The sequence below is a fragment of the Callorhinus ursinus genome, unplaced genomic scaffold (assembly GCF_003265705.2).
Source record: "Callorhinus ursinus isolate GAN/ISIS: 27379988/994484 unplaced genomic scaffold, GSC_fseal_2.0 scaffold10, whole genome shotgun sequence".
NCBI classification, from domain to species: domain Eukaryota; kingdom Metazoa; phylum Chordata; class Mammalia; order Carnivora; family Otariidae; genus Callorhinus; species Callorhinus ursinus.
Window position 1 is genome coordinate 14,550,649 of NW_027397072.1, and position 144,179 is coordinate 14,694,827.

The window sequence follows — 144,179 nt, forward strand, 5'->3', positions numbered from 1 at the left end:
AGAAAGAACATCAAAGAAATAAACCCTGTTAACTTATCATAATGCCTTAACCCTAATCAATAACTTAAAAACAAAAAAGGAAAGAGAATTCAACTGTGCTCCAAAATGATTTATACCATAGTATCCAGGTACCTTCAGCCCCACTTTCTAGTTTGGCTACTAGCGATGGTTCTGTGTGCTAGACTTTGAGAACTACGTAACTCAGCATGAATAATTACCTTATTTTACTTGGTGAGGAGAAGTGATAAGCGCCCCCCCCTCCGAATTTGCCACAGAGCTATTTCCTCATTTTCTTTCTAAATGCTGCATGGTAAAGTGAATTATTTTCTTCTCACACCTGTAACATTCCACTATCACCTTAGCTGTACTGTGGTATTAAAAAATTTAAATCCATCTGGTGAAAAGCCAATTGTGACCTTTCTTTTTATGGAAGATGTATGCTAATTCCAATTTTGCTTGGGCTGCAGCAGCTTCTAATGCAAATGAGTACATGTCTTATAAAATGTCACTAATAAACTCCCTGTCATTCAGTGTTGGAATAAGATATCACATAAGAAATCACCTTTATCTTTTAATAAAAATCATCAAGTGAAACTAAATTAAAATAACTAATTTCTTTTATTATCTTACTATATATTAAGGTAGGATGTGTGTGTGTGTGTGTGCGCGTGCATGTGTGTGGGTCACGATTTATTGATGTTAATTAAACTGTTGAGTCTAAGGCCTTTTTTATCCATGTTGGGGAATATGGTTATTACTCATAATCTTTGTTTTTTTACATATGGGCAAGAACAAGAAATGTGGACACGAGGCCAGAAAATTAGGCATCATAGTCCAAATAAATAAGCTCTATGTTGGAGTCTAGAGATCTAGGTTTTAGCCCCACCCTGGCCTTCTGTTACCTGTTTGACCATGAACAAATCACCCTCTCTGAGCCTTCATTTATTTGTCTGTAACCTAGAGATATCAGTACTTGCGCTATTTTCTTGTTTTTTCACGTGAGGGAATGTTCTTGGAATCTGTGAACTGCTACACAAATAGAAGTGGGATTATTTAAAGTTGAGCTAGATCATTTTTGGTCAGAGTGTAAGGCAATAATCAAATCCCTGTTTATGTAAAAAAATACTCCCTTATCACTAGAAACTTTACCAATGGAATCTATCATCAGTGGATATTTGTTTTTACCATGTCACTTGAAGAATAACAACAGCAAAATATAAGAATTGTTTGAGGCATACATTTCCTGACTCTGAGGCTGGTTGCTGGTAGCAAATAAAAATAATAGCTCCCCATCATTGCCTCCTTAGGGCCAAGACTGTGCCTGGGATTCGACATATTATTTCTGTTTCTCACCAAATGTCTGCAAGAAACTGCTGCTAGGCAGTTAACAAATATACAGGTAAGTTGAGGAAGGCTCAGTACAATGCCTTTCCAACAAGCCACTGAGTTGGGTCACAGCAGAGTTAGAATCCATACCTGGCCAGACAACACTCCTGTCCATGTGTCAAGCATTTGACGAAATCCTAACAAAACACTGCTGCTAAAATACCTCAGAATCGTAGATCCTGGGAGACACTCACCAACAGGTTAGCATTGTGAAGGTGAAGAAAGGTGTCTTTTTCCGGGAGAATGGTTATTGGCAACTCTGAGAAATGCTAATTTTCCTACCTTTTACGGGAATATTATTTCTCAGAGGTTTTGAGCCAATATTGTCCAGCAATACTTCCCTTCGGCGCCCCTGCCTCCACTTATGTTTTAGTTTTAAGGAAATTGATCTTGTTACATTTTCAAAGGAGAAACTCACGTCTCTCTGATAAGTAATCAGTATGCATAAAGCTGTTTGTTTCGACTCAGTTCTTAGCAATTCATTGCCACAAGCGGTGCTGTGAGGTGGACTGCATGTAGAGACACACTTCCCATGATCACAGTGTCTGTTGTGCACGATTCCTAAATCACATATTGTTAGAATTGTAGAGCGACTTTCACACCATCTAGGCAAATTGTGGGGTTTTCTTTAATTTTCTTTTTTTTTTAGGATTTATTTATTTGAGAAAGAGAAAACACATGAGCGGGTGGGAGGTGTAGGGGCAGAGGGAGAGGAAGAAGGAGAGAAGCAGACTCCTTGCTGAGCGCAGACCCCAACATTGGGCTCAATCCCAGGACCCTGAGATCATGACCTGAGCTGAAATCAAGAGTTGGGGGCTTAACTGACTGAGCCATCCAGGTGGTTTTAAGGGTTGGGAGAAAGAGTCCCACAGAGAGGAAGTGACTTGCATGTGGTCACACAGCCTATTGAGAAGGTTCCAGAGGTACCCAGACCTTTGAGAAGTTATCATTCCCATTTTCTCGGGCTCTTATCTGTTGCTTTAACTGAATCCTCCAGCATAGCAACAACTGTTCTACTTACTTCGGGGTGAGCAATAAGTTGACTCCAATCCCCATCTACCATTGTTTATGAACTGGGGGGCCCTGCACTAACACCTCTCCCAGCACACAAACATTGTCAACTCCTAGAAGACTACTCCATGGGTTTCTTGTGCTCATGATAAAGACTTGTATTTACCAGTTTTAAGCTGATCTTGCCCCCTCACATCCACTCGTTGTAGTGGAAGGCTAATTGGAGCTGTCTTTGAAAAGTGTGCTTCTGTGAGACTCAAGAAGCCCTGGAGTGACAATGTAAGTCTATAGAAAATAAAATTTGATTTACGCAAGATATTTTGGATCCTCATATGTACTAAATACTATATTTGCTCCAAAATGTTTTGTCTTCCACATAAATTTTAAGTCTAACTTTTCCTCAGCATTCTATTTCTTCAAACCATTGTGTTGAGAATAGGAATGATATATAGGGATGGAATTTCTTTCTTTTCTTTTTTCTAAAGATTTTATTTATTTATTTGAGAGAGAGAAATCACAAGTGGGAGAGGGAGGAGCAGAGGGAGAGGGAGAAGCAGACTCCCTGCAGAGCAGGGAGCATTTAACCGACTGAGCCACCCAGGTGCCCAGGGACAGAATTTCTGTATGTAAGTGAAGAAGTTAGCTATTTGTATATTAAATAAAAAATTAGGAATGCATGTAATTTCGTTTTGATTTCTCATCTGCCTCATCAGAACTGCTGTCCCCTGGAGTACACACAGTTCTTTAAAATTATTTTATTGGAAATTTCTTCTTGGAATGTGATTGTAAGGATAGGTGTCTATATGACACACAGCATGGACATATTGCAATTAGAAGTAATCAGCTCATAAATGTAAGCAGAGTGTCATGCTGGGAAGAGAAAGAACAAAACAATGTTAATATGAGGGTCCTGGTATTTCTGAAATAGAATTTATTGATTAAATGTAGCCTTTTCTTTTGAAAAAAATGGAATTATTATAATTTGCCCTTTGTTTCTGCTATTGCTACTCTTTCCTGGAGTGACTCATTGTAATCTTTTATCAGTTCTATTTATCTTTTCATGAATAAAATGTTAAGATATTTGAAATACATTGATATATTAAGGTATTTTTCTTTTTATTGTATTTAGTCTTTGAGGTTTCTGTATACACACACATATATTTGTTAAAAGTAAATGTGTTAAAATGTGTTAAAAATAAAAAACAAGCAGATACTTCTTGCAACACAGAGATTTTGTGACAAATATACAAGAAGAAAAAATTTATTCAGTTCAGATATCAGTTGACAACTAGAAATCCATTCAACACTGATGCTGCAAATCTAGAGGGCATAAGAGAGACTCATGGGAAAACTTAAGAACACTTTGAACTATCTCAAAGAAACAGAGCCATGTTGTATGGGCAACTGTAGCTAAATTCCATGGAGAAAAAATATTGCGTAGGTCCAGGTCTTTCTGTAATAGAATTTTTTGCTTAAATCTTTCATAAAGTGAAATTTTTATAATATTTCTTTTGTTGTAGCAGTTTCTATTCGTGGCATGGCCTAGATTCAAGAAATTTATTAAGGAATTTGGGTAGAAACATGTGATGATTATATTAGTCTGAGTCTTGAGAGTATCAGAATAAAAAAGTCAGGGGGCTCAAGCATTTTGGCTCCCTCTTTAGATGTGAATCTCTCTCCAGCATTTCCAGCATGTGGAATATATATAATAATGAAGAAGCTTTTCACTGCCTATACTGACGGTTCCTTCTCTTGATAATGAATTCATCTATTCAACCAATATTTAGTGCCCACCATATGCCATACATGTTTATTTATTGAAACATATACAAAGGAAAAATAAGATACTGCCTCTGTGGTGGAGGCCATCACAGTTCTACTGAAGGAGAGAAAAATATAAGTAGTTTATTAGAATGACAGCTAATAAGCATATAGTAAGAAAACCTTAAAAATTCTGAATGAAATCAGAGGAGAGAATGATTAATGTTGGACTGAAGAGTTGACGTCCAAAATTGGTTTTGATTCATTACAAGTTCCTATTAGTTCTCTATTCTCTCTGTCTCTTTTTTTTCTTTCTCTCTCATACATACATGATAAAATTAGGTAGCCATTTTTTGTTCTTCATGGTAATAACTTCATGTCTCATTTTTTTTTGTATTTGTCTTGCTCATGTTCTTATCAATAACCCTAATAAGGAACTTTACCAAAAATATATCCAGATGACCCAATGAAGCATGAATTGAGCTAATATGCCTCAAAAAGACATAACAAAGACTTCCGGGTAAGATTATAGGGCTCAGTGAAAACAACTATTTTCTAATAATCAACAATGTTTAATGATGTAATGAGCTGCTGTGGTGAGTAGTAAATTCTTCAACATCAGAGCCATCTGAGTAATGTTATACTTCTTTTGATGTGAAATCAAATTGTGTTGACTTTTGAGTTAAAGTCACAGAGTTGTGGGTTGGATCTATAAGGAAACCTTCACCTATAAATATTTAGTCATCTTAAACTTTTGTTCTCTTTCTGGATACAATTTTATGATCCCTGTCTTTGATAATAATGTTGGGCATTCAGAACCAAGGACAGCGACTTCCATCATGATGTCATAGATGTTGATTTGATACTAAATGGCAACGTAGCAACAAAAGATTACTCCCAAATATATCATATAATGGGTCCAATTCATCAATCAGTGTTACAGAGTTGAGAAAGAGGAAGACTTAACACTTATTAAACAACACACCATACTATCTCATTTAACAATAAATGTGTGTGGTAAATATTGTTATTTATAGTATCTATGATGTATCTGTATATGTATACATGTATACGTATGTGTACACATATACACATATACATCTCTGTATATAAGTATAAAATATTTTTATAATCTCTCAGTATATGCTTATGAATGAAGAAGTGAAAGCCAAACTTTTGTCCTGGATTTTTTGTCCACCAGCCTCCATCGACCCTTCTGGAAGGCCATGATGACTGACAATAATAAACTGACCTGAAACAAGCCCTTTATCAAGATCACATTATTAGTAAGAGATTCAGTTCCAGTTATGATTTTAAATCTCATTGCTTTTCTACATATAGAAGAGGAAATATGCCAAAAATGGAAAGGTTGCATCTGCATAGCCAAAAATAATCATGCAATTCAACCAAATTCAAAAAGAAGAAAAATGCATTTCTTATAGAGAATGGAGAGAGACATTACTGGAAAAGTAGCTTATTACTAGCTATATTTAGTTGTTTAAAAACACTTTGCTTTATAACATGTATATTTGTATATATACTGAAGCTTTATTTTCCCAAAATGACCCTGACCCAGCTTAGGACACCTCCTGAGACCAGGAAGTTATGGGTCAGGACCAGTGGAAGTCTGTCTACTTCTGTCAACCTATAGTCAGATTGGAGGGTAATTTCTGGAATGGTGGGGTTGTGATGTCTTTGGTACTACACAAGGAGTTTCTTGTCCTCAAGACTGAACTTTTCCATAGGAAAAGGAAAATGATCCAAACTAAACTCTCTGAATTCACATGGGAAAAATAAGGACAGTGTTTTGGAGTGAATGAAAAATGAATACAATAGTAAGATAATGTAAACAGAATTGACTCTAGGGTAAGTCCATCAAAATAATTACACATAAGTTCTCATGAAACAAATAAAGACTTTGTAAGAATGCTGCTAGAATGCCTGATCAATATCTTTGAAACAGTTACATAATAGCTGTAGGAAATTTGGCAGTAGCTTATACATATTTCATGAAGCCTGTATATCACCATATGTAGGCATGTGAACATATTTAGGAATGAGGAACAGGCAAAGCTTTCACTTCCTCATTTAATAGCAGTGCAAATCTGACCCCCAGATGCACTCTGCACTTCTTCAATGTGCTGTTCCTGAAAATTGATTTTCCTATGGAGAATCCTACTCATCCTTTAAGGTCTTAGACATGACCTTGTTTGTGATTGGCAGTCAATGGTTATTACTGATGTAAACTGAAAAATAAGATGTTTGAATTTTGCACATTCTAGTACTATTGATGAATACTTAGCTTTTGGGTTATCCAGTTTTATGAACTGTGACAGATCTCTTCAATGTAAAAAGAAAAAGAAAAAAAAAAAAGAAAAGAAAAGCTCCAAAGCCCTCTGTTAAAGATACACTAAACATTAGCTCTATGTGGAGTAGTTCAGAGAGCACTAGCTTGGCAGTTGGGAGATACAGGTCCTCGTCCTGACTCATCAAGAACCCTGTGTAACTTCCAGTTAGGCATGTTACCTTTCTGATTCACACAATAGAGACTTAGTAAGCTGGTTACTACATAGCACATTTAGCTACTTGTCTTTCCAACTAGACCGTGACCATAGGCATTATTGTGTTCCTTTCCATCCCAGAAGGTACTAAGATATTTAATTTTAATAGACTTAAATGAATTGAATTTGACTTTTCCTCATGTATGGAATATGAATAATAATCCTCTCTTTGCATATTGCATACTCTGTCCTGTGGTAAATCAGTGCATGTGAAGGCATTTTAGGAAAGACATCCCATAAACCATTATGCAAATAGATTTATACCAGAATTTCATCCCAAGAGAAGCAGATCTGACTTACATGGCCTAAATGTGACTCCAAGAAACTGAAGGAAAATAAATCCCTTGTAAGTTGAATAATAGCAACCTGAATACCAATTCCAGAGTCTGAATGCTGAAACTTCACATGCTTCAACAATTTCCCTGCAGCGATATTGGGGAATGAGATTCTCATCTATTTCTCTGCCTTCATTTATAGGTGTCTGCAATTGATTTATAAATATGGAAAATTGATGCCCTTATTTAGAATCAGGACCATATCATCATTGTATGTTATCCAATGATGTATCACAGGGGCTCAATACTTTCATTCACATTGTTGCTTGAGCGTCATGAAAAGTAAATGATTCGAGTAAGAATGTGTTCCACTACTTTGGAAGACTGAGACCCAGAAAAGAAATGGACTTGCCAGCATCAAAGAGCATCTTGGTATCAAAACCAAGATAAAAATTCAGGTAGCTCAATCCCTAGCCCCTATCATGATTTCTTCCCACCATGGTGCCTGGGATGTGAGAGGTACTGGAAAACCTGGCTCATGTCATCTTGATCCTCAAGATCAGAGCTCATCTCCAGTGTTCATGTTTGACTTCATATCATTGACCTGTGACTAAACCTCTTTAATCATTTTCTCAGTTTCCTGAATTTCTGTTTGATGTCTTCGTTACTTCCAGAAAAGCCACAAGATAGATGACTAGCCATTAAAGGAATATACTCTTCCAACCCGAAAACAGCTGTTCAACATGAGACTAAATCATCTGTCAGCAGGGTCCTAGCCATGTGGTTACCACTCTAAAGACTTCCAAAGATCATATTCTCTAGGCCATCCTTATTTGGAATGTGTGGTATTCTGGATCTTCAAGAAATGTAGGCCTATTTTATATGGGGTGGGTTGGGGTATTAAGGGAACTGTGTTGAAAATATCTTCCTAGGAAAGACTCCAGTCATGTAGTTTCCATTTGACAGCTCGTTTTTTTTTTTTTGTCTTTCCATAAAGTCTTAAAATTATTATGCTAGTATCAGCAATAAAATCCCTTCCTTGTTCCTTTCTACAAAACAACAGATGGTGAGTACATCAATATTTTGGATATTTTACATTCTGTGACTCATTTTCAGGCCAAGTATAGCTTTTTCCAGATGTTCGCAACCCTGATGTAGACTGGATTTAGCATTTATCTAGAATTTATCAAGACTTTCACTGTCTGCTAACCACCAGTTCTTGCATATGACCATGGCATGAATAAACACTTTAAAATGAAATTGATGTTGCCTATCTTGAAATATACAAAATAGTTTATTTGCATGTATTCATTGCAGGCATTTGTTGATCTGTGATCTAGATATAGCACATGCTATCTTGCATGTCGCTGGTTTACCAGCATTTTAAGACTAGGTATTTGTAATAGATCTCTTCAGAAATATAAAACTCATAGAGTGTATGAAATGAAACCGCCTGCTTTGTAGTAGTTGAGATTGCATTACTTTTGTGATATTAGTGTGATAAATTTATGGAAGCATGGCTATGATTTTTCTTATTCCTTCTTATTTCTTAGCTGGAACATATGCACAAAAATGCATTTTGATGTTTCATGATATTTTTAATAAATAAATATGTAATGCCATACATATGTAAATAAGCATTCTAGGTTCCTCATAAGCAGGTATCAATAGTACAGAATCTATTTAAGTTTATAAATAATTCAATATGCAGTTGTAATTATGCCTCATGTTTTTATTGTGTTGTGTGTTTCAGTTTCTGCCATCTTATTAACTATAAGCTCTTAAAGAAGCCATGTGTTAGAGGCTGGGCTGATTGGCATTCTATGCTCTAGAAATGGCTCAAGAAGAGAGTAAGATGTAGTGCCCAGTTTTGAGGTACTTACCATTTATATGTGGTGATTAGGCAAACAGATCAATGCCCTTTGGAGTTTCAAGCCTTACACCAGGAGGAGCTTTATGCAAGGGGTTTTCATCTTTTAGGCCTCCAAGCTTTGGTTCCTGGCGCAGAAAAGCCTGTTTATCACCAACTAACATAGAGGAAAGGTTGAGGGAGAGAGAGAGAAGCCTCATTCCTGAGATGGGTCAGCTAAGAGCAAGGCCAACAGTTGGTCCTGGATTTTTTTGGTCACCAGCCTCCATGGACCCTCTGGAAGGCCATGATGATTGATCTGAAACAAGGCCTAGGATCCCACTTCCAGGGCCATGAAAGATGTTACTGATAATGTGATGTACTATGTAGCTTCTATGCCATATGATTCCTTGTCCGGAACAGCCATCCCAGTGTTTCTTTTGCTAAGCACCAGAATACCTTCCATGGCTGAGTCAGGCTCTATGATCTTCTTTTCTTCATTCATCTTAGGCCTGGGGCAGCCCCTTTCCGTCATATTCATTGGCAGCTCACCCTCCCCTATTTAGGAGGAAAGGATTTTCACCTGTCTGGAATTGAGCTGCTTCTTTGGCTTTTTCTTGCTGCCCAAGCCTATAAAGCTTTAGGAATTTTGTTCCAAGGGTTTACTCTTATGGGAACACATGAGTTAAGAATTATAAATACGAAGAAGTGTAAGTTCTTACCGAGGGCTTACCAAGTTCTGTTGGTCCCTTTCTCCGGCCTCGCTCCTTGGGAAAGATCAACGTTTGCTTCTATTATCTCAGGAGTGAGATTCACTACTCCCTTCCCCAGATCCTATGCTTCTTTTATCCTACCTGTGGGAAGCTTATGTTTAGATCCTTTATGCCTTAGTGACCCTTTATCCAAGTCTGAAGATGGAGCATCGACAGGACAATGTCAATGAACCTTGTTTTATGAAAGGTGAGATCCAACGAGAAGGACCCAGTTACTGAGAGGATATACGGCAATTCAGCCGAGTAGCGTTTACTGAGAGTTATTATATGCCACACACCAGTTTAGTTTGAACAGCGATAACTGGATGGATAAGAAAGGGCTTAGTTCTCTAGGAATTTTAGCACTGTGGGGAATATGAAAAATATCCATTGAAGTAAACAGTTGGAGTTATTTAAGCTGGAGAACAGAAGCCTGGAAATGGGGAAGGAAAGGGGAACATGGTGGCTGGCTGTCTTCAAACAACAGCGGGGCAGTCTTGTACAAGACGGCAGTTGTCAGGGATACCAAGGGCTCAAACTAGGACCTGTGACTAAGAAGAGCAGGGGAATTTTGTTTCTGTTTAATATAAGGAAGAACTTTCTGATAAACAGAGCTGGCTGACTTGGGATTTGGCTCCAGTGTAATGTGGTGAGTTTCATCTCTGGAAGAGAGATGATCATTCACTCATTGGGACAATCTAGGGGTTATGTGGGTGTCAGGGGAGCCCCAAAGACACCCTGAATCTACTTGGGCTGTGTGTTCTACAATGTTTTGGCTTGGATTTTCAGAAGTACAGGGGCATGAGCTGGAAACTATTGAACCTCAGTGCCAATTTCTCACCTATGATTTCTACCCTGGTTTGTTCAACTTAATGCCTGCCTTTTGAAAGCAGCACTTTCATTAAGCAAAGTAAAAGCATTTCTGGGAATGAGTTTTCTTCTTAAATCTATTTGTCCAGACTCCCTTTGGTAAACAACCTTGTTTCTTCTGGTTTTTCGATATTCAGCCTTTGTTTTGACTCAGTGTATTTTGCAATGTTCTAATCATTATTTCGTTGTTACTGTTTACTCCCAAGACTTTGCTGGAGAGAAGACTGATAAATATTTTTATCAAAAAGCTATATTCTCTAAACTTCAATGACTTTGTAATGCAAGTTTCATCAGAAGTGAGTTTTTTGAATTTTTTGTAAATATGAATGCTCACTCACTGCTGCTTAGAATTTTACTGATTACACTGTGGAACTGCATAATTGTGTAATTAATCTTGAGGTTGTCAAAATGCATATTTTTAAAAGCAATTTTCTTAGGGAAATAACACATATCTCATTATTTTTTATTGTAATTGGTATTCATACTCTCTTAGTTTGTAGGTATAAGCTTTGCCAGAGATGGCCAATATCAGTGCCATATATTATTAAAATGGATTAATTTTTCAAATACATCTTCCATTCAATTTCTCATTAAACGAGGCATTGTAAATTCTGCTGTCGAGGAATACAAATAACATGATTATACAATACTTGCATTATACAAAGTCCTCTCAGCTAGGACGGTTATCTGCCATAAACACTGATTCGTTTTTTATGGAAAAGGGCTTTAAGACACAGTTATCAAAACTGACCAAGAGCCACCTTCGGTCCAAAACTTTGATACTCTCATTCCTTTCACAGGTAAGGAGTTTGTGATCATTCATCTGGGAACAACATCCAAGGAGGAACCTAAAGATAGAGTCAAATTTGCTCTAACTATAGTTTTTGAAAAAAATGCATTCCTTATTCAAAGGCCACCATCCTTTCTCTAACACAAATGTGAACAAATGAATGAAAGGAATCAGAATAAGTGAAGGAAGACTGATATATACCAGCACTGACTTGGGTAGATTACAACAAAGAGATGAACGTCAATATGGATTATCTTATGCTGCCCATGCACTCATATCATGCAGACACATAAGGACACTGATTTGTCTGAAGGCATTCAGCTTTTCAGTGATGGAGGAGTTTGGTGGAAATCTTGAGGCATTAGCCCTAAATAAGTGACAGATATTAGGCTATGCAAAGAAGAATGACAGAATCTTGCTATTAAGGAGCTCATGACCTCATGGAAGAGGCACATAACTGGACATAATAATATCAATACAAGGTTCTCGCAAGTGCCAGCAAAATGCTTTGTGCAGCTAAGGAAGCCATCACCTCACTATATGGGAGATTAATAGGGAAAGATTCCAAGACGAAGGGAGATCTGAACCTTGGCTTGAAGGATAGAGAGGGCTGTGTCAGCAGGAGTGGGGAAAGACACTCATTCAGGACTGAGAGACCAGAAGGTACAGAGGCATGAGGTCAGAATGGGCCTGATGTTTGCAGGAATCAGTATTAAGCTCTATGGGCTGGAACAAGCATCTGTCCTACCCTGGGACCTATTCTGGGAGTAGTAGAATGTGCCTGGAGGCTACAATGCAGGGAGGCGCATAATGAGACTGTTTTTTGGAAGGCTGCTCTGAAGGCAAGGTGGAGGGCAGAATGGAGGATAAAAGGGCTAAAAAATATTTTCAGTATAGTGCTGGGGAAATGGAAAGAGGAGGGTGGATTTGAAAGAGATATACACGATTGAATTCAACAGAATATTGTGACTGATAGATTTGAGGCACAAAGGAGGAGGAGTGGAAAATTAATATCGGTCCTTAGATAGATTATTAGACCATTAATGAAAATCAAAAACGCAGAAGGAACAAGACTGGTGAGCTGTGATGTTTCAGATGATAACTTCAGTTTGGGGCATGTTGCAGTTGAATTGCTTACGGCATTTAGACAGGGATATTGACCTAAAGTACTGTGAGTTCCCATATCCCGCCCCCACCCCGGCCTCCCCGTTATCAACATCCCCCACCAGAATGATACATTTGTTGACATCACTTAACATACACAGACACATTATCATCCAAAGTCCATTGTTTACATTGGGGTTCATATTTGGTGTTTCACATTCTATGGATTTTGAAAAGTGTATAATGACATCTATCTACCAACCATTACAGCATCTCACAGAATATTCACCACCCTAAAAATCCTCTGTGCTCTGGCCATTCATCCCTGCCTCCTGAAGCCCTTGGTGACCACTGATCTCTGCTCTATTCACTGGACACAAGTTACTAAGTCCTGCCCCCATCAAGAGAGAAAAATTAAGGCCCACTCACCTAATTTATTTATTTTTTTGTTCATTTATTTATGTTTTTTTAGAGAGAGCGAGAGAGCACATGAGTGGGAGGGGAGGCACTGAAGGAGAGGGAGAGAATCTTAAGCAGGCTCCAGGCTCAGTGTGGAGTCCAACATGGAGCCCAAGGCAGCGCTCAATCTCACAACCCTGAGATCATGACCTGAGCTGAAATCAAGAGTCGGATGCTTAGCTGACTGAGCCACCCAGGCACCCCTCCACTCACCATAATTTTTTGAAGCTGTGACTGACTAGTAAAGGTCAGTATAGTTGTTAATAATAATGATGATGATGATGATGATGATTCTATTATTGTTTTGTTGTTATTACTGCTTTTTTTCAATGAAAATCTAATAGAAGTTATTAGTCGCTAAGAAAGCACTATAAAGAAAAAGTATCTTAACAAATTCAGGAATTCAGACCGACATATACTTTTTTGCCAAACTTGAAACTCTCCAGAAAGAACCTTTTCCTGGACATTTGATGGTATTTTGTACACTGCACATCAGTTAGGGGACATGATATGAAATGATTTTATATTGTCATGTGAGCTCAGTCCAAAACTAGACATTTTGACTGTGTCCGCTTCTTTCCCAAATCACCAGTTAGACATCAAAATGTCTGCTAAAGGGCTCACTTAGATTATATACTTGGAGTAGCACCTTCGCTTGGAGATGCTAAACCCTGGTAATAAATGAAGGCAAACAAACAAAACTCTCTGGTGAGGGTTGCTTAGATTAACTGGATTCCAATCTGAATGTTGAGAGGACTATATGTGCAAAGAGTAAATATTTTATGATCCATGGCATATGTTCAGACCAAGAATTAGAGTAATAAAAACCTAATTTCAAGCTGGATGTAAATACAACTATGTGCAAGTTTCTAGAAAGAATAATAAGCATCCATATGGCTGATAGGCACTGTGTATGATTTATAATGTTTAAGTATCCGAAATGGCCTCTCTCGGTGTCTAAGTGCAAGCTTTCTTCTCCCTTGTCCCCCCTTCCCTTTTCTCCTTAACAACATTTAACATATTGCAATATGCCAAGACTCCACAGAAGGAATGGCCAAACTTCCCAAGTAAACCTGCACACGCCGTGATTCACTGCTCACAGGGATTACTGGGAGAAGTGGTGGGGAAAGGTGGGGTAGGAGCACCTACGGAGCGGGGGCCGCGTTTCGCTACTCTCCGAACGTCCTGTTGGGCTTGCAGAGCAACATTTCCTGGGTCCCAGGGGAAGCGGTGAGCTTGTCAGTCACATGCCTAATGATGAAACTGTCTGAGCCATCAAGCCTCCCCTTCCAGAGCATCTATGGCTGGCAGCTTCCCGCATGAAAGCAGACAGTCCAACTTGAGTTGAAGAGCCGTCATCTGAAGGCAAGTCCTCCTCCCTGGTGTTCTCTGATTACTGGCCAGTCCAGTAGAGCAGCCAATCCTTCTACCTTAGTTTGCTAATTACACCTTTTAAGCTATGTAGTAATAAATGCTTCCCTCTGCACACAAGAATTCAATCCTAAGTATGATACTCGCTAATCTGATCAAGACTTTAGAAAGTACATCTTTAGAAGAAAATGAATTTTTACTGAGATCCACCTTTTACAACCAAAGTCACTGCTCGGAAATCATTGTAGAATAATACAAAGAATACAAGATTGGAAATTAAGTAGCCCGGTTTGAGTCATGACTTCTCAACTTGCAAGCTGCATGGAGATTAAAAATGAAGCGAAACAGGAAGTGGTGTTTGTCCTGGACCTGGCAGGGTGAGGGGGGCCGTCAGCTGGGGCAGCAGCAGAACACGCGCAATGTTGTGAAGCAGGAAAATGCTGGAAAATGCCTGTAGAGGGAAGTGGTAGGAGATAAACAAAAATTGGGTTACTGCCTGGTTTAAAAGAATGCTAGATGCCATGTTAAGAAGTTTGGGCTTTAGCTGTAGGGGGTGGGAGGTCATTAGAGGTTTCTGAGGAGGACAGTGCCTGGCCATGTTTACACTCTGGGAGGGTGGCCCTGGAGAACGATGCTCTTCCTCATTCTCTGTGGGAGGAAGAGAGGCCTGTCCAGCTCATCATCTCTCTGGAACTTTCTGGCTTTAGCGTTGAGATCCCATGTTTCCCAGAGAGGTTCCACAAGCTCATATTGTTCTCGGAGGCACTCGAGGGCTACGAGAATTTTCTGCTGCTATTGGATGATTTTGAACTCAGTTACAAGCTCCCACAAGTGTTTTTTGAGGCCAAAGATTTTCACTCACTGAAAAAAAAAATGCTCCACGAGGGGAAACCACCTCCCCCTTTGGGGAATGTAATGAGGAAAGTTGAACATTTCCAGCTAACAGCTTCTTATGGGCTATGAATAAGTAAATACAGAATGAAATAGGAAAGAACAAATAAGTGCTTCACTGAAGAAATATTTGTTTAGTGAACCAGTCAGTACTGGCCCACTGTATCCTTCAGAAGGGCAAAGGTGGGCATGCTCACCTCTTTAAAGAATTCCCAATCTAGTGGGTGAGGCAGACTTATATGTAACTAATTATAATGATATTTGGTAGGTCAGATTTTGAGACACTGGCATATACTTTATTTTCTCAGCTCTTGTCTTATTGGCATTTATTATATAAGAGTGACTGAGCATTTGTCTTCCATGGGGATATTGCTAGGCTGGAGAATAATATAAAACATCTGAAACGTTTTGTGTACCTACAGTCTGTTCGCTTTGCAACAATGCTGTAAATAAACATTTTACAATTGAGTGGCTAAGACAGAAGAGGTTAGGTGACTTTCGTCAGATCATAATAAGTGGAAAACCTTGATCTGACTTGATGTCTGACTCCAAAGCCCACGGTGTGGAGGTGTCGTCTGAGGCTCCTGCTGTTCCCAGCCCACGTGGAGGGGTGGGTGCAGGACCCCAACATGGCCGAGGAGCTGCTCAGACATCTCCTGTTTACCCCTTGGTTTCTCCCATAGCCTTTCATGTCCACCTGGTAGATCAGTCATCCCTAAAGGAGTGCTACTCGGCGCAACATGGTTCTAACTGGGCAGTGTGTGTCTGTCAGGACTGTTTCACTGGGTAACCTGGGCTCCTTGAAGATGTTTCCAGGACCAGGAATGCAGGAAAATTCAGCCCAGAGGGGTCACGATGCCAGAGAAGACACTCAGGAGCAGTTTCCTTGCTTTTGCTGAGCATTCCTGGCGATCAGGGCACTTTGCGATGGAGCAGGACATTTTCCCTGTGCCCTGGCTTGAGGTGCTTCGCTGGCACAGGCTCATAAAGGAAGCACTGGGAATGGGGAAGGCCTGGATGCAGAGTCCTTCCCTAGTAAAGCTGTGAACTCATTGTAATTTTGATTCAAACCCCAACCTCTGTGTCTGAGTCTTCTCCCCCAACTGCTTCCTGTGGGTCTTTGTGTTCTCTTTACTTCCCTGTCTCAATGCATCTAGAGAAGGCTCTGCAGAGCATCTTGCAGCGTGGCTCAGTGGAAAGAGCATGGGCTTTGGAGGTGGGCAAGCCTGGACTTGCTGTGTAACTTTGGTGGGGGGCTGAATCTCCCTGAGCCTCATTTCCTCACCTGTTAAAATGAGGTCATGACACTTATCTTGAGGAATATGGTGTGATTTTAGAAGATGAGATTGGTAAATTGCCTGGCATAGTCTTGTGATATTATAGTTTGGTTTATGGACAGCAATTCTTCCAGCAAACATTGCTATTACTATGAATTAAAAAGCAGTTGAACTGGTTCTCACATTATATATTAAGCTTTGCTTTTCATCTTCATAAGGGATGTTTTGTTCTCCGTTAGGGCTACTTTCATCATCATGGAAAGGTCTAGGAGTGATAATTTAGCATCAGGTGTCCCTTCCTCTTGTTCCTGAAGTAGAGAGATACTCAAGGAAGGGCTTGTTTATTCCCAGACCAAGTATCCACCCAGCAAAACACTTAGAGCTCATTTCCTGAGTAGCCTCAGAGCAGTGTTGGTCTCTAAGCTATTCTTCTTTCTACTTTTCCCCTCTGCCTCCCTCAGTGGCAAGAACTTGCTGCTCTTCTGATGGGCACCCCTCTAGTGGGCATAGGACAGACAGTGGGGAGGCCTAGAAAAGTCCCCTTTAAGGACTTAATCACAACCATGTGATGATTACAGATGGGTGGCTTCTCAAGTATTCAGTGATTTGAAGACAAATAAACAAACAACATTTACTCCATTTATATAATAAACATTACTTGGGAGCCGTTGAGTGCCAGGCACGAAGCTAAGAACTGGGTTAGAGAAATAAGTTAGATACCGTCCTTCCCCTGAGAAGCTCGTAGTCTTTTTTTTTTTTTTTTTTAAGATTTACTTATTTATTTGAGAGAAAGAGAGAGAGAGAGAAAGAGAGAGAGAGACACTGTTAACTCCTTTCAAAAATGAAAAAGACTAACTCCCATAGCTTCTCATGATGCCCCGTCAAGGACTGAGCCAAAGGTAGACTTTCTTTATCCTCATTACTATCCCCTGGTTCTCAAATCCCTGAAAGAGATTTTATGCCCACACATCTTATTGTAGAATCACACACACTTACACAATGGTGTGGGCATTGATAACTAAGCACAGGGAGACCCAGATGCTTGAATAACTCTCCTTCACATTCTCTGTGCATGTGATCATGTTTTACTGTTTCACAGAACATCTCAGATGAACATATATAATATGTGTAGAGTTCCAAAATCTCACATCCCAGAGCAGCAGAATAAAACTCATTGTTGGCCAAAGACTGATAGCATTTTAGGAATGGAGACTTAATGACTGTCCTTAAGCTGCTTTGGAGGTTTCTCTTCTTGCTAGCCAAGTTTTATGCTTGGGCTTCCATAAAGCCATTTTTGGCATTATGGCCTTGATAGTTGAGTGAGGGCTGAGGCTGACATGACAAAAGGTATTCTGTAAAAGCCAAGAAGGTCAGTGAGCTACTTTGCAAGCATGTTTCTAGAGCTAGCAAGTTAATGTCAATCCAATCCACGATGTCTGCATGTTCATGAAAGTCTCTACAGAGATAGTCTAGTCACTAGTCTTAGAATTCCTAATAGTGTCCTAATATAACATAATATACCCTAATACTAATACACCAAAGTATGCCAAATACCAATCTACAAACTATCACACGGGGGGTCACCTGCCCCGTCAGCCCAATGGAGGGCATGGCATTTTTATGTCTTTCCTTATTGTCAAGCACAGTTGATATTCAGAACTTTCTTGGTTAATTTGTTTAAAACACAGAAACTGCCTTTTGGCAACAAAGATGAAGAAAACATATTTGCTTTGACTCATCAAAGATGTTAATTTTTCTCACATTTATAATATTTCCCTGAAAGGTCCGAGCTACTCAGGAGTAAAGTGATTACATTTGAATTTGCATTCCAATGTCTTGAAATAGTTCATGGAGTCTCCTACAAACATTCAAGTAATTTGATTTTTCTTCAATTATGGCTAGTTTGGTTAGGATTTATAAGTTAGTAATGCTTCTAAGAAGCCAGTAACCTCCCCAAGGAAATAGAAGTTAGACCTTAAAATGTTTTCGTTTAAAAAAAAAAATCACTTTCTTAGCGACATCTGGACTATTATTGGGTGAAGGAAGCAAGCTACCTGCCGTGTTCTGTAGTGTGGATACGAGCTGAGGAGGAACAAGATGAATAAAGAGAATAAAGGATGGCTCAAGCTGTCATGGGAGGTATGGCGTGGCTCTCACACAAGCCACTTTGCCAACAGACAGGTCAACGCAAAGCGGCGGGTAACAGCTGCTGACATGCTCAGCTTACTTTGGTTTTTAGAGTTACCAGAAATAAGTGGGAGGTTGAAGAGGGTGTTGGCTAAGAGCACAGACTCTCCAGTTCATCAGCTTGGGATCAAAGCCCAGCCCAGCCACCTAGTAGCCAGGAAGACATAGATAAGTCATGTGTATTCTCTTTACCTCAGTTTACTCATTGTGGAATGATGATGATAAGGGCTGTTACATGGATTAATTAAGATCATACATTTAAACAGTTTAAAAAAGTCTCTGGAACATAGGATGCACTCAGTAAATATTAGCTATTACACTGAAGCTCATTTTATTTATTTTTTAAGTTTTTATTTAAATTCCAGTTAGCACACAGTGTAATATTAATCTACAATTAATCACAATTTAGTGATTCAACACTTCCATACAACACCCAGTGCTCATCACAACAAGTGCTCTCCCTGATACCCCTCACCCATTTATCCCATCCCCCTACTCACTTCCCCTCTGGTAGATATCAGTTTGTTCTCTATAGTTAAGAGTCTGCTTCTTGGTTTGCCTCTCTCTTTTATTTTTTCCCTATGCTTGTTTGTTTTGTTTCTTAAATTCCACATATGAATGAAATCCCATGCTATTTGCCTTTCTCTGACTGACTTATTTCGCTCAGCATAATACACTCTAGCTCTATCCCTGTCATTGCAAATGGCAAGATTTCATTCTTTCTGATGGCCGAATAATATTCCATTGTATATATACACCACATCTTCTTTATCCATTATCAGTCAATGCACACTTGGGCTGTTTCCATAACCTGGCTATTGTAGATAAAGCTGCTATAAACATCGGGGTATGCGTATCCTTTGAATTACCATTTTTGTATTCTTTGGCTAAATACCTAGTAGTGCAATTGCTGGATTGTAGGGCATAAAGATCATTTTAAATATATAAATACAATCTTAAATTGTGTGGGTGTGAGAGTTAATGGAATTCAGATCTCCCATTTCATAGATGAGGAAATGGAGGCCCAGAACAGACGAGACTTATTTTATGTAACATAACGAATCGACGTCCACTGGGAAGTCTGCTGACTGACTCCCATTATACAACTGCTTTTATTTTGCAAGATTTTCCTTCTACTTATTCAGAACAGGAACACAGAGTAAAGAAAAAAAACAAGTTAATACAAGTGTCTTTGATTTTTAGGTTTCATGAGAGTTTTTTAAGAGTGAATTGCTCTTTTAAATTACCATCTGTTCTTCCATATAGGTGAGTTAAAAATTAAGTGAACTGCCTTAAACTTATTGTTTCAGAACTCATTAAAAGTGTGTTTTAATTAATTTTGTTATATTTAGGGCCCCGGAGCAAGCTTTTTGTGGTGCTTCTGCTGAACCACCTGCCAACTTGATAAATGATCTCATTGTGCACAGGGACCTGCATTCCTGCAGATGGAGACCCCCTCCATGGGTTGAAGTATCACCAGTGTGTCCTACCTGGGAAGCTCGCAACAGTGCTGCCCGGTGCTTGACTCCAGCTAACGGTTCCTTTGTCAGCAATCCATCAGTGCCAACAGCTTGCACACTCTTTTGGGTATGAGCAGCATCTGCGCTGAGGACTGGCCTCCACGCCAGTGGAGTAGAAATCAGCATGTGGTAGTTCTGGCTTGAGGTAAGTGAATTTGGGCTCTTGCACATTTCTACTTATATGGTATATTCCTCTCTACACACAAACGTCTTCGTATTTATATCATTTAAGCTTTCGGAAACTCCTCTGGTTTCTGGCTTGTAACTGTCAAGTTGTTAATCTTTCAAGGAGATGTAAGTATTTGTCTTCAAAATCTTCCCATCCTGGTGGAGGTGGGAGAGCTAGGCACACCACAGGGTGGAGAAAAAAAGCACTGGAATTCAAGACAAGCCTTGATTTCTATCTTTGGTCAATGAAACTCTTCAATAAACATTTATCGAACACCTATGTGCCAGGCAATTGTGCATCTCTGTAAGTGGGCAGCTTCTTCTCTAACAAGAGCAGCTCAGACTGAAGTCCCTTTTCTGAGCTCCCAAAACCATGTGTACATAGCACAGGGCTCAGAGCGTAATGTATGTCTTCTCTAGTCATCCAAGGCACAGGCTTCTGCAGGAAATGGAGCATCTCATCCATCTTCTTCTGCTGTTCTTACAACATCTGGCATGGACTCAAAGTCAGGTTAACTGTTAAGAATTACTTACTGGCTGATTCTTAAAACTTATTGTACCAGAAAATAATATATTGAAACAGGTTACTTTCTCTTCTAAAATTGATGGAACTTAGTATTACTCATTGATCTCGCAAACTTAAGGATGTTTGCTTGCATTTTCAGTGGGAGGTTGGGTCCAACAAAATAAATTGGAAACCACATATAAAAATGAATCATCTATTTTTTATTGAATACACATTTTCACGTTAAACATCTTTAATACTTAACATGCATTCCTGCTAGGTTTGGAAATCAAACATTGTTTATGGATTCAATTTAAAACCTTTCATTGATAGAAAATCTATTTTTAATTTTCATTTTAATCATTTAAATATTTAAAGATGTTGCCTTTGTTCTCCAAACTTCTTTAATCATATTGGCTGTGTTTACGTAGGGACTTCTGAGACAACACATGTTTTTATTAATAGGCTATTCTAAAGTAAATGCATTTTTCAACCTGAAAATGCATTTTCCAGCCTCTAGATTGGCTTTTGAGTTCCATCAAAGGTGTGCGTCCTCTGTTACTATGCATTGGTGGAGTAGATGGTGAGTCAAAGTGCCCTGATACTCAGCATTCAGTGGTATGAGTGAGGCTTCTGCTTCAGCGCCAAGCTTTTGCTCAACCCATCTCCATTACCTGCATTCACTACTCTCACGGGCGATGAAATTAAAAGGCAGGAATTCAGTTGGAATACATTGCACTCTGGAGGTCTATCTGTGGAATCTATCAAGTATCTTCACTTCTATAGGCTTCATGCAGACTAGGATTCCAAATTTTGGCTCTCCCACCTATTAGTTTTGTGACATGAGCAGTTCACTTCTTTAAGATTCAACGTCCTCCTATAAAGTAGTGTCCACTCCGTAGAGTTGATGCGCAGATCAGGGATGATACGTCTGGCTCATAGCAGGTCCTTGGTAAGCAGTCCCTCTTAAAATGTTTCCAGTTTCCCATGAGAATGAGAACCCCGAAGTTAGAGATGCCTGTGGACACCGAAGGGAACCTCAATTTATCCTTTCCATGTCTTCTGACCTTGTTTTTAAGTCTGAGTGCCCATTCTGTACCTAAGTTCTGTAACCACTTGACAGCTCTGTAACCATTTGAGTGCTTACAGCACAGATACATTGAGATTCTGAAAGCAGAGGATGCTGATTTGCCTGCGAACAGTGAGTGAGATGACACTCTCCATTCTACTAATGTGGACTCACCTTTGCTTCCCCGAGAGAGAAGATCCTATGCAATGTGTGATCCTGGGCCATGGATGTCACTGTGGCCTCTTTCCAGCCCCTGGCTAGACCAGACACAGCCTGCGCTCTTTCCACATCCTGATCAGGCCGGCCTTGTATTTGGGGATGAGGTGCAGATGAGACATATATGCAGATCGTGATTTCAAGGGTGCTGAGAGGGATGCCTGGTGGTTCAGTCAGTTAAGCGTCTGACTCTTGGTTTTGGCTCAGATCGTGATCTCAGGGTCATAGGATTGAACCCCATGTCGGGCTCTGCACTTAGCGTGGAGTCTGCTTGTCCCTCTCCCTCTGCTTTCTCTCCCTCTTTCTCATGAATAAATAAATCTTAAAAAAAAAAATAAAGGGTGCTGAAAAGGTCCTCAGTCGCATTTAAAGTCCTTTTATGTTACTTTTTTTTTTTAAAGATTTTATTTATTTATTAGAAAGAGACACAGCGAGAGAGGGACCACAAGCAGGGGGAGTGGGAGAAGGAGAAGCAGGCTTCCCGCGGAGCAGGGAGCCCGATGCGGGGCTCGATCCCAGGACCCTGGGATCATGACCTGAGCCGAAGGCAGACACTTAACGACTGAGCCACCCAGGCGCCCCTAAACTCCTTTTATGTTACTTTTAAAAGGACTTTCTATTCCTTTTCTAGTCGGAAGGATGCAAACAGCTCACCCAATATGGAATTTAGCCCTACCAGGCCTCGTTTCTTTGACGCCTGTTGTTTTTCTAAGGAGCGAGGTTGTTACTCAGAAGATATTTCTCCCTCCACCCCCGGCAGCGTCCCTTCTGGCGCAAACCATTTTCATGTTCCCTTATTTTGTAAAATGACCTCATTCAGGGAATGGACATTTATTCAATGCCCACTACACCTGCCATTGCATTAGGCAGGTTTACGTACCAGATCTCACTCAATCCCCACCACAATCCTCTTGGATGAGGGGAATAGGCTACACTTCTATACATGATAAAATGTTCACTAAAGGTTCACTCTAAGGTTTTGAGAAGCACAGCCAACACTATTCAGTGAGAGAAGAAGAAAGTTGAGATTTCAGACCAATTTTATGTAACTTCAAAGTCCGTCTTCTTTACATTATATCATGATATTATTTGCTTTAAGGAAAAAATGAGATTCTCGGCATGTCACTCCTCCAGCACAATTTTATGATGACTTGTACTTTTGAAAATTGACTAAGAGAGCAGAACATCTCAAAATACAATCTTTATTGCTTGTTATGCTTTTTAAATTGAAGCACTGGAGTCATTGATTTTGACCATGTATCTAGTTTACATAATTTTTATTTATCAATATCCAAGGAATGTTTGGAAATATATACAGCATTACAAAAGAGATCTCAGAAACACAGTGTAGTGGAAACAATTAAGACTTTAGAATTAGATATGCATCCATTCTAATCATTAGATGTTTGATCATGAGCAAGTTGCTTGAGCCAAGTCTTAATTTCTTCATATATCAAAGGGGGCCAGTGGTCAATATCTCACATGGTTATTATGAGAACTAAGTAAGATAAGAAACATAATGTCACAGAATCTGACACATTGAGGCATTCTTTAAAACACAGACCTTATTTTTAGGACTATTATCATCTCATTAATAATACAGTAGCATCAACATGTCTAATGTGTATAGATACATAATATTCAAATCTATCCAAAATGTCCCTAGTTCCCATTAGACTGTGCCTTGTCTCCACTGTATTCTCAGCCTTGAGCACAGTACCTAGCATACAATAGGTTCTGAGTAAATATTGGTTTAACTGAGGATATTGGGGATAAAGCAGTAATTTAAGAGACCTAGGTTCATGACCTAGGATTTTACTAGGCTGTCATCAATTTCAAATGTATAAAATAAAAATTGAGGGCTAGAGAATCTATAAGGCAGTTAACATTTCAAGATGGTACATTTGAAAGTCCCTGAAATGAAATTTATAGGCTAGTTTTGGTTAAGCATCAATTAAGTAGCATTAAAGTCAAGTAAGAGACATTGAGAATATCAGGTAAAACCAATTTTCCTTCCTCTGATTAATCTATTTCATGGCAAGGGAAAACATGATAGCTTTTCAGGAGTGACTTTGAGGTCACCAACTATATTAAAATCACAAAACCAACTATTTGATGGATGTATAACAAAATAATGGGTAACGTTTGCTGCCAGAAGAAATGATCCAAAATGCTGAAGAGGGGTATTCCGATTCATTAACCATCTCTGATGAGATGTGGGGAGGAGAAGTTAGTTGGTCAGCAGTACTGAACAGGGTGCAGACCCATGCTTGCCTGACAGGTCTGAGCTGAGGTTTTGGTAACTCAGGAATGAAAGACAATCTATTGTACCTTTGTATTTATTGTCCTCCACTTATGTTTTATGCTTCAGAATTTTACTGTGGATTGTACTTTTTAAATATCCTATATGTACATATCATCTTTTCCCTATTATATCACATGTTCTTTGAGATCAGGGATAATGCGAGCCATTTCATATATTCACCACACTTTTAGTGCAGTCATAATGAGGCTGAAAGCTGTAATGTGGGTATAATCTTTCCCATCTTGTAGAATTTTTCTGAGGGCTGAAGAAGGCTGAAGTGCAAAACAGTTAGCTTAGTGTCTAGAAGGGGGTGAATAAAATTCCTGTCATCATATCACTATTACTTCAATTATTAGTGTGCCAACTAGATATTGAGGGTTTGTGTCCTTCACTAAGTCATCCTTAAGGAGATTAATAGAACAGCAGAAATTAGGGAGGCATAAAATAAGGGTAATCACAAAGAATTATCTCCAGATATGGTGTTCTCTTCTTTTTTTCTACTCCCGAGTATTTTAAGCCCTGGTGCTTTCTCAGCTTTAAACCAATTTAAAAATTAAAAGCCCTTGGTTTGTTTCCTCCTGGAGGAAATTTTTTACTCTTTAATTTGAACCACTGAAATATTTCCTACATTATTTCTTGATGAGAAAAATGTTTTCTAGTGAATGAAGCTTCTGTTGAAGCAGAGGGATATAATTACCCTTCCCCCATCTTAGTCGCGCCCCTCATGTGGTTGAAATGAGATGGCAGTAAGCTCTTTCTGACCCAGAGATGTTCCCCGAAATCTAACTTTACTGGATTGTTTCACCTCTGAGTGTTTGAAACCTAGGTATGCAGCAAAAGAACTTTGCCACGAACAGTGATGTATTTAGTACGCACATGGTGGTAACTCACTTTAATTAAACTCTAACTTAACTCCAGTAGAGAATGTGGTGATGCAATTTTTTGAACTTTATTTTTCCTTTATATGTTAGAATCCGTGTAGTTAGGCACTTAGAACTACTTAAAGGAGATGTGCGTTAAAAAGAGAGGAAAAAAGCAGACCGTGCAAACAGACTGTTTTGTTTAAAAAAAATGCAAATGGGGAAATAAAGAAGAATTATGAGAAGAGAATGTTTTTCTTTCCATCACTTTCCCTCATTTTATTGTAAATTGATGCTCACGTTGCACAAAGATTTGGGGACATTTGTTTGCTACATAGGTGTTGTATCTCTCAGAAAGCATTTATTCCTTTTTTTCTCTAGTGTTCTTGATTCCATGGCAAAAGAGTGTCATTCTCTAGTCTAGAAAGGCTCTAGATTCTCCTGGGAGAATGCACTGCTCTTCCACTCTAGCGGAATTTTGTTTAGGGACTAAAGGAAACCAATCCACACTTCAGTCAGACAGCCCATGTGAGAGAAGAACACCATCTGTCAAATCCTCTCCCACCTATTTCCCTTACACATGCCTGGGGAGCAAGGGCATTTCCAGCTGACTTGTCCCTCGGGTGAGTATCGGTAAATGGAAAGGAGGAAGAAGTAAGCCATGGTGAGCTCTAATGGAGAAGTTTCCCCTTACAGAATGTAGAATTGGGGCTGTGGCATATAAATGACTCAGCTGAGGTTCATAACCTGAGGCATTGATGCTTTTTAGACTTGCAGTCCTTTTGGAATTAGTCTGCTCTCACCCTTCCACAATGTCACACTCAGTGATTTCAGTTTGTTCTTTGGGCATAGCTTCAAGCTTCATGTGCCTCCTGTGAAACTCCATTAAAAAGCAGAATTGGGGGGGTGGCTGTCTATGGACATTCATGGTGTTTGGTGTTTCTGAATTACTGATGGGATGCCAACCTTGTTTATTAAAACCTTTCCTTTTTTAAAATGCTCATTTGTTGCTTTATAGAGAATTTGGTATTCATTTTGCAGGTTAAGATCTGGTAGAATCTTATACACATTAATTCTCGTCACATAGGACCACTGAAGGCCGTGTTTGCAAAGTTGTTGTAACTCAAAAATTACTTGCCTGGATGCTTCTGGAGCTAAGACGCCTACTTCATGTCTGTATACCTAGGCCACAGTAGGCTCTGCTGTCAATACTATTCACTGGGATAGGTAATAGGGGTGGGCGTGGGGACGAAATCTTTACTAATGTCACTGTGATTTATTGTTTCCATGTCCAATGTTCCATCTTGGAGCCCAGAGTTCTAATAAAGTTGGTTGAATTGTAGGGGACAGTGATCTCTTTCAAACACCCCAGACAATAAAAATAGGAGTGAATTACCAAAACCAGCAGTCATCAGAAATAAACCACAGCAACTTTAGGGGTCACCTGCTGTGACTTTCTAACTGTATCTCCGCTTCTCTCCGAACGTCTTCTGTTCTCTTCTCTCTACAGACTAGTGTCCTCTATTTACTCATATTTTTTGTTTCCTTATCACTTCTTCCTGCAAATGGCTTGTTTTCATCTTAAGTTTACTCTTGACATCCTTTCTGCTTCTGAGCCCACCATGACAGAATATTTGTCAATGATTTATTATGCAAATTTCTGAAAAGACCCCACTTGTATTTTCTGTACCAGACCCCAGGTTTCTAAGTGGTAGATTCATTTTCATCCTTGAGTTAGGTGACTTTCTCTCACTATAGATTAATTTAAATTTTCCAGAATTGTATAAAAATGTAATAGTATATATGCCATTTTTATAAAAATGCAATAGCATGTGTGTATGTGTGTATATATATAATGGAATAATATATGTGTGTGCATATATATATATATATATATATATATATAATGGAATAATACTCAGCCATCAAAAAAAGAAGTCTTACTATTTGCAATGACATGGATGGAACTAGAGGGTATTATGCTAAGCGAAGTAAGTCAATCAGAGAAAGACAATTATATGATTTCACTCATACATGGAATTTAAGAAACAAGACAGAGGATCATAGGGGAATGGGGGAAAATAAAATAAGACAAAATCAGAGAGGGAGGTAAATCATAAGAGACTCTTAACTATAGGAAACAAACTGAGGGTTGCTGGAGGGGATAATGGTGGGAGGATGGGGTAACTGGGTGATGGATATTAAGGAGGGCATGTGATGGAATGAGCACTGGGTGTTATATGCAACTGATGAATCACTAAACTCTACCTCTGAAACTAATAATACACTATATGTTAATTGAATTTAAATAAGAACTAAAAAAAAGAAAAAAGTAAAAAAAATGCAATAGTAGATAGAGTCTGTATTCTTTATTTCTCTGGCTCCCACCCCCCTCCCCAGGATGATTACTCTGAGTTTCATCCATGTTGTTGTGTGCACCTATAGCTTATTCTTTCTATTGCTGAGCAGCCATTGTCTGGACATGCAAGTGTTGGTTTATGCATTCAAGTGTTGATGGGTTTGGGCTATTACAAATAAAATTACTATGAATTTTCATGCATGAGTCTTTGTATGGACATGAGCTTTCATTTCTTTTGAGTAAATTCCTAAGAGTGAAATGTCTAGATCATATGGTAGGTGCATATTTGTTTTTAAGAAACTATAATACTGTTTTCCAACTGATTGTTATCTTTTACATTCCTGCCATCAGTGTATGCAAGCTCCGTTTCCTCTCATCAACACTCAATATGGTGAACTTTTAATCGCAGCCATTCAAATAGATGCAAATCTTTTGTCTGTTTTTGTGTTGTTGTTTTTTACAGATACACTGCATTTTATTTATCCATTCATCAGTTGACAAGCATTTGGTTTGTTTCTGCTTTTTGGCAATTATGAAAAATAATGCTATGAACACTTGTGTATAAATTTTGTGTGGACAAATGTTTTCAATTCTCTTGAGTATATATTTAAGAGTGGAAATGCCAGCTCATACAATAACTCTATCTTTAATCACCTGAGGAATTGCCAACCTGATTTCTCAAGTGGCTGCACCATTTGTCTATTTCTTAAATTGGGCTGCTTGATTTATTATCATTAAATTTGAAAGTTCTTTACATATACCAGGCACAAATCATTTATCAGATACGTGCTTTGCAAATATTTTCTCCTTTTAATCTTCCTAATAGTGTCTTTTCAAAAGCAGAATTTCCAATTTTTAAATTTTAAACTTTCATTGTTTTATGGCCACTGTCCAAAAATCTATTGCTTCATATATTATTCTGGTCCTTTGGCTGTTTCAGGCAAGAAGGTGAATCCTCCATCTTGGTGAGAAGCAGAAGTTCTTGCTGAAGATAGAGAAGAAATATTTTATTATCTAGTACTCCCCTATATGTAGTAAATTATCTTGTATATGGCAAATGTCCAAAATAAATGTTTGTTGAGTAGTTGGAATTTGTTTAAAAAAGTGAAGACGAAAATATGTCTTCTGTCTCAGCTGGTTTTTGTATCTGTAGCAGCTTGCTCTTGAAAGTAGAGTGCAGTGGAATGAAAATTCAGTTTGGTTTAAAGCCCAGAGTAACTGGGTTTAGTTAATCGAGGCTTTGGTTATTTCCCTCGAAGCAGATTTTTGTAGCTATGGAGCATTTTATTCTTTGTTCTGTAATTAATGGATAAATATTACTGTTTCACTGTATAAAAATCAATGACAAACTTAGCCTACATGAAAGTTTGTATCGCTGGTGATAAACAAATAGCTCTTAAATACGTCTGGGTAGTCTTTCTCATTTTCTTTTGTCAGTAGGGTTCTTTTTCTAATTTAGTAACTCTTCAGTGGGAGGAATAAAATAAGAATTTCAAGCTTTTTACTTGTCAAAATCTCAGCTACATTGACCTATTTGATGAATTGAATTAGTTTGTTGTCATATGACACGTTTAAGATCCTGGAGAGGATATTCTAAACCAATCTTTTATTATTACTATTGGAATTAAGGACCGAAAACTTAACTCTAATTTTGAAACTCTCATTTATAATTTGTCACAATAGCATTGAAGGAGTAATATTTTTAATCTTTTAAGTTTCAGAAAGTTTAAGAACTTTGAAATATTTGTCTACTTTTATAATCTCTACATTCTGTTAGTTTGTTTATCATATGGCTCACATTTAAGACCCCGGAGAGCGCATTCTAAACCTAATTCTCCTCTTCCTCCTCCTCCTTCATCTCCTTTTCAGTGGGATTATAGTAAGAGATCTTACCTTAAATTGAATTTTATTTTTTCTAATTTATTTTGGAGGAAATGAAATAGAGCATGGGGTGGGCCTAAACGGCATTAGGTAAGTACCAGAAGTTCAAAAAATATTTATGAAATGAAATTGTGTTGGTCAGTGGAAGCTAGCAAATTACATAGCATTTTTTTTTGCTTATGGGTTAATATTCATTTGATAAATAATACTTCAGCTGTTAATCTAAGTCAAACATGATACCAGATGTTTAGAGTTAACAAAGTGAAAAAAAAAACTCTACCTTTTAAAGCTCACAGTCTAGTTTGGATGTGGTTAACTTGGGATCAAGGGTATGTCACAGAGTTTTCTGTAAATTTTGTAAAACTTTTAGGGAATGGGTTCTAAGGTGCAGAGAGAATAGGAGAAAGCTGACATTTTGTATTACATCTAAAAGAAGTCTTAGCCCACGCCTCCATCCACTCCTAAGGTTTAAGAACTGTTGGTCTAGGGACGCCTGGGTGGCTCAGTCATTAAGTGTCTGCCTTCAGCTCAGGTCATGGTCCCAGGGTCCTGGGATCGAGCCCCACATCAGGCTCCCTGCTCCGCGGGAAGCCTGCTTCTCCCTCTCCTACTCCCCCTGCTTGTGTTCCCTCTCTCGCTATATCTCTCTCTGTCAAATAAATAAATAAATAAATATTTAAAAAAAGAAAATAAATATTTGGTCTAGGGGTAAGACAGACATGCAAATAAATAATTATGATACTCTGTTATCAAAGTTCTTTAAAGGTAGTATATACAGGACACCCTGTACATAAATTAAAAGGATATAACAATCATAAATATATATGCACCTAACATCAGAGGACCTAAATATATAAAGCAAATACTAATAGAACTTAAAGGAAAAATAGACATCATTATAATAATAGAAGCGACTTCAATACCCCCACTTTAAACAATGGATAAATCATCCAGACAGAAAATCAATAAGGAAACAGCAGACTTGAAAAACACTATAGACCAAAAGGACCTAACAGGCATATGGAGAACATTCCATCCAACAGCTGCAGAATATACATTCTCAAGTGCACGTGGAACATTCTCCAAGATAGATCATATGTTAGGTCACAAAACAAGTCTAAAACATTAAAGGAGACTGAAATATAGTATTTTCTCCGCTCACAAGGGTATGAAATTGGAAATCAATAACAGGAAAGAAATGGGAAAATCCACAAATGTGTGGAGATCAAACAACATGTTTCTGAACAAATAATAGGCCAAAGAAGAAATAAAAAGGGAAATCAAACAAAGATCTTGAGAAAATTAAAATGAAAACACAAAATACCAAAACATATGGAAAGGAGCAAAAGCAGTGTTAAAAGGGATGATTGTAGTGATAAATGCCTACATTGAGAAAATAAAAAGATCTGAAATAACCTGACTTTATACCCTCAAGGAACTAGAAAAATAAGAACATGTTAAGCCCATAGTTAAGAGAAGGAAGAAAATAATAAAGAATGGAGTAGAAGTAAATGAAATAAGGACTAGAAAAACAATAGACAAGATGAACAAAATACAAAAGAAATTTTTGAAAAGATGCAAAATGAAACTAGAATGAGCTATCACCTCACACATGTTAGGATGGCCATTATCAAAAAGAGAGGAGATAACAAGTGTTGGAAGGATGTGAAGAAAAGAGAACCTTGGTACACTCTTGTTGGAAATGCAAATTGGTATAGTCATTGTGGAAAACAGTATGGACATTCCTCAAGAAATTAATAATAGAACTATCATATGATCCAGCTATCTCACTTCTGAATATATCCCCAAAGGAATGGAATCAGGATCTCAAAGAGATATCTACATTCTCATGGTTATTGAAGCATTATTCATAACAGCCATGATGTGTATTCAGCACAAGTACCTGTCGATGGGTGAAAGGATAAAGAAAATGTGGTATATATAAACAGTGGAATACTATTCGGCCTTAGAAAAGAAGGAAATCTGTCCTTAGTGACAAAATAGATGAATCTGGAAGACATATGGTAAAGTGAGAATAAGACAGACATGGAGAGACAATTACTTCATGTTCTTACTTACATGTGGAACCTAAGAAAGTGCAATATGTAGAAGCAGGACCGCAGAACAGTGGTTGCAAGGGGGCCAAGGTAGTGGAGGAAATAGGAAGGTATTGGTAAGAGGACACCAAGTTTCAGGATTGCAGGATGGATACAACTCTAGAGATCTAGTGTACAATACGGTAACTATCACTGATAATACTGTATTATGTACTCGAAATTTGCTGAGAGTAAATCTTAAGTGTTCTTACCACAAACTTTTATTTGAAGGTAACTATGTGATGGATAAGTTACTTGGTTTAGTTGTGGTAATCATTTTGCAATGTTTACACATATCAAAATTTCATGTAAACTTTAGATATATGCAATTTTTATTTGTTAATTATACCTCAATAAAGCTGGAAAAAAAGAAAAGAAAGTGAGGCTAGAGAGGTAAACAGTGGACACATGTCGTTAAAGATGGGATGGATCATGTTGAGAGGCATTGAGATTATTTTATCTTATATATGGTGGAGAGCCAATTGTGGGGTGATTCAAATAATGGTGTTATATAAAAATCTAATAATAAAAAAAGTTTAGTAAGCATGTACAATGTGCAAAGCTTCGCAGTAGATTTACTTGCTTATCTTCTGTAATCCATCAACATCCCTACATCTGTATAAAGCCAATTTTTAGAATATTTTGCAAATCGAGACACTGAGATTTCTAAATATTAAGTAATTTTTTAAAAAATTCACAACCAGTTGACGGCAGAGCTTAAAATCAGTGTTACCTACTGCAAAAACCAATCACCTCAACCTCCATCCTCTACAAAGCAATGTGATGAAAAGAAGGCATACATTTCACTTGTATTCTGATAATTGAAATAATGTGGAACTTCCAGAGTAGCAGTTGACTTTAAATTTCTTGATTTCCCTTTTTTTTTCTTTTTTGGAAGAAAGTACAGATGGAAAATTCCATGAGGCATGTAACAAGTCCTCATAAAATTTACAGAGATAATTATGTCATAAATAGTCACATAAAGTTAATAAAAATGTTTTTGATCATTTTGGTGATCACTTAAGATGTCAGAACTGGTTATGAGCAAATAAAGAAGCATAGACATTAAGCCTTGTGTTCCCTTGCCCAGTGTTCAACAAAATCAACCATAATTTGGGAAAATTGAAAGATGCTGCCCACACTGTTTGTATTACTAAAACAAAATGGAAAGTGTACAGATATTAATAGGAATTGATTAAATAAGTTATGGTGTTGCTATTCAATGAAATAATCCACACCTATTAAAATATTGTAGTAAACCTATAAATGTTGACTGTTAGAAAGCTAAGAATGTATTAAGTGAAAATTTGCTCATCACAAAATGTATGCAAACATGTTTATACTTTGGTATTTACATAAAATGTCCAGAAATTGGCTATCTCTGGTAGGACTGACACTGGAGGCAGTGAGGATAGACTGTGTTTATTTCATACCATTCTCTACTATTTGATATTTTTTTTATAACAAGCACATACTATTGTTGTAATAATAATTAAAAAACTTTATTTTCCTCTAAAAGAAAAACTGTGCAAGTTCCATTGGCATTTTCTGCATTCTAAGACAAAGACTAGAAAGAAGCTGAGAGATCTCTTTAATACACAGACCAAATATTTACAGATTTTATTAGAGACAGAAGCAATCTAAATATTTATCAGCAAAATTCTCATACTCATAATATGGAGAAGAAACCCTACTTTTGTATGACTCATATTGAATTGTCTAAAACATAAAATAAAAATGCAGGCCTTCTATATAACTTACAAATAAATGAAAAAGCCATGGGAATATATCTTTCTTGTGATTTTGGAAAAGCGGTATTATAGTAGAAAATCACAGAATATTCTACAGCAGCAGTTAAATTTCCTTTCTTTAATGTAATGATAAGGTTCTCTAAGAAACTTGATAGACACCTTGAAGTTTAACCTCATATATAATTTTACTGACGTATTGATGTACCCATAAGATTCGTTCAAAGTGAAGAGGAAAGCTTTTCCTATTTTTTAATGGTAATTCATTCTACTTATAATTCCTGAAACAGAGTTTCTAAATATCCACTTTCTTCAATTAAAAAGAATTGTTCTAAGTTTGAGTCTGGATAATTGAAACTTTGGAAGCTGTTTTGAAAGAAAATTTGACTCAGTACTCTTAATGTCCACAGTGTACCTCCCATGATTCTCAGCTCATCACAATGTTGAAGGCATTCAGTTTTCTCAGATTTCATATAGAACATATGAAGGTTCCTTTTGAGGATCATATAAAAAGTTCATAGTCGTTGACTAGAAAATTATGATGGAGTTTGTTTTTTTGATGAACTAATTAATTTATATTAATAATAGTAATAAAATAAGTCACATTACTTATTGGCTACAATTATTCATCTTTTTTCTTGAGATCCATCTAGGTTTCAGATATGAAGAAAGCATAAATTTATTCTGCAGTCTACTCATCATCTCCTAGTACTACCACATGGCAGTAATTCTGGAGGCATGGAGAACAATGTAACAATGAGCATTTACTTAGCCCTTATTAAGAACTTGCTCTATGTTTAAGCGGTTTATGCTTATTTTCTCAATAAATTTCTACAACAAGCCTATTATGTATTATTATTCTCAGTGTACATTATTATAGAATCTATTTCCTCCTCCTGAGTGACAACCTATAATTGGAACTTAAAGGATAATTGTGGGAAAAAAAGAATCAATGAGTGGATGAATTTTCATAATAGTCTTCTTAGTAAAATAGAAGAATCGTAACTATTCTCATCTGATAGGTAAAGGAGGCAACTACAGTTAAATGACCTGCCCATAAGGATCCAACTAATGATAGGGCTGGAAATCAAAATCAGATCTCTACATCCTGAGGCCAGGCTCCTACTCATATAGCACCCTTCCTTCATTTATTCATTTTATCAATAATTCACTCATTCATACAAACTTTTTCTGAGCCTTCCATGTGTGAGGCATTATGCCAAAACCTGAAGATATATGACAGTTATAATAACCAAACGTTTTCTCATGGTCCCAGCCACACATGCTGGATTTATGACATAGAAACAGGGCTTCTAAATATTCTCTTGCTCCCTTACATTATCTACTTGCCTCATAGTTAGGTTAGAGGTTCATGACTAGTTCTGGCCAATAAACCGAGAGTGGAAGTAATGTGTGTCACTTCCAAACCAAGGCAATTAAAAGCTGATACATTTCCTCCAACTCAATCTTTATGTGTACCAGTGTGATGTCCAGGTATTGAGATGACGTGTCACAAGATGGAGAAGCCAGGGTCCCGAAGATCATACAGAGGAGAGTCCTCATTGATCTATAGTGGACTTTGTGTGAGCAAATTCTAAGCCAATAAGATGTAAGGATTTATTTTTTCTACACTATAACCTAGATTACCTGACTAAAATACTGAAAGTTTTCTACCATCTTTTTGAAAAGGTCTCTCCCTTATTGATGTACTTTTAGATGATGCTTGCAAAAGTGTAGTTCAGTGAACATATTTTTCTGTTCATTATTTTTTTTTAAGATTTTGTTTATTTGTTTGAGAGAGAGAATGAGAGAGAGAGAGCATGAGACGGGGGAGGGTCAGAGGGAGAAGCAGACTCCCTGCTGAGCAGGGAGCCCGATGCGGGACCCAATCCCGGGACTCCAGGATCATGACCCGAGCCGAAGGCAGTCGCCCAACCAACTGAGCCACCCAGGCGCCCTGTTCACTATTTTTTTTAAAGTGATGCTTTATTTATACACTGCCCCTAATTAGGAGGAACTAAAATACTAAACAAATATAACATAAGACAGAACAGATTTGAGGGCAGTTAAATTTTTTTTTAATTTCCTTTTGCTTAAGATAGAGGACAAAGATACTCATTAATAAATAGATTTTGTTAAAAATTCATGGTAACATATTAAAATGAAATTTGAAAGCATGAAAATGAAATATATACCCTTCCAACCCACAGAGGGAAAAGAGGAGAATAAAGAAACTTTGAAAAATTCAAGAAAATTCAGGAAATGGGAGGCATAGAAAATGCAGAGTAAATAGTACAATACAGGATGGCATACATATTCACATTAAAGGTAAATGGACTAAACCCATCAGTTAAAAAATAGTGACTGCCAATTAAGAATAAAAGAAAAATCACCTCCATGTTCTTTAGCAGAGACGTATTTAAAGCACAAGGATACAGAATGATCACAAGTCCACTGATAGGAAAATGCTAACCAAAAACTGATGTCACTATTAATGGCATAAAATAAATGTTACAGGAAAAATTTTTATGAAGGATACAGATGATTCCAGCATAATGTTCCAAGGAATAATTCACAAGAAAAATAAATTCTAACTGCAAAGTACCTCACTTTGATGAATTCACTACCAACATGGGAGATTTTTTTTAATATTTCTATCTGTCGGAAAAAGCAAATAAAAAACATTTAGCAAGGATATAAATAAGATTTAAACCACACAACTAACAAACTTTATTCAATAGGCATCTTTAAAAACCTGTATCCAACAACTGGGTGATGGGTATTAAGGAGGGCATGTGATGTGATAAGCACTGGGTGTTATACATAACTAATGAATCATTGAACATTATATCAAAAACTAATGATATACTATATGCTGGCTAATTGAATTTAAATTTAAAAAGAAAAAAAAAACAATTTGAGAATACACATTCTTCTCAAGCCCAAATGGATATTAACAAAAACTGACCAGATTATAGATCTCCCAGAAAAATGCACTAAATACCAAAAAGTCAAGATGTATCACCCTTTCTCTAAATGAAATGGGCTTTCAAATATCCAGCAAATACTTACTAAAATTAAGAAGGCCTTACATATGTAAACAGCAAAACACACTTTAAAATAATTTTAGTTTAAAAAAGAAAGCATAATGACAATTAGATCTTAATGATAATGAAAATACTGATAGTTAAATTTTTAGGATGCAACTAAGGCAGTATTTTGATGGAAACTTAGAGCCTTAAATGTTTACATGAGGAAAGAAGAATGGTTGAAAATTAATGAATTGAATATGCAACTTAAAATTTTAAATAATAAAACAGAATAAACTTAAAAAAGAACATAGTACATAGTAAGTATGTATAGAAACTATAGAAAACAAAATATAACAGAACAAACAACAAAAATAAAAACCATACCTCATAGTAAATAATGAGGCAATACTCGGGCAAGATTGGTCGCGAAAAGAAAAGCACAAATGAACAAGATTAGGAATGTAAAAGGAGAAACTAACCTTAGATAGAGCAAAGATTTATTTTTGAAACAACTAGAGTACAACTCAGGGCCGTATATTTCAAATCATAGGCTAAATAGAAACTTTCCAGAAAACTATAACTTAAAACTAATGTAAGGGTCATTTTGAAACCTAAATAAGCCTATGTATATTTTAAGTAAGTTGACGTCATTATTAGAAATAATATCCAAATACAAAAATGTCTAAATCCAGACAGGAGAATTATACCAAATATTCCAAGAACACAAAATACTTAGCTCGCCTTATAAAATTGTTACAGAGAAGAAGGGGAGAAGGAGCTGATACCATTGTGTTTCTAAAACCGCAGTCATCCAGGTGAGAGATTAGGGTGGAGTGAGTAAGGAGGTATTAGCCGCAATGGAGACAAGTGAATATATTTCACTGATATTTAGGAGACGTAGTCAATGATGCGTGGAGAAGAGTGGTGTTGTAGACTGTGAGGTGGAGATTAGTGTGCAGGAAGATTATTTAGAAGTGCTCTTGGAACCAGTATCTGTGGAGAAAGGGATGACAACGGAACTGGGAAGAGGGAGAGAGTGGACTGCAACGAAGACGTAAGAAACATTCGTGGTGAGCTCTGAAATTGGGATGGCCCTTTGGAATTGTCTTGAGTTGGGCCTTTAAACTCCCCCGTGGGCTCCTCATTGGGCACGGGCTGCCTTTTGGATGAGGTGGCTTTCTTGGGCTGAGGGGAACCCCAGAGAAGAGTGAGGGCAAGAAGCTCTCAGCCACCAGCATTCCCACCAGCTGGGGAAGCACACGCTTATATCCCAGGGGGCAATGTGAAAGCACAGCATGATGTGTACTGCAGGCTGATGCCGGAGGTAAGGGAGAAGGAGCAGTGAAATGTGGCACTAGAGTTTCTAGCTGAGGCGTTTTAGTGGCTATCGGTTCTCTCTAGAGAGTAAGAGAACATGGATGAAATAGCCTACCTGGATGAGGAAGAAGAGAGTAGTTCAGGTTAGTCATGTGGAGTTGAATTCATACAGATGGAGATTCCCACTGTCAACTGAATTTGTTAAGTTTGATATCTTCATTGAGATTTGCAGTGTGTGTGTGTGTGTGTGTGTGTGTGTGTGTGTGTGTGTGTGTGTGTATTTGTGAGTATCATTTAGATCAGGGCAACTGCTGACATATAGGATGCTTTTGTGTAAATTAGAAAAAGATGCTCCCTTTAGGTGAACACCGGCCCTGGGGTACTTGACTTGGCAAGCAGCGCACAGACTGGATTTCTGCCTTCGCTCTCTTTTTCAACTTAGCACATTAGGGCAGTGCACAACCCGTACAACCTTACTTAGTGGCCCTGAATTAAATAACAAGTGAAGTCTTGGGGGTGAAAGATACTGTCTAAAAAGAGTAGTTAAAATGAGAAGGGCACTATTCTGAAATATAGCTAAGGAGAACCAGCATTCAAGAGATGGGAAAAGGTGTCCACAAAAATATTTAGAAAGGCCAGTCAGGGACATTGGACGGGAAAAGTGTCATAACTAAAGCCAAGAAAAGCTAGTAGTCAAGAAACAGCTTTGAACAGTGTCAAAAGCTTCAGCGAATGGAAGTAAAATGAGACAGAAAAGTTTCCATCGAATTTATCAACATTTTACTAACAAAACTAATTAAATGCATTAGTGCTTAAACTCTTGATCACCATTAACTACTTGTGGATTAAACATCCCTGTAGGGTCTCAGAAGGCTAATCTCAGAGTCCTCAATATGAACACCACTTCTCAGACACTGGCTACATTGAAATGTACAGAGCCTAATAAAGATATATTAATATAGACCATGGAAATATTGGATGATTGAGCCTGAATAATAGCTAGCATTTATCTGGCTTCTTCTGGGTACTAGATACTCCATACATTACTTATTTCAACCTCAGAACAACCTTATGAGATAGATATCATTATACCAATTTTACAGATGAGGAAATTGAGATTCAGACTTGAGTTATTTGTTCAAGGATAAATAGTGATGAGTGAGTGAATTAACATTTTGTCCCAGGTCTGATGACTCCATAGCTCATGGCTTTTGCTCTGTCGTTGTGCCTGCAGAATCTTAAGATTCTATTAAAGTGCTTCTTGCACTCTGGTATTCACCTTTTGAGTATCAAGCAGATACCAGCTAACAACGGCGGGATCTTTTGATAAATTCTGTGGCCTCTTGCTGTGGTTGCCTGGAATGACCCCCCGGGAGTTGAATGCCACATTCCCCATCAATCCAAACTCAATATAAACAAAACTGGGGCTTGTTTTACAATGGAGACTCTGCCAAGCAGTATAAGTGGTAATGTTTATTTTCACAACTGTAGTGACTGTTGTCCTTAAGTCAAGAATGTGTTATTGGTCTATGAATCAAAGGTTAGATGTTAAATTACTGATCTACCAAGTTAGAAGTCAAGAAGAACAAACATCACTTTAAGAAGTTGTAAATTTTCCACTACTACCAGATTCTTCATGAGACACTGGGCCTTAACTTTCCTCTCTATTCTAGAGACAAGTACTAATTTTCTATGTATGGGGAGAGCATTTAACTTCCTAGATCCTCTTACTCTGAAAGAGGGTTCTAGTATTGACCTGACACTTGATTATATGAATCAATAAATTCTCTTTTATTGTTTAGGCTAATTCAAAATAGATATTTAACAAAATAACAATATCCTTTTATGATAAAAGGGCTTAATAAATTGTGTATAGAAGGAATATATTTCAACATAATATCAGCCATATATGACAAGCCCACGGCTGACATTATACTCAGTGATAAAAAGTATCAGAAATAAGATCAGGGTGCCCACTCTCACCACTCCTATTCAACATTGGACTGGAAGTGCTAGCCAGAGAAATCAGGCAAGAAAAAGAAATAAAAGACATCCAAATCAGAAAGAAAGAAGTAAAATTGTCTGTGTTTGCAAGTGATACTATATATCCTAAAAACTATGCACACGTGTGTGTGCACGCACACACACACACACAGAGAACTGATCAATGACTTCAATAAAGTTGCAAGCTACAAAATCAACATACAAAATCAGTTGCATTTCTTTACATTAACAGTAAAATATCTGAAAAAGAAATGAAGAAAAAAGTACCATTTACAATAGCATCAAAAACCATAAAATACTTAGAGATAAATTTAACCAGGGATGTGAAATATCTATATACTGAAAACTATAAAACTGTGATGAAGAAATTGAAGAAGACACAAATAAATGGAAAGATATCCTGTGTTTATGGATCAGAAGAATTAATATTCTTAAAATGTCCATACTGCCCAAAGCCATCTGTAGGTTCAATGCAATCCCTATCAAAATTCCAATAGCATTTTTCGCAGAAAAAGAAAAACACTCCTAAAACTTGTATGGAACCACAACAGATCGCAAATAGCCAGAGAAATCATGAGCAAGAAGCAATCAAGAAAGAACAAAGTTTGAAGCATCACACTTCCTGATTTCAAACTACTTTAACCAAGCTAAAGTAATCAAAACAATATGGTACTGGCATAAAAACAGACCCATGGACCAATGGAAGAGAATAGAGAACCTGGAAATAAGCCCTTGCCTATATGGTCAACTAATCTTTGACAAGGGAACCAAGGGACTGAATGGGAAAAGGATAGTATTTTCAATAAATGGTGTTGGGAAAACCGGTTAATCACATGCAAAAAAATGTAATTAGACTCCTACCTTACACCATTCACAAAAATAAACTTGAAATGGATTAAAAACTTAAATATAAAACCTCAAATTGTAGAACTTCTAGAAAAAACTTTGACATTGCTATGGATGTAATACACAAAGTATGTACAACAAAAGCAACACTAAACAAGCAGTACTAAATCAAAAGAAGAGGCTTCTGCACAGCAAAAGAAACACTACACAAAATGAAAAAGCAACTTATGGAATGGGAGAAAATATGTGCAAACCATCTGTCTGATAAGGGGTTAATAACCAAAATATATGAAGAACACCTGCAACTCAATAGCAAACGCAAATAAACGATCTGATTAAAAGATAGGGAAAGGATTTGAACAGACATTTTCCACGGAAGACATGCAAATGGCCAACAGGTGCATGAAATCATATTCAACATCACTAATCGTTAGGGAAATGCAACTGCAAACCACAATGAAGTATCACCTCAAACTTGTTAGAATGGCAATTATCACAAAGACAAGGGACCACAAGTGTCGGCGAGGATGCGGAGAAGAGGAAACCTTCATGCACTGTTGGTGGGAATGCAAACTGGTGCAGCCACTCTGGAAAACAGTATGGAGGTTCCTCAAAAAATTAAAAACAGAACTACTCCATGATCCAGTGATCCACTTCTGGTTATATATATGTTCCAAGAGATATCCGCATCTCCATGTTCATTGCAGCATTATTCACAACATTCATGAGAAAAAAGTCAGTGTCCATTAAACAGATGAATGGATAAGTAAAATGTGATATGTGAGATATATATATATATATAATTTATACCAAGTTTTGCCTTCATTTATGTTTTTCTTTCTTCTTGATCTTGCAGCTCAGGTTTTATCTCTTCCTCTTGTATCATTATCTATTCCTTAACTTTTCTGTACTTTGTGCATTTGTTAAATAGGGTAATTGTTTCATTAAGTTTTCTCCCTTTTTAAATCTATGAATATTTATCAGTGTCTTTTGTTTCAGGAAACAAAACTATGTACTAGATGGGCTAAAGAAATATGGGTTTATTAAAGGATAGCTCACGACTCTCCTGGAGGTCTAGGGACATAGGCTTGGATACTATGCAGCCAGGAGAGTGCCCAACCACACATGGGCAATGTTCTAGTGGAATCGATTGCTGTTGTCTCCCATGCTCTGTGCTTAGGACACTGAGGAACATACACTAGAAACTTGGCTCCAGAGCGTGGAACCTGAGACCTCCATCCCTATGCTTGCCCCAAGATCAGTTTCTCCATATGCAGATCCTATTATTTGCTTCCTTCTAGAAATCATATGCGGATATTTTTGCTTAGTGGATCTCTATCACAGGCAGAACAGCTACAGAGGAGTCTGAGAAATGATCCTTTGTGTATCCCAGCCAGCTAGAAAAGCTAGAAGGGAGTTGGAGTGGACCCATCACATTATAAAGAAATGTTTGATCACAATTTTCATTCGTTCTGTGGCTATATTTGTCGGATATATATTCTTCACAGATCATGTGTTTTCTCTGTTTCTTTCATCCTTTTGTGATTTTTGTTGTTGTTGTTCATTTCTTATATATCTAGATAGTGCTGATTCTGGTTCTTATTCATTATTTAACTTAAACAGTTGACTTTTTCCTGGACCAGTTGTTTGGAGGGCCTGTCTGTGGTGAATGAACATGGGCACCTGCAGACTTCTGTAGGACTGTTCAAATGGAAAGTTCCTCTTCTTCCCTGTTTCCTTGTGTGATTTTTCATTCAATGCTGCCCCCTGTGTTTCGTGATCAAACAGCACCCAGGGAGGCTCCTGTTGCTGGAGGTGTACCCAGGGATCTGGCTGTGCACGTCAACATACCCCGGTGCCCCCAAAGCATGCTGATGGCTCTTTTCTGGTGACCCAGCCATGAGTTTGACCTTTTTTGCTCTCTCCCTCAGCCTTGTGCAACACTCCACTGCTTGTGGCACCCTTTGACGGTTTTGTGGTTAGAGCTGTGCTGGTTCCATTAATAATGTGGTTGACAGCTTTCTTTTCATTCCCCTTGGTGGTTTTATGTGATTTATGGGAGGAGAGGGAAGAGGCTGATTTCACACTAACATTTTTCAAACCTACCTCCTTCTCGAAACTCTTCCTTCCCTCTCCTCAGTGTCCCCCTCTGTTACTGGCCGCTACTTCCTGGTCACCTTTGCTAGATTTTCTTCCTTTTTAACTTTTGCAGTAGTACAGGATTCAGTCCTTAAAACTTCTCCATCTGTGCTCATGTCCAGTCCCAACACTTGAAATTTACTGATAATTTCCAAATTCGCATGTGCATTTCTAACCTCTCTATACAGTCCCCAATTCAAATGCCTATCTGCCTACTCAAACACTGTCACTTAGGTATCTACTAGGCAAATCAAATTTATCCTGTCCAAAACTGAGCTCCTTTTTTTATTTCCCACTCAGACTTATTGTGCCACTGTTTTTACCGTTTCTTAGGACCAATCCTGGAATGATCCTTAATTCTCCCTTTTTCTCCCACTTCGTATCAATGCTATTAGAAAATGCTATTTGTCAGTTCTACCTTCAATATACATCCAGAATCCTACCACTTCTCACTATTTCCACAAAAACCCTAGTCCAATTCACAGTAATTTCTCCCTCGACTGCTATAGTCATCTCTCATTTGGGTTTCCTCTTTCCATTCTACTCTGCTAGTCTGTTCACCATACAGTAGCCAAAGTAATCATTAACGTATGTCATGTCAAATCATATGAATGTTTTTTTATCCAATGACTTCCCATCACACTTGAAAAATAAATCCAAACCCCTAGTTTATAAGGTCCTTCAGTGAGATAGATGGCTTCTATCTCATTGGCTTATCTCCTGCCACACTCTCCCCCACACCTTCTGCTCCAGCCATGCTGGCCTCCTTGGTGATCCTCAAGGGACCATATATGCTTGTGACTCAGGCCCTTCGCACATGCTGTTCCTTCTGCCTGGAACCCTCTTCCCCCGACCTTTGCTTAGCTATTTCTCTCGGTTCCATCAAGATCAAATTTCCCCTTAAAGGGAACTTCCCTGTCCATCTTATATAAATTTGCCACTCTGATCAAACTTCATCCTCTTAATCTACTTTCTTTCATAGGATGTGTTACTACTTGATATAACAATTTGCATGCACGTGTTTCTTAGGTGCTTTACCCTCACAAATGTGACTCTAAGAGGGCAGGAACTTGGTCTGTCTTGCTTCTTGATATACACCTCTTACCCAGGGCCTGATACATGGCAGGCTTTCAATATACATATATTGAATCAATAAATGAATAAACAAATGTAGGCCTCATGTTTCTGACCTATTAAATCTGATCATAAACTATTGTGCAAATCTCTTTTCCTTTTTTTTCTTGATGTTATAGAGTTGACCACCTGGACAAAAAGTCTATTTTTCAAGTGTTCAGATGTTTGGCAGGGGGTATAGGGCATCAGAAGTCACCATTTTTCTTGGCATCTGTGAATGGCAACACCAGGATTAGGGCCCCGAGCATAAGCAGGGCTTACATGCTTATGATCCATCTTGCCAACATCCTTGAAGTATCAGCAACTCTTGGACTGTTTCTGTAGCATAACTTAACACCCTACATCCAGCTAGCTTCTCCAATCCATCCTATACCCAAAATAGCGATCTTTCTAACATGCAAATTGAATCATGCCACCTTCTTCCTGAAAACCTCAACTTAGAACCCATCCCATAGAGAATGCGATCCATCCGGAGTGGAGAATGCCAGATTTACCCCCCTCTCCCATCACTCTGGCTTCACCTTAGAGGTGGTCCAAACCTGACTGATCTCCATGCATTTTTCAGCACATAGCATCCACACACATGCTTTCCTTCATTCTTCCTTCTCAGGGATCTGACATTTGATGTTCCCTCTGACTGTTTATTTCTACTCCATCTGTAGGCCCTCACTCTTCGCTGCTTTATCTGTATCCCTCTCTGCCCCAAAGACTCAGCTGGAGAACCTCTCTTCTAGAAAGACGTGCCTGAGTGTTCTCCTACTTCCACGTGCAGCCCAGATCCAAAGAGAAAAGGGAGAAGGGAAAGGAGAGAACAAAACCCAAGAGACAGTAGAGAAAGCTAAGAGAAGAAAGGAGGGGAACGCAGAGAGAAAAGTGGAAAGCTGAAGAATGAAACAGAGTGGAGAAAAAGAGGAAAACCTAAGCGCAGCTTATACCATTTTGGAGACTGCCCCTGATGAGTTCCACACAGTTTGAGAAATGACTGATTTCTGAGCAAGAATTACCTTCTCAGTGCTTCCATGTTGCCTTATTATAGCACTTGCCATGCCTCCCAGACTGTGAGCAATTTGGGGGCAGTGATCATTTCATAGACAACTCTACATTTACAGAGCCTGGAGTACCCCCAGCTCTATAAATACTTCTTGACTGAATGGAAAGACAAAGTCCCATCAGAAGGATCAGAGACGGAAAGTAGGAATTCTGCTTACGGAGGGGCAAGGGAGGGTTGTGGATGGCTCTTTAGAAAAGGAAAGATGTATGCTGAAATGTGAATGGTTAGTAAGAGTTTGCTGAGTGTGTGATGAGGGCGTTTTGGAATGGAAGTGGGGATAGGATTACAATAAATGCTAACATTTTTGAGCACGACCGTGAAACAGCCATTCCTCAAAGAACTTTACGCGAGTTTGCACAGTAAGTCCTTACAACATACTGGGGGAGTATGTTTAATTATGATTACCTTTTTCCAGATTAGAGCAGAGAAGCAAGAAGAGCTTTCCTAACAGGCTTAAGATCACAGTGGTAGAAGGAGGCTTCAAAGCCCACATTCTATTTCATGTTTCTCCCTGGCCTTCTCAGGGAGACAAGCCTCCTCTGCAGAGCAATGACCCAAAGGTAGGGTAGTTTGAGGGGACAGTGAGCTCATCATTGAAGAAATCAGACTAAGAACCCCAAATTTCTGTTTTCTAGGCCAGTGTTATTCCTAGTCTCCCATGCCGCCCCTAGCAGAGAGCACAATATTTAAAAATCAATCAAAGGAAAGACGCAGGCCAATAATGATTATATGAGCAATGTGATTGATATTATTTACTCTAGCTAGATTAAAATGTTCCCTAGGAAAAAAAATCTATAAAGACAACAGAAGCCATTATATAAAGCTATGTGGAGCCTTCCAGATAGTAAAATGTATGTCATAAATTATTTCTGCTTCTGTGGAGAGGGAAGTCACTTTTCTTGTCAATGTAGCAAACTCAGAAAACCCTAGAATCATGGGAGTCATCATATCAGAGTAAAATCACCCGGTTCCAGCTTTTAATGTGCTTCCTAGTGCCCTTTCTATGTGTTTTCCTTCCAGGCGCCACTAAACCATGACTAAATTGAAGATCTTTGGGGGAATATGTGGAAAAGGGAAGCAAAGCTACCTTCTCTAATCCTTATGGCACCCTATATATATATATATATATATATACATGTAATTTCCATAGGCCTTAGAACGGATATCCTACCTTCCCTCCTGCCCCTGGGGTAGACTTCACTGCATCTCGTGATGCAGCACTAAGCTCTCTGTCCATCCACTGGGGTGAGGCAAAGGGCATAACCTGTGGTGACAAACAGATCTGGCTTCCAAGCCTGGATCTGCCCAGACCAACTGCATGACCTTGAAAAAGTCAACTTATTTCTCTGAGCCTCCATCTTCTCATCTACAAAAAGAAAGGAATAGGTTTTTTCCCCCTCCCACATGATTATAAGGGTTAGATGAGACTTCTAATTTATGGGCCAACACACGGCAGATAGGCAAGCGATATTCATCATCTCCGTTAAGATAGGCACATGGAACATTGACCTGGCCAACTCCGTACTCACCTGCTTGAGGATTCAGTGAGGAAAATGATATGAAAGGAGGTGGCGATGTTTTGTGCAAATCTGAGGATTGACTGCTGTCAGTTGTTTATTTGTTTGTTTTGCTTTGTTTTATTCAAAGTATCCAAAAGGAAGAAAATGTGTTAGAAGGAACCTTTTTTTAACCTATCGATAAGGCAAAAGGGGCTTATCCTATTTGCCAATGACTGCAACATTTATTCTCCAAATCATTAAATTCTATTGCTGAAAGTCACAATGAAGCGATCCTTACCTCTGAAGCATAAAATGTAACAAAATTCTCACAAAAATGAAAGGGACCTCTTCTCTCCTGAAAAGGTATGCATGCCCACAGCACAAGAATGTGCTTTTCTGGAAGCTGCAGTGCAGCTTTCTGTGGGCGGAGGTGAGTCATGCCTGAGTTGCAACCACTCAAGGGCAGTCCTAGGTGGGCAGGTGAGTGGGTAGAGAGGGGGATACTGCAGAGGGATGGCATCTTGCCCCAACTCCGCCTCCCTGTTCCTCTCTGAGGCAGGGACAACCTGCATTTCTGATTGGTTGGGATAGTGTTCCACTCCGGGATGTTGACTTTCCCAGATTCAAAACTGTCCACAGAACTCACACGAGAACCTGTGAGCTGTTCGTATCTGGTGAAGTAAGGACAGTCTCGAGAATGTGCCAGGGCCAGAGCCTATGAAGTTTTGATCCTTGTTGAGCTTCCTTGATTAGACAGATTTGCAAGAAGATACCTCAGAGGTGAAGTTTCTTACCAGTGCAGCAAGCTGCCTAATTCTAAGTTAGTAGTGAGGGTCACTGGTTGTCCATTTCTTGATCTGTTAATAATGCTTGCCTCATGCCTCCTTCTATGCTCTGAGTTCTTCGTTACTTCCAAGGCAGCTTAGTAAGCTTAGCTTAGCAAGCAGTGGGCATGGCCATGAGTGGAGACACAGGTGGCCATGGCGGAGGCCTGGCCCTTGCAGGTTCTAATACCTCCAAGGACAAAGGTGCTAGACTGGTGCTTTACGTAGAAGGAAGCCTATTATATACCCACTGTTAACCACACACTTGCCACATCCATTTTCTGCAGAAGTCTTGGGCCCAGGTTAGAGAGAGGAAAGCAAAGAGACCACGGGTACAGAGCACAGACCTTGGAGTCAAACTGCCTGGGTTTGCTCTGCTTCTTGCTGGAATATTAATTAAGCTCCCAATGCGTCCTTTACTTCTTTTAATAGTAGAACCCCTCCCTTTTGGTGGTCTAATCACTTCACAAGATGATGAGACAGGGTCAAAAAAAGGTTGGCCATTCCCACTGCCCCGGGTCAGATTTGCAACTCACCCTTACGCGGGTGAGTGGCCATGCCCTCGCTGTCACCCCTCTCTGCCTGCCTCCAATCCTGCCACGTGACCTGCACTGGCCACCGCCCACACCCTGAGCCTGTGCCTTCCAACCCATCTGGGTGAATGAGTAGTTCAGAAGTGAAGCTCTTACCTGCTTCATGTTTTTCTGCATTTTCAAATCCTTTTTCTACAGGAAAGCCAGAGGGCAGTGGAGATAACTGTAGAGTAAGTCCTTCCAATGGGACATTTGAGGAAAGGGTGACTCTAGAGGGCAGAAAATCCTCTTTGGTCCCTTCGGCCACCCAGACAAAACCTTAAAAAGTGATGTTAATATGAGTAGTTTCTGGAGCGTACCTGGTTGGGTCCTCAGCACCTCAAATTCAGTAAATTCAGTATCCTAGAGTTGATCTGGCTTAGGAAGGCTGACTCACCTTAATCAAGCTTATAAGAGACTGACATATAAAACCAAAATGACCATTTAGTGACATCTTGGAAAATATAGTTGCCAATTGTAGGAGAATGTAGAAGGTTTTTGTTTGTTTGTCTGTTTGTTTATTTTTGGTGCTGGCCAGGTTAAAATTTTCCAGTAGTCAAGCGACATAGGAAATCAAATAAAAATTAGATGGTTGGTTGTTATGTATGAAACTAATTCTCTTATTTAGCATATAATTGAGAGATTCCTGTTTGACATGCACTATGTTGTATTCTAAAATTACAGCAGGAAAGAGGTATAATAATAACAGAAGTAGTAATAACATCAAGAATATCAACAATATCCATCACAATACATGATATCATTCTGATTTTATATATCTTATGACATATATAATATAAGTTGTATATTATATATAGTATAAGTAAGCGCTCATACAGTGTTTACTCTGTCAGAAACTGTTCTAAATGCTTTATATATATTTGCTCTCTTGATTCTCATAACAACCCTATGAGGTCACTGCTATAGTCCTTTCTAGTTTTCAGTTAAGAACCTGGAGCACAGGGAGTGAAGCCATAATTTCTGCATTTAATAGTCCAGCTGACAATGGGTGAACTAAGCAACTCAATCTAATGTATTAAACACAGAGGTAAGGGTAGGTGCTGGTGCCTGAGAACACATGCAGGAGCATCAGCCTAGGGCTTCGGGAGCAGGGAAGGCAAAACCCACATGGAGAACTGAGGAAAACTGAGGTGGGGGGGTGGCTGCCAGGGGAGAGAGGGAGGAGAAGGTGCCTTAGGACAGCACGCATCTGTGCAGGGTGGCAGGAGATTATCTTGGGAGGGGAGAGCCGGTATGAAATGACTGCTGCGAGCTTGGCAAGAGTCAGCCTGTGAAGCCTTCTAGAACACATTAGCGTAGTTGAATTTTACACTGAACATGATAGGAGACCGTTGCAGGGTTTTAATCGGGAAAGCAACATAAAATTTATGATTTAGAAAGCTCTTTCTGGCTGCACGTAGAGAACAATTGGAAGGGAGATGAGAGTGGAGGCGGGGAGAGGTTGGGAGAAATCTGGGTGGCGTGGACTCTGGTGGTGGCAGAGGGGGCAGTGGGAGCCGTCACAGTTGAGTTATTTAGGTGGCAGACTTGGTAGAGGATCAGAGAAGTGAACTTAAAACATGGAAACTTTGGTGTATTATCAGGAAATGCAAGAGCACCAAGCTCTGAAGTGTCTGTGTCTGTCTTGGGGGTTTACCTACCTGACAGAGTAGGGAAACCCACAGCCCCGTCAGCCTCCCAGAGTCCCTTCTAAAGGTGGTTCCTTAACGTCTTCTCCTTTCTTATGCTCTGGGGGCTTCCCGGGCCCTTCTGATGAAATGTGGGTGCCTTCAGTGGCGATGTCCCTTGCCTGGGAGGCATCCCACATCCTTAAGGTGGCTCTGCATGACTCTGCCATCACCCATTTTGTGTTTGCTTCACAGTGTATGTCCCAGGAGGCAATCATATTTTCCTTATTTCCGAAGTACTGTGGTTGCCCATGCAAGCGTCTCCCACACATCCTCTCTCATTGCTCTGGTTTCACGGACACCTGGAGGGCCTCAGAATCATCCCCGCTCCATGACTAATGCACAGAATGCCCTTGTGCAAGGTAGAGAAAGAGGGAGTGTGGAGGGCAAGGGGCAGAGAGAGAGGAAGAGAAAGAATCCCCAGCAGGCTCCATGTTCAGCACGGAGCCCAATGCAGGGCTCAATCTCACAATTCTGAGATCATGACCTGAACTGAAATCAAGAGTTGGACACTTGACCAACTGAGCCCCCAGGCACACGTCCAACTCCCTTTATTAAATGAGGGAGTTATACTAGATCTCTAAAGTCCCACCCAGGTCTGGCATCCTACTTTTGATTTCAAAGGACCTACAGCTTGGGGTCAAAAAGAAAGCTGTCCCCTGTGGAGCATTAGAGCCCAATTGGACCCTACAGGTGTAGGCTGGAATTGGGGGCCGAGAGTCCATTTCACCACACAGAGTGCTGTGTGCTACAATATCTGGATGGAAGACTGTTACCCTAAGGCTCGCATCTTGCAACAGAAGGATCATGTGGAAGCCACGTTTGTCTCCCAGGGCGTGGGGGCAGCCATCGCCTTCAGTGCAAGCTGTCAGCACAGGCTGGTGGATGGCTGCTCTGCTGTCCATGCTCCTGGGGAGAGCTGATAACTCATGTTTCCAGAATAAGGGCCAGAGCAGGAGGAGGACATGTAAAGCATTCTTTTCTTTTGGGCATGGAAATCCTCCCCCGCCAAGCTATGATATCCGGGATCGCAGTGGGGTACCAGGCAGGCGGCCCCAACAATGTCCTTCTGATGGACTTATTCCCTCTGGTCCCACCACCATGACCCTGCTCAAGGCCTGATGGCTTCACAGCTGGAGAATTGTTGCCTGCAATTTGTCAAAAACATTTTTGAATTTGTTGTTGTTGTTAGTTTAGGGATATTAGGAGCTTCCTATTCCCCACACGTGGGTCCAATCCTGTCCGCCAACTAAGATACATTAGGAGGTCTCCTGATAGCTGCTAACTCAATGCCTAGATAGCATTTTGGCCCAAGTGTCCCAGAAATAGGGTTGACATTTTTCTTAGACCCTTAATACTACTTCCAAGCCATTAGTCCTGCGCCTTGTCTGAGCCCCCTGCCCTTTGAGGTTGTTGCTGCCAGCCCCATCAGCCCCATCACGGACATCTTCCTTACAGTCATTGTCATCCTTCTTCGAGAATATAGTCATTGAAAATTTTCTTTTGCCCCACCTGTTCTTTGTTTTTATTATATTTATATTTATTTATTTTCAAAGATAATATTTATTTATTTGAGAGAGAGGGGGCACAAACAGGGGGAGTGGTAGGGAGAGGGAGAGGGAGAAGCAGGCTTCCCGTGGAGCAGGGAGCCCCATGCAGGGCTCAATCTCAGGACCCCGGGATCACAACCTGAGCCTAAAGCAGATGCTTAAATGATTGAGCCACCCAAGCATCCCTGTCTTTTTTGGATTGAGCCTGTCTTATGATTTTATTTTACCTTCTTTCCTGGATATTAGCTATAACTCTTTGTTGTTATGTCGGTGGTTGTTTTAGGGTAAATTATATACACCTTTAACTTATAACTACCTTCAAGTGATATTATACCACCTCACTGATGTTATGAGAACCTTACAGCAGCATACTTGCATTTCTCCCCTAATGATCTTTGTGTTACTGCCATCATACATTTCACTTATGCGTAGATTAAAAATTCAGAAATACAGTTATTAGTTTTGCTTTCAGTGGTCTGTTATCTCTTACATATACTGAAATGATAGAAAAATAGTATTTATATGTACCCATTTTGTTACCATTTCAGGTGCTTTTCACTCCTTTGTGCAGAACCATATTTCCATTTAATATCATTTTCCTTCCACTTGAAAGACTTTCTTTAAGGTTTCCTGTAGTAAGTATATGCGGGTGATTAATTTTGCCAGTTTTTGTGTGTTTGGAAAGTCTTTATTTTGTCTCCATTTTTGAGAGCTATTTTCCCTGGGGTAAAGAATTCTCAGGTCATCTTCACAGAATTTCAATGATGTTGCTCAACTGTGTTCTAGCTTGTGTTATTTCCAACAAGAAATCTGCTGTCATATTTATTTTGTTTCTCTGGGGTGGTTTTTTTCAAGTATCACTGAAGTCAGGCTGTTTGTTGGCTAGGCATTCACTTCGGTTGTAGTCCAGCTAGGATCTCAGGGTAGGAGCTCAGTTAACGATGAGGCTTAATTCACCCTTGAGTGGGAAGGGGCTGGGCTTAGGTCACCATTTGACCTTAATACCACAGAGAAGAAAGTTTTAGTCTAGAGTCCCCAGAGTTACGGTTAGAAGACTTAAATTATCGGAAGCATTTCACTTCATTTCTTTAGGAATTTCCACCTGGTGTGTTTCCTGATGGTAAATATTGGCTTCCTGCTTTCTGTGTGCCGGGGGAGGGGAGGGGAATGCCCCGTAACAGTTGTCCCATAGAATGATCTCTAACTGCTCCTTCTATTCAACTTATTACTCCTGTCCCCCACACAAAGGCTGACTCTGAATTCAGGAGTTTTCTGAGGTCCTTTGGGTAGACCAGCTGTGACCTCCTTGGTGGCTCTCTCATCCATATTCTATGCTGTTACAATCTCCATCCATTTTAACTGTCAACCCACTCCTAACTACAATTTTCTTATAGAAGTTTTACAACTGTTTATCAATGGGATTTCTATCCTCTACTCCCTTTGCTTTATCACTGGTTTATTCCTCTTTGTTCTTTTCTTTATTTCAGTGGGGTCAGGAAGAGAGAGGCAAACTCCTATGCCTAGTCTTTCACCTTCCGTTCAAGACACCTCTGAAACCCCTCTTTAATTTTTCCTCTGCAAATGAGGAATTATGAGACAAGTCCAAAGATTCAGTATGGGGTATAGGCCAGAATTTTGGGCCACACAACTGGCCATGAGGGTGCATAATACATAAGTCTACGCATTGATACTTTCATAGCACTGTTCTGATCACTGAGGGTAGAGAACCTTTCTGATTCACTACTGTTTCTCTGATTCTTGCAAGATGCTTGTCACAGATTAATGTCTCATTGATAAGTTAATAATCCTCATGAGGTAAATGGCTTTTGAGACCCTTTTTAGCAGGAAGGATCTGTGACCTATTGATTCTATTTGAGAACTAAATCAGTTCTGTGAAAAGGATACTGCCTGTCTTCTCAATCTGCCTCTATGGCAGACTATTTTTGTTTGCTATGCACTGACTTAGAAAAATCTACTCTTAAAGCAGCACATTTCCTTAACCTTGATTTTTTTTTCTTATTTTTACCAGCAATGGACCCTGTGCTCCTTGGTGCTTATCTTTGTATATATACAGTGAAATTTAGGGAGGACAGGATAAGCCAGAAATCAAATGATGGATTGCACGGGCCAAAAAAGAAACCTCTCCACTGTCCTCAGTCCAGTCCTGGGCACTGAAGCTATAAAGCTGTATAAGACGTATATTGCCTGTCCACAAGGAGTCCTAAGTTGAGATATGTAAAATCGTTCTTACGATATAAGGTCCCTCAAAAAAAGTCCAACTTGAATTTAAACCACAAAATTCAGAAGACACAGACAATATAACTGAACTCTTCTCTCAGAAGCCCAGTTTCTCAGGAATCACCCAAGCCAATAAGAGCCTTCAGATACACTTTATATCCACAGTTTCAGAAGTGAGCAAGAGTTAGCACCCTCCCTTCCCCTGACTCCTTTCTCAGGATGCATTTCCTGAGGGCAGGCAGACAGCAGAGAAAGAGTGGGAAGGCTCTAGAGTGGCTCGTCAGTGACACCAGACGTTGTTGTCTTGTGTTCAAGATTTACTTCAGATTTGAACTAAAGTGAAGTACGCACATCTATTTCTAAATGACTTAAAAAAAAAAAAAGATTGGTTTAAAAATGTTGATTTTAATTTTTGGACTCTATGCAATTACACGTAGAAGGAGAATATTTTAACAACCTATTTATGCTAAGAGGAAGGGAACAAATTTTCAGATCACTCAGGGAAATCCCCCTATTAGTTTGGACATTCCATAATGAATCAATTATACTTGTGATTGACCACACGAAACCGGGCCGCTCTGATTTCATTTTACCCTCCATACCTAATCAGAAATATTTTCTATCTTGGTGAAAAGCACATTCCAGAGGAATTAATTGAGCTGTGCTGAGAATACTGCCGTGGGCCCTGCTCAATATCACATTACCTAGAAGTGTGCTTTTGTACAGTAAACATCACAAACATTCACATTTTAATGTGCACAATGAATCTCAATTAAATGTCTTGAGTCTGTTTAAAGACCATTTTCCCTCCACATTACAGTCTCTTTGGAAACACCAATGTTGTAACAGTGATAACCTTGAAAGCGCTGCTGGTGGATAGTCATGTTGACTTAATTACAGAAAAAGACAAGTTACCCCCGAGGATCCCAGAACCAAAGACCTGAGAGGGAAGAGAAGTGTGCCGTGTCCTCATTCGTTGTAGCGGTGGGAGGAGAAATAGAATTTGCTCTTTTTTTTCCTGAGAATTTTTGAAAGCTTTGCTTTTAGTCCAGCAAATGTAGTAAAAGTAACTGTACATTTACAAAAAGCTCTATTATTCATCACACTGAAATGAAATAGGAAATCTCAACTATGCTACAACTAAGAACAGTTCCCTAATCTCTATCATCTCTGATATTTTTCTGTCAGATGCAATTTTATTTTTATCATATTGAGACTGACCTGATGTCAACAAAGACCAATACTCCTTAACATCAAAGTTGAAATTAGTGTGAACACAAGGATAAGAATTTCTGAAGGTCTCCACTAATATCTCCATGCTTGCAGGTAATAAGACTGGAGCATAAATAGGCCACATAAAGGACAGGAAAAAAAATTTTTTTTTGTTTAGTTCATTGCAGTCTATCAATTAGCAGAGCTGGTAGGGTGGGAAGAGAAACTACATGACCACACTTTACCATTGTCTTTCCTGGTGCAGCTTCCAAACAAGACAGGTGATATTTGGACACTGCTAACTCTTCACCAGTAGGCCCAATTCAGAAAAATGACACATCTATCCACCAAACAGAAACAAGATATGATTCATTGCTACCCAACTTCTCACCAAAGTGGGCAATTGACTCACAGCCATGTGATAAAATCTAAGCTCTAGGGGCTTCCCATCCTTGAAGGATAAAGCGTATGCTTAAAGACAATGAAGATGTTCCTGCATTTACAGAGAAACTCAGAGACACAATTCCATGGTTGACTATTTCCCAAGCACTAAAATCACCCCTCAAATAAACTTTTTACTCAACATTCAACTTTTCACTCAATATATCTAAGGGAGGAGACTCTAATGACTTTGTGTAAATAAGGAAGCAAGTCAAGAATATACATCCTGTGCTATTTTGGGGGCAATAACGCCCTGGGTGGTAAATGCCCCATTCAAAGATAATTAAGCAGAAATATACCAGTCTGTGGTCTGTGAATAATTCTAAAGCAAATATATGTATGTATTTAGAGAGAGAGAGAGAGAGAGAGAGAAAGGGAACATAGTGCAAGGCAATAATTCCATAACTGGGAAGAGTTTGCCTTTCAGCCATAAACAATAAGAACTTTGAAAATACCCTTACTTTTAGATATGAGAAATAGGCAATGCAGCAATATAATTCTTCAGAGGATTACACTTTCTGGATGATAGTATAGGGAGGGGATCGCAAATAAGATACGTATTCTCACTGAACAAAGGAGACAAAAGAATTAGGTTTTGGGGAAAAAAGTACTGGAGAAAAGGAAGGTATCGAGACAACATGTAGGCAAGGTTCTCTGGAGTCTTTAGCTGAATACTAACCAGTACTTAGAGAAGTCAAAACTCCAAGCAGGATATATAAATTTGGTTCAATATAAAAAATCTATTAACGTGATTTGCTTCTATTGCTGACTGTAATAAGTTACCACAAATTTAGGATAGATTAAAATAACGAGAGTTCACTGTTTTCCAGTTCTGAAGGTCGGAAGTCTGAGGCAGATCTCCCTGGGCAACATTCTGTTCTGGAGACTCTAGGGGATAATTCGTTTCCTTGCTCATTGGGCTTGTTGGCAGAATCCAGTACCCTGTGATTGTCCTACTGACATCTCTGTTTTCTTGCTGGCTGTAAACTGTTCCCAGCTTCTGGAGGCCATTGCATTGATACATGTTTTCCTTTCTCCAAATCCCAAGCCAGTAATGGTGGGTCGAGTCCTTTTGACACCACATCTCTCTGACCCACTCTTGCCCTTCTTCATTTTTAAGGGTCATCTGATTAGGTTGGGCCCACCTGTATAATCCAGGATCATCTATCTCCCCATTTCAAGATCTTTGGGCTTAATCATTTCTGAAGAGTGTCTTTTGCCATGTAGGCTAACATAGTCACAGGCTCCAAGGATTAAGACATGGATAGCTTTGTGCCTACCATACCATAATAAGAGGCTGACAGAGAAACCTATGGAATTGTTTCCATAAATGTTAAAACAATATTCAATGACATTAAACATTCTATTATTATTATTTTTTTAAAGATTTATTTATTTTATTTGAGAGAGAGAGAGAGAGTAGGGGGAGGGGCAGAGGGAGAGAATCGGCAAGCAGACTCCCCACTAAGCACGGAGCCCCACACAGGGCTCTATCTTATGACCCATTAGATCATGACCTGAGCTGAAACCAGGAGTCAGATGCCCAATCGACTGAGCCATCTAGGCATCCCAAAACATTCTATTATTATTTATGAAGTTAACAAATTAGAAATAGGTCTTTTTTTAACCTGATAAATGTTATCTTGCCAAAAACTCCTACAGAAAATATCATGCTCAATAATAAAATTTAAAAGCATTTCCCCAAAGATACAGGGAAAGACAAGGATGCTAAATGTCAACTCTTCTGTTAACCATTTGCTGGTCATCTTAGCCAACAAACTAATATAAGAAAAATGAAACATAATATAAGCAAACTAATATAAGAAAAATATGATATTTGGAACAAGAAATTTAACTACCATTATTTCTAAATAAGTTTTTTCCACAACCCAAACATAATTATAAGAAAATTGTTAAAATTAGGGGCACCCAGGTGGCTTAGTAGGTTATGCATCTGCCTTGGGCTCAGGTCATTATCTCAGGGTCCTGGGATCGAGCCCCACTTGGGGCAGGGAATCCTCTCTGCTACTCGTGCTCTCTCTCTCTCTCTCAAATAAATAAAAAAAGAAAATTGTTAAAATTAATAATTTAGATTAATAATGCTATATAGTATAATATTAATAAACAAGTCAATTGTATTTTATACCCCAGCCCACAGTTGTGAAAATGTGATTTCATAAAAACATACCATTTGCAAGAGAAATATGAAAATATAAGGTACCCAAGGCTAAACCTAACTGAATCTGTGTAAGGCATATATGGAAAAACTATAAAACATTTTTGAAAGACAATTGTTGAAATTCTAAATAAGTTGGGAGACATATCATGTTCATGAATAGGAAGATTTAATATGATATAAAATTATAAACTATCACCAAACTGATTAGTAGATTCAATACAAATCTGATCAAAATCCCAGGAATTTTGACAAGGAAATTCTAAACTTTAAATGAAAGAATAAAGGGCCAAGAGTAGGTAAAAGATTCTGAAGAAGTATAAGGTGGAAGAACTGACCCTATCAGATTTCAATAATTGAAATGGCGGGATGAACAGATCAATGGTATTGCTTCAAAGTGTAGACAAATCAAACAATGGGACTGAATGAAAGAAAGAAAATGGCATATGTAGAAACTTCATACATAACAGGGGTAAGCTAGAAGATTTCTGGGGAAGGGATGCATTTAATGGTTTTGAAACAACTGGGTATCAGTATGGAAAAATTTCAAGTGGAACTCTGCTCACACCCTACCAAAAAGTCAAGTCTAGATGGGATTAGGTCTTAAGTGTGAAAAGCAAAAGATTAAAATGGTGAAGTCAATGTAAAGAATATCTCTTTAGGGGGGATGCCTGGATGGCTCAGTCGGTTAAGCATCCGAGTCTTGATTTTGGCTCAGGTCATGATCTCAGGGTCATGAGATGGAGCCCCGTGTCGGGCTCCATGCTGGGCATGGCCTGCTTAAGATTCTCTCTCTCCCTCAGATATTTGCAAATGACATATCAGATAAAGGGCTAGTATCCAAAATCTATAAAGAATTTCTTAAACTCAACACCCAAAGAACAAATGATCCAATCAAGAAATGGGCAGAAGACATGAACAGACATTTTTCCAAAGAAGACATCCAAATGGACAACAGACACATGAAAAGGTGCTCAGCATCACTCGGCATCAGGGAAATCCAAATCAAAACCTCAATGAGATATCACCTCACACCAGTCAGAATGGCTAAAATTAACAAGTCAGGAAACGACAGATGCTGGTGGGGATGCGCAGAAAGGGGAACCCTCCTACACTGTTGGTGGGAATGCAAGCTGGTGCAGCCACTCTGGAAAACAGTATGGAGGTTCTTCAAAAAGTTGAAAATAGAGCTACCATACGATCCAGCAATTGCACTACTGGGTATTTACCACAAAGATAAAAATATAGGGATCCGAAGGGGTACGTGCACCCTGATGTTTATAGCAGCAATGTCCACAATAGCCAAACTGTGGAAAGAGCCAAGATGTCCATCGACAGATGAATGGATAAAGAAGATGTGGTATATATATACAATGGAATATTATGCAGCCATCAAAAGGAATGAAATCTAGCCATTTGCAATGATGTGGATGGAACTGGAGGGTATTATGCTGAGTGAAATAAGTCAATCAGGGAAAGACATGTATCATATGACCTCACTGATATGAGGAATTCTTATTGTCAGGAAACAAACTGAGGGTTGCTGGAGTGGTGGGGGGTGGGAGGGATGGGGTGGCTGGGTGATAGACACTGGGGAGGGTATGTGCTATGGTGAGCGCTGTGAATTGTGTAAGACTGTTGAATCACAGATCTGTACCTCTGAAACAAATAATACAGTATATGTTAAAAAAAATAAAAGAAGAAGATAGCAGGAGGGGAAGAATGAAGGGAGGAAAATCAGAGGGGGAGACGAACCATGAGAGACTCTGGACTCTGAAAAACAAACTGAGGGTTCTTGAGGGGAGGGGCGTGGAGGGGTGGCTTAGCCTGGTGATGGGTATTAAAGAGGGCATGTTCTAAAAAAAAAAAAAGAGGGCACGTTCTGCATGGAGCGCTGGGTGTTATACGGACACAATGATGAATCATGGAACACTACATCAAAAACTAATAAAAAAAAGATTCTCTTTCTCCCTCTCTCTTTGCCTCTCCCCTCCCCCCAAAAAGAATACCCCATCAGGATGGGGAATAATTTCTTAAATAAGACATAAAAAGTACAAACAGTATAGGAAAATATTAATAAATTTTGTTACCATAAAATTAAGAGTTTTCCATTTTTCAAAAGGCATCATAATTAATGGATGATACATGGCAAAATATGCCAGGAAATATTTGCAGTGCATGTAGTAGTCATAGGAGAAATATCCACAATATATAATGAATTGCTACAAATCAATAAGACTAAAATCAGAAAAATGGGGAAAAGGTCAGACTAGGTGTTTCACAGAGAAGGAAACACTTTTTGTTTTTAAACTATATGTTCAGTCTCTTGAATAGCCAGGGAAAGCCAGGGAAATCCAAACTAAAACCATAATGAAACAGATAAAACACCAACCAGATTGACACAAATGATGAAGTTACATGATTCCAAATGTCCGCAAGGATGTGGAACCATAGGAATACCAACTCAATGCTTGTTGGAATGCAAATTGTTTTTACCACGCTGGGAAAAAGGATGGCATTATCTAGGAAACTTGCAAATTTGTGCACTCTGCAATCCACCTCTTCTTTTCTAGGTCATTGCCCTAGAGACTTTGCCACGTGAGTGCCAGCAAATATGCATAATGATACACAAAACACATTGCTTGTAATAGTAAACACTGAAAGCAAACCAAATGCATTAATGAATTATGATTTATCTGAGCAAGAGAATAATATTATAGCAATGAAAATAAATTAACCAAACTTACTTGCAGGGGAATACATCCTGCTACTGCTGGTTTATAGTTCTCTGATTCACCCTTTGATTCATTGAGACTCTGTTTCCTCATTTGCAAAATTAGAGAGTTTGGACAAGATAATCATAAGGAGCTTTTTAGATTTGATGCTTATGATTCTCCTTATTTGCTTTTTTTTTTCTTGGACCAGAAAGAGTTTCATATGCTATTGCTTCTTGGTTGTATCTGTTCTAGCACATATTCTGAGACCATACTTCTGTTTCTGGGATTAATCTGCTAGGCACCTTGCAAAAAAAGTTGCAGATATAGTTGACCACCACTGGGCAGTAAGGCAAGATTTCTCTTCTAAGAATATTACACATTCAGTGCATGGTACCTAAGTTAGTGAGTTTTAGGCTGTGGATACCAGCTATCGATGGAGGCCTTGGAGGCCGTTTGAAGTCAGGACTGCGACCTGTCCTCCTTGCTTCCTAGTGACCTTTGGCCATTTAGTGCAAGAGTCTCAAAAGTAAACTGTATGGGAAGGTGACTGACATGAAGGTGACAGCCTCGCCTCAAGTGTCAACATTTAACTCATTGGCTCCAAGATTTTAGAAACTGAGGGTCTGTAGGGGCAGAGCTGAAATGCAACTTGGGTTTGATTTTTCCTTGTGCTTTGGGGTTTATCCCAGGATTCATTTTTCTCAATATTTATAGATTTTGCTTTTGCTGATTATTTCGAATCTTCACCCCAGACTGATCACTTAACTGATTTCAGTCTTCGGCAGCAAAACTCTCTGAAATTAAGTGCCCTGAGACTGTGGGAAATCCCAGCGTCTCTGGGATCAGAATGTGGGCTTTGCTGCCCTCTGCTGTTGGATTGGGGCAACCCTTTACCTAGGAAGATTGCAGAAGGCAGCCCAGTCCTCTAACCCCACAGAAAGGCCTAGAAGGAAGAGACAGGAGGATGAGAATGGCTCTGGTTCTGGACATTGGCCTATGTGATATAATCTTGAACATTCTCACTATACAGTGAGGAGGAATTTCTGCAAACTTCCAGGGAATTCATGGGGGTTAGGTAAGACCTTTTACTTAACAGAAGAGAATATTCCTTACTGGAAAGTGCCACACGATTTTTAAAATGTTATAGTGATATGCTCATTAAGAGTTTATAGCAAAACCTCTCAGCGTCCCACCCATTTCTCCTTGGCCCACTTCTCAGATCCACCTCCTACACCACCCAGCTTGACTGATGACCCAGAAACCACTTGGAGACAAAAAGTTGGATGAAGCAGGTTTATTGCTGATTACTTTCAGGAGGTACATCTACAGAGAAGTAGGGTAGGCAGAACTGGGCAGGAAGAGAAGGTGACCAATTGTCCAAATCGTTACAACTGAGGCCTCAGCTAATGTAATGGAAGCTGGGATCTCATTTTAGAATGTTCCAAGTTGAGACATGGGGACCGGGCCCTGTAACTCTGTATTGGCTGGTCATTGTCCCTGGGCCGCCTCCTGGGAGGAACATAAACTTGGGTAAGGCAGCTCCCTCCAGCCAAGGACAATTCCTGGTTAGAGTGATGATCATAAGTCATTAAAAAAAAAAAAAAAAGAACCCTGTTATTTCCAGTTGCTGAGACCAAAGTATCTTGTCCCTGAAGAGAGGATCTGGGTCATATAACAGGGTATCTGCTCATCCAGGATTGCCTGCTTAGGGGATGATAGAATTTTGGAATTATGTAATTTGTAGTTGGAGGAGGCCCACCTTCCAATGTGAAGTTTGAATATTCTCTACATAGATTTGATGTTATTTGAGCTAAGCTTGGGGAAATGGAGATCCTTGAGAGAAGGAGAAGCCAACCAGAAGGTGTAGCAAACATCAACGGAAAGCTAGAGACAGAATATCACAGAAAAGTACTTGCCACAGCAAGATCCCAGACTTAGAGGTAACTGTTGTGAAGGGGAATAGCAAGCGGTAAGGTTGTTAAGATTACGTAAAATCAAAGCAATATAAAATTAGTTTTAGAGATTGTCCATGTCCCAGTCCTGTGGCTGACTAACTCTAAGGGCATTGAGTTACTTAATCTCTGAGAGCTTCAGTTTACCCATCTTTGTAAATGGACAATAAAAAAGTACCTTCCTCTTATAGTCTCAGTGCAAATTAAGTAAGAGACCCACGTCAAGCTGGAACCCCAAAAGCCTACAGTCTCAGTGTTAAGGATGAGCAATAAATAAATTTCACTATGTACGCACACAACCATATATATCTTTCTCTGTGTGTGTGTCTATGTGTGCATGTATTCGTATATGCATTTGCATATAAACAACTATATTCATCTACATCTGTATCAACATCAATATCAGTAGTTCTCAGTTGGAGATGATTTTCCCCTCAAGGGGCTATTTGGCAATCTCTGGAGACATATTTGGTTGCCATAGTCTCTACCGGTCCTGGGGCACCACTGGTATCTAGGGGTAGAGGACTAGGGATGCTGCTAAACATTCTACAGTGCACAGAACTGGCCCCCATGAGAAAAAATCATCTGGTTGAAAATGTCAATAGTGCTAAGGTTGAGAAACTCCGATCTTTCCATATTTTCTATATCATATCTAATTTGTTATTGTGGATGGCCCAGAGTGAGAAAAAATACGTGTCTATGTTTGCTATTATTCTGATGATTCCAGGCTGCGGACCATACTTCTAGGCTTCTACTACATTTCTATTCTTCCATTTGTCCTAAATAACAGCTCCCGTTATTCATAATGCAATGTGTCCAGCTCATTTCTCAGTTTTCTTGCAGCAAAGGTGGTCATGTTGCTAATCAACTGTCTGTAGAAGTCTCCCCCCAGTAAAGGTGATTATTTCCCTGATGAAAACAAAGAGATAAAATAGTATACGCTTTTTTCCTTCCCATTGTTCTTTCCATGTCTTTCTACCTACAGGGGTGATAAGATTCTTAGCAGCACAGCAGCCATCTTACAAGAGTGGGAGTGAAAGCTGATCAATAAGACTGGTAGAGCAGAAGGAGAAAAAAGAGCCATGGGAGCTCTTTTTCTTGTCATATTACATACTAAATAAACAAGCAAACAAACAAAAAAACCCTCCCAAGAAAAATACCTTTAAAACGTTATTAAATATTCTAAAAATAAAAACTTACATCTTCTACGCCATTGTTGATTTTACAAGAAGGTAAGGATTCCTTAAAACCCCAAAAAAGAGTGAGATGGAGAATGCTAATCTTAGCTTTTACTTCAGGGGAACTTGCCAACCATTGGTGTCCATGAACTTCCATTGTGATGGTGGCATGAAGCCCCGGGGGACTGGCAATAAATCAAAGTCAATGCAAAGATCAATTAGGGATCACTAAACAAAAACAAACCTCCCCATAGAAAGAGACAACAAGAAAACATACCTATTTAAGTGTTTGTATTGAGGGGGAAAAAATTGCTTAACTTAAGGATTTGTAATCATAAACCAGCTCTTATAAGCAGAGAACTTAAATCAAAGTGGTCCTTTGCTGATAGTGCTTCCAGGAAACTGAAAGAAACAAATTCTCTCTAGGGGAACAGAATTTCAACACAACTTTGAAGAATTCCCAAAGATGAAGTTGCAGAGAATGTGAACTCACAGTCAAAAGAATGTTTTAGGACCGGACGCCTGGGTGGCTCAGTTGGTTAAGCGACTGCCTTCGGCTCAGGTCATGATCCTGGAGTCCCTGGATCGAGTCCCTGGATCGAGTCCCACATCGGGCTCCCTGCTCGGCAGAGAGTCTGCTTCTCCCTCTGACCCTCCCCCCTCTCATGTGCTCTCTCTCTCATTCTCTCTGTCTCTAAATAAATAAAATCTTAAAAAAAAAAAAAAAGATTGTTTTAGGACCAAGAGCCAATACGAGCAACAGATAGTAGTTTTCACAGAAGTCCAAATGATCTACAATTGTTTAATGAAAACCTTTGGAAGTAGATATGGTCCAGAATTCAGAAATTTTTGGATATTTAGAAACATGATAGAATCCATTCCTGGTAGATTCCATGCTGCCTGAATGGGGTCTGTGACAACACTACATAATCAAACATTTCAGAGCAAAGTGCATGAAATGGTAAAAACAGAAACTTTAAATAGTCTCATGGCAATGCAGTTTAGATTTTACTTATGAATGACTGTTGTCCATCCTCTTGCTAAAAAGAAAATTACATTTTCAAAAATTCTTCAAGTCAGAATTTCAGATAAGGTGATTTTTTTTAAAGATTTTATTTATTCATTTGAGACACAGAGATACAGAGAGAGAGAGAGAATGAGCAGAGGGAGAGGGAGAAGCGGGCTCCCCGCTGAGCCAAGAGCCCGATGCGGGGCTCGATCCCAGGACTCTGGGATCATGACCTGAGCTGAAGGCAGACACTTAACCATCTGAGCCACCCAGGCACCCCAGATAAGGTGATTTTGAAACTGTATTGTGATATCAGGCATACAATGAAAATAAGTATGTTTCCTATGTTTTAGGAAATGAAAGAGATACTAGAAAATATGAACAAGGAATAAGAGTATTACATCAAAGTTGAAAAATAATTTAAAAAACACATCTAGAAATAAAAATATAACTGAAGTTTAAAATACACATACAAATGGCTAACAGACACCTGAAAAAATGTTCATCATCATTAGCCATCAGGGAAATCAAAATCAAAACCACACTGAGATATACCATCTTACACCAGTTAGAATGGCAAAAATTGACAAGGCAAGAAACAACAAATGTTGGAGAGGTTGTGGAGAAAGGGGAACCCTTTAACAGTGTTGGTGGGAATGCAAGTTGGTACAGCCACTTTGGAAAACAGTGTGGAGGTGCCTCAAAAAATTAAAAATAGAGCCCAGCAATTGCACTGCTAGGTATTTACCCCAAAGATACAGAGGTAGTGAAAAGAAAGGCCATATGCACCCCAATGTTCATAGCGGCAATGTCTGCAATAGCCAAACTGTGGAAAGAGCCGAGATGCCCTTCAACAGATGAATGGATAAAGAAGATGTGGTCCATATATACAATGGAATATTACTCAGCCATCAGAAAGGATGAATACCCAACTTTTACATCCACATGGATGGGACTGGAGGACATTATGCTAAGAGATATAAGTCAAGCAGAGAAAGTCAATTATCATATGGTTTCACTTATTTGTGTAACATAAGGAATAGCAGGGAGGACAATAGGAGAAGGAAGGGAAAAATGAAGGGGGGGAAATTGGAGGGAGAGATGAACCATGAGAGACTATGGACTCTGAGAAACAAACTGAGGGTTCTAGAGGGGAGGGGGGTGGGAGGATGGGTTAGCCCGGTGATGGGTATTAAGAAGGGCACGTACTGCATGGAGCACCGGCTATTATATGAAAACAATGAAACATGGATCACTACATCAAAAACTAATGATGTATTGTATGGTGACTAACATAACATAATAAAATTTAAAAAAAGTAAAATGCAATGAATGCATTAAACCAGAATATTAGACTCATCTAAAGAATTAGTAAACTGGTTTTGCTCAGGAGGAGGACAAACCGATTAATTAACTTAAGATTGTTAAGTATGCAAATTAAATTATCTAAAAATAGCTACAAAAATATAACTAGAAAGTTGATGGGTGGAAGAGAAAATGTAGTTAGTAAAAAGGGAAAATAAAAGAGAAATTCAATCAATACAAAGGAAGACAAAAGAAGAGAGGAAAAACCTCCTTCCAAACAAACCAGAAAACCCCAAAACAAATAACACAAAGCAAGATGATAGATAAATCTGATTACAAAACTAATTGCCCCAGGTATAAATGGACCTTGCTCACTTTTGATAAAAGGAAATGACTTTCAGCCTGTATTTTAAAAAGTTCAACTCTGTGCTGTTTTTTTTAACTAACTAACTAACTAACTAACTAACTAAATAAATAAATAAATAAAATAAAATAAAAATAAAAGGACAGAGTAAGTTTAAATTAAAAAGCTAGAAAAATAGATTCCAGATATATAATAACCTAAGTAAATCTGGTATGATGCTCTTAATATCAGGCAGCTGGGGACTCAGCTTCAGGCTCTGATTTCCAGACTTGCTCCCACTGCAAGCAATCGGACAACTGGACTAACTCTATGAAGCCAGTGCCTTCACACATTAGCCAACTGTCAAAACAGTGCTGGGACCACTGAAAGAAGGGAAATCAATCATGTCAGCCCAACTGGAGCGTCCATCTCTAGGGAGGGAGGCACTTTTTGGGCAGCAGCAGGGAGAGAGAGCCCACACAGAGACCAGCAGTGTCCTGAGACTAAGATACAGAGTACTGAGTTCCGGGAGACTGAGGTGGTAGGAGTCTGAAGGCGGAGAACAGGAAAAGTGGAGGCAGAGAAAGAGACCCAGAAGCCCGCTTAGGGGTTCCCTTTGGTCTTTTGCTAAATACTAAGCCATGAATACACAGGGGCAAACTCCATGAGGTTGGGCAAGGAAGGGATACCAGGTTGCTGTAAGCTGAACAAATGACTTCACACAGGGCTGGGAAGTGTTGGAGGTGACACCTGTCAATGGAACAAGTAGACAGAAAATCGTAAGATTCCTGATGAGCACTATCAAACATCTTGTCTGTATTGCTATCCATAGGACAGTGCATGAGCAAGAGTGAAAATACGTTCTTTTTAAAGAGTATGCGAAGCATTAACCAAGAAAGATAATATGCAAGTATAAATCATTGTTAAAGGGATAAAATCATAAGGCTTATTTCCTCTTGTTTTTATTGTTCTGATTTAATCTTTACAGCAGCTGCGTTTAAATGAGTAAACCAAAAGTCTGAGAGTTAAGGAATTTGCCCAACTCAAACAGAAGAACTACTGGGATGGGAGGGTGGGGGAGAATTTTTTGGGTCCCTGAGGTCTCCTTAGGGTTGGTCAGTGGTGAGTGGAGAACAGGTACATGCAATGACAGCAAGTGCCACTAGAGGGAAGTACTGGCTCATGGAACCAACAACCTAAACAGTCCGCAACAGACTAGGATCTGGGATGCACCCGTGGATTATGACAAGAATCGGAATTGAAAGATGTCGATGAAGTGTAAACTGGAAGATGCTGCAAAGAATCTTTGCAACAGTTGACTATCATCTGCCTTTACGTCTCGCTGTCACAGTGACTGCTGACAGGGTCACGGATCCCTGGCTGATACTCAGGGGCCTAGGTCTCTGAGCCCTCTCCTCTCAGGGAATCTCTTCTTCCTCCCCAGCTAATGGGCCTGCACTGTCCAGCTGCTGTTAGGGAAATCTCAAAGGAGACAAACCTCTGGCCCAATTACTACCTTTTGGACAGCTTTATAAAATGAATCTCTGTGACAAATTTCAGACTCTGATTTAGTCCTGTCTCAGTTCTTAGGGAATAGGGCAGATTCAAATTCAAGTTTCAGCTCTTCTATTTAACTTGGGTATATTTCTTAACTCTTGGACTTCTTTTTTTTTTTCCAAGATTTTATTTATTTGACACAGAGAGAAACAGTGAGAAAGGGAACACAAGCAGGAGGAGGGGTAGAGGGAGAAGCAGGCGCCTCACTGAGCAAGGATCCCGATACGGGACTCGATCCCAGGACCCTGGGATCATGACCTGAGCCGAAGGCAGATGCTTAACGACTGAGCCACCCAGGCACCCAACTCTTGGACTTCTGGCTTATGTATTTAAAACAGGGAGCAGCTGTGAATATAAAATCAGAATAATGAATACAGAGCCCCCAGCACCTAGTAAGGGCTCAAGGTGTAAGTTCCCTCCATTCTGTTCACTATTTTCTTAACCAACCAGACTTCTTTTATTGTGCCCAGACTCGTGGTGATTTTTCTGGTGATAGAAAGGATTATAAAATGTTTGTTCATTCCTCAGGCCACTCATGTGGAGAAAGACCTTGTCATTTTTATTAGAGCGTTGCTTCTCCAACTGCAGATGTTCTGATACCAACGTCATAATTTCTACCGTGTTTGCTATCCACCTGTACCATTATTTGTTTAATGTTTTAAAATCGGCTCATTTCTCAAAACCCTTGAATCTACTGTAAAGGAAAATGGAATATCTCTTCTGTAAATGGAAAACTAACATCACTGGCAGTAAATATAAGGTCAGCATAAAAATAAACATTAAACTAAATCAGGTCATGAAATAGTGTAATAACACAAATAATATAGAGACCACTGCATCAAAGGACTTCTGAGGGTCTACAGTAAGCCTTTCTAGTCCCAGGTACCTGGATAAGCCATTTTTAATACATACATAGAAGGAGATAGTGTCTTTAATGATCATAAGCTCACAACTATTCACAATTGTAATTGAATGTGTAAAGAGAGTGTATCTTCATTTTTTTATTATTCCTCAATAACTAATTTGACCTCATTTACATGCTCTTGTCTGGTAATCCAGTCCATTCCCAAAACCGAAACTGTCTCTTTAGAAAACAATGTCTCTAGTAAATGATCCACATAAATCCTCAGTTTTCTGATGTGTCCCTCCCTTCCCCTGTTTCTCTTCCAGCAGGCAGCTGGGTTAAGGTAGAGTTGTGGCTTCTGCGATCTTGTGTTGATACGTGTGGGGCATGATACCCATGCGGTGTGATGTTGACACTCTTCCCGGCACCGGACTTGGGACTGTCTGCCCTGAGTCTCAGAGTGAGCAGAGATCAGCTCAAGAAAATACAAAAGAGAAAAACAAACTAATATACATTTAAAAAGTACTTATTAGGGGCGCCTGGGTGGTTCAGACGGTTAAGAGATTGCCTTAGGCTCGGGTCATGGTCCCGGGGTCCTGGGATCGAGCCCTGCATCGGGCTCCCTGATGAGCAGGGAGCCTGCTTCTCCCTCTCCCTCTGCCTGCTGCTGCCCCTACTTGTGCACTCTCTGTCTCTCTCTCTCTCTGTCAAAAATAAATAAAATCTTGGGCGCCTGGGTGGCTCAGATGGTTAAGAGTCTGCCTTCGGCTCAGGTCATGATCCCAAGGATCCTGGGATCGAGTCCCGCCTCGGGCTCCCTGCTCCTTGGGAGCCTGCTTCTCCCTCTGTTTCTCTGTCTCTCATGAATAAATAAATAAAATCTTTAATAAATAAATAAATAAATAAATAAATAAATAAATAAAATCTTTTAAAATAAATAAATAAAATAAAAAGTACTTATTACCTACTTTCTGTCTTCAGTAGCTTTAAGTGGATTGGGCATGGGTGATGTCTAATATTCATTTTAGGTGATATTGAGATAACTGCTTTTTTAGAGGAAAACTAAACTAATAATAACCACAATAATAGTATTAATGAACCCACACTGCCTATTAATTATGCTTATTGTGCATAGCCAATAAAACAACATGTAGTAGTATGGCAAAGGAGATGCTTCAAGATTAGATACATTTGTAAATGTAATATTTCATTGTATTTTTTAAAAGATTTTATTTATTTATTTGAGAGAGAGAGAGAGCACAAGCGGTGGGGAGGGGCGGAGGGAGAAGCAGGCTCCCGCTGAGCAGGGAGCCCGATGGGGGGAGGGTGGATCCCACGACCCTGAGATCATGACCTGAGTCGAAGGCAGATGCTTAACTGAGCCACCCAGGCGCCCCTGTATCTTAAGAGTATGTATGTATCCGGGACCCAGAAACAAGAATCTCCATGCTAATGAACGATTGATTTATTGTTCCTGCTCTCCACTACCAGTGCATCAAGCCAGTCCTCCCCTCGCTGACATCAATCCCTCAGTTCTGCCAGAAGGAAATTCTTCTGATCTGCAATGCTATCAGTAAGCTTTGCCACCTACCCGTGCCAGAAGCCAGGATTCCAGGGAGCCAGGGTTCCATGGAACGCTTGGACCTGGAGTGTTTCCTCGATCACGGGAGTCCTCCACGGGGTGATTCTGCCCCCTAGAGGACATTGGCAATGTCTAGGGACATTTTGATGGTCACGCCTAGAAGGTTGCTACTCCCTAGTGGGGAGAGGCCAGGCATGCGGGCTCCACATCCCACGATGCCCCAGACGGTGCACAACAAAGATAATATGTTGGTATTGCCAAGGTTGAGAAACTCACGTCGGCTCTACCAGAAAGCAGAAGGAAGTATACGGAAGACGTTTTCAAGCCATTAAATGGCAGAAACAATGCCTGTTGCTTTCAATGTTTGATCCCAATTCTCTACAGTGACTTTTGGAGCCTCGAAAAGGAAGATTTTGTCTAAAATCTGTGCCTCTGTGCATAAGAGAGTGTCAACAAATGAGTTCGTGAATCCTAATAAATAATATTCCCTTCTAAGTATTTCTTCTTGAGGACTGTTGCCAAAGGGAAGGAGCTGCTGAGGACAAGGGAGGGCCAAGTGGGGGTGGTGGTGAAAAGTGAGAAAAAGAAGGAAATTTGGTTAGAATGACCCTTTCCTTATGAATTATTATTATAGTTATTATTATTTTGGTAAAAAACATATTCCCTGAGGGACGCTGGAACACCTGATGAATCTTAGCAAATCTTTCTTCATTCTTTTTCTCCCCTCAGTCTCCCTCCCTCCCAGCTGTCACCACCCTCCCTGCCTCCCCTGCAGACTCACCTGGAAGGTGCACACCTTTGCCAACTCTTATTGCCACTATTAATTCATTAAGATCTTTACGGTCTCATATCTTTTACGAGGATGAGGTGGGATCTGTAAAATGTCCCTCATGGTTTCTCAAACCTCATACTTAATTTTTTTTTTCTAATCCACCAGGAGCATATTCAAGTTGGATGATATCATTTTGAGGTTCAATCACTGTTTTTCTTTTTTTTTAAGGATGAGGAAATAGAGGCCCATGATGGTCCCATTTACCTCATTACTGATAACTAGGGAGCCACCTTCCATCAGGACACTATTGGCTTTATGTATTTTTTACTCAATGGACCCTTGATTTGAAAGAAGTGCATTTTTTTTTAAGAAGTGCATTTTTTTATTTAAGCTTTTTTTACTTTGAAATAAGTATACTGGTTTGCATGCAGTCACAAGAGATAGTACTGAGAGGTCCAACATGCCTTTCACCCAGCTGATACATTTGTTTTAACATTTTGAAAACCATTGCCTGTTACCCCAGTGTGACTGGAGAGGAGATCACTTTCATTAATTGGGTATTGAGAGCTGCCCTACTTTTAAAGCATACGTTCCAGAGACCTAAATAGAAGAATACACTAAATTACATGTACGTTAAGACTAGTATGTGATGCCTTTTCTTTTTTACTTGTTTCTTCGAATGATTCAGAACATTGGGTATTCATCAATGTATCGAAAGATCTGGAAGCTTGAGGATGAGAGTATGTTTATCCTGTGATGTGACATAGTGTGAAACATCTTTGGGAATATTTTTGAAAATATTGAGTGAATGAAGAAACAAATCTATGATCTTGAGAGAAGGGCTAGAGGTCTCTAGTACCCACTGACAATCAGTTGGCCTAGGGAGAAGCCCGGGTGCTCTTCTCTGGGGGACCCATCTCGTGTCAGCCAGCCTTGCAGAGAGGAAACTTTATTTCATGTCATTATATGGGGAATATTTGGTTTTCAATACATCTTAATTTCATCAAACAGGGCCTTTAGGAAGAGCCATAATTCAGTTGTGCTAAAACCAACTAATAATTGACTCTGAGTGGAAAATATAAGCCACATAGAATGCGCTACCCTAAATCAAAATTCATTCTTCATCTGAAGTCTACAGATTATAAATCAAGAATTAAACTCGGGTCAGTAAATCCAAGCAAATGCACACAAACCTGAGAGTCCGCACAACTGAAACAGAAGCTTGAAAAGTAAACCTGCATAAATCAACTCTCTAAATCAAAAGGGGAAACAATGATTTTTCTTGTCCCACTGAGCAAGAGAAACGAACCCTCTAAACCCCTCAATGCAGATAAAAGTTCTGGATTGTATAGAGCTTGATATATTTATATATGGAGGAAGCACTGTCTGAAAATAAGCAAGAAGAATGAATAATTGTCAGGCTGCCCTGCCCACAGTTTCACAGCTGGGTCATTAACAAGAATGTTTGAGCAAACACTCCGCCCGCATTCAGCTGCTCTTTGCCAAGGGATGGCAGGGGGTGAAACGCTTTCAGAATCTGTCAAAGGTGTTAGTCCAAGCAGCTGCCCAGTGGTGGAGAAGGGAAAGGTCTCCTGCAGCTTCAGGATGAAGCCACTCTTCCTGACACATTGTACCTTCCACACCCCAAGAGCAGATCTGAGTGTTAGTCAATGCCGTAGCATTGATCCCCACTTGGCTCAGGGGCTCTGCAGTCCTGAGGTTTCAGAACTCTGGAATGTTAATGTCACTTTTATAATGTAATTTTCCCTCATTTTAGAAAATTTCTTAAATCTAATTTACTGCCCTGTGTTTTCACAATCCCCTTATTAAGACAGCCAGGCCCTCAAATCATTCCAGTTTATTGATTAAATGTTAGAAACCACGTGCATAAAGAACTCGATTTTGTTTTGGTAAAAGGGCCCTGGGATAAGCCAACAATATTGCTTAGCTTACTTGCTTTAATTGGAAAGACATTAAAGAGAAGGCTTTAGTATTTCATGTAATACACAGTAGGAAGCAGGGTCCCTTACAATGCTTCCCATGTTACATTTCATTTTGGATTCTGAACTGATGTGTGCCCAGAAGGGTTTCTAATTTAAAATAGAAAACCCTGTGTAATAGCATTTGGGTGGACCCATGCACCACACAGAGCATACCAGTGGATGTGGGGTTCTTTGCACAACTATTCATTCAAAGGAGGTAGTTGGGGGTGTATCTCCTGGGTACACGCATGTTTATGCATACAAGTAGAAATCTGTTGCAGTGCCTGAAAACCAATTATAGCTCGTTCATGATTATTCTTTCATAAATGGCTCATTTTGAGGCAAAATATTTAAGTGCTGCAAAAAGTCTCCCCAGTTGCCTGCACTTATGCCCATTCTAGAGACCTCTAAATTATCCAGAGTATATGAGGGAGATGTGTATTTGCTAAATTCACTCATTCATCCCACAGATATTTAATGACAGCTAGATACTTCCAGTGCCAGTCTCTGTTCCAGGAGCTGGAGATTGAGAAATGGCCAAAACAGACAGAAAGTTGAACCCGGAATCAATTTAATGAATCAAATTAATTAGTCAAATTAGTTTCCCGATGGAATCATTTTGGGCTGAATGTTTGCTTAATACCCTTCCATTCCTGCGCAAGGGTGAAGTCATTCCTAGCATGGCTTTTAGGGTCATGTTTCATCCCAAATTCCAAAAGTTCATTTTATTTGGTGAAATTTTATCTTTGAGTTATGCCAACTCTAAGTGTATATCATGGGCATGGGAGAGACCCTTTATAATTGACAAGAATCATAGAAATGCAAAAATTTTATATACGATAGGATAATATCCATATAAAAAGACGACATTATGTAGACAGAGTCTTGGAAAGAGTAAACAAAAAGAGAAAAAGTATTAGGACAGGGTCGAGGACTCAAGAGTGTGACCAGTGACATCTGCATCACTGGAGAAGCATCCTTAATGCAGATCCTCAGGACCCACCTCAAACCTACTGAGTCAGGAACTGTGGGGGTAAAACCCAACCTGTGTGCTGGAACAAGCCATCCAGATGATTCCGGTGGACCCTAGAGTGTGCATCGAAGATTCTTTTACTTCAAAACCCTTTCATTGTGTGGTGGAAAGTACAATTCTTTTATAAAGCTTTCAGTGTCCCAGAGAAGAGAGAGACCCATCTATTATTTAAGGCAGGCAAATTTGAATTGGTGACTAAGCCAGCAATTTGAATTATTTTGGTTCAGAAAGTTGCTCTCTCTGAATCAGAAATGCCCGACTCACTGACTCATTGGTCAACATTGGCATAGGGGTCCAGACATAACTGTTCTTGTGTCTATGTTTCTGGGACTGGTAAAACCTAAACCTCATCTTAAGCTGATCAAGGCTCAAGCTTTCAAACTTGGTTGCCTGCCCACTTGCTGATGGAATCACAGCACATTAGAGAGGGCCACTGAAAGAATCAATCAACTAACTCGATTCTGTACAACAACTTCCATGTGCTGGGCACTGGGCCTGGCGTTGTTGGAGAGGAGAGGTGGATAAGGACAAGGTGCCTCTGGCCCAGAAGTGGCAGGGAACTTCAGGCTTTTGTCTGTGAACAAAAGCTCTCAGCACCCCAAGCTTTGCGCTAAACGACCACGCAAAGAACAAGAGATTTCAGTGGCCCGGGGCAATCAGGGACAGCTTTGCAGAGGCCAACCGCTTTGCAGAGGTTGGGCAAGGGGTTGGTAGGAATCAATCATGCGGATATGGTGTGGATGTGGGAAACATCCACGGCATGTTTGAGTGAGAGTTCTGCCTGCATAGTTTAGTAGTGGGAGCGAAGGTTGGAATCGTCTGAGCCAGATGGAAATGGACCTTGGATAATATCCCACGGACAAGACAGAACCATTAGAGGTTTTTCAGCAGGGGTGTGCTAAGATAAAGATGGAAGTTGAAGACGGCAAGTTGGAAATAATTGTCTTCATTTGCCTTCTCTGCCACGAGTTAATCTAGACTTCCTCAAACAGTCATGAGTCACTCAGGCTGCAAAATGGGTCCATTTGTCAGTAAAGGGGAAAAGGTGACAACAGCTAAGAAAACAGAGAACAGCCGGATCCCAGTCAGAACCTGGCCCCGGAGCGAGAATGCACACGTGTACTGCTCAGAGATGAAAAATGCTTTCCTTGGGCCATCCATCATCATCATCATCCATGGAGACAGCTCCCCCATCTAGGGCACATTTCTCCTGAAGGGAGAGGCTGGGCCCTGGGGATGCTGTGATGCCCGGCCCTCTTTGGACAGCTGCATGTGATTGATGGCCTTGGGCTCTGGGCCTCTCCAGGATGAGTGTACAATGTGGCTGGGAGGTGTGGAGGGCAGGGAGCCTTCACTTCTCAGCCAGCTGCAGAGAAGCGCAGACAGAGCCTCCGAGTCACAGGGAGAAGTCTTGCCTATCTCCCTCATTCCTCTGTAAGCTCCTTGAAGATAGAATCATCTTCTTAACCTTGTCATATTTCCTTTTTCCAACAAGACTGGCACACACTGGGCTTTTGGTTACAGTTTGTGGAATGAACCTATGAACCTAACAGGTAGCACCTAGAATTTTCTTCCCCTTCTTGATGTGCTTGAGTCAGAAATTGTAAAAACCAGAATTGTTCTCAGACACCATCTAGTCCAAACACTTAATATGAAAATGGAGAGACTGGGGACCCAAGAGGACTAATGGCCTGCCTAAAGACTCAGATAAATTAGTACAGATTATAGATTAGTATTATATTACTAATACCTTATTTTCTATAACACACAGACTTCTAAAGGACTTTTTTTCAAATGGAAGATCCAATATGAATTGCTTCTTTCAGGTCTCTGTGTAATTGTCATGCTATCAGTGAGGTCTTCTATGAAATCCTATTTAAGATAGCACCCCCTTTCTCTATACTCCCTGACTCCCAACTCACCACCTGGCACTCCTTCCTTCCCCACCCCCCCCCGGCCCCCACCCGCTCCACTCCATTCCTCTCTATAGCTCTTGCCACTGTCTGATATTCCAGATATTTTATGTGCCTATATTTCTTTTGTCTGCCCCAGCCCCCAAGAACATGATCTCCATGAGGGCGGAGACCATTTCACTGTAAGAATAGAGTGAATCTCTATATTACATATAACATAGCTGGTGCATAGTCGGTATTTAGTACATATTTACTGAATGAGTGAAAAAACTAATTTTCCGCAATGCAAACCATTCCCTGAGCATCTTGGTCAATTATGATTTATTTCTGTATGCGGTTTAGTGATTATACCATGACATTGATTCCAAGAGGTGGGAAGCTTCGATGGTGAGCCCCTCCAGCTGTAGTTATTGGGATGGTGTCTGGCAGGATGGGACAGAAGACACCTAAGTATGATAGGGCACTTTGATTTTCTTTGCATATCTGTGTCTACTACTGGGCTGAGAGAGCCTGGAGGACAGAACTGTGTCGTATTCTTTGCTGAGTCCCCAGCACATAGTACAGTGCATGGTAAACTCCAGATCAGGGCGGTCCACTAGAACTTCAGTGGTGATGGAAATGCCAGTGTCGGTGCTGATGGAATGGTAGCCACTGGCCACATGTGCTTAATAAGCCCTTGAATGTGACCAGTGCAGCTGGTGACCCAAACTTTTCATTTTCCTCAACGTCAGTTAGTTTTGAGTGTGAACAGCCACATGTGGCTAAAGGCTACCGCGTTGCCTGGAGTGGCTCTAGATTTTCAGTATGCTTACTGAACGAATAACTGCAACTGATTTAATTTAAAAACTCCATTGTCTATAAAGTAAAAACCTCAGTAATTTGGAGTAGTTGAGTGAAAGACTTAGCAATGAGTTAAAAATGAGAATTGTTTGTTTAAAATGATTGCTTTTTTGCCAATCTCAAGCATGTACTTGATGTTTTTCCTTCTGGCATAATCAATACACAGAAATCAAAATTCTTTTTAGATTATGCAATATTAAACAGTGAGGTATTTCCCATGGCCTTTTATATTCTTCTGGATCATGATTATGAATACTGCAGTTTTTGAATGTACCAAAATGTATTTAATCACTCAATTGTATATTGTTAGACATCTATGTTGACGTCAGCTTTTTTCCTAATATAAACAAGAGTGTAAGAAATACTCCTTTACATCACTCTTTGTGTAGACTCGGGTTCTTTATTTTGGCTAAAATAATATAAGTGGAGCAAAGGATAGAAGTATTTCTAAGCCCTCCGAAACTCAGGACCATAGTTTCCATAACATCCTCTACCACCTCCTTTGATGGAATTACCAAATGGGTTTGTCCTGGGAAGTCCTAAATTGATGGCTCTGTGCATTGGCCCTTTGAAGCTGTTGCAGGAATCCTTATCACTGTGGCTTTGGGATTTGCATAGGCATTCCTTCCGCCACACCTGGGGTGGTTGGATAAATGCTACACAGCTCAAAGGATATGTAAAACCAGAGGGGCTTAACTAAGACAGAGGCATGGTTCCTTCTCATGTCAAAGTCAGAAGGGAGCCCTACCATCCTATAAATGTAGCTGCTAAGACTGCCCCCATCAGAGACAGCTACCAAAAGCAGACACAGCCGAAAGGTGTGTACAGAGCCCAGGGTAAGGATTCTGGAGGAGATGACCTGAGAGTTGCTCGTATCCCTTCTGCCTTCTTTTCACTGGCCAGAAACCAGCCTATGGCCACACCTGGCAACAGGGAGCCTAATTATCAGGTCTTGTTAACCATATGTCCTTAATATGGTTATACCTTAAATCAGCCCACTTATCTGTATCCTTACTGCCACTGTCTTTTTTCTGGCCCCCATCATCTCTTGCACAGATTAGCGGAACAACCTTCGCATCGGTCCTCATTCGCAGTCTTAGCCTCTTCTGATCCATCCCCCCCGCATGTACGGCCGGCGTGATCCTTTCGAAATTTGGATCTAATCACATCACTCCTCTGCTTAAAATGTTAAATGGCGAAACATTGACTTTAGAGAAAAGAAATTTTAAAAGCCAAACACCTTCCAGTGACATCCAAGGTCTTTCTTTTCAACTCTCCCCAATTATCCCTCCTCCTATTGCTCAAATGTCTGGGATGCAGCCATGTTGGCACATATTTGATCTTTTAGGGGTGGAAGAAATGGGAGCTATGAGCTGAGACTGACAGCTAACTTCTCTGGGATATGAAGTGAGAAAACACATGTGTTTTCTATCACTCTAACAAAATTCAACATTTGTCCTCTCTTCAAACATATGTGGAAACTACCTACTTGAGGGCTATGGTTTCTTAGGGCTTCCAGAACCCCAGCTCTTTACTCCATAGGACTTGTTGGGATTTTGGAGATTACCTGTGGGGAGACATACGTCCCATCAGGGTTCATTCCTGAGACCAGCCTGTGGAACTGACCTGATGTACCCTCACAGAATATAAAGTAGGGTTTCGTGTATATTTATTTTTATATGCAGGTCTCTGGTATTATTTCAAACAAAAGGGGGTCCTAAGGGGCAAGTGTGGAAGATATTTCTCACTGCTCACTGAAATGATTCTGGGAAAATAATGATTCCTCTCTGGGCTTCTGTTCCCCCGTATGTAAAATGAGGGTGTTGGACTAGAATGATCTCAAAGGTTCATTTCAGTCCCATAAGGAGATCAATTCATTCAACACTTATTTTTGTTTGATTTTAAGCCCCTACTATGTGCCCAGATCCATTCTATGTCTTGAGGATAATGTGTTATAAAAGATGGACAAAGACCTTGCTCTAATAAAGATGATATTCTAGTTGGGAGTGGAGTGGTCAAATAGACACACATTCTGACAAATAATACAGAAGCAATCTGACTGTGATGGTGGCTATGCAGAGAATAGTGAGTGGGTGGGGAGATAAAATGAAAGGCTCTCTCTGAGTGACATTTAGGCTAAAAGGCAACCATGCCAAGATCAGACAGAAAGCATTCCATGCAGAGAAGACATCGGCAGCACTGAGTTTGGTGTGTTTCATGGAAAGAAAAAGGTTTAGGGAATGAAGCAAGGTTGAAAATGGTCCTAGAAGAGGTAGAGAAGTTCGTTTGGAGCCAGATCATGTAGGATACTCACACCAGAGCCAGCGATTCATCCTAAGTGCTATCAGGAGTTCCTGGAGGACTTGAAGCTTGGGGAAGACCCTTATTTCAGTTTTGAAAATATCACTCTTGGAATTGTATGGAGTATGAAATGGGAGGGAGTGGGAGTGGAAGGTCAGACTCCTGATGCGGTCCCTGTAGCAGTCCTGGAGGGAGCTGGTGGGGGCATGGGTTAGAATGGTGGTAGTAGGTGGAGAAATGTGCGCACACACGAATCGTGCTCGTGGAGCGGTTGCAGAGAATGAGTAAAAGAAAGGGTCAGGATAGCCTGGGTGGCTTAGTTGGATGAGTGACCGACTCTTGGTTTTTCGGCTTGGGTCATGATCTCAGGCTCATGATCTCAGGATTGTGAGATCGAGCCCTGAATGGAGACCCATGTTTTGGGCTCTGTACTCCGGAGTCTGCGTAGGATTCTGTCCCTCTCCCTCTCCTTATGCCCCTCCCCTCGCTCATGTGCATGCTCTCTCTTGCTCTCTCTCTCTCAAATAAATAAATAAATAATATCTTTAAAAAAAAGAAAAGTAGAAGGTATCAACTAAATAAGGTGGGGCCATTTTCTGAGTTTAAGAGAATGGAGAGGAGGTTTTTGGTTTTGAACATGTCAACTTTGAGACACCCATTACATCTATAAGTGTAAATGCCCGGAAGACAATTGAGAGAGGTCACTGCTAGAGATTTAAGTTTGGAAACTATCAGCAAATGAGTAGTTTGGCAAGCTGCGGACTGGAGGAGATCATGTAGCAGGAAAGCATAGACAGAGAAGACAGTGGGTCCCTTACATTTGGGGCACTCCTTCATTCAACGATACGGTGAAGGAGAACAATCCAGCAAAAGACACTGACATGGAACAAGGAAAAAGGTAGGAGGAAAATCAGGAAAGAGTGGTTTCACTAAAGCAGAGAAGGGAAGTGTTTCAAAAATGAGGTCATTTGTCCTGAATGCTTCTGAGAGGTCACGTAAGGCCAAAACCTTGAAGGAACTATTGGATGAGACAACATGGAGACCATTGCTGATGTTGACAAAAGCAACCTCAGTGGTATGGGGGGACAGAGTACAAATCAGGGAAGATTAAGGATAGACTTTGACACGAGAAGGATGGTAGAGAAAGCAGTTAAGTAAAACCGTTGTGCACTGGTGCAGAGGTATGATGGGGAGGTGGGGTGAAGGGGAGAAATTACACCATCGTTGTAAGATGATGGCAATGATGTTGTAGAGAAGGAGAAATCGCTGGTGCCGGACAGTGAGAATGATCACAGAAGAGAAATCTCAATTGCCAAGTGGAGGCGAGGTTCAGTACACAAGTTTGGGTGTTGCCCTTGGACAGAAGCAGGCACCCTTCTTCCAAGGTGACAGAGGGAGACTGAGAGTGTGGGCGTTGATACAGGAGGATGAGAAGTCTTGGGGAGACAGATGAGTTCAACTCTAATAACCTTTCTTTTTCAGTGAATCATGGGGCAGGTCATGGAGGCCGAGGAGATGGGGAATCAAAAACACTGGGGATGGAGAGCTGAGGAGAGCCCATCTGAGGAGCAGATTAAAGGTTTTTCCTCATCTGTTCTCATTATTTATTTATAAATAAAACCAACAATGTGTTCAGAATCTAAATACCTGCCAGGTCTTTCTCATATAGTCTATCTAATGACCCCAATCCCAGTCTAAAAGGGCAGATGTTGTCTCCACTTCCCAGAAATGCGGGCTCAGGTTGACTAAATAACAGTAAGACCTTGTCTTTCTTCAAAGTCTTGCTTTTTGAAGCCTTACTACCAAGTGAGAATGCTGGCAAGGTCAGTGTTACCGACTCATTCACCAATTCACCGCAGCAGGCATTTCCGACTACCTACTATGTGTTAGGTTTCAGACTCCCAGGGCACACTTTATACCTCCTGCGACACCTCCCTTGCACCTGTTTCTAGTCACTCTCCATGACGAGTCCAGGCTGGAGAAGCACAGCGGTGACGAAGCTACCGCCCCCGTTTCAGAGAGCACAAGCCAATGAGCAGACAGAAGGGTGTGTTACTACCATAGTGAGCCCAGGGAGTGGTGGACACGGCCTTGCAGGGCTCAGTGAACGTTCCCACAGGAGAGACAGCCAAGCTCCAGGACCTGTGGCTACTTTGGCTCCCTGTCTCCACTTCCATGCAGCCCATATATGGCGGCTGTGCGCCAACCTTCATTGGTCTTCCGCACGGGAGCCCCCGCTCCACCCTCCAGGGAGTCACTGCCCTAAAAAGCTAACTCCAATCATCGCTCCTTAACCCAGAAGACCCTTTCTTCCCAATTCCCATATGGCTTCCTTCTCTTTGCTCTTCGGGACTCAGTTCAGCTGTTACATTTTGCTAGGACGTCTTGCCTTGCCGATTGTATCCCCCCAAAACACGCACACCCACTCTTCTCCCCTGCACCACTGAGCTCCTGCAGGACTCATTACTACCTCTGCCTAAACCTGAACACATGGCAGGGAAATTCTTTGATCTCCACCTCCTTCACTGTACTGCCAATTGCCTGATACTGGAGATGGGTCTTGGGAATTACTCAGAATCATACCCAGCATACTGTAGGAGCTCCATATATGTTTATGAAATAAAGAAGAAATGAACAAATCAATAAACAATGCTTATTGTTCTTCCAAACTTGCTTTGCGCTCTTAGCCTCCAGCCCTTTGAATATGCTATTCCATCTACTGGAGTACTCTTTTCCCTTCTCATCTTTTGCCAAATCCACTTGGCACACTCTCATTCTTCCCAAGACTCAGAAAGTTTGCAATGCGCCGATACAAAGACTTCTCAGCGAAACCGGTCTCTTAAAGCAAGTATCACCTTATTATAAACTATCCCTGGATCATTTTGTTTGGGATCCTTGGAGAAAGTGGGCTTTATTAGAGTGGTTTTGAACACTGAATTTCAGTTCTATTGGGCTACTGTTGCAGAAGTTTAGATGTGCATTCCAGAAGGTCAAGGATCTTTTAAGTGTCAGTACATACTTCCCTTCCCCCACCAATCACTCCCTTGAGAATATTCTATTTTACAAAGCATTTTTTTTTTAAACAAACCTACACTTCTGGACCAATTCATCTGCAATTTGCTATACTTCACAGGGCTCAAAGCCCCCGCGTGCCTAAACTACTAGGAAAGATTTCTGGACACGTCAATAAAAGTGTCCTAATGAACAACAGCTGCAAAGAACATGTCTTTAAATAAATTGATTCCAAATTTCCCTGCATGTTTCTGTGATTTTCCTTTTTTAAATGGGCACCACTGACTTTAAACTTGGCTATCTAAAAAAAGGCTGAAGGAAAAATATCATATATTGTTTCAAAAAATGTTCATTGTCTTGCTTTTCTTCACCATTCTTTGTTTGAAGAGGTTAATGTGCGTTCACACCGATTACCTCACTTCTGCTGGTAATAGCTCTTTGGAGCAAATGGAGGCAAGTTATATATCTTCCCCATTTTGAATTTGGTACAGAAAGTTTACAGACTTGTCCAGATTGGGGATCAGGATTAAAACTCAGATCTCCTGATCTCGAGGACTATGTTCAGACCCTGGGCTCCATTGTTTCTTAAAACAAAACCAAACATACCCTTCCCACCAGCAGAGAACATGTATGATGAAAATGTTTCAGCTCCAAGAACTTCGCATTTAACATATATGAATAGAACTTGGTTCAAAGTTTGTGTTCAATTATAAAATGAAATGAGATCTGAATTTTTTCCTCCAAGGAGTAAACCTTACAATTTATTAATACTCAAAAAACCTTGTATATCAATTACTTACCATCTGAAATTGTATTCAAGCTTCCAATTATATTTAAACTTTTTTAAAAAATGAACTTATTTTGCTAATCATCAGTAAATAAAGTAGTGGTACTTGGAAGAGGATTGTGGCAGATACTTCCATTATGGGTTTGAGCAGCATGGCAGATGGTCATTTTTTTTTTTTTTTTTTTTTACACAGGAGGCTAGAAATCAAAATTTGGCTCTACGACCACATGACTTCCCCCTCTGATCTACTACTCTGGACATCGGGGTTTCCTGTGGTTTGTGTTCAATCAGCAATGTTAAGGTAGTAAATATTTCACCATTCAGGTCCCCTCTTATTCTTGCTGAATGGAAGGGGAGAGAGCATGGGAGATTCCTACCTTGAAAATTCTCCTTCTGTCACCTCACACGTGTTGCCCTTGCCATTTGAAAAAGTAGTTTGTGACACTGTTTTGCTAGAGCGAAGACGAATGCATAGTAGTGGGAGGTAGGATGGAGGGAGGGAAGGTTGAATTAGGACCCAGAAATTGTTGAATAGAACAAAATGAAAAGCTGTTCCCAATTTGAAAAGTGAGTTGACGTCTGTTACTCTGGTATGCAGTAAAACATGTTTTTCATCTAGGCCATAATAAAAGCTACAAGCATTTTACACTGTGCATTAAGAGCTGCATCTTTCAGGGAACATCTTTTCATTTAGAGCACGTACAAAGTTCTCTATTTGATGACACTTTTGAAAGTTTTATTTTTACGGTAGATGAAATATCCTCCAGTCCTGGCAAATCCTAAATGAATTGACAAAAACACCTTTGCAGAAATGACTGTGAGGACGGTATTGTATTGCCATTGTATTTTTTTCATACATTTCTATAAAATTTCTGTTCAAGCTGAGTGTGGGCCTGGACGACAGCATCAGGAGAACGTTAATAGAGGAGCAAGCTTCCATGACGTGCAAATGAACCAAAGCACCCCTAGGCTTAGGTGGATGAAGAGTCTGAGGTGACAGCGAAAGGGAGGTAAGGGCAAGGAGATCATTCTTGATATCGTCTATGAATTCGGGAAAAAAATGTCTCTGTGTTAAGCACGAGGTCAATTGGAAAAGGGACCTGGGGAGCCATCCCATCACAGACTTGCACAATTCCTGAAGGGTCCATTCACGTATATTACATAAATGGTACCCCTTAGGGTTGTACAAATGCAGTGTCCCTGTTGAGAAGAATGACAAAAATTTTAAACATCTGTTGTGTGGAATAAGAAAGACAAATGTCTAGGGACATTTCTTTGCTTTGTCTCTGATATTACTTACTTTTAAAATTCCTTCTTAGTCACTTTCTCTGGCAATTCGTTCTTCACCTGTCTCCCTCCATCCCCTAGCTTTATTGAAGTATAATTGGTACCTATTGCTTAAATACTGGTGTTCTCCTGGATGCCTAAGAGATTTACTTCTCTTCCATCCTGTACATTCTTTCTACATAATCTCATCCACATGCACAATTTTAACTACTACCTGTATATTGATGATTTAAAATATTTATCTCTGGACTTGCCTCTCCAGGAAGCTTCAGTTCTGTGTATTCACCTGCCTCATGAATATTCTCTGGGTCTTATCCTCAGTATTTCCTAAATTAAATTAATGATCAATCCAATTATCCTGCTCTTCTTTCTGTACTCCCCAGTAAATTGCCCCATTGTCAGATTAGTGTAGTCTGGAGCCCTAGACTAAAATCTTGGGAGTTATCCTGATCTGTTTCCTGCCCTGTACTCTGTGCTCTGAATATCTGACCAGCAGTCAGGTCTAGGAAATTCCTCATGACCGTGACTTCTTCACACGTTTGGCCGTCACCTTGGTTCAGGCGTGCGTTATGTCTTGCCTCATCTGTTAAACTGCCTGGGGTTCTCCAATCTATTTATGATTTATACATTTATACATAGAAGCATTTTGTTCTTAATGGCTGGCACATAGCTGACATTCAGTCATTGTTGTTCGAACCAATGACTAAATTAATGATGTTTGTATTGAGTGCTGTGCTTTTGATGATTCCATAACCAAGAATATTTGACAATTAGATAACATTCTTTCAACATGTGTTTACTGAGCACCTGAGTAAATATACTTCCTCTTGACTCTCCATGTGTTACATGCCTCATTGTAGAGGATGAAGAAGTTTATAAAAATATACGTTTCATGTGAAATACAGAATTCATGTTAAGAATACAAAATGGAAAAAAACTAGAATAATGACTAATAAAAACAATAATTTGAATCAAAAATGAAATGTTTTGTATGAATAGGACCAAAGCAATCCAGAGATAAGAGGTTCTCGAGGTTTAAAGTAGCCAGGCAGCTCTGTGGAGGAGGCTGAACTAAAGAAAAGATAGGATTTTTAGATGAGTGGTAGCAGGAATGGTAGGGTACTTCGCAGGAGACTCAGGAGACTCTCTTGAGCGGGAGTATGAAGACAGCCAGGATTGATGTCTGGCACTGTTAGGAACTGGGGCAGTGGCAACATGTGTGTTGAGATGATAAAATTAACAGTGTGTTGATATTTTTGGGAGAGACAAGCATCGTATAGTAAAAGAGCTCTGGTACTGGACAAATTTGGCTTCAAACTCGAGCCCATTATTTGTTAACCAGGTGACTGAAAGAAAAAACTACTCAACCTTTCTGAGATTTTATTTTCTTATCTGTAAAATGAGGATAATAACATCCATGCTGCAGTATTTCATGGGGATTAAATGTGAAGATATAAAGAAGTCATCTCCTAAGATACTTGTCATCTGACAAGTCATCTGAGCTCCATCAAAGGCCTGGCCCAATAGGAATATTATAGCTCCTGGGCGTGGAGGTTCCAAGGCCACCAGATCTTAGGCAAATGTTATTTGAATAAAGGTCAAGCTCTTGTTATAATATGATACTGACAGTTCTCATGGTGGATTTGAATAGAGTGCATACTTGAGCTGCTTCTTTCTCAAAGCGCAGAATCCTAGACTGTTAGAGGTCACCAAGTCCAGCCAATAGGGACTCTCCTTTCAGCCGGTGTAGTTTTGCTAATCCCTGCTCACTGCTCCATGAGGTGGGTATACAAAGGGTTCCGCAGCTCACCCAAGTTTGGAAACCATTGATCTGGCCCAACTCCATCCTTGTATTGAGGCATAAATCAAGATCTATGTCAAATTTATTATGTTTTTACAAGTAATTACAAATGGCATTTACAAATTACCTCTTAGTCTATAATCTTCAAGTTAAGACTGATTTCATGCACATGGGCACATACATATAATGGTGTTCTAAACAGTTAAAATTTTCCATGAAAAATGCTATTCTAATCAAAGTTGTGTCGACTATAGTGTTTTTAATGCACTAAAAGATTTGGTTGCTTCAAGAAAACCTATACTGAACATTCTATCAAGTAAAGAATTCTTCTTTTAAATTAAGTAATTTATCAGGTCAGAATTTTAATGTTTACATTTTTTTTAGAATTCAGATGTTTTTCTTTTTATCTAAAAAAACACTGGGAAAGAAGCTTTGCCTATTTGAGTATGCTTCCAACTCATGGCAAAGTGAAATTTGTTTTTCTCACAAGTACTTGGTCTAAAGGAAATTTTATAAGCCTTTAATTGGAATTAAATTTAAAAAAGATTATTAAGTAAAAAAGATTTTGTAGCCTAAAAGGAAGGGTGGCATGGTGTAAAGAAAATGGGCCTTGAATTTTCACAAAACTGCATTGAAATTCCAGCTTGGTATTTTAAAGTTTTGGGGCCTTGGGTGACCTTTCTTTTCATCTGTCTCTTTTTATGAGGTAAGTACTACTACCCCATATGCTAAAGAGGACACTGACATGTCTAAGGATTCTATAACTTTCCCAAAGTTGCAAGTTTAAATTCATATAAAATATTAAACAGATGGTTACTAGCTGAGTAATTTTGACCCTATTAATTATCTTCTATCAAATGCGGATGAAATACCCACATTCTTTAAGTTTAAAATAAGACATGAAAAGTACCTGTAAGAATGCCTGACACATAATAGGAGCATGATAAATATATACTGTCTTATTCCCGCATTAGAATAAATGCCAACAGGATGCTATTTTTGCAGTGGCAGTCACTGAACATGTTATTTCTGATAGAGGCTCTGGCACTTAACATAAAAGCGCGGCGAAGTCAAGGAAAATCATAATAATAACTCAATGGCACAGGGAGAAGAAGAGAGTCTCAGAGCCTCAACATTTTTTTTTTAAGATTTTATGTATTTATTAACAGAGAGGGAGAGAGAGAGATAGAATGAGCAGCATGGAGGGGCAGAGGGAGAGGGAGAGGCAGACTCCCTGCTGAGCAGGGAACCTGATGTGGGGCTCCATCCCAGGACCCCGAGATCATGACCTGAGCTGAAGGCAGAGGCTAAAGCAACTGAGCCACCCAGGTGCCCCTCAGAGCCTCCACTTTTGAAAATGCCTCCAAGCCATTCACATACAGCCTCCTTGACACCAGGATCTCTTTTACCCACAGGGAGGGTAACTTAGCTCTCAGCACGACATCAGAGGGTGCTTCTTCTTTGAGTTTTTTGCCAGCCAGCGGTGTATTGCCTATCAGCTCCAAATTCAGCCACCATTGTCTCTTTTGTGAAAATATGGAGAAATACCTTTTCTCTTACTATCCAGCATAATGTAAATCTTTGTCAGACATTGCGGGAAGAAGGAGTCGCCCCTGGTTCTAGTGTGCTCTCTCAGCAGACTCCTGCATCAGGCCCAGCCCTGTCAGTACACCCTTTTCCTCTTTCCCCTGTGCCTGGGCTTTGTGGCACAGAGATTTGCCAGTCCCGGGCTCTTGGAATATGCGCCACTCCTCCAGCTCCTGACTCCAGCAGCCTGAAGTGCACCAGCAACCAGCGGCAGTCAGCAGCCTACCGGCTTCCCAAGTGATCCCCTCCAGCGATTTTATAGCACAGCGCCTCCAGCAAGTCGCTTTCCCTGGAGAGCAGATTGGAATGCCCCACAGAAACTTCTCTGCCACCCTGTGAGCCAGGACCATGCTCTTCAGCCAGTACCTGATCTCAGCCCTGGGATTATGGATGGGAGGCTCTTCCTTTGAGTTCTACAGGTAATGGTTGCTCCTTATATCTGCTATCCCTGTATTCTTTAGAGTTCTCTTTATTTCTTATGAGCTAATTCTTCATTACTTCAATCCCCTATTATAGCTATTAGGTTCCATTAGATTTTCTCTACTCAAATTACTGTGTGGTTCCTGTCTTGTGAGTGGACCCTGACTGATGGAAGCTCTCACGTTTGCCATTACGTAAATAATGTTTAAAGTGGTCTCATGACCAAGGTGCTGGGGTGGCTCAGTCTGTTGAGTGTCTGACTCTTAATTTTGGCTCAGGTCATGATCTCAAGGTTGTGAGATTGAGCCCTGCACTGGGCTCTGCACTAGGCATGGAGCCTGCTTAAGATTCTCTTTCTCTCTCTCCCCCTAAGAGAGGTCTCAGGACCAAATCCTAGGCTGGTAGAAAACACTTTAGGCTCAAAGCAAATCCTTAAAGCAAGTTAGCTAATCCTAGATATTACTAGCAGTTTCTATGACCCCCTCAATCCACTGACTTTCTAGCTTCTTGGGGAAAAGGAGAGAATTGAAGTCTGTTTCTCAGGATGATTAGAATGTTCTTTGCCTAGTTTATGTTTCAACACTAACTTAGCTTGATCTGCTTCCTTGGTTTTTTGTTTATTTGTTTTTAAGATTTATCCATCCATTTGAGAGAGAGAGAGAGAGAGCGTGGTGGGGAAGTTTAGAGGGAGAGAGAGAATCTCAAGCAGACTCCCCGCTGACCCCCCCACTCCCCTATACAGGGCTTGATCCCATGACCCTGAGATCATGACTTGAGCCGAAATCAAGAGTCAGACTCCCAACTGATTGAGCCACCCAGGTGCCCAGATCTGCTTCTTTGTTAAAAGGGAGGAAGTTAGCAGGAAACACTAAACAAAAACTCAGTGGCCTAAGGGTATTAAGGCACCCTCTCTGGGCTCTGTAATTCCAGCTGGCCCCATGTCTTTTGGCTACTGAGAATATCTGGCTTTGCATTTCAGTAAAATGTTGAAATTAAATTACTTTTAGCTAATCTTAAGGTTGGAAAATTTTGTCATACCAAGTGAGTAAATCATTGTAAAATGCTCTAAGTACCTCCTAGTTTTCATTTCTGTGGCACTGAAATAATCCATATAGGTTTTCCTGGCTCTTCCAGGAGTGAATACGCCAATGTACTCTGATTAAATCATTGGGAAATGTAAGGAAAATCCCTTCTTTTGGAAATAAGTTTATTGGAGCAGATTCTCATCATAAGAGATCTATAGGGATTTTATATTTAGAAAAACAAAGCAAAAAAAAATTGTTTCATTCTCTAAGTTGTAAGTCCATCATCCTATGTAGTCTCAAGGAATGATTAAATAGAAAATACAGAAACGTATGATTTTCCAGATAAAAACTTGATAGGGCAGGATAGAACAAGAGCTGAGCCTTCTGTTTCTAAATATGCACTTCAGTGTAAAATATTGAGTCACTATTGGAGGAATATGTATGGTAACTCAATTAGGGTGATTACTATTTATTTGATAGTGATATTTTCTCTTTCAATTGGAGGATTGGAGTATAATTTAAACTTTGGAAAGTTTAAATTCCAGTTCCTCTATCATTATATGACCTGTTTCCTTCCAAAATAGTTTTAATTAGAAAATTTCTAAAATTCATCATATAATATCTAGGTTTTTCCCTGTGCCCATCCCATTCTCTCAATGCAAGATTGGATCTGCTTTGGAAAAAAAAAGGGGGGGTTCTTTCAGTCCACATTACCACTAATAAGAACATTTTTAAATAATATAAAGCCAGCACAGCTAAATTTCAGTGTGAGGACTATTTAGTGCAAGAACCCAGGTTTGCAGTCTTGAGCAGGATCCAGCAAGTTATTGAGTTATTTTAAAAATGTTAAATTATATTGAGTATCTTCTGCTTATGAAGGTACAAATGTGCATAAAGCATTTTTAGAAAGATTTAAATTTGAAGTAATGATTTTTTTAAGTTTAAGTGCTTAAAAGGATAAACCCTTAGCTACTGCTTTTTAAGTATTTACTCACATAAGTCCTTTATATATATGACCTAACTAAATATGATTTCTATTTTACCAGTTTAGAAATTGAGGCTCAGAGAGGTTAAATTTCCCAAAAAGCATATAGCTGGTAAGTGGTAAGAATGATATTTGACACAGAAATATCTAAAAAATAGGCACATACCCACTATCCCACATTGCTTTTTTCCTTTTTTAGTTTTTTCATTCCATGGCCAACATGGTTCCTTTAGGACCATAGTGATTGATTCTGTACTTTGGGGAAGCTTGCTTTCTCTTGAGGAAGGTATTTAAATTTTAAAGCAATGAAATTAGAATGGAAAGAGTTCAGGGATGCCTGGGTGGCTCAGTTGTTTAAGTGTCTGACTCTTGATTTTGGCTCAGGTCATGATCATCAAGGTCATGGGACTGAGCCCCACTTTGGGCTCCACACTCAGCAGAGTCTGCTTGTTCCTCTTCCTCTGCTCCTCCCCTTCTCTCTCTCTCTCTCTTCCTCCCTACCTCTAAAGTAAACATATAAATAAAATCTTTAAAAAATAGCAAGAGTTTTAATTACCCACTCCCTCAGTCTCTCTCTCTCTCTCTCTCTCTCTCTCTCTCTCTCTCCTTTTTTTTTTAGCTTATTTTTCAATTAGCTTTTCCAGTTTGGTAATCACACAGATGCGTAGTCTATACTAGAAAAATCTGACAAATCTCTCATTTCCAGTTCATCATTTTAAAAAGTTAATACATGCTTTCATTTTATGTTAAAAAATATTCCCGTTTCAAGATATATTGACTTTTCTAATGTAGCTTTGAGCCCTTCTTGAAACAGTCATTGCCTGGAAGCCTTAAGAAGTTTTAATGCAACTTCCAAATGGGTCTCACCCTACTAGGGAGTAGTTTTGGCACTGGGAGAATTTGGCTCAGCAGATTTCAGCAGAGTCCCAGCTCAGGAAGTCAATTAGCTTGGAAAGACGAAACATCTGAAAATGTAAATTATTAGTTCAGTTGCAACTCTATGTGTTACATGTGTAGAAATGCAAAAACACATTTGTTCAAAAGATTTATCGTGAGCTGCCACATTGGACAGTATGAACACTTAGATATGCTTACATAAACACATGAGTCACCTTTTATAAAATACAACTTTCCATGTAAGCAAGCTATTGATGAATGTGGAGTCTAAGACATTTTCTCTTTGGCTGTTGTAAAATTTTCTACAAATGATAAGAAAGAACATCTTTAAATGCAATAAGTTCAAGAAAATAACTTGTCACCGAGGGGAGGGAAGCCAAGGGGTCTCAACATCCCTCACTCCCATGTCCTAATGCAAGCGTGTTTGCCAGAAAGCTTTCACTGTCTGAGGTGAGTCAAGGGTCTTGAGAGCTGCCTCCAGTTTAGAAAAAGAAAGGCACAGCCTCCTCCTGATGGCTTCTGAGGTTGGCACTGTTTAAATATCTTTTATCTTAGAATTTGGAGATTTTTTTTCCCCCTAAATCAGAATAGATAATGAGATGCAAAGTAGCTGGTGTTTTGGGAATGTCCACTCTGTGGGTCTTATTCCAGGTGACTCATGTTTCTGCCTCTTTCAAAACAAGCTATTAGCTGTACGTATTAGCTGAATTAAGAAAGACGGGAAAATTTTGTTGTTTTTCAAAATCTTTAATCTATGGTTTTTTCTGGAACTAAAGACTGTCCAACAAATATCACTCAAATCCTGATATCAATTGCAGCTTAAACGAAATGCTCTCCGGCCCCACCCTAACCTCTAACCCCTGAAAGTAATTCCTTAACAGTTCTCTCCTCCCCCAAATTCCGCCCCCCCTCGCTTCTTGGTTGCCTTTCTATTCTCTATTTAGGATATATTTGCATTTGAGCATACTAGTTTGTAATTATTTGCCATTTTATCTGCGCCTCTCCCCTACTGGGCTATGAGGTCCCCAAAGGCATGGACTTTGTCTTAATACATTTTTAAAAAGCCAATCCCTAGTACTGGGATTGCCACAGAGATGGTACTTAATAAGGATCAGTGGAATATTGAAAACTTGAATTAATTAACTAATTAAGCACCTAATAATAATGTTAGGATAATTTATGATACTAATTTGATGATTCTAAACTTCTTTTAGAGTTGAGAATTCTGGATTTTGTGTGGGTAGAATATTTCTAATAAAGATTATCTTCAGGCTAAATGCAATTACCTTTTCAGGGGCGCCTGGGTGGCTCAGTTGGTTAAGCGTCTGCCTTTGGCTCAGGTCATGATCCCCGAGTCCTGGGATCGAGCCCCACATGGGGCTCCTTGCTTCACGGGGAGCCTGCTTCTCCCTCTCCCTCTGCCACTCCTCCTGCTTATGCTCTCTCTCTCTTTGTGTCTAATAAATAAATACAATCTTTTAAAAAAATAAATAAATGCAATTACCTTTTCAAACAGACAGTTCTGGACTTAATGATGGTCCAACTTAGTAACTTTTGGCTTTACAGTGAAAGCTATACACATTCAGGAGAAATCTTACTTCAAATTTTGAATTCGGATCTTTTCCTGGACTGGAGATACTGGGTGTGATCCTCTCTTGCGATCCTGGGTGGTGGCAGCGGCCAGGTGGTGGTGGCTCCTATCAGTCACATGATCACGAGGGCGAACGACAGACACACTTACCAATCATTCTGCCCCCATACAACTGTTCTGTCCTTCACTTTCAGCACAGTTTTCAATAAATGACATGGGATAATCGACACGATATCATAAGTGAGACATTATATTAGATGATTTTGCCCAGCTATAGCCTAATAGAAGTGTTATGAGCACAGTTAAGTCAGTGCTAGGCTAAGCTATTATGTTCAGTAGGTTAGGTAAAGGCATTTTTTTTACTGGTTTATTTTCAACTTATGATGGGTTTATCCAGACATAACCCCATACGGGAAGATCTGTATTATCATTTTTTTCGAATAAAATTTGACTCACTGTAAATGCTATGACAACATATAATAAGATTTTTTTAAATAGAGAAAAAGTCACATAATTCAACATCCTAACAGCATTTCTACTAATATCCTTATGAGATATATTCTTGAATTTTTGTCATAAAAATATTTCTATTGAATTACTGCAGACACAAATAACTATAACCATAATTAAATAAATGGTGAGAAAAATGCTGAGCAGTAATTGATAACATTGCCAGAATTGTCCTTTACCATATGGAAAATAGCAGTTAAATGTTGACCTTAGTTGATATATGTGTACTTAATATACATTATTAGGAACATCTTAGTTTTTTTTAAAGCATTGTATTTTTTCCCATTCTAAAAGAAAGGAATTCATCATTGAAAATGTGAAATGTGACAAAGTAGTATGAAAGAAACCAGAAGACACAGAAATGAGTAAGCATACAGACAGAGACAATTACTATTAATGTTGGATAAATTTTCTCCCATACTTTATATACTTTTAAATAAAAATTGGTATTGAATGTAAAACAAAATTCTTTTTGTCAGTTAACATTAAATACTGAACCTTTTTACTATATCACTAAAGATTCTTAGAAAAAACTATGGTTTCATACTATTTTATTATTTAAAGATATTTGTAGTTTTACTGCCCTTCTAGTTTAGACTATTTTAGATCTGAGCTTTTACTATACATAATTAGTTTTGTAATCCATCTTTCATTCTATATAAAACCTTGAATGGATTTGTGACTATTTCCATTAACTGTGTACTCAGGAACAATTTTTTTGAGAGATTTTTATTTATTTATTTGAGAGAGAGAGCATGAGTGGGGTGAAGGGAAGAGGTAGAAGCAGACTCCCCAATAAGCAGGGAGCCTGATGCGGGGCTCGATCCCAGGACTCTGGGATCATGACCTGAGCTGAAGGTAGATGCTTAACGGACTGAGCCACCCAGGTGCCCCTACTCAGGAACAATTTTAATGTTCATGCTACATATCACCAAATTCATCTCAAGACTATGGAGAAAAGCCTGCATTCCCATCAGTGAGAGCATTTCATTTTCTTGTATTTTTACCAATATTAAATATTATGATATATATTATTATGATATACAGGGCTTCTTTTTTAGATTTTTAGTTTACAGATATAAAAATATACATAGTATTTTCTTGTAATTAAAAAAAATACTTCTGTAACTATGGTTGCAAATAGACTCTTGTTCTCCATATTGCTTATTTGATCTTCTCTGTTGTTTTCTCTAAAAATTAGTTTACTAAGAAAGTGCATGACATGGCTAAAAAAATTATGCATACTAGAAAATGTATACATAAAAAGAAAACATCTCCCTTTACTATCCTACCATCACTTTTCTTTCTTTTCAGAGGTTATCACTATTAATGGTTTCTCAAATATTTTTCCAAAAAAGGTAATATAGCTGTATATTTATGCTATAAATATTTTATCACGATAAATAAAATGAAATGAATATATGTATATGGTGCAGTTTATATAAAATGCACGTATATGTAAATTTTAGAAAAAAATAGCAGTTCTATATGACTGACTTGTAGGAGTAGCTATGATATATTGTCAAGTAGAAAAAGTAATTGGCTGACTAATATGTATAATATAATCGTATTTTAATAAAAAACAATCAAGAATACTTTAATGTATCTATAAATATTAGGGTGGTAAAGGATTGAAATGTGTTGCATTTGTGTATATATAACATCATTTGTTTCAACAACAACTAATTACTATCATAATTTTAATAAAAACTAAATACAGAAAATGTAAAAAATTAATTTGGTAAGGCCATATTACATATTACAGTAAGAGCTGTAAACCACTGCCTTTCACATTTGGTGAAGGTATTTTCCCAGTTTGAATTATATCTTTTAATTGTGTGTGGTATAGAATTTATTTAATATAATTATATGTATTACATATATTATTATCTTAAATATATATTATTATCGGAAGTTACTTCTATTATGTTACTTCTATTATTATGTATTATATTAATATATATAATACCACACACACTTGCACAACACACACATATATATACATATCTTTTTGCATTAACCATTGCCATGTTATCTATGACATTCAAGATTTTTTGGTTTCTTTAAAATGGAACGAGAAATTAAAAGCACCTGTACAATGACTTAAGTGAAGAACTCCTATGATTATTCCTCTTGTGCTGAGATAATTGTAGTTCTCACCCAGATTCAGTCTCATTTTTTCAATATTCATGCTCTCCTCAAACTGACAATAGGCCTAGACCGTATGATTTGCATTGGCCAATGGCACCATAAGCAGCAAACACGTGAACAGACTTGAAAGGGCACATCTTCTGGATGCTTTTGGCACCTTGCAGCCTCATGTAACAGCGTGGGGGCTAGCACATGGAGGATAAAAGACCAAGACCATGTGGAGAGAGGCTCCAGTTATCTGGACTGTCTTCAGTCAACCAAATGGCTGATTGCTGCCACATAAACAAGCCCACCCAAGATCAGTCAACCTGATCAGGTCTTTTTTTTTTTTTTTTACCCAAATTTTCCCTTTATTCATTCAAAGGATACTGTCCAAAATTAGCTTAGTGAGAGCCTGGTATGCTGACAAATCACACATTTCAGAAATTTGATTGTGGGAAAAATCCACCTTCTTGAGATTTTGGGGTGGCTTGATATTGAAGAATGTCGTCAGTTTATTGTGAGAAGCATTAAGTTCTAGAAGGTAAGGCATACAACTCTCACAAGACAGATCTTCAATTTTATTTACTGAAAGATCCAACTTCTGTGGGTGAACATATTCACAGAGAATGCTAATGTCAATTAAATCACAACCGATAAAGCTAGATTGAGATAGACCTGCTCAGTCCCGGAGTCTGAGCGCCCCAACTGGTGAAGGGCATTGGCCACGACCTCCTCTCTCAGGACCCCATCAAATTCCTCCTCCAAATTCAGCATCTCGGACTCTGAGGACTCTTTGGATTCCACTTCGCTCTTGTCTTCACACTCCTCTCCGTCAGCGTCCGACTCCCGAGAGCTGCTGGAGCAGGTAGGAGGAGGCTTCACGGAAAGTACCTTTTGGTCTCTGCCCCAGGGGAAAAGAAGACCAGCAAGACTGACGCGCTTTAATTTAATTAGTGCTTAGAGGACCCCAGGAATATGAGTCAGAGAAATGCTACTTAGTCCAAATCAAATTATCAACTTGCAGAATAATTAGCTAAGTAATTGGTTGTTGTTGTAAGGTATAACATTTTTGTTGGTTTATTATACAGGGAAATTTAAATGATACACTTCCCCAAAACACACACACACACACACACACACACACACACACAACACACACACATTCTCTTAGACATTTGCCTCTTAGATACTGAACTCAACCAAAGTTTTTTCGGTAACTCTCTTTTATCTAGTTTTCATAAAAACAACAATTTTCCTTTTTCAATGATATTTTATCATTTTATATAACCTTTAATTACATTATTTAAGTGTAATAGCAAGTACAACTACCATAAGCAGGTTTGAGAAGAGAAACAACAGATACGTGGTAATCATAGAACTCAATGGAGAACAGAAGTATAGGATGAACTACAGAGTGTGAGCATCCATCATATTGTTGGCATCAGTACATAGATGTATCCTGGACTATATTGGCCTTTAGGAGGTCTATCAGGCTGGGACAGCATTTCCTTTCTACCTTCACTATATTGCTGACTTTTTAAAATCTTAAAGTCATTATCTCCCTTGCTCTGACCAGGGAATGGGTTTTCTTAATGACTTCAAGATGATCAGGATCCCATTCATAATATAGTTAAATCAATATGCACTTATACATGTAAATATAATGTTAAAATATTAAATTAAAAATTTGAGAGATACATAATCTTCCTGTATTCCAAAACATTTAACACCATGGTTAATTAAATTATTATTACTCATAATAAGAAGACAATTGCATTGAAACTTCTTAATATATCCTGAAATAAAAATATCCATAATCCTAAATACTGAACAGAATCAACCCAAGGAATTCTGTTAAGTCACTTTATTTATATTTGTGAGAACACAAACTATAAAGCTGCTATAACAAACAATACCAAAATGTCAGTGACTCAAAATAATAGAAGTATTTTTCTTAACGATGTGGAATAATCTAATGTTTGTTGGCCATAGTTTCTGTTCCATGGAGTCATTTTGCGACCCAGATATCTTCCATCTTAAGGAACTGCAACCATCCACACTTGGTCTCTAAAGTCCCCAGGAGAAAAGAAGTAGGAGAGAGGGTTTTGTGAAGCTCTTGACTGTCTCAATCTGGAAGTGACACATGCCACTTGTACTCACGTTCTATGGTCAAACACTAGTACTGGGGCCTGACCTTTCCTAAATTAGAGCCAGAAAATGTGATTTAGCTGGGTGTCCAGAAGGGGAAACAAGATTGGTGACCATCCATCCAGTTTCTGTCCTTTTTTTTTTTTTCATTCCACAAACTTGAGTATATCAAATTTGTGTTCAAATTGAATGGAGAATTGAAACAAAGGATTGAAATCAGTAGCAAAGGAGTGGTTCTCACAGAAGTTAAAGTGGCCTGGGGATATGGATGCAGCATATGATCTTATCTTCAATCTCGTGCTTTAAGATATTTGAACATATTGATGGCCTTCTCTAGAGTTCAGATTCCTTTTTATACTGGAAGTAAGGAATTAATCAATTTCCAATTTTAAAGAGAGATAGGCGAATTGTTCTAGGAATGCTCTGGAATGATGTCGGTGACTGGGAAAGGACTAAGACAGGACCTCGGTTTGGCTCTGTGACCCTCCAGATCACTTTCTCACATATCTCCTGACACTCTGGGCAAAAATTCAATATTCTGGTTTATTAACAACAGATTTTTTTCCTTTCTGTTCATATTTCTTCCCAACTTCAAAGTCATAAAGGAAGAGACTTATAAGCATGAGCTATATATATAAAATATGTTCCTAATTTTATTCCTTCAGCATCCACACAATGTCTATTTGTGAGTCTGTTTAATTTATGTGGCTTTTATTGAGAATCTACTTTGTGACAAGCTCTATATTGAGACATGAGAATACAGATAAATAAGCTTTAAAGAAGTTAGGGCCAAATCCATCTATTCATTCACTGAACAAAGATTTAATGAGCTTCTACTTATGAATCAGGCACTGCTCTTATGAATCTGGTCAGGGGAGACAGTTCATCAAATAAATACATCAATCACATTGGAGAGTAAAAAGTGCTATGAAGGAAAACAAAAGCAAAACGGTGATGGGAGGCTAATTGGATTAGGTGAAAGATCTCACTGGTACTTGAATTAAAAGAGGAAGACACCCCTGCCAAGTTCAATAGCCAGAGGGATCGTTCCATTAAGAAAATAATCAGGAATGGGTTAAGTAAGTTCAAGAAAGAAAGGAAGCCAGAGAAGCTGGACGTGTATGGTTAAGGGAAGCTGGGCAAATGGATGCTTCAAGGAGGAGGAAGGTTCTCTCCCTCACCTAATCACTGTTCCCTATCCTCTTACCAAGGTTCCCATGGAGACCGGAATGCTCCTGGCTAAAGCTGGGTAAGCATTTGTCAGACTATATTAGTTTGCTAGGGTTGTATGGTTGTTAATTCTATGTGTCAACTTGATGGGGCTAAGGGATGTACAGATAGCTGGTCAAATGATTATTTTCAGGTCTGTGTCTGTAAAAGTGTCTCAGAAAGAGATGCACATTTGAATCAGTAGACTGAGTAGAGAAGATTGCTCTCACCATCACTAGTGGGTATCATTCAGTCTGTTGAGAGCCTGAATACAACAAAACTGTAGAGGAAGAGAGAATTCACTCTCTCTGCTTGAGCTGAGGCACCCATCTTCTCCTGCCCTAAGACATGGGCACTCATGGTTCTCAGGCTTTCAGACTCAGACCAGAACTTACGCCATCAGCCCTTACCCCCTACCCTCCCATTCTCAGACTTTAGACATAGACTGAATCATACCACTGGCTTTTCCCATTCTCCAGCTTGTAGGTGGCAGATCATGGGACTACTTAGGCTTTAAAATCATGTGAGCCGATTCCTATAATAAATCTCCTCTTATCTGTCTATCTCATATGAGTTCTCCCTGTGTCCTCACATAGTCATCCTACTGTGTGTGTTCTCTGTGCCATAATCTCCTCTTCTTGGAAGGACGCCAGCCGTAGAGGATTATGGAGTATGCATAGAGTGTCATTTTACATGAATTTCCTTGTTAAAGGCCCTCTCTCCAAATACGGTCATATTCTGAGGTATGGGATATTAGGATTTCTATATAAGAATTTGGTGGGGAAGGGCACAGTTCATCCATAACACATACTTTAAATAAAATGTGTCCATTGAAAGCGGGTGATTTATTTTCTATTGTAATACATAACATTTAGGTAAGTGTTGGGTCATCAGGGCATCGTAGGCTATGAGACGAAGTATGAGACAAAATGGGAAACCACTGGGAGTTTGTCATATGATTTTTTTTTAAGATCATTCAGTTTATTGTGTAGAGAATGAATTCTCTGACTACATCAAGAAGTGTAGGTGACTTGGATTAGGATCATAACAGAGGCGATGGTATGAGATGCTTAGATTCAGGATCTATTTTGAGGTAAAAACCAGCAGAACTAGCTGATGGATTAGATGTAAAGAAAGTAGGGGGGGAAAGAGGAATCAAGTAGGACACAAATAGTTTATGCCACCGTGAAGTTAATGGATCCCGGCATGGGCCAGCTATGTGGTCTCTAAGAAGTAACTTTATCTCTATGAGTCTCCATCTCCTCATTTGTAAAATGGAGCTAATATTATTTCCTCCATAAAGTAGTCACAAGGATTGAATTACATAATGCCTGTAAAATACCTCTCAAGTGCCTGGCATGCAGTAGGTAGTCAGTGGATGGTATTGTCAAGTGTCAGCCCTTCCAAGATGAGGAAGATGTGTTCACAGACCAGTGAAGCAATATCTCTTTAACATGTCTAACTGACAAAAACTGATGAGAAGTGCTCTCCCCATGTAATAAAAAAAGGAAAATCAATGTGGACCAGGATTAGAAAACCTCTCCTGGCAGGGTGATTGTTGGGGTGAATGTGGAAGACTTGAGAAAAAACTCATTTCACTGAGGAAGAAGCCCTAATGTTTTAGCTGGCTTGCCCAAAGTCAGGGAAAAATAGTGTGTCCTACAGTGAGAATCCCAACTCTGCTACTCCCTAATAGACCTTGAACTTGTGAAGTAAGCTCTTTTGGCTATGATTGTCTTACAATTACAATGGAAGTTATACTAGTTGGTCTGTAACCTGGAGCCAGAAACTCAATGTTTAAAAAAATACCAGATCATTAATTTAAAAATTTCAATGTTACTTCATCAGATAATAAAGCAAAGTCTCAAATTAATGATTCTAAAGTAAATCATGCTTTAAAAATTAATGAATTTCTTAGAACATTGCTAATGATTCATTTAAAATTTTGAAAGATGTTTAAAAAGATCTAGAATAAGATCACCATATTAGTAGTCAACAAATATCACATCATTGCATCTAAAGGACTTTAGCTGCAGATTTAACTATTGTATAATAAATTATCTAGTCACCTGGAAACCATTGTTGGAAATGGTATAATATCAATCACAAATATTTAAGGAAACATAATAACGAAGTACTTAAATAAGGATCCAGAATTCTGAAAGAATTAAACTTAACCTACTGCACACATCACCCACCTAACTACTTTGTTACTTTGTCCCTTTGAAAATGATTTGATTTTAGCTTCCCTGACAACTCTTAAACTTAAGGGTCTGAGGGTTTGTCTACTCTCCCCAAGTGCTAACCTGGAGGGGGTCCCCTTTTCCTCACCTGCCCTTGGTCTGATGATCAAATCAGCCTCCAAAGGCAGCACTACAGCTTCTAAACTCCAAGTCCACACCAGGGGTCCCCCTCCATTCCCGTCTCCTTGGTCCCAGGCCAAGTGTGAGCTGGAGCTTCTAGGCACCAGGGTGAGGCAGAGACATGTAATATGAACCATCCTGGAGGTCAAGTCTTATTTTCCTCTGACTACATGCTTGCTGCTCCTCTGGAAAGTGCTTCAGGGAGGGCTTTCTCCCTCACCTAATCATTGCCCCCCACCTCTCTCAGCCCAGGTCCCCATGGAGACCTGAATGCTCCTGGCTGAAGCTGGGAAAGCATTTTTCACACCTTAAATAAAATGTGCAGATTGAGGGTGGAAGGATTATTTTCCATTACAATATGAAACATTCTGGCCTTTTTCCCAGAGTTTATAATAGCCCTTGGAAAAGGCCTCACCCCAAAAGTATAGTCCTAGAAACCAGCTAGAAATGAACTGGGAAGTCTGGACTATGGACTTGCTAAGGAGGGAGAGCCCATGCTGATGGGAAGGTTAGAGCACTGGCCTTGTTACTGCCTAGACCAGGACTGCAAAGAGCTGTTCATGGGTACAGACTCCATCTGTGCCTTTGTTCCTACCCTCAGAGCCCCCAGGGGTTGATATATTCACCGAGGTTCAACTTGAGGATCCTGGCGCTCTCAAAGACACTACACACAGCAATGCGAAAGGTCTCCATCCATTGGTCCTATCTCTTTAATTATCTTTGATACCAGTTAAAATTCAATTTCCCTATAGACTAACTGCAGTAATAAACCAAATCCCGGTGACTAACATTACACAGGTTTATTTCTTGCTTATCCCACAATGAGACAGTTGTGTGATGGGCGTCCTTCCACAACATGTTTAGGGACCCGGGATCCTTCCATCTTCCAGGGCCTTGGAGTCTTCCATCGGATCCTCTTCATTCTGTCTGAAAACCATTCTCTTGGAAGGACCTTGCAGGGGACTCTAGGAACCAAGTGTGGAAGTTTACACTTTACTACACCAACACACCTTTGGCCAGAACTGTCACATGGCTTATACTCCCACTTTTAAACAGTCCACAAAATTTCTATACCACCTGCCAAAGAAGGAGAGGGAACGCCTAGATCCTGGGGAGCACATTCCTTACCCTATCTTGCGGGAAATAGAAAAATCACTCTGGGTTGTCATCAATCCTGACACGTCCATAGGAATGAGGGGTATGAGGAAAGGGTGGGGTACAGGGAAGGGAGCCTTTGAGGGCAGGGGAGAGGTGAGGGAGTCACTGCTCCTTCTTGTCTTTCCTATTCCTGGTCATAAACTTAAAAAAAAAAAAAAAGGTATAGAATGAATGCATTACCCTGCATTGACCGTAAGGGAGAACATTTCTAGAGTCAGTCTTCTAGCAAGACAGAGTCTGACATCCTGTGAGCGGCATCCCATCACTTTTACCATATTCTATTGTTTGGAAACAAGTCACAGGTCCCACCCACACTCAAGAGGAGGACATTACATATGGCTGTGAATACCAGGGGGAGAGGAAACATGGAGGCATCCTTAAATTTTGTCCTCCATTGGAGCAGATGTCTAATTTAATAAGTAGATGGATGGCTGAGGAGGAAAAACCTCAAAGAAAGAAGCTTGCTGTAAAATAAAATGCACTTTGCTCTGAATCTTATTCTTATCACTTATAAAATGACAACGTGATACTCGCCTCATAGGACTGTCGGGCAATTTAAGATAGAAAATGTTGGTAAAATATCTAATAAAATGCCAGCAAAACAGGATGCAAGAAGCCTTCCTTTGTTTAATTTGTTGATGGCCTTGGCAAGTCATTTCCTCATGCTGTGGCTCAGTTGCCGCCTCTGTAAAGGAGCAATTCAGTTCCAGAAGACATTCTGGGGGTCACTGCCAACTTGAAAACTCACATCACAGGACAAAGCTGACTTGTACACATTCTCCCCATAAAAACAAGAACTTAAGAAAATAAACTGAAGACAAAAGATAAGGGAATTCCCTCTTCTCACTTAATCACGGACTTGAGGGCAATTAAAGTATTTCTTCTTGGTCATCCAGTTGGAGACATTTTGGAAGTTGGATATGAAAAGATTAGCCGTTTAAGATTGTGTATGAAATAATCAGAGATTAGATCATCTAGTTCATTTTATGGATTACTATCTTTCTATCTTTGGCTTATTTCTTTTTTTGAGTAGCTGTTAATAAAACACAAATCTCTTTAACCACAACAATGGCAACTCTAGCTCTGTTGAAAATTAGAGGAATTTCTAACTTCTTAAAAAAATCTAGAAATCTAGAAATAGAAGCTTACTTGCCTGGGTAATTTGCATCAATAGGAATCAGTTACTGTATTTCATTGGGGAGCAGCTGGGGGGAAAAACAACTCAGGACCAACTCACCACTTGGACTGATAACCGTGCTGGCAGGGGATGCTCTGCATTTGCTGGGCTCTCATCTATAAATTTCTCTCTATCCAACACTTTTCTGGGCTTCTCTTTATCACCCTCTGAAATTCCTGCTCTTTCCCCGGCTCTCCTCCTTGCCATCTGTGTTTGGCACACCCAGAAGAATCAAGGGGAATGCTAACAGAATTACCATTCAGCCTGAGATTGTTTCTCTTTATTCCTTTCTCAAAATGAGGTGTCTGAATGATTGGAATTTGTAGCCAACCCTCTGAACAGACTCTCCTGGGGGCTTGTTGTCTCTAACGAGGTCTCTATGAACATTTATTTGTAGGGGCATATTTAGGCATCTTGATTCCCATCACAATGCCTCAACTCTCTTAAATTGAAAATATACCTGTAACTTTGTCTTGAATTCTAAACGTCAAGCCCTTCTGGGGACTACCTTGGATAATCTCTGGGGCTGCAGGGGTAGGAGACATGCGCATGCTTGAGTGAGTGCTTCCTTAAATTCTGTGCCCCGGGTGCCTCACTCACCCACCAGACCCTAATCCTAGCCCTGCTAGATAACATAGGAAGATACCCACTGAGCGCTTCACTGAGCTAGATATAAAGATTGTATATTCATTTCCTAGGGTTGGCATAACAAATTCCCACAAAGTTGGTAGCTTAAAACAATAGAAATTTATTGTCTCATGGTTCTGGAGGCCAAAAGTCCAAAACCAAAGTGTCAGCAAGGCTGTGCTTCCTCCAATGGCTCTAGGAGAGAAGCCTTCCTTCTTTCTTCCAGCTTTTAGGTATCTTCTGGCTTCTGGTGTTCCTTGGTTTGTGGCAATGTAAGTCCAACCTCTGCTTCTGTTTTCACATGATCTTCCCTGTCTGTCTTCTCTTCTTTTTATGAAGACACTTGTCTTTGGATTTAGGGACCTCCCAGATGACCCACGACGATCACATCTTGAGACCCCTAATTTAATCACATCTGTAACACCTTTTTTACAAATAGAGTCATATTTACAAGTTGGGGGTGGACATATATTTTGGGGAGTCATCAGTCAACCCACAACAGATTGGAATCAAGAGGTTGAAATCCAGAAATTCAAACCATAAGATAATCTGAACAGAGTTATTTGTTCAACAAATCTTTGCTGTAGGGACAGAGTGCTTACTACTTACTCACCACTAGTTCCAAGGCAGACGAAGATAAACATGGCAAAGAGGAAACTGACATGGTTCTGTCGGGCACTTCCCCAAAACAATAGCAAAACAAACAAAAAAATATTCCTCCCTGTCTCTGACAAGGAACCTACAACCACTGGGAAAGACACAGATGATTATACAGCATGGTTTCGGGGAGGGAGTGCTAAAAGAGACACACAGCACTAGCTCTTAAGACTAGGGTGGCTAAAAGAGTTAAAGTAACTCAATCAAGTATTCAAGGAGTTCCAGCCTGTGAATTCCTTGGTACAATATTTTTTTTCCATTATTATCATTATTTTTAATTGAAATTCAGGTTAGTTAACATATAGTGTACTATAAGTTTCAGGGGAGAGTTTAGTGATTTTTAGTTTCCTAGAACACCCAGTACTCATTACATCAAGTACCCTCCTTAATGCCCATCACCCAATTACCCCACCACCACCCAACAATATTTACTTTTAAAAATATTATTACTTAAGTCAAGAGGAGGGTTCAATTGAAGGAAAACCTATGACATAAAAGTACATTGGATATGGCAAAAAAAAAAAAATCACAAATGGCTGAAGTTGGTGAAGTCACACTCCAAAATCAATCTCAGCAACTCATCATTAAATACACGTACAAATTCTTCCCATTCTTAGAGATCCAGCTCAGGTTCACCTCTTCTCCAAAACTCTTCCAAACATAACTCTGAGTTCACGTGGCTTTCCCCAAATACTGCATTTCTAAGCCAGTTCCTTCTGACTGATCCTGTCTCAGAATGTGGCACCACTATCCGATTCTACAGCAAGTTTTGCAGGCTGGCAGGCTCTGCTGCTTAACGTACCCGATGCTGTCCACTTCACTATTAGCATCCAGCCCGGACAGCACAACTTCCTGCCTGAGGCATTCACACTCCCCCCGTTAGTTGCCTCCGTCTACCCTTATCTCTGCCACCCATTCTCTGCAAGGCAGTAACCGTGATCTCCACGCAGAAACGATGTCACTCCCGGGCTTCAATCTCTCCAGTGGCTTTCTGCTGCACCTGAGATAAAATGAAAAGTCCCTACCCTGGCTCCCTGGCTAAAGGGATTTTTTTTTTGGGGGGGGGGGATGGAGAGTAAGGCTAGGGGCAGGTTGCAGAGCCTGAGGTGGAGCTTGATCTCAGGACTCTGAGATCATGACCTGAGCCAAAATCAAGAGTGAGACACTTAACCGATTGAGCCACCCAGGGGCACCCCCCCCTTTTTTAGAGCCAAAAGGTCTTAATATGACCTCTCCTTTATGCACCTTTCTGAAGTAATCTTCCACTCTCTCTTCCTTGCAACCCAAACTCCAGTGACTTTATTTCTGTTTCTTGAAGAAGCAAAGCCAGGCCTTTGCCATATGACATTTGCACATGCTTTCCCTGCCTGAAAGCACTCTCCTGCCTATCTTTACAGGACTGTCCAAAAAGTCCTGGCTGGAGTGTCTCTTCCTTAGTGGGACTTCCTCTCTGATCACTCAGTTGATATGGCTCCATCTTCACTCACCCTCTGCTAAACCAGTCTGCTCAATTTCCTTCACTGCTCTAAACAATTGAACCAATTTTCATTTACTGTTATTGCCTATCTTCTTACACTAGAATACAAATTTCATGAGATCTGGGACCTTACCTGTTTTCTTACCATTGTCTCTCCATGTCTAGATCAGCCCCAAACATATAGTAGATGCTCAACAAATACTTGCCCAATGATTAGATGCAACATCATCTGTGCTAGTTGTGTTTTTTAAATAACAAGCTATATGAGAAAAATCTTATGCTTTTCCATGCACAACTGAACACAATGTTTAACACATATAAACATTTATTTAGCTGTTTTGGAAAGGGGAACGAGGAATGATGTTCTAGAGTTTCTGCTGAATACCCTTTGGGTCTCTCTTGTGTTTTAGGGATTCTATCCCTGTTTTTGTTGTTGTTGTTGTTGTTGTTGTTGTTGTTGTTGTTTTGCTGGGTTTTCAATAAGATAAGGCAGTGTATTGTGGGTAGTTTCTGTTTCGCCTTCAGAAATCTCAAATTCGGTCAATATCTAAGAACTCTAGGATGAGCAGTTCTCCCTCTTTCCTCTGTCCCTCTGCTTCCCTGGGACCACCTCTGCTTCTGAGTCTCCTAAGTATCGCAGAGAAATCCTTCCCACAAATAGCTTCCAAGCTCTTACCTATAAAATAAGAAACAAACCAAAAAAACTGCAATGACTATTATCTGGAGGAGCATACTACTTTATTGAAAGACACTCGACCAGAAAGCTTGAATCTTGACTTTTCTAGAAACATTGGCCAACTTTCTTTAATAGCCATTATCTTTGCATTTTATAGTACTTTGGGTTCTGTCTCTTATGGCCGAGGAGGTCCTCTCCGTATCTCTTTTTGCTGTCAGTGTATCCCTGAAACCAACAAGATTTGTGAATGATGTACCTCAGGGGGCTCTGCTGGGGAAGCCTGGGTCAGACAGACTCTGTTCTGTGTGAAGTAATCCTATCTGTGTGTGCTCAAGTTTTAAAGTTGACCCTCATTAATCATGGCTCTGGTTCTCTTAGACATTCCAGAGCTGATCTATCCCCTTTTCCCCCAAGCAACAATCCATATAGACCCCCAAATAAGTTATTTATTCCTGAAATGACTTGATCTGGCATCGGCCAGCCTTCTATAACCTCCTGTGTATGAAAGAGAGAAATGGATGGCTTGGACAACATCAAAGTGTTGTTTTACTTTCCATATAGTCATTAACTTTAAATGTTCCCAAACTAATAGTCCAAGACATTGTAAAGAGGTAATAAGTTCAAAGGAACATGAAACATAAAGCAGAACTCCAGAGTCATTTGAAAGTATTTTCTGTAAATGTGTGCAAGCTTTCAAGGCTGCTAGGCAAAGGAACCTGGATCGGCATTTTGGCCAGTGCTGAAAAGAATTTTCCCCAAGTGGAGTGTGTAAGTGAGTTGCCAGGCCAACCTCTTTGAGAGCAGAAGCATGTCTTTAGAGGATCTGCTGTTCCAGAGAACGTTGCACTGAGCTGGCTCATTCTTCCTTCAATTAAAGGGCAATTTGTCTCTTTTTAAAAAATCTCTCTTCCCTTGTTTGGATCTAGGTGCTCCAGGTCACTTAGGGAGGGCTGGTCTACTACTCTGCAAAATAGGATGTCTCTGTATAAGAGAAAATTACAAATGGATTAAGTTATATAAACTGAATATCCAAGTTCCTGTTATAAAAATCTCTAGTCACTGAGTTAAAGAGTGTGGGGTGGGAGGTCAGAGCCCTCCATATTGCTCTGAGACATCAGAGCTAAGACATCGTTATTTTTATTATTATTATTATTATTTTTTTTTAGTAGACAAAACACATCCTTTGAGAAAGCCACCAGAGAATGGAGTTTGCCATGAGCCGACTTGCTTAGGACGCCATCCATGGAGATGAAGCGCTTCTGCTTTTGCTGCCACCTTTAGATTCTCAATTTTCCATCACACCGGACAGCTGTGGGTCTTGCATTCTAGTCTCACATCCTCAGGGCAGAGATTTGCAACCATTAGCATAGGTTTCTTTTATTTCAAATAAAAGGCAACAAAATTCAAGACTATTTTGTTACATGTTTCGTTACATATTTCCTTTTCCTCTTTCATCACATGCAGACTTCTTTTATGTGCTCATAATCACAAGAAGTCAACTATGTCTTAATCCACTTATTTTTCACTCACCGTCATGCCATAGGTATTTAAATCCTGCTCTGTAACTTTCTTAAGAGTTAAAGTTTTCATTGAGTGTATATCCCAGAATTTAGTTAACCACTACAACTGGAGTTTTAAATTGTTTCCAAACTCTTCACCATTAATGATAACTCAATGAACATTTTGAGGCATGAATATATTTCTTCTGTTGAGGGAAGGATGTCATGAGGATGGACTCCTTCTAATGGGGTTATCAGGTTGAAATACATAACCATTTTTATGGCTCTTGATAGTAGTATGTTTTTTTTGCCTTCCAAAGCGCTTTTGTTCAGTTACAGTATTTACGTGGCATTGTTCAGGTACAATTTCACTATACCCACACCCACATGAGACCTGGTGAAGAGGGAAATATTAGGAATCCCAGAGACCTTGAACTGTAGTAGGAGCTGACCAAAACCAAAAATGCATGATAAGCTGAATTCAGTCAAATTGAAAATTATGTACAGATGCAACCTAATATGAGTCTTGTTTTTATTGTTTTTTTAATCATTTTATTTCTTTAAAATATACTATATAGGAAATATTTGACTCATTACAAAAGAAAAAGAGAATGAATACCACGCATACTGTTGCCACCTAGATAAGACATCATTAATATTTTGGAGTAACTCTGATTATTATTCTATGCACATATTTTAAAAACAAAAATAGAACATGCAAGGTTTTAGTCTTTCATTTTTCACTAAATACGAGAATATGAACAGTACATATGTGGTAAATATTTTTGTCACATATCAGTTGTAATGACTATTTAAATTTATCATATGAATATATCAAATGTCCTGTGATTAGTCATGTAATGTGTTTCAACTTTTTAATCTATCACAATTAGTGTTTCAGTGGTTGTTACCATTCTGATATAGCTTGGTACAAACCTGTGGTAATATCCTCTAGACATTTTAAAAAGAATTTCTAGATAAAAGTGTAAGAGCATTTCTAAGGCTTGTGACAAGTATTCACGAATTGCCCTGCAGAAATACTACCCTGCACAGGAGTATGAGATGATCCATTTTCTAAATACTCAAGAACATGGCCCAGTGCCATTTTACAACTAGTCATTTTAAATTTGATGAACTAACCTGATAGTGCTTGACATTATTGCACTTTTTGATCAATTGTGAATTTAGCCAACTGTTTTCCCGTATTTATTTTAGTATATATTTTGTGTGTGTGTGTTCCTGCTCCTTCTTGCTTTCCTATTGCTCACTCTTCTGCTATTTAAACTTCTACATAACCACAGAGCAGAATGGCCTTCAGGTTGTTATAAACACGTGGTACATAATATGGTTATTGGATATTGGGATACCCCCTGCCTTCTCACCTTTTTCCTACTGGGATTCTGGCCCCTAATCCCTCTGCTGTTCTGTGATTCTCCGCTGGTTTATTGCATTGAATTAATGCTGGGCTTGAGATTGAAGAGGCAGGAAATTCTGAATTTATACTGGGGAGTGGCGCATAATACCCATGTAAGGAGAGTCAGGAGGCCTGAAAATCAACTTGTGCTAGATCATAAAAGGCCTTGAATGCCAGGAATTTTAGACTCTTTTCTGTCAGCAATAGGGAGCCATTGAGGAGTTTTGAGTGGAAGAGAAGAAAAGATGTGTTTCAGAGAGTATCCACAAGATGGCACCATTGTAACATGTCTTTTGCCTGAGAGCTTCTAGCTGCTTGAGCTTTGCAGGTAAAGTCCACATGTGAAAACGTACCTTTTCTGAAGTACTCAGACTAAAATGGTCTAGATTATTCTGGTGGACTAGACTGGGGTGGATTTTCCTAAAAGGTGAAAGAACTCTTACACAGCAGCTCTGTCCTTTTTTTATATTACGTATTCGTTTGACCCCTCCCCACCCCGAGCCTGTTTTCAGATTATGTATATCCAGTTACTCATTTTCTGCCATTAAATTCTTCAGAATGATTCAGTGGTAATGACAGAATATTGATTATTGAGTATCTTGAAGTATATGAGAAAATTCAATAGTTCCACCATTACTCTAAGAGGCTTTTAAATGTTTTCATTCTCTTGGTCATTTGATTCAACTTACTTGAAACATCTCTACTTCCATGAAAAAAAAGAAGACTCAGTACAAAATAGGACAGTCCAAATGTTTTTCACTGAAGCCTCAGTGGCTACCCTATGAGAGACAGTAAGGCACATGTTTGTAGTTGGGAATCTGGCAGTAAGGAGCTCGAGGGCTGATGGTCAAGATGTTCTGGTTCAGAAGTTAGAAAATAAATAATTCCTGAGAGGAAGGATTCTTAGGCTCTGGGCAGCTGATACGGCAATAAAATAAATAGGCAGTAAAACACACTTCCTGTTTTGAGAGTTCACATTTCATATTGGCAAAGCGCATCTCTTAAATTCAATCTCATGCTTCCATAAATAAACCTGGCACCTTTTTAAACACTTTTCCATCTGCTTCAGAATGAGGAGTGCATTATTGAATACACCTCAGGGAGTCTCAGAAATGGGAATAGACTACTTGTGAGGAACACACCATTGTAGTTGGCCTTGGCCCAGAGAAGCCATCAGGAGATTGTTTGAGTTCAAACCATTGTAACAAGACCCCGAGGGTGTTTCCCCACCTCTTTTGCTTCTACTTGAGGTTGTCACGGTGGGAGCTTCGCACCAGGAGGAGCGAGGAACCATCTGATGTTGAGTCAGGGTTAGGCATGTTGGCAGGATTCTTTTCTCTAATACCTGGGCTAGTCCTTACCCAGTTCCTGACACCTTGTTCCAACATATTAATCCAGTTTCCTAGGATGCATGGAAAAGACCAGCATTCACCTTTCTTAGAGCCCAGAGGTCTGGTGTACAGAGCATGGACGGATTCTGGAAACTCCTAGGGTTCATGGTAATCAACTGCACTCATCGGTTCGATGCTAGAAAGCATGGCTTGTCACAGAGAAGAATTCAAGTCCTCATTTTGTCATTAACTGTGGGATCTTTGACAGGTAGGTGTGATCTCTGATGTTGTATCTTGAGAGCATGGTAAGACAAAGTGAAGTAAAGCCCGTGAAATCAACTGGCACCAAATCAACAATTTTTTCTTATTTGACTTTCCCAGATAATCTTTGTGAACCAGAATGGGCTCAGGCGGCCTGCAGACAGAGTTATCATTTAGCATCTACATTTAGCATTTGAGGCCATTCTTAGATATTGGATACTTTCCTAAAATTGTTTTTTTACATCATATAATCTAACCCTTACATTAAACCTCAAATATTAAAATTTTAATTTAATATTATTTTTATCTTATAAACAGAAGATGAGAAATACTACTAAATGTCATCAAATGTGAAATGCCACTGGTCGTAAGGCATGTCATTTTTTTTATTTACCATCACAAAAGGAAATAAAATAAAAAAGCTTTGAAAATTATAAGACTCCACCAGTTACAAGACACATTGGAATTTCAGAGACTTTTAAAATGGGGGGGGGGCAGAAATGTGCCTTTAAAACCAATGAACTATAGTAAGGAACTTGCTCGACCTCAGGCAGAGCTGGTGGCAGAACCAAAATTTAAGTGCAAGGGACGCCAGGGACTCACAATGTTTTTCTCCAAGTCAATGCTTATTCTCCCTTATCAGCCACTCTCCACACCCAGCGGATCTTGGAGCAGCTCTGCCCTCCTCTGGCAGCCCTGTTCTGCTGCCCTGAGGCAGCCTTTACAGTCCTGCAACTTGTACCACCACTCGCTCCATGACCCTCCAGCTCTGAGCTCCTTGAACACCGAGAGCCAGACACATAGGAGCATGGCTCACAGGCGCCAGTGGCTGGGCACTTCAGAAGTGAGTTTGGTGCTGCCTAAAGTCTTTGGGGGGCAGGGAGTGTTCAACAAATGACCTCAGTATTGTATCGCTGTTGCTATCAGTTTGCAAGCCTGCAATTAGATTGGACTGTGATTGGAGTGGGCTTTCGGCACTATGGGATCACCCTAGCTCTGGCAGACACAGGCCTGTCTTTCTCTTTTGCATATCTGCGTCTGTAAATACTCTCAAACTCAATGTGACCCTCAGTATCCCATCTCTTTGACTTTTGTGTTTCAAGGAAATAAGTTGCTTCCACCCCCTCATTGATTCTGCTAAGATTGCGGGAAGAGAATTAGAACTTGGGCTGCAAGTTCCAAAATAAGATGTCCAAGATAAAGAAATTGAAAGTCTTACTAATATAAAATGTCAAGGCAGAAACAGGTTGTGCGCTTGCATTTCATCTCCCTCACAAATTTTACTAAAACTGAAAAGTGAGTATGAAATTATATTGCCTTTCAGAAAAAAATACAGCTAGATTACAACTGACTTCCGGTTCTACCACTGGCCAATCATCGCCTCGGCAAGCCAGTTCCTGCTAAGCCTCTGTCTCACCATCTATCATTCAGGGACTTGAATTAGATACTCTTTCTAATCCTTCTCAGCCCTGACATTCTGATTTTCTGACACGCCTCTCCTTACTGGGTTGGGCACCAATATTATCGATTGCATTTGTTTCTGCCCACATAAACAGAAATGCTCTGGGGATCACAACATTTTTACACATTTCATGGCATCACTGGAATCCTGAAACAGCCCAGGATCTCTTCTCAGGCCCAATGTTCATCTTCCCTCTGGGATCCCACCACACCTGTGCACACAATTCTATCCTTGTGTGCGCGGTTGTCTGTTTACACATTGGTTTCCCCAAACAGGTGTCAGCTACTTGCAGGTTCAGAATGCGCCTGATGTATCTGGATCCTTGAAGTGCAGGATTGAGTGAGCACCTAAACATGAGATTTCCTTTGGGGGCACGGATAGGGGAAGGGGTTTCCTCGGGGGAACACTGCTGTGGGGAGAAAGCAGAAGACCTCAGAAGAAATTCCTAGATTATTTTCTACCTTTCTCCTACCTGCTTTTGGGTCCTCTGTGTGTGTGTGTGTGTGTGTGTGTGTGTGTGTGTGTGTGTGTGTGTGAACTTGACTGTGAAGTTTACCCTGCACTCTTGCCTCCAGGATGCCATGAGTGCATGTAGTATGCTTCTCTAGAATTCATTATCCAGAGTTGTGTTTATGTTGTAGCTCAGAATTTGCCTTTTGTTTTACTAAGTATTGACATCATGCTTCCCTGGAAGGAATTATCACTCCCTTTGAGAAGTTGTAGCAAAGGTCCTTTTTTTTTATAGCCTTGGATCTTCCTTTACCTCCTTTCAATTGGCTTCTCAAGCAATGCTTAAATTATCCCACCAAAAAAAAAAATAAATAAAATAAATAAATTATCCCACCATCTCCCCCTTTGACCTCTGCTTGCCTTTGTTTGATTTTTCCCTTAGATTTTCTTTGAGGATAAGGAATCCCATTGTTTTATCATCAACTTCTTTAAAAGATCTTTTTTGATTAACTTGGTTATTTTAATATTTGAGTCATCTTGGCAATTCATCATTTATCCATGCTGCAAGTTCTGATTTATTGCTAGCCTTCATCAGGCACATTTTCCCTTGCTCCCCACCTCTAGATTAATCCAAACTCATCTGTGAAGCTTATTCCCAGAGAGTCGGGGTCATTCCTATTTACTTGCTCCCTTTGGGGGCTGTAGGCATTAAGCTCTGGTACCCTGGCAACCTCGCCCAAAGTGGCTGGTCAACCTACTTTAGCCTTCCCTGGAAGCTGGCACTGGCAGGTGTGGGGAACATGAAGAGTGGAAAGAGTGAGCCTCCTGGGTAGCATGCAGATTCTCCAAGGTCAAGGTGAGGGCAAGTTTCGGGGTCAGAGATATACCTCAGGCCATTGTCTGCAAAGCCTGTATTATGCCAGCATCCGTGCCATTCTGTGAGCACACCCCATCCACAGCCCATAACATACAGAAAACATCAGCCCTTTTGATCCAAGAACTGCATCAAGTCATTTTGACCCTTTGAGGAAGATATGTAACCTGGGCCAAGTGGAGCCAGATGACTTTTTTTATTACCAGAGCATAAAGCAATATTAAATGATTTCATGAGTTGTAGCCAGAACATCTGTTATTAAACATTAGAAATCTGATTTATTCAATTATAACAAATTGGCACTCAGCCCTCTCTAAAGTAATGCCTTGCCTTTGGGGCAAGAGAGTGTTGTTTGTCAGTTTTCTTTGTGAACACACCATCCTTTCCACATGTCTTAGGACTGCTCCTCTTTTCTCTGGGATGAAATGGCCCAAGATGATGACCCTATTGAGGACAAGAACTTCCCTGGGCAGAGGGGTGGCAGGGGTATGTAACGTGGTCTGCTGTTTCAAGGGGCATTGCAGTAAATCTGGAGCCATAAGGCCCCAGAAGGCAGCCAGGTTGTCATAGGCGGGAAGAGAGCACAAAGTAGGAGACACTCATATGTACAACTCCGAAGGCTATAAAACTGACCCACAGAGTTGCAAAGCAGGTGGGTCCTATGTCAGTGGCTAACTCCTCCAAACTGGCCCAATTTTTCCTTCAGCTACTACTTCGGCAGCCTTATTGGGGCACACTGTTTTATTCCATATGCAGCCATCCCCAGACTTTGGCGAAAATTCCACTCTCGAGTCCTTCATTTATCATAGATTATATAATATTTCTCCAAGAAATGTGGGCATCTGATCCTTGGGACATGAGCCTTTTGCACTGACCAGAGTAATGAATGGAAATCATGGCATTCTACTGGTGCGATGGCAGACTTTAGTCACCAAGAGTATGTGTTGGTGGGCGCTGGGGCAGACAAAATGTGTAAAAGGAGAAAATCTCTGGGAATATAGAGGCTTCCCAAAGTAATCCAAAGTCATCCATTCATTTTATAGTTTGTTTGCACATCACTCACTAATTGGCTTTTAGATATTTACCTGTGCTAGTCATTGTGTTACATATTGGGAAGTGGGCAATAAAAAATTTAGAGAAGAGTTGATCCATTAACTAAAGAAGTCCACAGTCCGGTAAGAAAAGTACGATGCTGGCACAAACTGAAGGAGAAAGTTATGAGTCATGGGAGAGTCACAGATAAAGGATCGGGGAAATTTAAAGGGGAAAGAAAGAATACTGGAATGTTCCAGGAAGGGTTTCGTGAGGGATGTGGAATTTGGGCTGGGCCTCAAGGCAGGATAGGGTGCTGAAAGAGAGAAAGGAGAGACTGTAGTTCTTTTTCTTTCTTTTTTAAAAAATTATTATTATTATTATTATTATTATTTTATTTTATTGTTAGTCACCATACACTACATCATTAGTTTTTGATGCAGTGATCCACGATCCGTTGTTTTCCTATAACACCCAGTGCTCCATGCAGTACGTGCCCTCCTTAATACCCATCACCGGGCTAACCCATCCCCCCAACCCCCTCCCCTCTAGAACCCTCAGTTTGTTTCTCAGAGTCCGTAGTCGCTCATGGTTCATCTCTCCCTCAAATCCCCTCCCCTCGTTTTTCCCTTCCTTCTCCTAATGTCCTCCATGGTATTCCTTATGTTCCACAAATAAGTGAAATCATATGATAATTGGCTTTCTCTGCTTGACTTATTCCACTTAGCATAATGTCCTCCAGTCCCATCCATGTTGATGTAAAAAGAACTCACGGCTTGAAACAAGGCATGGTATAGGGCTGCATGGGGGCATGTTCGAGTATTGGACAATACTTGGTTCCCTGAAACCCACCGTCCATATGGAGGACTAATGGGAGACGAAGATGGAGGGCAGACGGACGCCCTATCTTGAAGGATCTACGTGCCTTGGCAAAAGCATATTCGACTGGCTGAAGCGTTCTGAGTGTGCAAATAGCACTGTAATTCAGGAAGATTATCTAAGATCATGAATAAATTGCAGTAGGGACACCTGAAAAAAATGCAGTTGAGAGAGAATAAAAAACTTGCACTGGAGGGGTTGGGATGGAGACGAGGAGATGCATAGAGATATGCAACAGAGGCACGGGTATGTGTGCGGGAGCTACATGTTGTTAGAAAAGGAGTGTGGTTTTTGGAATCAGACAGACATGACCTTCATGTTCTTCTCACTCGGAACTACCTGGAGGCAGTCCCAGCTTCTCCAGGCCTCCCTGTCTTCCTCCCCAGCAACATCCACTCGCATGTGTGATTGAAGGCTCATCTAATTCCTCCTGGGTTGTGGCGAGGCTCAGGTGAGATAATAGATGTGGGAACACTTCATAAAGTCCGAAAAAAAAAAAAAACAACCCAGAAGTTTATTGTGGTTACTTCAGTTACTACCTGGATTTATCGGATGAACAGAAGTGAAGGATCTCAGATGAACCTCGGGGTTTTATACCAAGATGACTCTGAAGGTGGAGAGTCATGGGCTGGAAAATGAAGAAAGGAGGAAGGGCCAGGAGGGCCCCCACTCACCTGGCACCTCAAAATAAACTCCAGCTGGATAAATATTACACTGTTAACTCGAAACCACTGAGGATACAATGTAGCCGCTGAGAAATTCTGTCTAAGAATTCCAGGGAAGCTCGAAACCAAAAAGGAAAACTATTAATACGTTGGGCTGCATTAGAAATTACAACTTCTTTTTTTCAAAGATTTATTTATCTGATTGAGAGAGAGAGAGAGTCAGGGGGAGGGGCAGAGTGTGGGAGAGAATCCTCAAGCACACTGCCCACTGAGCATGGACCCCTCGAAGGGCTTGATCTCAGAACCCAGAGATCATGACCTGAGCCTAATGGGCCCCTGGGTGGCTCAATGGGTTAAGCATCTGACTCTTGGTTTCAGTTCAGGTCATGATCTTAGGTTTGTGATATGGAGCCCCACATGGGGGGATGAATAGGATCGGAAGGAAAATAGCAAGCAGGAAAACTTGTTGGCTAATCATGTGACTGACATGGATGGATTTCTAAACACCTGAAGAGCGTTACAGAACAATTAAAAATACAAATGAGTGGCCAGATAGAAAAAGTGGCAAAGAGTATAAATGAATAATTTATACAAGGAGAAATACAAATGATTAATATATAAGAGAAAACCAATTATATCTTAATCAAAGATATCTAAATAAAGGATTTTTTTTTTACCTGCTAGATTGGTGATTCAATGAAAAAGATTGAGAATAATGATTTTATGAAGGGTTGAGAAATGATTATTATTGTGCATTATTTGGGGTGGAGATGAAATATAAGATATAGCAGTCTTTGTGGTGTTCGATTTGATAATTCATATTTTTTTTAATTTTTTTATTGTTATGTTAATCACCATATATTACATAATTTGTTTTGGTGTACTGTTCCATGATTCATTGTTTGTTCATAACACCCAGTGCTCCATGCAGAACGTGCCCTCCTCAATACCCATCACCAGGCTAACCCATCCCCCCACCCTCCTCCCCTCCAGAACCCTCAGTTTGTTTTTCAGAGTCCATCATCTCTCCTGGTTCGTCTCCCCCTCTGACTTACTCCCCTTCATTCTTCCTCTCCTGCTATCTTCTTCTTTTTCTTTTTTCTTAACATATGTTGCGTTATTTGTTTCAGAAGTACAGATCTGTGATTCAACAGTCTTGCACAATTCACAGCGCTCACCGTAGCACATACCCTCCCCAATGTCTATCACCCAGCCACCCCATCCCTCCCACCCCCAACCACTCCAGCAACCCTCAGTTTGTTCCTGAGATTAAGAATTCCTCATATCAGTGAGGTCATATGATACATGTCTTTCTCTGATTTACTTATTTCACTCAGCATAACACCCTCCAGTTCCATCTACGTTGTTGCAAATGGCAAGATCTCATTCCTTTTGATGGCTGCATAATATTCCATTGTGTATATATACCACATCTTCTTTATCCATTCATCTGTCGATGGACATCTTGGCTCTTTCCACAGTTTGGCTATTGTGGACATTGCTGCTATAAACATTGGGGTGCACGTACCCCTTCGGGTCCCTACATTTGTATCTTTGGGGTAAATACCCAGTAGTGCAATTGCTGGATCGAATGGTAGCTCTACTTTCAACTGTTGGAGGAACCTCCATACTGTTTTCCAGAGTGGCTGCACCAGCTTGCATTCCCACCAACAGTGTAGGAGGGTTCCCCTTTCTCCACATCCCCGCCAACATCTGTCGTTCCCTGACTTGTTAATTTTAGCCATTCTGACTGGTGTGAGGTGGTATCTCCTGGAGGTTTTGATTTGGATTTCCCTGATGCAGAGCGATGTTGAGCACTTTTTCATGTGCCTGTTGGCCATTTGGATGTCTTCTGTGGAAAAATGTCTCTTCATGTCTTCTGCCCATTTCTTGATTGGATTATTTGTTCTTTGGGTGTTGAGTTTGATAAGTTCTTTATAGATTTTGGATACTAGCCCTTTATCTGATATGTCATTTGCAAATATTTTCTCCCATTCTGTCGGTTGTCTTTTGGTTTTGTGGACTGTTTCTTTTGCTGTGCAAAAGCTTTTTATCTTGATGAAATCCCAATAGTTCATTTTTGCCCTGGCTTCCTGTGCCTTTGGTGATGTTTCTAGGAAGAAGTTGCTGCGGCTTGATAATTCATATTATTAGGTATAAGTGATATGTCCTTTCATTTATCAGACCCACATCTGGACTTTACATGAAGAAGATAGATATATAAGTGTGAAAATATAAATAAATAAAGATGTTTCTTGCATTGTTTAAATTGGCAAAAAAAATAGAAATAAATACATAATAAATTAGGTAAATAAACTGTGATATACCTAAAATTTTCTTGAGATAATAAAGTTGATGACATGGATCTTCATTTATTTAAGTGTAAAGCTGTTCACATATTATTGAGTGAAGATGTGTAGTATTATCGCACTTATTTATAATACTATATATAATAAATATACCTAACTATACATATGCTTGTTTGTTTATGCACTGATACAAGATATATCTAGAGAGATGTTCACTAAAATGTCACCAGTGTTTTTCTCTGGATCATAAGATTTCTGGTACATTTTTCTATGTTGTTTCAATGTTTAAATTTCCAAAGCATTTTTTGCCCAATTACATTTTTAAATAAAATACATAAAATAAATTAAGAGAAGGACCCAAAGAGGGGAAGTGGAAAGAAAGGGGGGAAGGTGGGAAGGAGGAAGAGAAACATAGGGAGAGGGAGGCATATTAAAAGGTACCCATGGGGTTTTAATTTATGGAGATGACTAGATGCCTATGCAGAGAGACCAATGGCGTTGAAAGAAAAGCTGATTACCTATACTTTTCAAGACAAGGGGGCACACCATGCCACACAAGGCCACACAAGGAAGCACCAGTTTTTTCCTAGGGGCAGAAGAAGCAGTGAGGAGAAACTATGATCCAGAGGCTTTCCTGAGCTTTCTGAGAGCAAGATAAGGCAGGGCAGGGGAAGCAGTTCACAACTGGCTTATTGGACTAATGTCTGCGGGCTCTGGGATTAGAAGTAGTCTCTAGCTACTGGGTACCTGGCCCCAGGTTGATTGAGGGCAGGGGAAATGCTAGCGTACTGCGTGTGAGTTAGATGAAGGAGGTGGCTGTGGGGGGGATGCATGTGAAAGGTGTGTTTGCAGGCAAGTTGTTTACTAGCTCTAAGAATTAACTAGTCCTGGGAAGGGCAGCCTCTCCCTGGCTAGCTAGCCACCCCCTACACACACCTGTTGTCAAAGCATGACTAATACAGGAGGGAGTGAATAGAGAAAGGGAGAGAGGGAATAGTTGGTGGGGGAAGGCCCTGAGAAGGGGGAATTGATGGCTTCTGAGGATAAATGGGGAGGGGAAGTCCTGCTGTGGTCTGATAGAAGGGCAGAGCTTCCTCCAAGGATTGAGAGAAAATATGAGAAGCTACACCAACTTCTGCTGTATAAAGAGAGAGGCAAAAGGAACCCACCCTCAGATGGCCTCGATCTTAGCAAAAATGTAGTCAAAGCTATTTCTAGAAAATAACCAGGATAGAGTCTGGAAAAGAATTAGAACAAAATTGGGGTGGTTTTAAACAGTTGTTGGAGAAAATTCAGCATGTGATTTTCTAGGTGTGAATAAAGAGCAGCCATTAGGTCCAGGGAAGGTTATATTCAGGAGCGTGCGTGTGCGCGCGTGCACGCACACACACACACACACACACACACACACAAAACCAAAAAACAAACAAACGAAAAAAACCAATGAGTTTGACTCAGGGTGAAGCTTGGATGTTGGATGTTTGCTCGTTATGGAATAGACTTCTAGACTTTTTAGCCTTACTCTTAAACCTCAATTCCTTGAATAAGAAAGTTTCTGCATCAAGGATTAGCTTCCCTTTTGGACCTGCCAAGACGATACAAGAACCCATGTTGGCTGCCATATGGGCCACTGTCCACCGTGGTGGGTAGCTCTTGAATCATTGTTAGTTGGAAGACCCACCTTTCTATGTGCCAACTCCTGCCCCCTACATATGCAGTGTAGAAAATGATTAATAAAAACCCACCTCCCAATTCCTGACATGACTTGAGGAAAGGATAAAAACAAACACATTGTCTTACCACTTTCCCCAACATTTGATATCCTGAATGTTTTCACAGGTCTGTTTTTTTAAATCCTGCTCCTTAATGAAACCAGCCCCCACATGAGACTCACACGGGCAGGAAATAAATTTGCTAAAGAATGAATGAATGATTCCATTCTTTATTTCACTATAGTTTTACTATGGGCAGTACAATATAGAAGATGACCTAATTATCACTGCTTTCCCTCTTCATGCTTGGTTTAGTAACTGATGTCTCCAAATGCTTGAGTGAGGGCAGATGAAGGAGAGAAACATGAAACAGCCCCCAGATGTCAACTGATTGCACATGACAGCGCCTGGCTATGTGAGGCAATAAATATATTCTGCCGACATCAGGCTGAGCAGCGCCAATGTGGACACATATTCAGAAAAACAACAAAGCCAACGTGGTCATTTCTCTGGGCCTTGTCTTCATTCTTTCCAGCTCAACTGCATTCTTTACTCCTGATTTGGAGGCTATTTACAGTATATCCAGGGAGCCAGCCCGTGGTGTTGACTCTACTTTCTTTTGGAAATATTAGAATTTGTCTCCTGAGGGAGTCAGAAGGATTGTTTGTTAGTTTAAAAATAAGTCATACATTTGATCATGATTGTGCAAGACTCTCTCCTCCTCCATGAAGTGTCCATCTCAGGGTTAGTGGAAAGGAAGATGTCCACAGGGAGACCGGAGGCAGGACAGTTGTCTATGGGGCACGGTTTCTCTTATCTGGAGATGAAAGAGCCAAGAAAAGAAACATAACACTGAATGCTTTTTACCAAGAAATGAAGTCAAAAGGGAGAAGAATTCCCCATTAGTGGGAGGGGATTAATACCTAAGCCAAGTTTTCCCATAGCTTCTTCAGTGGATTCTTTGAAATGAAAGGAGCAGGAAAAGCAAGCAGAACTTGTACAATACCTACAGAGATCCGAAACAAAGATTTTGAAAGTTGCAGCCCAGTTGAATAACTGTCTCATTCTGTGTCATGTCATCCAGACACTGGCCCAAACCTTCACTCTGATTGTATGAACATTTCATGTTCAACTCATACAGATAATACCCACTTTTTTCTCCAACCATGCATTCTCTCTCGGGACAATCTCGTTCGAGCTCATAGCCCAACACCACATGTGGGATGATAAAACCTAACTTGTAAACTGTAGACTCATCTCCTTTCTGAGCTCTGATCATGTCTACAAAGACATTCCTGATTGTCTCAGAGACCCCTTAAGCATGTTCCCCAAACCTAACCCATCCTGTTCTCCCAAAACCAATACCTCCTCCATCCTGATGTCTTAGTAAATGGTCCCCCATATCCAATCTTTCAAAGTCAAAAAATACCTGTACCACTAACCAGAGCTATTGTCCTAAAGGCTTGATCATATCAGGTCTCTTTGAAAAAGAATGAGATACACATCTGAGCTTAGAATGAAGTCACAAGCTGTGCAGATTGTCTTTATTATCTCATTTGCATCTCTGGGACATTCAATGCCGTTGGCTGCTGCCTCCTTCTTGGAACGCCTCTTTCATTCCTGTAACTTCCTACTCCTTCATCCATTCTCTTTGTGAGTTTCTTGCTTTGGCTCTTCTGCCTACTTCCCTGTAGTGATATTATTCCTTACTAAAGACATTAGGTAATCTCCTCTATCACTCTATATTAGAGTGCTTAAAAAAAAAAAAATAAAACGCCCTGAGAGCTTCCTATTCAGTAGATCCTGGATCTGTATTTTCAAGAAGCTCCCAAGGTGATTCTAAGTGGTTTGTGTAACACCATTTCATATATAATTTGCGAGGTAAACAAGTGCAGGGTGTTGCTATCTTTATAGACAGAATGTATATCATGGCTGTAACCTGTATTTCTCCTAGTGGGACCAAGTGGCTGAGACTGGCTAGATGTTCACCAAACCTATTTCCTCTCCTTTCAAGACATTCAGCTCCCTTGCAGTTCCTTAAGGTCATGTGTCCGAGTTCTGGCTTGTGAATGGAAGTTAATATGCCCATAAAAACCTTCCATATGTACTTCTCCATGCTCTTTTCCTTTTCCAGTTGTCTGAGTCAATACCCCTAGAAACCTTGAAAGTCCTGAATTGAAAGTGGCACAGGCTCTGTCATTCTGAATCATTGACATACTGCGGGGAAGAGGGTTTCGCTGCTGACCTATTTACTCCTCCTGGTTACTGGGACATAACCAAGAAGCAAACTTATACTGTGTCAAGCCACTGACATTTAGGGGCTCTTTGTTATAACACCTGACACACCACTAACTAATACAGTTAGATAAAAGGTAATGGTGAATCAGCCATTCCCATGGTGTATCTCAAGAATATCTAGGTACTCTTTGATCTCCTATACCTCGTGGCTTCCTAGTTACTGTAAGATCACCTAGCTGATGGGTTCTTAACTTTTCTTGTGCCATGGATACCTTTGGCAGCCGGGTGAATCTTATGGATAGATTTCAGAATAAAATATTTTTGAATGCTTAAAATTAACTATCCAGGGTTACAAAAGAAACTCTTTTGATTGGAATCGTTGCCATAACCTTAAAAAATTAAAATTGAGGGGTGCCTGGGTGGCTCAGTCAGTTGAGTGTCCAACTCTTGGTTTTGGCTCAGCTAATGATCCCAGGGTCGTGAGATCAAGCCCCGAGTCTGCTTGAGATTCTCTCCCTCTGCCCCCTCTTGCATACTTTCTCTTTAAAAATAAATAAATAAATAAATCTTAAAAAAATAAACTACCTTTCAAAAATAATTAATTTTTTTATTTTGTTCAGTTAACCAACATATAGTACATCACTAGTTTCTGATGTAGTGTTCAATGATTCATTAGTTTCATATAACACCCAGTGCTCATCACACGGCTACCCGCTGATGGGCAAAAATAATTAAAATTTATGATACTGTTATGAACATGTTAAAGAGCAAAACAACACCTTAAACATGTAAGCAAGCTAGAAGTGGAGTTTTTACAGACCCACCAATATGTGAAGTTTGGCCCGTGTCGCTCGCCTTGAATAAGAATATTGAACTGTGGGGTGGCCTTTGTCAAGGCAACACGCATGTCACGTTTAGTCAATGTTGACTTCTTTGTTTTGATGGTTGCAAGTGTAGAAATCCCAATTCACAGAGATATATTGAGGTATTTGGAATGAAAACTTCCGTAGATGGTATTAAAAGGCCAGGAGAATTTTCTCTCAAGGAATACCAGAACTCTCCAAGGACTTTTGAGTTAGACTCTGATATAGTAAGATTTCACTTTTGTGATCAATGAGCTCATATTTGGCTAGATCAACATCTTTGATACAGTTTATATCTGAAACTGTTCAGTAACACATAATGAAAATGACTCATCCTTTTCCACATATTGATCAACAAACAATTGTAGAGAATGTATTGCAGATGTCCGGGTAACTAGTAGTTGGTGGCTGAATGATACCTGGATTGGGGTTGCCTGAAAGCAATCTGGCAGCACTGCCCAGGAAACTGTGATCATGTGAGATCTTAGGTCTAATAACTGCAACAGTTTTAAAGAATTTTGAAATATCAGCAATAACTGTAATACAACAGGGCAATATCTGATTTTTACTGGTGAAGAGTCATGAGTTCTGCTAATGTTCCTGTGGCTTATTGCCTACATTTATAATGAAAGAAATGTTCAATTTCAGTTAAAGTTATTGGGGGGAAAAGGCATTTTTTTTCCTCAAACAAGTATAAGAATCCACTGAATTCTGCCCATGGATCTCTTGGGGAGAAGTGTGGGCCCCAGGTAGAAACCCCTGCTCCAGCCCTTTGAGATAATATTGTGCAGATATAGAAATCTTCCTTCTTGCAAAAGGCTGTTCATGTGGATGTGGCCTTATGTGGCCAAGCATATGTCCTGAAATAGGACATAGTTCACTCTTCCTCTTCTTCCACTCTGTTGGCACCTTCTCTATTTTTCCCTGCCCTGTCTTGTGGCTAGAAATCCCCACCAAAGCGATAGATTGCTAGAACCCAGGCTCTAAGCCAGGCCACACACACTACAGTATTACCAGACATATAACTCCATTGTCTGTTCAGTGGCGGCATTGGGGAAGCGTCTTCAATTTTCTATCTTATTTCTCCCCTGAAGAAAGCCTTGTTTTCTCATAGTTTTATATGAATACCATATAAAATATAAAGGTAACTATAGAAAAGTGAGATGGAAGTAACCTATAGAGACACAAAAATACAAATAAGCACATGTGTTCACTGTGTTTACCTTTCCTTAGTACAATTTTCTTAAGCATTAGGTTTAGTACACGCATGCGCACTCATGCACACACACACACACACACACACACACACACACAGTGAGAAAGAGAGAGAGAAAGAGAGGAAGGAGAGAGAGAAATCAGCATTATCAGTGAATCAGATTGCTCATGGAAGACATCCACTAGGGGAGTGGAACTGAGTCCTAGCATCTGTGAATTTCTGCTACCTGGCTCAATGAACAACACAGAGTATGTAAACAGGTAAATGTCTGTTAAAGTGAGCGAAAGCCTGCTAGTCTAGGGATGGTTTGTACATATCTTGGATAGACTTGTATCTTAAATAACTAGCACAATCTGTTTTTTTTTAATTTAAATTCAATTAGCCAACATATAGTACATCATTAGTTTCGGATGTAGAGTTCAGTTATTCATCACTTGCATATAACACCCAGTGGCACAATCTGTTTTTAACTGAAGTGGGTTCACTTGAATGTAATATAGTTTTTCAGGAATCCTGTAATCTTGGAGAAGTTACTTAAACTCTCCACAGCTCACTTACCAAGTTGGTAAAACAAGGATAATAATGCCTACCCCTTAGAATTAAAGGATTAAATGAGTTAGCATATGAAAAGTGCTTAGAGAATAATGCTTGTCACATAGTAGGCACTCCGTGTGAGCTACTAGAATTATTGCTAGATGTAGTAGTATTCATGGTAGCAATTTCATCACTATAAGAAGTGCCAAGGAGTACTGAAATGCTCAGAATTTAATGTTCTACTACAAATTCTAGATCTTACTGCTTATTCAGGTCTTGTATCTGTGTTTTAGTTTGCTTTGTCCTCACCTCATTGCCAGCCAGTTGGCTATCACCCTGAGTCACTCTAAGACTCCCTACCCCTAAAGATCCCCTCTAAATTGCACTTTGTAATTGACTATGAACTTGGAATCGAGATAATGCAAAACTATCTGGATTGTGTACAAAATAGTATTAAATAGATGTGTGCATCTCATAAATGCTTCTGTTTACCTGATTGACTTTTATGATAACTACATCCAGATATCTGGAAGGATTCATTCTTTGGTAAATGGATGTGTCCACCTCGTAAGTAAGGCACTGCTGTATGCTTACATGTGTACTGGCATCACCTTCCTTTTCTTCCCTTTATTATGATTACCTTCTCTAACCTCACCCCTGGACATACGCAATAAATTCTCTCAAAGCAACACCAGGTCATGGGTGGAAAACAGTGACCTGGGTGAATTTCAGGGTCACTGGTCACTAAAATGTTGTATGATTTATGCACATGACCCAACTCCAGGCCTCAGGTATATTTAGAGATGAGCAGGATTGGCTAGACCCCGCAAAGGCATTTCTTCTCATGCTTTAGATTCCAACTTTAAAAAATGATGATATTTCTTCTTGTCAACACGTGGACATGCCTGGTGTGACTGCCGGCTCCTGCTGGTGGGCAGAGGCAGAGCTGTGCATTGGCCACATTGGTGGATGTGCATTCAGCTCCTGTTTCAGTGGAGGAGCAAATACCAGAATTTTGAGCTCTGCAGGTGGTTGTGTCATCCTTGATGTATTTCTTGCTGTCTAACCAGTTGGTAATATAAAGTTTATAAATCTAATCCTATAGTGGAGACAAGTTGGATGGAAGATTTTGCATTTAGGAAGAATATACCTATGGGGCTTTTAAACTGAATAGTATTGAGTTGTTTGTGTCACTGTTTTATGGTTCTGGATAGTCCATTCTAGCTGGACAAGATTTCAAGATTTATGGTAACATCAGGCTAAAGACTGGTGTATTTTTAACATGCTCACATATCACGTTGTAGCTGAGGGAGACTTATCATGGTTCCTACTGCTTTGGCTGGACCAGTTTTCCTTCTGGCTTCTTGATCAGGTCTCTGTCTTGGGAATGAAAGCCTTCCCAGGATAAAGTTTAGCCTTCTAATGCACATCAACAGAATGGCCAAACAAGAAGCAGATTCCAAAGCAACAGGAGACATATGCTTTGGGGAAGTATGGTACAATGGGAAGTTCAAGGACGTAGGTGTGGAACATGTTGACTTCAGCTCTTAGCTCCACCATTGAGCTAACCATGTGATTCACCTTCTGCAGGAGCCAGGACCACTCTAGACATCAGTGTGGTCACCATGGACGTGCATGACTCAGATCTTTCTCAGGGAAAAAATCTCCTGTGAGGATTGTGATTAGCTGATACCTCTGGCTGCCACACATTCAAGGTCTCCCATAGCATTCTTGCCAAGGCCACACTCTTCTTGGGATGCTCCCAGATAACAACTGAGAACAGCAGAGATATAGAGCAGGGCCATCCTGTTTCACACAGGCCTGGTTTAATGGGCAGTGGGTGCCCCGGGTTCCTTCTTGCCTGGCCAGCCTGCTCAGAGCTGCACTGGAGACTGAGCTTCTCCCTGCACAACCTTCTTCCATCTTTTCTCTCGCTTTGGAAGTGTCAGACCAGCATCCCACTTGGAAGACGCCTCTTCTTGTTCATGCTTCTTCTCCCCCTTTTTCTTCACAGGAAGTGTCCCCCATAAATCTCTTGCATCCTGATTTCCATTTTGGCATTTGATTCTCAGAGGACCTGAACTGACAGGCAGTGTGTGGACATGTGCTATTTTTGCCTACACTGTACATTTGACCCCTTCTTGTCATAATGCAATCCCCATGTAAACCCAACCACCTTACTGGAGAGCTGCTCTTCTCCGGCCCCAAACATGGAGTTATGGTAGACTATCAAGCAAATATCCTGCTTTCTTGTTCTACTGCCATTGGTCCGTTCACATGAGCCAGGTCAGATTAATTAGTGTTCTTATCTCTGGTTTAAGTGGTTCAAGTGGGCAAATCATTAAAACAATCCAATCAGGCCCTCCCCCATGATATGACACATGGACACCTAGGGACTTTCTCTCCTTCCTATTAGAGATGAGCTAAGGGTGGGAACAGAACTTCTAACAATAATACAACTCACTATAGAAATGAGACTAAACAAGGAATCCAATGGTCAGGGAAGAGTAGAGGCAACAGCCTCAGGATCCAGAGTCTCCAGTCTGGAGGCTCTCAGAGCTATCCTCCTTTCTGTCACTTTTCCTTTGGCCTGAAATCTACTTCTGAATTCTTTGACTCATTCTCTTCTTTTTTTTTTTTTTTTTTTAACTTAAGTGGGTTGAATTGGGCTCTGTCACTTATACTTGAAATACTTTTCAATAACAGAATCGGTTGCTAGTAAACCAAATCTATAAACTAGTTCTATACACTGACAGTGATCCTGCCTCAGGAATAGAATAAAATGTAGAATGGTAGGAAATTTCTGCAAAGTTCTTGACACAGAACAGGCCACCAATAAATAGTTTTGAATGAAACTGTAGAAACATAAGAAAACGAGAGAATAAGGAAATTTCGGGACCAGGAATAAGGGTATACTTTCCAAAAAGATATGCTAGTACACATGTTAAGCACTCAACAGTTATTTTTGTTGAATGAATCTAAGATGAGGAAAATACTTGGCTCGACTATAAATTTGTTTTGTTAGGTTATCTGTGCCTCTTAATGACGAGTCAGGGTGCCTGAGATTGACATCCCTTCTGAGACTATGATTCATCTTCTGCATCCAAGTCAAGATTCACTGGCTGGAGAGGAATTGTGGAGAGAAGGGTAGTGAGCAAAGGGACCTGGAGATATTCAAGGACAGTGGCAAGAGGCAAAGAGGAGTGATCATGGGGAAGGTAAAGATCAGGACATTTGGAGAAGTTGGGGACCCCGGGGCTTTTTTATTATTTTAGTGAAAGGAGCCTCTACGCGGGACCAGTCTGAGACCCATGGCTTCTCCAGGCAGACCAATAATTTGGCTCCCCACCAAACCAGTATTCTTTCAATATTTGTTCATCACTTATTTAGAGGGGGTGAATTCATATCAGCAGGGAATTCTGTTGCTATTGATTATTACCATCCCAGGCCACTTCCGGGTTTGACAAACTAAACTTACGTACACTTGATCGGTATGTTAGGAGTCCCATGGCCACACTCTTCTTGGAATGCCCTCAGATAACAACTGATGGGTGGGCAACTTACTGTAGTAAATAACAATCACATAGCAAAGAGGAGAGCATGATGGGAAGACATGCGAATGTGGTGATAGAGCCGAGCATGTGTGACCTGGAAGATCACATGGGTGAAATGGATCTCACAGATTCCACCACGGGCACCAGGAGGGTGGAGAAGCAGCTCCTCAGAGCCACGGTGTGTCTTCTGGGTGAGGACCAAGGGAAGGACAGCAATCCCTGAGCTGAGCCCACTGAGCATTCCCAGACCCCATCTGAGAAGGCACAGGCTCATTTACCTCAAGAGCATATTTCTCCATATGAATAGAAACTTGGTGATTTGCTCAGGAAAATAACATTGCTTTGTCACAGGGTTGTAAGAGGACTTTCACAATAGAGGGGCCTTGTGAGAACATTCCATCCCACTGCCTTCCCACTGTGTTCCAGAGTTAAATGTTTGATGGCCACCTTTGTTTCTCCTGCTTTTGACTTGTCTGGAGTCACGAGGCTCAGATCTGAGACCTCCCTTGCCTGTCCCAACACATGTTTCTTATTCCCACTTTCATCTTGGAGAAAGTGCTCCCCACTCCCCCTTTGAGATGATCTGGCCCTCACAGCCAGTGTTGTACTACCTTTCATGCTCTGGCAACCTAACTCCCAAAAGTCTTAGCTAGCCCCAAACCCCTTTGTCTTCCTTCCTTTCCCGAAAGGGGAAAAAAAAAATCACTTCCTTGTTTCAGAATAAATGCAATCAATAGTCATTTACTGAGCTTTGACTGATAGCACTTGGTACATAAAAATGATATAAACAGGGCTCATAGGCCCTTCTCCAAGGGAGCACACACCCTAATGGGATTAGATGGAGGTACACTGGGGCGCCTGGGTGGTTCAGTCATTAAGCGTCTGCCTTCAGCTCAGGTCATAATCCCAGGGTCCTGGGATCAAGTCCCCACATCGGGCTCCCTGCTCCACGGGAAGCCTGCTTCTCCCTCTCCCACTCCCCCTGCTTGTATTCCCTCTCTCGCTGTGTCTCTCTCTGTCAAATAAATAAATAAAATCTTTAAAAAAATTTGATGGAGGTACACCAACATAGTCAAGGCAGAAGGAATGCAGGAAAAGGGTCAGAGAATCTGACTGGGGAAACTAAGGGAACTGTCATGGAAGAGATGGCACCAGGGACAATGAATGACAAGTTCCAACACATAGGAGAGTAGGGAGTGCTGTCCATGCTAAGGGACCAGCACATGCAGAAGCCATGGGGCCATGACAAAGAACAGGGGGTTAAACCCCACAGGCTGGAGCTAGGGAAGCAGGAACTGTATGGGCATACCTCCCCCTTACTGCTACATGATTTTATGATGGTACCTGGATATCGAACATCTGTTTGTAGCCTTTCTCCCCGTTTGTCCCTTATGGTGGGAAGGTGGCATCCTTCTCTACTACCTGGAGCAGAGACAGGAGCCTGGCAGGTGCTCAGGGAAAGCCTGATCTGTGAATGGCTGTTAGTCTGCAGAAGAAGAAGCAGCAATGGCTTCATCCAGCAGGTATGAGACTACTCTAAGCAATCTGGTTTCCTCAGAGGAGGTCCCAGTCTCAGAAGGAATGAGCCACTGTAGTACAAAACTCTGGGGACCAGCCTCACAGCTGCCCTGTGTCTGTTGGCCCATTGACCCGGAGGGAGTGAGTTTCTACTTTTCAGTTTACTTTTAGTCTGTGGACACAGAATTAGAGCTTGGTTGGTGGAAACACCACAGTTCACACTGACTCTCCCCAGTTAAATGGCTATTGACTCCAGCGAGCCCAGACCCTTGCTCATACATTTAACATGAATGGAGCCTGAATTTTTGGCTCTTTTTTTCTCCAATAGGTTCTTGGTCACTTTTAGAACTTTTAGGCCGTGTGAGCTTTGAGCTTGGAAGGAAACTATCTTGTCTCTCTTCTCTGGAAATGTGCAGTTCTTTGAATAAATTACCAAGGGAGTTTTTACAGACAATTCTATCCTCTGGTTGAAAACGGCCTCTGACTCAGACAGAAAAAAATCCTGGTATCTTACATCATGGTTTTCGGTCAGTTGATATTGTTAATACTGATACATAATAAGTAATATGTATACGTTGACAACTGATTGCTTAACTGATGGGCAATGGAGTTGTCCTAGGGTTTGCTTTCCTTTTTCTTTTTTAATATTTTATTTATTTATTTGACAGAGAGAGAGCGAGCACAAGCAGACCTTTATTTTCAAAACCACTCCCTCATTCCAAATGCCCCAGATGCCCACCCCGAGAACAGCACCACCTCAATGTCCTGTGAGGTCCCGCTGTCTGTCATCCATGTCCCCTCCACGGCTAGGGAGTGGAGAGACTGTATTCTCTGCTGTTCTCTCTGATTGGAGTGGTATTTACTTTGTCCCTGCCAAAGAGTTATGTTTCAGTCAGCTGCTTTTCTTCATTTTGGCAAATCTTGCTTGGTATTTCTCAATTACAAACTAATGACTCATATTGCAGCATCTTCTTATTTAAAATTAGCACAGCAGATTGGATTTGTTAAATCGAAGAGAGCTGGAAAAGCAAGCTAATCCTTCATAGCAGTGACAATTTCTGTAGCCTGTGGTGCCATTGGCAAACTGAAAGGGAAGGCAGAGGGACCTAGAAGAAAAGTGTTTTTAATCCATTTGAAATTTGACAGGTTAGCCTGAGTTGGGTGAGTAATTATGCTCTATAAGATTCCGTGGGACCGTCATGACACTTGTCATAGTAGCCTTGCATTATGTGGCATGTCCAACATAGCCCGAGGGGGACCCCCAACTGCACAAGGACCCAGTGGACAAAGACCCCCTACTCTGGTCTTTGTGGCAGTGAAAAAAAGAAAGTAGATAATTTCAGATGGGCTTTTTACTGCTTCAGCCAAGAAATAACAATTGTTATTTCTGCTCGTATTTCTTTGGTCAGAGGCAATCACATGGTCCACCTTAGCTGAGCAGAGAAGAAATACAATTCCCTGTGAACTTGGAAGAAGAAAGGACCCAATATTGGTCAGTATTGACAATGTCAATAACATCTGCCCTCTGGTCATCAAATGATTGCTTTACTTTTGTTCCCGTACCGGAAGCCCTTATCCCCCTGCCCACAGTACAAAACCCAAAATCTCATTCATTCATCACAAATCTATCAACATCCAGGGTGTCAGGGGCATGAACGGAAGTTTCTACATTAGGTCTGGGCATTTTTTTTCTTGATCCAAAGACTTATATACCAAAAAAGCAATATGCAATCACAGAATAGGGGCAGGGTTACCATAATAAATACTACCACATAGAAGGGCGAAGAATAAGAACCCTCACCAGGCACTGAACTGACAATTCTGGAATCCAACTGAGGGAATATTCTAGAGCTCCCTAACCTGAGGAAGGAGAATATTCCTTAATTAGGTTCTGTTTTTTAATTTCTTATTGTTATGTTAATTGCCATACATTACATCATTAGTTTTTGATGTAGTGTTCCATGATTCATTGTTTGTGTATAACACCCAGTGCTCCATGCAGAACGTGCCCTCCTTAATACCCAGTTAGGTTCTGATTCTGCTCTCTGCAGGGGCACACCCTAGTTCTTTCTTCTCTTTGGCCTCTGGATCCCTCTGGAAGCATCTTTTCCATTTTTAGCTTTCTTAGCCACTCTTGACATGGGCACTGAGTGACCCACCCTCTTTGTTAACTTAGTTCTTCTTCCCATTATTTCTGCCTTTAAACTGGTCAACTCTTTTCTGAGCTGTCTTTCTGATAGTACCTTGCCAAATGCTGCCATTTTGGACACACTATTAACATCTTTATTTCTCACTTCTTCTCCTAGAGCCATGATTTCATTAATTCACATTGTAATTGTTAATTATTTTAACATTTCCGCATGGCATGCCGTGAATCACCAATTTTACCACCTCCATATAAGTATCCTCAGGGGCCTCTTCCTACCATCTGATGTGTAAACCAATACCACATATTTTAAGTTTTTTTTACTGATCCTACCTCTTGTTGCTAATTTTATAATAACCAAATTAAAGTAGATTATGCCACAATACAACTTAGTTCTATAATCTTAGAAGTTTGATACATGAATGTTTGTTTCTTTGCTCATGGAAAATGCCAGTAACTACTCATTAAATGTTGTACAGACTGTATAACCCAAGGCACATTGTGTTAGTGTCCCTGGATTTAGGTGAAAATGAGGAAAAGGAGGGCACATACTGCCTGGAACACTGGGTGTTATACGAAAACAATGGATCATGGATCACCACATCAAAAAGTAATGATGTATTGTATGGTGACTAACATAACATAATAAAATTTAAAAAATTAAAAAAAGAAAAAAGAAAATGAGGAAAAACAAAGCTAACATTTATGGAGCACCTGATATGCTCCAGAAATTGATTAATGTTTGCATATATTAACGTACGTAACTTACTCAACGTCACTGAGTCAGAACTGGAACCAGTTCTGCCTGGTTGCAAAGCTCATGTCTTTTATCCTTCCTTTAATTCTTTCAAATTTCCACATTTGCCTTTTTGTAATGATTGGCACAGGAGAGAGGGTGCCTTAAGTGCTTCTAGAACTTTTATGTGCATACGTATCACCTGAGGATCCAATTAAGGCAAATTCTGATTTCTGGTGACAGGCCAGAGATTCTGTGTTTCTAACAGGATCTCAGATGATGTCAATGCTACTGATCTGTGGACTGCTCTTTGAGTAGCAAGATTCTAGAGCATTTTGGTAATAATCAGGGACAATGTTGTGGGAGACCTTTGCACACATGAACAGCTATCCAAAGCAATGTCTTTTCTGACGATCTAGAAAGATCTTGTTTTAAATCACTCTCAATCCAATCCCTATATGTCCGTTAGATTCCTGTCACTTGCTACCAGAAAGGTTACAACTAACACTCTCCATTACTTCTCAATAACACAGCTTATATTCAACTGGAAGATTTAAATAAGGTCTTTCTAAGAGCTAAAGGACTATCTTCCACTTTGCAAAGGGTTAAAGGGAATTAAATGAAGAGCAATATCCAATTAAATAGTCTGGCTTACATATTATAGCTCCTTCATATTTATTCTACTATCAATTGTATCTCCTTGACCAGGATTCATATATCATAGAACAACAGTCATCCTTCCACCAGACAACCCCAAAGCTGGACCTGAACTACTTCTCTGGCTTCATCTCCTGCACCAACCCTCTACTACATGCACCTCTACTACACACACCTGAGGCCTAACTGCCCTAGTTCACCTGTAATTCACCACACATGCTACAAACTGCCAAGCTTCGAAACCTCAGTTCATTTTGTTCCTTGACAAAGTTCTCTCCTTGACCAAACTCTAGCTTGAGCCCTTTCTGGATGAAGCCTTAATCTTGGCCTGTAGAAATTTGAGCAAAACACTGACATAATTTGTAAGAGCTCAAGGCCACATCCCTAGCATGACCCTGGCCTCCATTAAAGTGCCTGCCTGAGAAAACTCAGTACTATCAAAAGAATTCACTGTTCCAGCCAACACATGAAGATGGGTCCCCCATCTCCCAGCATTTGTGGGAAAGTAGGAGTCTAACCTCAATAAGCAACAAGTAGCAAACTCAGTTGGGTTTCACATGGACCAACCCCTCCTTTCCACTTTTTGTAATTCTTCACTTCCCTCACCTCCACTCACGCCCCTCCCTAATCCCTCATTCTGCCTTTAATATGTCTGGACACTGCTGTACAGATGGAAGTAGGGTTCAGTTCACTCTGGACTCTCCTTCCTATTGCAATAGTATATTACTGATTGAAATCTGCCCTACTTAACTAGTGTCTGCCTTGTTTATCCCTGGCACCCTCATCCTGGAAATCTTTCTTCACCCCATATTTTTCCCAACTTTAAGATCCTACAAATACAGCTTAAAAACTCTCACGTCAGTTTCCCTAAATTTCCAGCCTGTGTCTTTTTCTGTATTCCCAGAGGGTAGAGCTGATACTTTATCTCAGCCCTTACTTACCTCCAGGGTATTTTTTGTCTGCCCCACTGGTCAGTTAGCTCTTTGGGAGTAGGAACTATATATGATTACCTCTGGATCCAAAGCACAGCTCAGCTCTGTCTTTTTGTTTGTAGTGCCTGAATCACTGCTGTTAGTGCCCTTGTCCACAGCTTTAAAACAAAGTAGTTTGGCCAAATGTCTAGGCTCCTGCCTCTCGGCCTCTGGTTTCAATAGAAAGATAAAATCATTTATGCCTTAATGTGGCAAGAAGCTACGATAAAGGAAGATTGTCTCCTGAGAAGGCTGGGGTCTCTATCACATGCATTACTATCCTAGAAGGTTAGCCCCCAACTGGGGGGGGGGGGCTCAGTGGCTGGAAAATTTTGTCACATTTCTGCCTAGCTCAGTTAAGGCCCCTCCACATAAAACATGTATATCCAAGCACAACACCTGTTACATCATTGCATCCCACCGTGCCCTCACGTACATATCACACACCAAACACTTGCCATCCACACACAGATAGTCAGACACAGTGCATAATGTGCATGCATACATACTGGGAGAGGAATCAATTGTGATAGATTTGAGACACATTGTCAATAATTCTCAACAAGGACGTGGACTACTATACTCAATGTGTTAGTTAAATAGAAATATTGAGGTAGGATAAAATCAGCAAATCTGCATTTTCGTCCCGAATTCCTCTGGTCCACTCTAATCCCGACCCTCCAACCGTTCTTGTCCTCTTTTTGTGCTTGAAAGTAACTTGAATTCTCCTATACGTCTTATTCCATTCATATGTTTACTCAAATATTTTCCTTAATTTTTAAACTCCTAACAAACCAATCCAATATTCAGGGCCCTTCTCAAAATATACCAAGCTCAGAAATTTCTAAGAATCTCAGTCTACTGGGAACTGAATTCTTAGAGTGCAAATTAAATATCCATTTAAATGATTCATGATATATTCATGTTAGAGCAGTTTGATTATAACGCCTTGAGTTTAGGACCTGTGTCTTGTATGTATACACTCAGTGCTTAATGCGGTACTGCACACATACTAGTTGCTCAGGACATCTGTAAGGACAAGCCATCTATGGGAGAGGAATTTGTGGCCTCCCCCTCTATTATGGTGTGTAATTCACTGGCCCTTCGCCATAGGGCCTTCCTTCTTCAGACACCCTCTTGGAAGAATAGATTATTAAAGCCATAAACCCAAGATCATAAATAACTTACCCGAGTCCCAATAAATCTGTATTTCATATGAAGCATGTTATTTTTGACAACAGGCCCAATTCCTTTAGAAATCACGTAGTAAGAAATAAGGGAGGTATCTTCCACATAATCACATAATGGTTTCACATAAGGCTCTTGTCAGTCCTCACTCAAAATATAACACATTAGCCAATCAGATACCACAGTCTTGGTGGCTTCAGCCCTTGCTACAGAAAGCTCATTTTCTTCCTCTCTCTTGGGGCTGGAATTTCCACTGCTCAAAAGCCATTTGTCTTGAAGATTTCATTTTCAACATCAGCATAGGAATAAAAAAAAAAATGTCATTTTAGCCCTGAACAAGATTGAGATAAATCAGTTTTTTTTAAACATCTTTGGGACTTCCTGGCCCTGGTGACCCTATAATGGTGGGCGTAGGGGGAGGGCAGCTATTTAAAGACACTAGGTTTCCCATGACTGAGGAATATAGGCACATTTAATTGCTTTCTGGGCTTTCAGAATGGACCAGTTGGTATCGGTCGTTCCCAGAGTTAAGTTGACTCTGGGAACAATTCACTGGACTCTGATACTGGAGTGAGTTTTATACACTTTGTCTTTGGAAAATGACCTTTAATGCCAATTCCAGAGTCAGGAAAAAATCCAGATGTTCCTAATTTATTTTGAAGTATCACAGACCATTTATCCATTCATCCATTGATTTAGCAAGTATTTACTGAGCAGATACTTTGTGCCTGGGGGCTATAGACACAGATACAGATCAAGGTTGCCTTTTGGGTATATGGGGCTCCAGATAAGTAATTTTCTTTATAACCATTTAAGTCACAAATATCAGCATGGAAGCAGCACCTGGCAACACAATTTCATGCCATTCCTTGAGAGAAATACTATGCTGGCCAGTGAGAGATACTTCTCCCCAGGTTACCTCCCAGAAATCTTGAACCAGAGCCTGGCCATGTGGCCCTAGCAGAATTCCATCCACCAAAATGGAACTGCTGGCCTGAACTGGCCTTTGGCATTAAGTCTCTAAGGGAGACTTAGAAAATATGCAGGAAGCCACTCCAAAGCCTGAGGCTGCTTGATGTACAGGCTGTGGTAGGCACCCCTCTGCCTGGGTCTGGGGGTGGTGTTGACATCCATTGGCCACTAAGTTATGATTCCTGGTCTCAAGATCTCCTATCGTGTGAAGTGTTCTTTTAACTCCACATGCCATGTAATATAATAAATTCACACAAGTGTTATAGATGCCATGATAATGACATATGGATGATATAGTAGAAAGTCCAAAGAAAAAATAGTCCTTATTTGATCAATCTAAAGAGAACAAAGTAGAAATATACTGATGTGATTATACAGTTGGGGATTTATTGTCCTGAAACGTCGTTTAAGAATGATTTAGGGAATTCTTTTGTTTGATTCATCATACTAATCTGATGTCTATAGAAACTTCTGCATCTGAATTGACAATCTTAGTATATGTGCTGCCGAAGCGAGCACCTAAAATGACAATCTGAAATGGATGGCACTGGAAACGAGAGGTTTGGATGTAGAGAATATTGCCTTGTCCAGTCTGTCCCACCACCTGCTGGCTGTCTGGCGCTGGGGGAAGTAACTCCTCTCAGTCTCAGTTTCCTTGCCCATAAAATGGGAGTTGTCATATATATTTCCGTGGGTTATTTTGAGGTTTAAATTACAGATTTATTTGTAAAAAATCATGCCCATGGCACACAGGTTCATTTGTTCCTAGAGTAAAAGCAATTGCAGAAGATATGCAAAAAGGAAAATGTTTCTAGAGAGAAGATCAGTTCAGTCTAGGTTAGGAGACTTTCCTACAAGCTTATTATCTAAGAGGCATGGCCCCAGAATGTTAGGTTCCAGGCCCTGCAGTAGAGTCAGCTTACATCAACTAGTTTGGATGGATTTCCAGGTTGGATACGCATTTTCTAAAAGCATATTGGGATATCGATGTCTACCTGAGCCTCTGAATTTCCTCTGTGTCTCAGTTCAGGCCATGTTATGGATTGAATACTTGTGTCACCTCACAATTTATGCACTGAAATCCTAGCCCACAATGTGATGGTATTAGGAGGTGAGGCCTTTGGAGGTGATTACATCATGAAGGTGGAGCCCTCATGAATGGGAATAGTGCCCTTGTAAGAAGAGTCATAGACTTGCTCTCTCTCTTTGTTCTCAGCCATGTGAGGATACAACTAAAAGGTGACTGTCTGCAACCCAGGAGGCCTCACCAGATACGGGATTTGCCTTCATCTTGGACTTCCTAGCCTCTAGAAATGTGAGAAGCCAATGTTTGTTTTATAGGCCACCGAGTCTATGGCCTTTTGTTATAGCAATCTGAACTGAGACCTCATGACCTCCTTTAAACCTAATTATCTCCCAAAGGTCCTATCTCCTAATATCATCGCACTGGGGGTTAGGGCTTTAACATATGATTTTGGGAGGACACATTCAGTCCAAAACAATTTCTAAGTACAGACTCAGACCTGTGGGAATGTAGGTTCCTGGGAATCAGAGGGGTTGCAGGAAGGCTGGCCCATTTGACTTCTTCCATGAGATGTCAGCAAAGCTCTCTCAGTGTCTGCTTCTGCTTTTGGAAAGGCTTGGCTTCCCACTGAGCAATGCTGGAAGCCCCAGTCCTCCCAGACTAGCCTAAGAACATAATCTACTACTCTCCCAATGAGTCACCCAGGTGCCCCAATGCTTTTTTTTTTTTTTTGAGAGTGAGAGAAGGATCACATGTGTGAATGTGCACGCAGTGTGGGGAGGAGCAGAGAGAGAGGGGGAGAGAGAGAAACTTAATCTTAAGCAGGCTCCATGCCTAGTGCAGAGCCCTGTGTGGAGCTCGATCTCACAACCCTGAGATCATGACCTGAGCCAAAACCAAAATCAAGATTAACCGACTGAGCCACCCAGGCACCCCAAACCCTCCTTGGCCCTCTCTCCCAACTCTTAGAGCAAAGCACAACCCAACCTTGGGGGTGGAGTGGGGGATAGGGGTGGGAGCTATTGATGAGAATCAGGGCTTTGGGTAAAGGTTGAAGAGGGGCAAAGGGGCAGGGGGAATAGATCAGAACCAGCAAAGTGAGAAAAAAATACTATGTTTGGGGAACATGGAAGAAGCTAATCTGACTCAAACTAAGGGTGTGCTCAGAGAAGGTTGAAGGGATATTAAGGAACTTGGGGAGTGAGGAAAGTCTCTGGAGATAACATTGCCCACCCCAGAGTTGGGCTCACGGTCCTATTCTCCCCAGGGGTTGCCTCTTAGCAAAGAAGTCAGGAGGGAGCCATCTTTTTAGCACCTCTTGATTTTGCAGTTGGAAGCCTGAGAGCAAAGCACAAGGAAATTAAGAGAAATGTTTTGCACATTTGTATAGAAGGGGCCACTGTTTTGGAATAGAAACATCCGTTATAATAAGTCTGCACACAGAAACAGATGGAAGGAGATAAGTATCAGGCTTTTGCCTCCAATTCTGTCAGCCAAGAGAAAAGGAAATTTGTGCTGTTAGTTATGGAAGCTTCCTCAAATCCAGGCCAACACTTAGTTTCTGCAATTGAGTTACTTCCCCTTTAATCAGAGACCCTCCATTTCCTAGGATGCAAATATTTTGGAAGAGAAAACCCCTTTAAAGGAAAAGAAAGGGAACTATTATTTTTACTGAAAGGCTCTGCCAGACTTATTTGCATTTAAATGCTCATGTTCATAAAAACCTTGAGGCAGGGATTATTACCATCTCTGTTTTTACAAGAACCAGGCTCTACATTGAAGTAACTTATCTCATATCCTACAACTTTATAAGGGCCTGGCTCAGAGTTGCTGAATGCCTGGATCCACGTTCAGCACTTAGACAATACAACCTTTCAGGCTGTGGGCGCATTCTTTCCAAGTAGAAAGAGACAGTGGCAAGAAAAAGGAGAAAGGACATAAATCTGTAAGTAAAGCTACAAATTAGACCAGATCATCAAAGTCCATGGCCAAAAGCAAGTCTGGCGTCAACTCATCAGATATGGGAATTGCCAAGATCCAGAAGAGGACCTGGGGTCCTAACCTTGTCACTCAGCCTCCATGGCAGTTACTTCAGTGTCCTACTAGACCACTCCGATGGGAAGGCTGGATTTTTTGCAAACTAACAGCTATGAGGGATGGCTGGACTCAAAATCCTTTATGGTGCCTTTAAGCCCCAGGTCTCTGTGGTCCCTACCAATAATCCAACCCATGTCTGTGTGTGTATGCATGTGTGTATATTGAGGGGCGGGAGAGAGCTGATGAGTCCAAGGACAGCAAAAATTATTTTGTACAATGTTGGTAACTAATGAGAGTCGATGGCTCCAACTACATTCTTTTGTACAATGTCATGCTCCACATTCAAGATAGGGCATTGAAGGAATGCTGAGGTTGGTGGTATGGGTGAATTAATGATGATAAAGACAGGCATGAAAGAAGACACTTATTGATCCCTAGTACTATTGAGTAGCATGAGGCCCATGGGGTTTGTTGCTCATGCCTGTTACAACATGAAGAGGTGATGGCTGGAGCTCTAGTAACCATTTGGGTCATGAGGACAAAAGCACACCCTGGGTACTGTAGAATGTTCTTTGGAATCTTTTGGGATGGAGTCCAGTTTCTACAGGATTATGGCATGGTCAGGCCACCCCTGGACTGCCCCAGACTCTCCTCCCACTCACTGTCCATCCTCCGACTAGGTTCAGTGCAGCTCCACTCAGCACCCAGCTGGATCACATCTTCCAATCATACTAAATTAAAATTGTCTGTTGACTTGCCTGGCTGCTCCAGCAAACTGTGCCATCCCAGAAGGCTGGGACCTGCAAGGCTAGACATGTCTGTTATCTAGTGAGTTACCTGCCACCCAATAATGTTTACTGAACAAGTGAATGAGTGACTCATTGATTGAATTAATGAAAATTTTGTTATGAGAACATCAGGGGTGCCATTGCGTGGGAGGTGTTCTAGCTAATAGAATCCCATGGATGTGGAGAGCTGCAAAGGGGAAGGCTGATCAGGGACTCGCAGTTGATGAGGCCACCTGCTGGGGTGGTGGTTACTCTCTCCCTCTGCTTCCCATGGCTTCTGCCCAGAGGCTGCCCTTCCCGACCTCATCCTGCCCTCTCTGGCCACGACTGATGATCACACAGACTCCCTCCTTCTTGCCTCTGGAAGGCCTGGGTGAGAGTCTGTGGCTCTCTTCCACTCTGCCACGTCCCCTGAGGGCCTTAGCCAGCAGCGTGGGTGTTGTTCATCTTCTCATCCCCCTCCCAACCCAGGACACAGTCTGTGAAGTGAAACCCGGCGGTCGGCCCAGGAGCGGCCTCTGTGGACCGAGTGTTTTCTTTCCTTCACACCTCTTTCTCTTTAACCTCTGGTCTTTGGCCTTCTCCTCTGCATGTCTTGCCATAGACCTCTCACCACGTGTCTCTGTTTCCCTCTCTGCTCCCTGAGAGTTCTGAGCAATGAAAACTTCTTTGGTGGATCACTAGAAGAGTGGCTGCCGCTCCCCTCTTCCGTTCTGATGACTGGGCTACAAGAACCTTCTTCCCCTCATTAGTTAGATGACTCCAGGGACTCCTAAATGTTTCTGAGCTTCCACGTACTCATTCATAACATGGGATTGCAAAGGCTGACTGTACAGTGGGCTGATCGTGAGGAATATAATAATGGAGAAAGTAGAATGAAAGGTCTGAAAAACTGTACATCACGGCAAGTAGGTCATGATGGTGTGTTCATTATTTATAGGTCCAGGACAGAAGAGACAAGGAGGACTGAGGTACACAGACGCCTGTTCTCTACCACTCACCACTACCTCCATCTCTTCTCCATCATCTCCATTTGTTCGCCTTCCATTTATCTACTTATTTCCATTTGTAGCCATCCGCCAGGTATTCTGTGAGGGTTGACCTTGCATGTTCTGCACTGGGTGTGCTGCACTAGCCTCTTCTCTTCCACAGGCCAGGCGTGCCTGCAGTGCCCAGTAAGATCCAGAGACCCGGAGCAGCCTCGCACCCCGTCCCCACTCCCCCCACACACTGCAATGACCCTGGGGACTAACGGCACTCCAGGGGTAGAAGCCAACCAGAGGCAGTGCAATGAATTACTGACCTCCGAATTCGTCTAGCTGCAGTAACCTGATAGCTCCATTTTGTTTTTCCTAGACAATTAACTGATCCTTAATTTTCTTCCCTTCCTTTGTGGTTTACAGAGGAGTCTCCTGACCTGTAGCCAGCAGAGATTGAGGGAATGACCATAGACTCCGTCCAGTTGTGCCCTCTGGGCCCCTTGTTTTGTCCAGCCATGGCTCCATGGCAGAGTGGATTTTTTGAAAGGTGGATTCTGATCCATCCGGGGAAACTAATATCATGAGATGATGGAGTTGGAGGGAGGCAGGTGGGGAACAGATCCCTCCTAAGAGCCACGCTTGCCTTCAATCATGCTGTTTCTCTTTCCCAGTCTGATCTAGATTTTCAGAATACCTGAGTACTCCCAGTTACCGCCACAATCCCCACACTGGGGAACACTATTCAGTCTTGTCCTTCAAGGACATTGAAGGTAGGATAAGACTTTGTCTACAACCTTCCTGTCCTCACTTTTCCACTAATAAAAGCGTGACCTATGGCTGGAAATACATCCAAGATATTCTGAAGCCAAGTGCCAGGCATTTCTTTCCTGTGGTCCCTGAAAACCAAACCCCCCTGACACCTTAGACCAAAAAGCCTAGAGGATAGGGTAGGAGGAAGAAAGCTCTTCAGTTGGGAAGCCCCTGGCTTGTAGCCCCTAAAATTCCAACAGTATGCCTTTATGCTGGATATCTTTTTTCCTGTTTGGCGTGTTTCCAATTCCTCAAGGTATTTTCTTCAAATAAATTGTGAAAAAAAATCACTTTGCAAATCTTAACAACTAAATATTGAATCCTTAGTGTGTTTGAAAGCAAATGTTTTAAATCAAGGCTTTGAGTGGTTAATGGTTTATAGACTCACCTTTTCCCCACTTGTCTTCCACAAAACCATCTTCAATTTCCTATGAAGAGCTGGGAAAGTAAACATCAGCATATTCATTTAATTTCCCCTTGGCTCTCCAGACCTTGTTTCTAGAAATATCTTTGATTCCCTCTGACAACTCTACTATCTTTCTATTTCCCTAATCTGACATCATCCCTGAATGTTCCCTCTTAGCCTTCTTGGCTTACATCATTACATTTTTCAACTTGTCTCTACTGGTATCTTAACTCCTCTTCTGATAGTTTTCTGATAGTTTATGTGTTAGGATGATGATGAGGATGATAATGATGGCGAGGGGTTGGAGTGGGGGGAGAGGGAGAGAGGAGAGGGGGGTGGGAGAAAGAGAGAGAGAGAGAGAGAGAGAGAAGAGAACTTGTTTTGTCCTTTCAACCTAGGAGTACATGTGGACCTGTTCATTCCTTTGGCATACTCACTCACTACTGCATAAATTTACATGACTCATAAGTAAATCTATGAGTTGCTATATTTTAGACATTTATGCAGCCTCCAGATTCTTCCTCAAGATCCTCCTTCTCTTCTTCCTTTTATCTTTTCAGAAAGTAGAGGTTTCTCACATTCCTGGTAAGAGCAGTCCTATCTTTTAGTTGGTTCTGGGCATCAACTCTTCTCTCAAATCCTAATCTGTAAGTTGAAGGGTTGCATATGATGGTCTTTGAGGTCCCCTGTATGAGAGACTAAATGAGATTGTAATGCATTCGCGGAACAATGTAAGGGAGGAACAAAGAGAAATCAAGCTCTGATGGACATGCGTGATAGAGTCATTGATGGTTTAGGGGAAGAAACATCAGAGAATAGAGAAAGAGGGTTAGAATCTTAGGCAAGGCATCAAAGTATGTCTCAAGACACTGCTGTCTCTCTTTTTCTCAATGCCCTTGAATGTGTCCTTGGCATCTAATGTGTTATGTCCTGTGCTCTTTAATGTACATGGCACAGTGGGAGCAGCTACAGCACCAGACTGGGGGTTAGCACATGTCTTGACAACAGCTCTTGTTGTTGGTCACAGCACTAATTCCATTGGAATTTGGCTTCAGTAGCTTTTGAGGATCTGGCTTCTCTGAGGTTAAAGAAGTATTTGGTAAGAGGCAGGGTACTGACTTTACAATATGGGCAGATGTCCACCTGGATGTAGGGGGAAAAATACACTCTCCTCTGCTAATAACAGCCTTCCCTCATTAAAAGAAGATTGCAGAACTCCAAAGGAAGACTCCAGATACCCTATGCTTTCCTTCAGCCTTACCCATTGATCTGGAAACCTCAGATGTTCATGTTGGATCATCTGATGTAGACTTGTGATTAAAGGGGCAAAATTGACTTTTCTACACTAGGTTATTAGCTAGCCATCACCCTCCTTCTCCTCCTCATCACGCACACTGGATGGAGTAGGCGCCACTGGGAACATTTGTGTTACTGGGAACATTTGTATCCAGGTTTTATCTTAGGTATGAACCAATGTACCACCCTATCAGTGGCTTTCAGGTGTCATAGAATTTCTGTCACATATAAATCTGAAAATTGAAAATATTAACCACATTTAGAATACAGTAAATATCGAACAATATTTTAGTCATTTCTGGGCCCCAACAGTGACTAGTACAAAACTTTGTGGGAAGAAGTCACTCAGGAAATCATGTGTTAGTTTTAATGATCATGATCACGATGAAGATAAATGATTTAATATAGTAATATGTTTTTCAAATGGCTTCTATATATTGACAGTTATATAAAATTAGCTATATTTGAACCTTAGAACCATGTTAAGGCTATAAAACATTTCAGTGCC

The 144,179-nt window shown here is 40.2% G+C and overlaps 1 long non-coding RNA gene across 1 annotated transcript; it reads left to right on the top strand.

Moving 5' to 3' along the window:
- Positions 1-19,995: 19,995 nt before the first annotated feature.
- On the top strand, positions 19,996-110,175 carry LOC141373551 (uncharacterized). Its single transcript, XR_012379631.1, has 3 exons — positions 19,996-20,209; positions 82,315-82,422; positions 110,161-110,175. It is a non-coding gene; the product is annotated as an uncharacterized lncRNA (long non-coding RNA).
- Positions 110,176-144,179: the final 34,004 nt, after the last annotated feature.